This window comes from Nuphar pumila, chromosome 12 (genome assembly GCF_984573655.1).
Source record: "Nuphar pumila chromosome 12, dmNupPumi1.hap1.1, whole genome shotgun sequence".
NCBI classification, from domain to species: domain Eukaryota; kingdom Viridiplantae; phylum Streptophyta; class Magnoliopsida; order Nymphaeales; family Nymphaeaceae; genus Nuphar; species Nuphar pumila.
Genome location: NC_143260.1, coordinates 45842668 through 45986846, shown reverse-complemented (window position 1 = coordinate 45986846; position 144179 = coordinate 45842668). Strand labels below are relative to the sequence as shown.

At 37.9% G+C, this 144179-nt stretch overlaps 3 protein-coding genes across 3 annotated transcripts; 2 read left to right on the top strand and 1 right to left on the bottom strand.

The window, feature by feature from the left end:
* Positions 1–6973: 6973 nt before the first annotated feature.
* Positions 6974–9169, top strand: LOC149820867 (jasmonate-induced oxygenase 2-like). Its single transcript, XM_089982915.1, has 3 exons — positions 6974–7564; positions 7635–7962; positions 8546–9169. Exons 1-3 carry the CDS (start codon positions 7068–7070, stop codon positions 8816–8818), a joined length of 1098 nt encoding a protein of 365 aa, XP_089839041.1. The 5' UTR covers positions 6974–7067; the 3' UTR covers positions 8819–9169.
* Positions 9170–20006: 10837 nt separating this feature from the next.
* LOC149820866 (uncharacterized) lies at positions 20007–21270 on the top strand. Its single transcript, XM_089983570.1, has 2 exons — positions 20007–20237; positions 21060–21270. Exons 1-2 carry the CDS (start codon positions 20016–20018, stop codon positions 21144–21146), a joined length of 309 nt encoding a protein of 102 aa, XP_089839696.1. The 5' UTR covers positions 20007–20015; the 3' UTR covers positions 21147–21270.
* Positions 21271–47500: 26230 nt separating this feature from the next.
* On the bottom strand, positions 47501–110391 carry LOC149820865 (calcium-dependent protein kinase 13-like). The gene is made up of 8 exons (XM_089983834.1): positions 109733–110391; positions 109498–109621; positions 109237–109380; positions 108923–109075; positions 95734–95849; positions 95491–95658; positions 48122–48349; positions 47501–48042 (listed from the first exon to the last, which is right to left on the bottom strand). Exons 1-8 carry the CDS (start codon positions 110243–110245, stop codon positions 47872–47874), a joined length of 1617 nt encoding a protein of 538 aa, XP_089839960.1. The 5' UTR covers positions 110246–110391; the 3' UTR covers positions 47501–47871.
* Between the last annotated feature and the right edge of the window lie 33788 nt (positions 110392–144179).

The window sequence follows — 144179 nt, the reverse complement described above, 5'->3', positions numbered from 1 at the left end:
TATAAATTATGTACTAAGATACCTTGGGAACCTAACTTGACTTCAGAGATTTTACCCGTTTAGTGTATCTGTGGGCAACAGTAATTAAAAAGAGAAACTTAAATTATGATCATTTAATAGGAACATGCATATGAAAAAAAAGTTCTAATAAGATGTAATAATTTACTCATGCATTACATTGAAACCATACATATTTCTGTTATGCATTAAATCATGCATGTTTACCTGTTCTCTTAACTGTTAAATATTGGTAAATGCATAATGTTGTTCCCTAATGCATGTTAAAGGATTATATTGCTTAAACTGTGATCTCTATTATTTATTAAATATTTTTTCATGCTTAATAATTGTCTCTAATGCATGAATGCTTAATCGAATTATGAATTTGTCATAATTGCATACCTCTAAAATATTGCATGAATGTTTATCTGTATTCTTTATGCTCATTTATTTCATTAGAGAGATTCGTACGCATAATTCCTCAGATTTTTGACACCCTATTTCTATGGTTTTTTGCAGCCACAGAGGATCAGTGAAGAAACTCACTTCTGGGAGAGCTACGAGTGCTACACATTTGCTACACAGCTTCACAGAGGGACATTGTGGCTCAGCTTTTTCTTTACTTTTCTTTTACATTCAATTGTTTATGCACTCTGAATTTTTTTATGCAATTATCTCGAGACCTATCATTAATTATTCAATAAAAGTTTGGTTTGGTTTGATATAGATGATAAATGTAAGATCTCTTGTGGTTAGTTGAGTTATCTAATAGTGAGTGAAACTGTAAAGGCCCGGGTCTTTGGAAATATATTCGTACTTGTTTAAAAAAAATCTGCATTTTCAAGGGGTACGAGTTAGGGTCATTACAACTAACATAGTTCTTAGGAATCCAATTGTCCTATGTCCCATTAGAAAAAGCCTACCTAGTCTTATCTTAGGATCATCCTATAGATAAATGGATATTAAGTCCATAGGTTGTTCCACAAATTGATAGAGCAATCTGAAACCCATTTGATGAGCATGTAAACCGTCCTAAAGCCAATCCTATTTTCAAAGGTGTATTTCAAAAAAGGCATTATTCCATTCCATCTCGTCAAAAGTAAAAAATATCTCAGTCTTTTTAATGCTTTTTGTCTAAAAAGCTTGCTTTTGTCTAAAAAGCTTGCTTTTATCTAAAAAGCTTGCTTTTGTCTAAAAAGCTTGCTTTTGTCTAAAAAGCTTGCTTTTGTCTTTGTCTTTTCAAAAGAAGTATTTGTCTTTGTCAAAATCACCAGCCATCTTTCATGCGATTACAAGCAACAAGACATTTATTTTGTCTTCGTCTAACCTCGTTTAACATCACAATACCGAGTTCAAAGAAAAACCTGCATGTCAAACAACATACCAGCTTAGTTTGTAGTCCAACATTTTGGGTAGACCACTCTTGCCTATAAGTGTTTGGCACCATAGAGAGACCCTCATGTTGAGCTATGTACACGTCTTTAGCTAACATTAATTGTCAAGCTCTCTATGTCTTTTGTCAAAAGATCTTTTTTTCGAAAATGCTTTGTCATAGCCAACATATTACCCTCTTCAAGCATCAATGTGTCTATTTTCTTTGTTATTGATCAAGCTTCTCACACTCAATAACAAATAGGGGCATCTGTAGACACCTATTTTTTGACCGAGATGTTTTTTGCATAAATCTATATCTTATTATCTTTATTATGATTTTTATCTTTCAAAATGACCTTTTCAGATTTTTACCAACATGAAAGTTATAGAAGACATTCTTAGCTTTGCAGTGCATCAAAAATCAGGTCAATATGACATCAGTATAAAAGGTTATAACCAAAACAAGTTGACTTGTTTAGTATAAAACCAATTTTTTAGATAGGGCCCACTTTGAGGATATTTTTTACCACCAAAATGATCGAATTTGGTTTGCACAGAAAAAATAATATAAAGTTGAGGATGTTAGCTTTCAAACACAACAATGACTTCAAATAGATATCAAAGTCAAAAGTTATGGCCGAAACAAGTTAGCCTATCAAGCCAGTTTTACCTGATTTTGTCGACGACAATTCAAAAATTATGAATTGTTATTAGCACTTTTGTCCAAAACCACTTACAATAATTCAAGTTTTAAGAATTGTTGTTAATAGACTTTGAATTGTCCCCATGGTTTTTTTTACCAAGAATTGTCATCAGAGGTCAAGCATTGTCGTTAATGCTCCACCACCTTTTTTACGTGGCCTTGGGATGAATTTGCCTTTTAAATTTGTACACCCATTCTTAAAACCCATTTCCTTTGAAAATTCCTTTATCCAAGACAACAAACCTTAGATGAATCTCAACCTTTCATTCAAATCTATCCAACAGTCGCCCATCTAGATGGATACCAAATATGCAGGAAACATATTCGAATCCATCTAAAAAACTATAAATAGGGAGTCTCACCCTCCTATTTCAGTATTTGAAATTCGTATTGTTACTCTATCAAACTCTCTACAAGACCTAGCCTACTCGACCTAAAGTAGATGATCAAGCCAAAACCTGGCCTAGTCTAGGACCCAGATTCGTAGTCGAACCCATCTATTGGAGCTTGTGCCTAGCTGAAGTGTTGCCCGTGCTCTCTTGTGCTTGTCAACAACGTAGAAAGGGTTACATAAGTCTGAAGTGAGACTTGGTTTTTATTTTTTTTTGTATTTTATCTCTTTTATACATTTTATGAAGTTTAGATTTGTCTAACATTTTCATATTTGCTCTTTTTTATGATTTTCTCGAGTTTCGGTTGCCCCTGCCTCCGAACTCAATTTTTTTTAGGTCTAAACTATGAAGGTACACAGTTCTTTCCAATGTCGCCACCCAAAACAAAGATCGAGGATTTTTTGTTCAACTAATCTCTGCTCATCAAAGGATAAAAGTCTCTTTACCTTGAAGAACGTACCTCACATCTTTTCAAATTCGGATCCAATTTTTTGGACCCACATTTAAAATGATTTTCTAAATTGAAAAAACTGTTGTTTTTGTTTTTCAAAAATAAAGACGATCCGCAATGTTGCACTTACACAACACAAGAATGAAAGAAAGTTGAGATTGCAGGTTAGCAGTTTAAGTGTCATATTTTTTTCGATTTTCCTTTTTAAATTTGAATGTTATATATATATATATATATATATATATATATATATATATATATATATGTTGGTAGAAAAACTTCTCACAGTAGAAATCATAATGATTAATCAATGAAGACCAAATATACTTATGTTGGTGCATTGTTGATTTTCATCATAGGATATGCTTATACTTCACACATCCTATGATAAAAATATACTTATGATTTTCATCAGTCAGTGGAGAAGCATAACTAACCAAACATGTTTTATACTTCTTTTTTTCTATTGAATTATTGATTTTCATCATAAGATGTGCTTATACTTCGCTGCATCATGATCTTCTAAAACTTTAATTTAATAACACAATGGATATATCATAAATGTAGAATGAGAAAAGGCCTCAAGGCTTATCAATAGACAAGCATGAGAAAACAAAATTCAATAACACAATGGATATGTCACAAACACTATGGATGTATCATATATCATGAACTCTACAAAACAAAAAGATCATTAAAGATGGTGACTCCTAAAATAAGAAAAAAAATGAAAAAACACCACTAAGAAGGGATTTTACCTCCTCAGGGAGAAGGAGGTTCATGCAAAAGAACCCTACAACAAAAAAAAAGCGACCTCAACCCACAAAACATAAACATGAGGTAAAAAAATATGAGCCCTTGCAATAAAAACAACCAAAATGAAATAGAAGGGAGGAGGGGATTTTACTTTGACATTCATAGAAGGAGACTCCTACAGTCGACCTTGCAACAAAAATAAATAAATAAATAAAATGACAACATTAAAATAAAAAATGTGACCTCAAAAATGAAATAGAACATACATAAAATGAGGATTTTACGTTGGCGTTCAGATAAGGTGACTCCTACAGTCGACCCTGCAATATTAAAAAATGAAATAAAACATACATAAAACATGTTATTTTACCTCAACACAAAAAAAAACCAAAGAGAAGACATTAGCCCAAAAATCAGAAACATAAGTTTCAAAACGTTTTCATGGGAGGGGAGGAAGAGGGTGATGCGGTTGATGATTTGTGGAATAGCTTTATTGAAAAAAGAGAGATTTTTTTTAAGTTGCGAGTTTACTTCACCCAAAAAATTATGTAAATGATTTATTGGGTGACTTTTTGCAACCCGAGTTTCATAAATTCTTATTTCATAGCCAATGTTCACCAAGAGAAGGACCCCAAATAACAAAAGGGTGAGAAATCAGAGAAGAATAAGAGTTTGAAAGGGAGAGATGTTGGGAAGGAGTTGAAGTGGGTTCACCATAGTACTCGACGTCCCTTGCGGTGATAGGACATATGAGGAGGAAGAAAAGCAACGAAGATGGGGATTGCTTCAGCACCGTTGCCGCTCAGGAGAGAGAGAGTAGGGTTTGAGGGAGAGAGAGAGAGAGTAGGGTTTGAGAGAGAATGAAAAAAAGGAAAAGTCAGAGGAGTTTTTTTATGCGCCCCACAAAGTTTCGCGGGAGAGTATTAACTATTGCTTGAAGTCGTAGAGAATACTCAAAAACAACTTCTAACTACGGTTCCTTGCAGCCATAGTTAAAATGGTACACATGTGTAGCTATTTAAGTATGGTTGAAGCCATAGTCAAAAGTCAAAGAGCCATAGTTAAAAGTTTCATGACCCATTATTAACTACGACTCTTTATTAAACCATAGTTAACAACTACTTTTAATTACGACTTCCAGAAGTTATAGTTAATACTCTGTATCTATTGCCTCTTTATTTTGTAGTGTTATCATTGTTTATGATAAGAACAACTTTTCAGCAATTATAGCACTCACGAACAACTTGCGGGCTTTTGGTTTCCAATCCTACCCATACCATAAGATGTGTTTACCGAAAAAACAAAACTCACTGTTGATGATTTTTTGTCGATAAAGTATCATCGATCTTCTCACTGCCGATGCTTGGCCTTGAAAATGGTCATAATTTTCCACTAGTTGAAGACCACAAAAACCTTAGTTTTTGTAAAACACTAGCTTTACTTTTATATTATGCTCGTATGAAAATCTAAAAATCCAAAAAAAAAAATCACAAGAAAAAGGAATTTTGCAATGCAGGTGCAATGAAAATAAGAACTTTCAAAATATTAGACTTTCATAATTTTTTTGTAATTTTGCAATACTTCGTGCGATACTCTTTTGGAATTTCACAAATTACGAACTTCTGCAACACTTGAAAGTATTTTTGTAATGTGACGTGCAATACTCGTTCGCAATTTCGCAAATTTTAGACTTTCACAAATTTTATGATTTTCGTAGGTGATCGCACGATATACATCTCTATTTTTTTATAATCTTGCAATCTTTTTTTGAATATCGCAACCTCATATGCAATTTTGTTGACGAGTTTCGTAGGTGTATTATTTTAGCTTCATGGCATGCAAAAATCAACAATTTGCATTTGCGAGCGCTAAAAGGATCCAGAAAAAATTAAGAACCTATAAAATTGACTATTTGGTGGATTTGGTAAATCATGGGGCATTTTTAAAATACATCATTTTTTGCCATATAATATGGTCATTTTTTAATTAGATTTTGCTTTCTTGATTAGATATTTATCTAGGTAGGAAACCTAGTAATTTGGAATTGTAATATATATATATATATATATATATATATATATATATATATATATATATATATATATATATATATATATATATATATATATATATATATATATATATAGAGAGAGAGAGAGAGAGAGAGAGAGAGAGAGAGAGTAATGTGTTCCTTAGGCTCCCTTTTTCGTTAGGCTCTTTCAAAAATCATAGTTTTAAGTTTTTTTTTCACATCTAACACCCTAGATGTTATCTATAGGTTTTGTTTAGTGAGAACCAACTTTTGGATCACCAGAATATGACTTGTATACATGTTTTATCAGTGACCCAACACATCTAACCGTTCAGATCTACCATAAAACACTTAAAACCTATGGGGCAGGATGAGAAATGGGGCTTAATATGTAGGGGTGGCAATCGGGTTGGGTTGGCGGGTCAGCATACCTCAATCCGAACCTAACCCATTTATTAAACGTGTCGGTTGTGGCAAACACGAACCCGACCCGTTTATTAAACGGGTAACCCGACATGACCCGCCAACCCGTTTAATAAACGGGTTGGGTCAGGTAAACAGGTTGGTGGGTTGACCCGCTCGCCTAACCCGTTTATTAAACGGGTTTGGCGGGTTGGCATACTCCTAACACGAACCTGACCCGTTTAATAAACGGGTTAAGCGGGTCAACACGTTTATTAAACGAGTTCATTTTTGCCAAACCCGAACCCGCCTAAGAGGCGGGTTGGCGGGTCGTGTCAGGTTTTGCCACCCCTACTAATATGTTCAGTTCTCTCTCTCTCTCTCTCTCTCTCTCTCTCTCTCTCTCTCTCTCTCTCTCTCTCTCACACACACACACACACACACACACACACATATATATATATATATATATATATATATATATATATATATGAGTGAATGGGAAATGAAATTCAGCTATTTTATTTTCTTTAATTTTCATTTTCTTTCTCATTTTTTGCATTTTCTTATTATTTCTTGTTTTTTTCTTAGATAATCTTTTGTTGGGTAGAATTTTGCATTTTTCGATTTACATCACTAGGCCTCTTATTGTATGTCAGGCTCACTTGCTTTCCAAGCTGATTTGTGGCGGACTACTATTGCAGAATTCGATGGTCCGCCATTTAACGTGCATTCTAAAGTTGTAGATCATGACTAATTGCCATGATCTTGATTAATTCCTTTATTTTTTGTTAATTTTAGTGTTACTTTTTTCACTCTTAATTTGGCATGAGCGTATAAGTCCTGGTATCTCCCTCCCTTTTTCTTATACGGGTTCCAACGGTTGCTGTGTATAAATAGGCAGACGAATGGTTTCTGTCTTCGTGGTCTCTGCGACCTGTACAAAGGAAACATATCATGGAGTTCCAGAGCGATTGGCCGGAACCCATCCATAGGGTACAGTCGGTATCCGAAAGTGGCCAATCCACCATCCCGGATCGGTATATCAAGCCTCCATCTCAGCGACCATCATGGAACGAGCCTGCAGACGAAGATGACGGCGTTAGCATCCCCCTCATCGATCTAAGCGGCCTCGACGATGAGTCCCGGCGATCGGCGACGCTCCAAAAGATATGTGAAGCATGCCGTGATTGGGGCATCTTCCAGGCCTTCAATCATGGTGTAGCACACGAGCTGCTCCATAGGATGAGGGAGGTGTGGCGAGCATTCTTTCACCTCCCTCTAGGGGAGAAGGAGGTGTACGCCAATACTCCCAAGACGTTCGAAGGCTACGGCAGCCGCCTTGGCATCGACAAGGGTGCTATTCTGGATTGGGGAGATTACTTCTTCCTTCATATTCTTCCTCTTAGTCTGAAAGACCCCAATAAATGGCCTTCTCTTCCCGAGAACTGCAGGTAACGTTCAAGAGCAATTAACTTCAATCCTTTCTTCTGAAAAGGAGCTTAGTTCATCACATTTGTTCAGGGACACTATCGAAGAGTACGCAAAGGAAGTGATGGGACTGTGCGGGAGACTCATGAAGGCGTTTTCGGTTAATCTCGGGTTGACAGAGGATTTCTTGTTGGATGCTTTCGGTGGGGAGGTGAGCTCGTGCCTGAGGGTGAATTACTATCCCAAATGCCCGCAGCCGGGTCTCACACTCGGCCTGTCCGCACACTCTGACCCCGGCGGGCTGACGGTGCTACTCGCAGATGACAGAGTGAAGGGGCTCCAGGTCCACAACTATGACAAATGGATCTCCGTGGCTCCATATCCCCATTCCTTCATCATCAACATCGGCGATCAAATTCAGGTCTCTCTCTCTCTCTCTCTCTCTCTCTCTCTCTCTCTCTCTGTGTGTGTGTGTGTGTGTGTGTGCGCGCGCGCGCGTATGTGTGGTGAAAGAATTAATTGACGTGGATTCCTTTGGTTGTGCATGAATGAAAACCGGATAAGTCGAGTAACTATCGGCAGGTGAAGGGTTCCGTTCTGCTCCACTCTTGAAATATTAGCATAAGGGCAACATGGGATTGCGGTTAACCCGATTGATCCTGAACTTCCTGACCTAGGAATGTCGCATCACAGCAGCCCCTGGACTGACCAGGCTACCGTGCGTACGTGTGCAAGCATATCCATGAGAGAGAGAGAGAGAGAGAGTTAATCTAGTCGAGCCCTGCACTTGGGGAGGTTTAACACCTAGCTCAGCTTGCTATTCCGATCATCTTTTTCTAAAGACATCATGGTCTTCTTGTCCCCGACCCACGTTTCCCTCTCTGGGTTGGATATCTTTGATCCTGCAGTATCCAAAGATTGACCCACGAAATTTTGTCCAAATGTTTTCTTGTCTTTGTTTTCTTCCGCAGAAAGTGTCTGAAGGTTATGATGTCGATAAACAGGTGATTAGCAATGGGATATACAAGAGCGTGGAGCACAGGGTGGTGGTTAATTCGCGTAACGAGCGGGTCTCGTTTGCTTTCTTCTACAACCCCAGGAGCGACGTTCCACTTGGGCCTGCACCCGAGCTTGTCACGGACGCTCGCCCCGCGCTCTACCAGACAGTGACATTTGACGAATACAGGCTTTACATTCGCAAGCGGGGCCCACGTGGTAAATCTCAAGTGGAATCCTCGACTATCACCAAGCCAAGTCAATCTGATTCAAGCAACTAGTGAGGCGCCAAGGAGGGCAACGTGGGGTTGGTAGGAGCTGTCAGTGCACGTCTCCCTGTGGTGGGACGTTGCAGGTTCAAAACCCCATGGTACGTTGAATAATAACTGGTGGAGGTCTGCCTAACCCCAGCTTGCTTTTCAAAAAAAAAATGTGAGGAGCCAACACAATTGGTGGGCTCCTGGCCGCAGCTCCATCGGCAAAAAGCGATCACGAATTCCCCGGTTACAGCTCGTGGACTGAGTTTTGCCGACTAAGTAAACTCTTGACTGGTGTAACGAGCCAGCAGTGTATATGTTGGTTCAATGCTTGGACTGATTACTATTAAAATCGACAAAAAGATTAATAAGCAATTCCCATGACCAATCAATCAATATTGCTTGTGATATTTCAATCTTTGTAGATTGGTTTTATCGGTTTGTCTTTGGCAAAGATGCTAAACATGTCAGTGCCTCTTGTTTTCAAGGTTTGCCATAATAATAGAGCGACCCCACATCATGTGGTGCACGAATTTGACGTGAAACATTTGAGTAACGTGCTCCAACTTTCCTAGAGGGTCTGCCAACACTTGCCTAGCTTTTCCGTGATCAGCTTGTATAATGATTTCCTTGTTAGTACTCTTGACAATCTAAACATGAACAATGAGAGGGTGTTGCGTGTTCTCTCCAAAACATGCATTGTAGCTACATTGCATGTTCTGGGCTTCCGACTGAGTGTGTGTACGGCGCACCCGTACACCTGACTGAATGTCACTCGACACTCAGTCAGAACCCCGAAACACGCACTGTAGCTACAATGCATGTTTCGGAAGGCATATATATAACCTCCCCCCATGAACAATAGATGTTCGACTCAGTTCATCACTTATAAAATCATTAAATAATATATAATGAATATATTTTAGACATCTTTTACAACATATAATATATATAGTCTAGGGCAAATGATTGAAATATTTGCTTGCAAGTTATAGGTTTAAAGATAAAATCTTATTGATTCCAGCTCTGAATTACTCACCAAAAATGAGCCAAGCTTGAACACTTCAGGCCTGGTTCTTTTATGATGGGCATTTAACCGCTCAGCTAGCATTCATCTTATTGGTTTAATACAATATAGCCAATACTCAAGAAAGGGCTGAAATTCACACTGCCAGTCTATATACAATCACTATCTACCATCCATGTGCCGTACACATTGCAACTTCACAAATATCGTTCTCAACAAAAATTCGAACAAAGAAAACATGAAATAAATTTTAAATTCATGCAGTAAACATATAAACAGTAGAAACAATTGCAAAAACTGTTTATAATATAATATTTTCAAACTAAGCGGAATATCATATTTTTATCAACAAAACAATTAGCGCGGAAGAAAAGAAATGAGACAAATTTTAAAAAAATTGCCAAGACTCTACTACAGGTAACGAAGGATGTGGTTCAAGGAGTGCGAGAGCAGGTAATATGCATTTTGAAGCATTCACTGGGAACCCCGCGTAGGGGATAGGATAAGGTTAATATCCATAGTATCTTTTGGTATATGGGGTACGCGGTGCGCACACAAGGAGGTTATATAGTGGAACTGGGTATTTTTTTCATGATAAACAATTAGAGGAAAGGGAATGGTCTGCATGGTTACAAATTGTAAAGAATGCAGAAATTCAAGGGAAAGTATTCATAGAAACAAGTCTAAGGGACATCAATTATGAGTAACAGAAGTTTTGGAAGGAAGGAGACAGAGAGGAGTTGCCTATAGAGTTGTTAAACACCTTGTACAATTTTGATTAGATTAACATTAGCTATAGTTACCGTAAAGTTCATTTTTTTGTTAAAAAACCATCACAACTAGCGAGAGGGAGTCTAACGCTTGGAAAGATCACCCCAGACTGGCACCCTCACCCCTTTGAGGGAAGGGTGGATTTTTTTTTTATATATATATATATATATATATATATATATATATATATATATATATACAAACTATAACATTTAGTTGATCAATGAGGGAGGGGGGGGGGAGGGGGGGTGTATGTTCGCCCCCGATGATTCACCGAATCCCACGTCTGTGTTTGGGGGGTCGAATGAGCGCCACATATTCATGCACATGGGGCTTGTATGCCCATGTATGTTGACATACCTTTGCATCGGACTCTGGTGCTGTTGCAAAGACTTAATCACCCTTACTTGCTTTTCTTGCCTTGAAATGACGGTTCGAGGAAATGACAAAAATATCCTCCATTCAAAAGTTGTGAAACGACCGTTCGAGAAAATAACAAAAAAGTCCTCCATCCAGAAAGTTCGAGGAAATGACAAAAATATCCTTCATTCAAGAGTTCTGAAACTTCGGTTCGAGAAACGGACAAAAAAGTCCTCCATCCAAAAAGTTTGATGTTAACTATTTAAAGTGGAGACATTCCCTATTCATTAAACTCCTGCGCCATCTGTTGTAACAGTAGCTCCCATTATCAACCCAAACTTTGCCTTCGTCTCCAGTCGAGTTTTCCGCCTTGTTTTTTATCTTGTTTTACAACACATTGTCGTCTTCTTGTGCCTGCCTTGTGTTACAAAACATTCCTGTGTCTTCTCTTAATTTTTGTTGTCGTTAGGCATCATGGAAGAAAGCAATGATGCACAAACATTCCAACCAGTGTCATTAAGGCAGCGTGAGTAGCTTTTCATCTCATCATGCTATCGATGAAGAAGGCATGTCGTCTGGTGTGCCATTAAGGCATTGTTTGGTTATTGCAGGTAGATCATGTCCTTACGATGGTTGAAAACTTATCGATATTTGTAAGACGCTGAGACTTGTTGACAAGAATGCTTGTTTACAAATGCTAGGAAGGGCCTCTACCCCATCAGGTATCCTACATTAACTCATTATATGCATTGTATTGATTTGTTTGCTATTATGCTCAATTTCTTTCTTATCGATTTGTAATTTATTGTGCGATATATTTATCGACCTTTTAGATAGTATGGTTTTGATTGTCGAGTTGTAAGTTATTATGCTGAACTGCCGTATTGATTTTCAATATCTTACAAATCGATATGTATATCGATTTGTAAGATATTATATGTTATGTAATATGTATTTCTAAGATATTTGTATACAAACTTTGAAAACGTGTGCGTGCAGAAACACATCGTTACTTGCATGTGGGGGGGGCGATTTTCGCAGGCATGTCGCTGCTCTCTCAACGACTTCTATTTGACTCGCTTTTGAGCCTAGTGGATGTAATGAGAGTGTTATCGTCAACACACATGTATGACATGTGTATTACAATTGGCATGGTAAGCAACAACTCGATGCTCAGTATAAGCAAACATCAAACCGCACTTGCTTTGATACTGTCATTCATTAAATCGTTGCTTTGACTTGCTTAACCTTATCGGTATCCGTTGTTATATGCATCCTGATTAAATCGTAGTAAACATATACGCTTGCTAACGCAAATTGATATATTGCTTACAAAAAATTCCACTATCTTTTCTTTTGTTTCGTTGCTGGTAGGCATTATGGAAGAAAGCAATGATTCACAAACATTCCAACCAGTGCCATTAAGGCGGCGTGAGTAGCTTTCCATCTCATCATGCTATCGAGGAAGAAGGCATGTCGTGTTGTGTGCCATTAAGGCATTGTTTGTTTATTGCAGGTAGATCTTGTTCTTTCGATGGTTGGAAACTTATCGATATTTGTAAGACGCTGGGACCTGTTGACAAGAATGCTTGTTTACAAATACTAGGAAGGGCCTCTACCCCATCAGGTATATCTACAAGAAAATTGTTAATTAGCGACGGAAATTAGCGACGGATTTTTCCCGTCGCTACTTAGCGACAGATTAGCTAGAGATAGAATCTGTCGCTAATTTGCGACGGATTAGCGAGGAAACGACTTTTATCGCTAATCTGTCGCTACTTAGCGACGGATTAGCGACTGCATGTTTTTGTCGCTACTTTTGATTACAAGAACACCATTTTAGCGAAGGATTTAGAGAGGGAACTCTGTCGTCGCTACTCCGTCGCTAATTAGCGACGGAGTAGCGACAGAATATATTCCGTCGCTTTTTTGGTATTTGGGTTTCGCGACGGCTTCGCGACGGAATTTTTCCGTCGCTAAGCCGTCGCTAAATGTCGCGTAAATCCCTAATCCCATCCCTCTTTCTCTTTTCCCTGTTTCGCTGTACTGCACCCTCCCGCCGCCCGTCGGCCCTCGCCACCGTCCGGCCACCGCCGCTCGCCAGCCGCCGCTCCCCGTCCACCGCTCGCCAGCCGGCGCTCGCCAGCTGCCGCTCCCCGTCAACCTCCCGCCACCGTCCGGCGAAGCGCAGGTTCTTCTTCTTCTTCTTCTTCTTCTTCTTCTTCTTCTTCTTCTTCTTCTTCTTCTTCTTCTTCTTCTAAACGCAGGGGGTACGCCCCTTCCCTGCCGGAAACGGAGGGGGTTTAACCCCCTGCCGTGCTTTCCGGCAGGGGGGGTCGACCCCCTGCGTTTCCGGCAAGGGGGGTCGACCCCCTGTCGGAAAGGCATGGGGGGTCGACCCCCTGCCGGAAACGCATGGGGGGTCGACCCCCTGCCGGAAACGCATGGGGGGTCGACCCCCCTGCCGTAAAGGCACGGCAGGGGGTCAACCCCCCATGCCGGAACTGCCTTTCCGGCAGGGGGTTTAACCCCCTTCCCTGTTTTAAAAAGAATTTTTGTCGGCTGGGCCGGCTGGGCCGGCTATGGCCCTGTCATAGGCTCGCCTAGCACCCAGCCGACTGGGTGCTGGGCCTGGCGCACCTGCCAGCATGCTGGCAGTCAGCCGAGTGCTACTCGGCTGGCTGCCAGCCAGCCAACAGCCACCAACGTGAATAAAAAGATTTTTTTTTTTTGAAATAAAGGGATCATACCCAGCCGATCACTCGGCTGGGCCAACAACGAGGGTTCACGGCTTGACTTCGGCTGGTCTGTCAGCCGACACCCATACCACATCGATCGTGCCATGGATTTCTTTTTGAAAAAAAAATGAAAAACAAGGAAAAATATCAATATAACATAGTGGATTCGTAGATCCACTGATTCGCCATGGATTTCCATCAAAACATGCATGGAAATCCTACCTCTACCCGATTTCTCAAACGTTTCACATAAGAAAATGCCCGTACCTTGAGAGAAATACCCGATTTTTTTAGTTAGTGTTTCATCTTGTTTCATGATTAGTTAGTTTGTTACTTAATTTGTTTTGTTTTTGTGCAGATTTTTCAACGGAACCAACTCGTGCTCGGCCACCTGTGGTAAGTAAATGACAAAAACAATGCAAATCGGGTAAATACCCGTGGTGAGTAAGTGATGCAAACGTATCACATGTTATTTAATTTATTGAATGCAGCACTTTATTGTTCACACACTCACTTAGTTGTTGATATCTAGGACTGCTTTGTTGGAGTTCGGAGATCATGCTGAGCATGATTTTAATGTAGAAATATGGAAGTGTTCTTATTTTTGGAGTACGGAGTCCATGCTAAGCATGGTAGTAGTTAGTGAGATATTGAAGTGTGTTTGCTGCAGGTACATGTTTGCCATTTATTTGATATGAATGATTATGATGTATTGCAATGTTTGATGTAATTGTATCCATGCTTGCATGTAGTTACTTTCAATTTGATTTTGACTTCCATGTGAAATTTTATAATAAAAGCATGCTTCAAATGATTGTATCATGTCATTAATAGTTTGCACATGAAAATATTAAGTTATCAATGCATGCATCAAAATTCTTGTTATTGTTTGACATAGTATATTGCATGATAAATTTGATATTTTCTTCATCGTCGCATTCTGATTGTTTTTTTCTTAATTCGTTAGGATACTATTCGTAACATCATACGACAGAATGACTGCAAACCGTGAATGGATGTACCGTAGGATAGTGGACAATGAGTTATCGCATGAATATATGGATGGTGTCGATAGTTTTATTGAATTTGCAACGGCGAGTGTCAGTACGGTAGATCCCACAGGTCGGATTAGGTGTCCCTGCAAGATTTGTAAGAATAATCGATTTGTAGAACCTCATGGCGTTAGACATCACCTATACAGGAAGGGTTTTGTGAGTGATTATCAGAACTAGGTGTTTCATGGAGAAGAATTTAGAAACGATTTTGATGCACGGGTGAATGTGGTGCACGATAATCCATATACGAATTTGATATTTGATGCTGCAGGAACAGAACTGGGTTCTGCTATGAGTTCTAGTGATGTAAGAACTGTCGTAGATGAAGAATCACCAAACGATGCAGCTAGTAGATTTTATGATTTACTTAAAGATGCTGATGAGCCACTTTGGAACGGTTGTGAGAGTCACACTATCTTGTCTGCAGTTCTTCAACTAATGAATTTGAAGTCCGAGTATAATTTGAGTCAATCATGTTTTGACCGTTTGTGCATGATTGTGAAGAGTATGTTGCCTAAAGATGAGAAATTGCCACAAAATTTCTATCGTGCGAAAGTTATGGTCAACGCTCTAGGTATGGGTTACAAAAAGATTGATGCTTGTCCAAATCACTGCATGTTGTATTTCAAGGAGCAGGAAAACGACATATCATGCCCGTCATGTGGGCATCCTCGGTTCAAGCCAAAGACAAGAGGCAATGGTAGCACGAGATCAAAGGAAGTTTCATACAAGTCGCTCCGCTACTTTCCTATCACTCCTAGATTGCAGTGATTGTATATGTCTTCAAAGACAGCTAAACACATGAGATGGCATGCAAATAAAGTTCGACACGATGAAAACAAGATCACGCATCCTGTTGACGCTGAAGCTTGGAAGCACTTTGATCGTACTCATCAGAACTTCGCAATGGAAGTGCGAAATGTTAGACTCGGTCTATGTACAGATGGATTTAATCCATTTGGGGGTAGATCAACTCCATACTCATGCTGGCCAGTATTTGTAACTCCATACAACCTTCCACCAAGCTTGTGTATGAAACGTCCAAATCTTTTCTTGTCTCTGTTGATCCCTGGTCCGACCTCACCTGGCCAAAATCTTGATGTATATCTAAGGCCATTGATTGATGAATTAAAAGTACTGTGGGATGACGGTGTTACCACGTATGATGCCCACAAAAAACAAAATTTCAACATGAAGGCCGTTGTTCTATGGACAATCAGTGACTTCCCTGCATATGGTATGTTATCTGGTTGGAGCACACATGGGAGGTTGGCTTGTCCGTACTGCATGGAGGATTCCAAAGCTTTTAGATTGAGGCATGGAAGGAAGCCTTGCTGGTTTGATTGCCATCGTCGATTTCTACCCAGCGATCATCAGTTCCGACGTCAAAAGAATGCATTTACAGCAGGCACAACTGAAATGGAAGGTCCATCCTCAAGATTGTCTGGCATAGAGATTTTAAGAAGATTGCGATACTTTCCAAATGTATTAACAGATGCCCGCAGTCCTACACCCTTCCGTGGATTTGGGAAGGAACACAATTGGACGAAAAAATCTATTTTTTGGGAACTACCGTATTGGCCGACCCTATTGATACGACATAATTTGGATGTGATGCATGTAGAGAAAAATGTGTTTGATAATGTGTTCAATACAGTAATGAATATTAAAGGAAAAACGAAGGATAATCCGAAGGCCCGTATGGATTTAAAATTAATATGTAAAAGACCAAAATTGGAACTCAAAGAGTATAATGGCAAAGTACTGAAACCAAAGGCGAAGTACGTGCTCGGACCTGATCAAATAAAACATGTATGTCAATGGTTGAGACAACTGAGATTTCCAGATGGATATGTCTCTAACATTGCTCGGGCTGTGAAGATTGACGATGGACAGTTATATGGGTTGAAGAGCCATGATTGTCATATCTTTATGCAACGATTGATACCCCTAGCATTCCATGATATGTTAGACAAACCTATATGGGGGGTATTGTCTGAGTTGAGCGGATTTTTCAGAACATTGTGCGCATCGGAGGTCATTGTATCAGATGTAAAGAATCTCGAGGACTCTGTCATCACCACTGTTTGTCTGTTAGAAAAGATATTTACGCCAGCATTTTTCGATGTTATGGAACATTTGATCATACATCTGCCATATGAACTAAGGGTTGGTGGCCCTGTGCAATATCGATGGATGTACCCATTTGAAAGGTATATGTTTTTTTATATTTGTCTCTTTAATGACAGATATTTAAAATTTGAAATGTATATTCTTGTCAGATGCATGTTCGACCTAAAAAAAAAGGTTCGTAATAAAGCAAGAGTAGAAGGCTCTATTTGTGAGGCGTACACTTTAGAAGAGATTTCAAATTTCTCATCTATGTACTTCGAACCTCATATTTCAACACGTTACACATGCCCGCCCCGTAACGATGATGGAGAACAAGTAACTGTAGCTGACAAGCTGTCGATATTTCAACGACTTGGGCATGCATTTGGTAGTTGCCGATCAAGGCTATTGACAGATCGAGAGCAAGATGCAGCACACATCTATATTCTTTTTAATTGTTCAGCGATCGACCCATACATCGAGTAAGTATATGTATATGCAACTCAATTATAAATCCTTTTATGTTCTATATGTGGATACATGGCTCGGTAATATAAGTATTTGTGGTTTGCAGACGATTTGATCTGGAGTTGCAAAGCAAAGTTTCACATCTCACTAATGCAGAAGTACAAAAAGAACGTGAAACTAAGTTTGTGGAGTGGTTGAAACAGTTGGTAAAGAAGCTAACATAAATTTTGTACTTATAAACAACACTAAGTTACTTAATTGATCGTGATCACAATAATTGTTTATGTCTGTGCGTAGGTTCGCCATGGTGATGTTAAAGATCAAGGAATATGTGATTTAGAAAATGGTCCGACCAAAGTTGTGCAATGCTACAACGGGTATATCGTAAATGGTTATCGATTCCATACAAAAGACTACGGTATAAACAAATCAACGATAAATAGTGGCGTGTGTGTCAAGGGTAGCAGCTACGGTGAAAATGAACATGATTACTACGGTGTTATAGAGGAAATAATGGAGTTGACTTACTTAGGCATGAATAACAGGGTTACGGTATTCAAGTGTCATTGGTTTGATCCAACTGCAACAAGACTCGACAAAGCTTCAGGCATTGTGGAGGTGAATCATAAATCCAGGTTTGGAACATATGAACCATTCATATTAGCCTCGCAAGCTCAACAAGTTTATTATACTTCATATCCGAGTATAAAAAAGTCAGATAGAAATGAATGGTGGGCAGTTTGCAAGGTGAAATCCAAACTATACCCCGAGTATGATCAGTTACAAGAAGATGAGTTAGCTGAAGACAGTGATTACTATCAATCAGATGATGTCTGTGACTTCGCTTATGGTCACGATGTTGCGCATGATATGCATGTCATATCTCCATTGGCTGATGAAACATTCATAGAGGAATGTGATCCAAATGATGTACCAAGTGGATGGGTAAACAATGAAGAAGAAGAAGAAGAAGAAGAAGAAGAAGAAGAAGAAGAAGAAGAAGAAAGTCAAACTAGTGACGAGGAAGAATTCTCAAGCTAGTGAAAAAAATCTTATACTACAAACCTCTATTTAAATGCATTGTAATACTTGATGTGAGTTGTATTGCAATACTTGGTGTGAATGATTAAAAATTTTATTTCAATGTATTGTAATACTTGATACGAATGATTCGAATGCATTGTAATTTATCTGAATGTATTATAATTTATGCAATTAACGAATGATTTGAATTAGTGCAATACTTGATGTCAATGATTTGAATTATTTGAATGCATTGCAATGCTTGATGTGAATGACTTGAATGCATTGTAATACTTGATGTGAATTATTTGAATGTATTGTATGACATATGTTATTTGTTAGAATATGGTTCGTGGAGGTTATAGTGGTCGCTCATCCAGTAGTAGCCAGGCTCAACCTTCATCTTCACGGGCTCCTGTGATAGGTATATCATATAACTAATTAGATGCTTGATTAGTTCAAATGCACATTCTGAGAACTTGGTGTGTATTTTTTTACAGATGATGTTGCGCCTGTATACGACCCACCTACACCAGTTGATCGCACAAGTCAACAGCCAACACAGGAAACAGGGTCTTCACAGGCTGGCACAAGAAGACTCATTCGAATAGTGTATATCGATAATCGACCGTAAGTATTTTGTTTTCAATTATTGCATATCTTTTAAATATTTTATATTGATATTTACTGTGTAACAATTCATGTGCAGCACGAGGTTTGAGCCACAAGAAGTAGTACGGGAGATTAGGAATTCACTTCTTCAACATCTACCAGGACCAGTTGCTCAATGGAAAGAGTACCCAAAGGAGGTATTAGACAGATTGTGGTCCTCATTCATGGTATATAGTTGTTCCTCATAGTTAATGTGTTTCATATTTAATTTATTTAAGCAATGTCTACTAACTTTCTGAAAATATTTGTAGGCTTCGAATCGCTTTGCAACTACGGTGGAAGAAAATGATGCAAGGAAGGTGTGGCAGAAGGTGGCTGCCAATCGATTTGCAGACATGCTGCATACTATGAAGACTGCAGCAAAAAAAGCATCTGGCGTAGTAGATGATCCATTACTGTGGAAGGGCCATGGTCCTATTACTATCAGGAGAGATTACTGGGATGAAATGTGCGATATGTGGGCGGGAGATGCATTTAAAAATCGCTCTGCGAAGGCTTCACAAAATCGATCGAAGATGCCCGAAGCCCATCTACACACAGGTGGATCTAAGACATTTGGGAGCCACCTAAAGAAAATGGTAACTCATCAATATATAATATTAATTTTATAAGTATAGTTGCAAATTTGTGTACTAAATCTTTTGTCATTTAACTTCGCAGGAAGCAGAAAAAGGAGGCAGTGTACCATATAAGGATGTGTTTGTAGAAACACATAAACGGAAGACCACGGGAGTCTTCGTATCAGAGAAGGCGAGAACGACAACGGTATGTATTAATTCTATTAATAATCATTGCAATATATATGCAAGTCATCATAATGTTATCATTAATTATTAATGAATACTTTAAACATTATTTTGTAGGAGGCATATAAGCAACAAATGGTAGAGCGATATGGTGAAGACGCTACTCAGCATCCATCATTTGATCCTACAGCATGGGTGACTGCAGCAGGTGAACCCAAAAAAGGTCGCGTGTTCGGGTTTGGGAGTAATATGAACACTTCACCAGTTATTGGTTCTTCCAGTTACGGCTCACCAACTTCTTGCGCCGACATAAGCTCCAAGCAGCTGACTATTCTTTCCGGTGATGATGTACGCGAGATCATTAATGAATCACTGAATAACTACTTCCAATACACCGTCGCCCCCTTTCTCCGAAATGAGATCAAGGCCGCTGTTCAGGATAGGGGATCTTCGATTCCAGGTCCCTCTCAGGTATAATCACATATATAGTTTTTTTGACTATCTTAAAGCACATCTGAGCATGGTAGAATCACATATAGAGTTTTTCTAGATGCCTTAGAACACATATGAACATGCTATAATCACATATTCAATTTTTTTACTGCCTTAGCACACATATGAGCATGATAGAATCACATATATATATATTTAACTTTTTGTCTGTCTTAGAGCACATATGAGCATGATAGAATCACATATAAAGTTTTTTTGATTGCATTAGAACACATAAGCATGCTATAATCACATATTCAGTTTTTTTACTGCCTAAGAACACATATGAGCATATTATAATCACATATTCTGTTTTTTGACTGCCTTAGCACACATATGAACATGCTATAATAACATATAGAGTTTTTTAACTGCCTTAGAACACATATGAACATGTTATATATCATTTATGATAGAATCACATATAAAATTTTTGGCTTTGCCTGCCTTAGAGCACATATGAGCATGCTATATTCACATATTCAATTTTTTTACTGCCTTAGCACACATACGAGCATGATCGAATCACATATATAGTTTTTTGCTTGCCTTAAAGCACATCTGAGCATGGTAGAATCACATATAGAGTTTTTTTATATGCCTTAGAACACATATGAACATGCTATAATCACATATTCAATTTTTTGACTGCCTTAGCACACATATGAGCATGATAGAATCACATATAGAGTTTTTTTATTGCCTTAGATCACACATGAGCACATGATAGAATCACATATAGTGTGTAATTTATTTCATTATATTTTGTTTATCAATATTGACTGTTCTTTTCTTGTGTAGGCTGCTAGCGATAATCAGGGTAGTGGAGCTGAAGGGACAGATAAAGACAATGAACAAGAAGACGCACAAAATCTTGGCGATGATTAGAGGACTGTGTTGAAGAAGTTCTATTTTTTTTATTTTTCCTAATTGTAATTGTTGAATTGTAAATAATTAAACTTCTTAGTTTTAAGGTGGAACGATTAATTATTATAGATACTTGTTATATGAATTTTTTTGTGTGGTTTGTTTTTTATTTACAGGAAATATAAATTGTACAGGAAATATAAATTGTACAGTTCTCCGTAATTAATTTTTAAATAAATTTTTTTTGATTTTTTTTCGTTTTTGCGACGGATTAGCGACGGATGATTCCGTCGCTATTCATATTAATCTAGCGACGGCTTAGCGACGGAATTAAATCCGTCGCCACGCCGTGGTCGCCGTTTAGTACCGGCGGATTGGCGACGGAATATAGCGCTCGTTATTCCGTCGCAATTAGCGACGGACTTGGCGACGGAATTATTCCGTCGCCAGTTAGCGTCGAAATATTCGCGACGTAAGCATACTGTCGCCGCGTTGTCGCTAATCCGTCGCTAACATGGTTAGCGACGGATTAGCGACGAAAGGTGGTCGTCGCTAATCTACTGCTCTGTTGTAGTATATCCTAGATTAACTCATTATATGCATTGTATCTCAAACCCCTGTATTAGTAACATACTTTCATTTTTGTGAGATACATTTTTGTTAGTTAATATCGATTTGTTTGCTATTTTGCTGCAAACACAAATTGATATATTGCTTAAAACATTGTTGAGCTTATCATTAAGTTGTAATAAAGATGATGTAGCTCAATCAATCAAAAGATCTGGAGAATTGAATATCTATACTATTGACGCAACCGAAGAATTGAACATCTGCACTAATGATGCACATGAAAAGAAGGGTGCAGTCATTAGACCCACTCTTGACTTGAATGTTCTAGTAGAAGAAATGCAATTCAATAATGAGGTAGACTACCATGACAGTACACATAATAAAAGTGTAGGCACCGGGAATTACATGGAAGTACACTTGACTTGAATGTCACAGTAGAGGAAATGCAAGTCAATAATGAGGCAGATTTTGATGTCAGTACACACAATAAAAGCGTCAGAACTGGGAATGTATATGGAATTACACTTGACTCTGTTCCTGTAGATGGAATGCAGTTTAATAATGAGGAAGCTGCATATAAATTTTATAATGATTATGCCTTAAAAGTTGGCTTCAGTGTGAGAAGGTTTTCCTGGTCAAAAAATGCACAGGGTGTCGTGGTTAGAAAGACATATGTTTGTTCCAAGCAAGGTTGGAAGAAATCAATGGGAAATCCAACAAGGAGCATGTCAGAATCAAGATGTGGATGTCAAGCGATAATGGTTTTGAGAAGACATCCGAATGAGAAATTTGTCGTGCGTACTTTAATCAGTGATCATAATCATGAGTTATCTGCATCATTTATGACTCCTATGCTAAGGTCACATCGTAAAGTAACTGTAGCGCATGCTGCAATGGCTAAAATAGCCGATAGTGCCAGCATTGCACCAAGGAAGACATACAATTTGTTTACCAGCATGGATGGTGGTCGCGAAAATGTGTCATTCACACCTTTGGATCTAAGAAATCACTTGAGAAGGAAGAGGACAGAAAACATGAAGAACGGAGAAATATGTTCTTTGGTTCATTACTTACAGAATAAATCAAGCAATGAACATGGTTTCTTTAGTGCAATGCAAGTGGACGAAGATGGATATGCTGTGAATATGTTTTGGGCAGATTCAAAGTCAAGAGAGGATTATGAATGCTTCAATGATGTGCTTGTGTTTGATACTACACTAAAGATTAATACTGAACAGTGGCCATTTGTGCAGTTTGTCGGAGTGAACCATCACGCACAGAGTTGTATATTAGGCTGGGCGTTTTTGTATGACTAGACCAAGAAAAGCTTTGAGTGGTTGTTCAGAGTATTTACATAGGCAATGAACGGGAAGCATCCTGAAACTGTACCTACAGATGGTGATCACGCAATTGCGGCTGCAGTGCTTCATGTGTGGCCAGATGCACATCATCGCCTATGTTTGTGGCATATCTTTCAAAATGCAACAAAGAACATAGGACACATATTTAATCAGAATACAGGGTTTGACAAAAAGTTTACAAGGTGTGTACTTCATAGCGTAAATGAGGTCACCTTTAAGTCAGATTGAGAGCAAATGATTAAGACATACGACCTTATTGATTGTCTGTGGTTACAAAATTTATATGCAGAAAAAGAGAAGTAGGCATTGGCATATGGAAGACAATACTTTTGTGCAGGTATGATAAGCACACAAAGAGTTGAATTTATGCATGCCACGCTGAAGAAAACCCTGTATTCATGTTTAACAATGTTTTGTTTCATGAAACAATATGATTTATTTGTAGACGGTCTAAGACAGAGTGAGCTTGAACAAGATGTGAAATGCTTCAATGCACGACCTCTAACTCTTGGCATGAAAATATTGATGCGACCTACAGCTCTGTATACACTAATTGTATTTGAATGGATCAAGAAAGAGGTGTTACATGTCATGAATTGCAAAATAGAAGGACTCGTGCAAACCGAGAATATGCACAAATACCATATTTTATGGCAGGGCGAAAACCATCACGAAAGGCAAGAAGCACATGTCACGTACAATGTTAACAACGGAAGAGTTGGATGTTCGTGCAAAATGTATGAATTCAAAGGTATTCTATGCTATCATGCATTAAAGGCACTCAATCAAGAGAAGATACAAGAAATACCTGAGTCTTACGTAATGCGAAGATGGAAGAGACGCGCAAAGATTGAAATGCTCATTATGGACAATGCGAGTAAATCTAGTGTTGACCAGAAGTGTCACATAGCCTCTCGTTACCAACAACTGTGTAGGTCATTCATGCATGTTGCTGATTTGGCATCGAGAAGTGAAGAATGTTATGTATCTGTGAGAAAAGCTGCAATGGAGTTACTTGAAAACGTGGAGTCAATTCACCTTAAGTTCGTTACAGCGAATAAATACCAGCCAAAGATAATGGGATCGAACAACATAGGTGAAAATCATGTTTTGCTTGACACTCCCGAGAAGTTGCGTCGAAGCGTAAACATTATCTTCAACAAGTCAGTAGTGAACGTTGTTGATTATGATGGACATATTCATGAAGCGCAGGGTATCAAAAGAAAACGTGCATCTGATCGGAGTCGTCGGAGGGCAAAGGGTGCACTAGAATTGGTTGGCAAGAAAAGGACTAAGAAACAACCAACCTGTAATAAAAAACAACAAAGCCCTTCGAATGAACAGGTATGTAAGACATTATATTGCTTCCCATTACGTGAAGCTTGTCAATATCTAACTCGTGTAATGTTCACATGCAGCAATACCCTACAGAAGTACCAGCAAACGTTGAAACCTTCATTCCTCCCGACCAAATTTCCGGCAAGGATCGCTTCAGTTTTACAAGTTTATTGGTATGTAATCAATGTGGTGAAAAGGTATGCATTTCTTGTGAAACTTAATGCAGTGTATTATATTTTCTCTATCATGACAGGCTCTGATGCATTCGACAGATGGGTATGGGACGCAGGAATCTCGTGTGGGCTATTAGTTTAGTTGTCATGCCTTTTTGCATGACCCGATTTCAACATTGTCGGATTTGTTACGAGTTTATAGTGATTTGTCATCGACGACTTGCGGTCTGTGCTTGTATTTTTGCTTAAATCGATAGATAGCGATTTGTGGCTATCGTTGTAGCGGTCAGCGGAGGTGGTTTGCATGACCCGATTTCAACATTGTCGGATTTGTTACGAGTTTATAGTGATTTGTCATCAACGACTTGCGATCTGTGCTTGTATTTTTGCTTAAATCGATAGATAGCGATTTGTGGTTATCGTTGTGGCTAGCGAACGCACCGCCGACGATTTGTGGTTATCGTTGAATAGCGATATGTGACATCACAGCATAGTGATTTATGGGTATTGTTCGAATGTCAATCTAAGCGGGCTGAGAAAGGTTGTTCAAGTAAGTTTTTATGGGGCATTGATCAAGGTTGCGATTCATTTTATGTTGAGTAAGCTATCACCACGCAGGTGAAATCCTACTTAGATCACAAAATGAAGCGCAACCTTGATCAACGCTCAAATAAAACTTAATTGAACATCCCTTCACTTCCCGCTTAGATTGACAGTCGAACAATACCCCCAAATCATTATGGTGCGATGCCAAATATCGCTATTCAACGATAACCAAAAAATCGCCATTCAGTGATGTCATGAATTGAGTTCCTGCAGAAGCCACAAATTGCTATCTATCGATTTAAGCAAAAATACAAGCACGGACCGCAAGTCGTCGATGACAAATCACTATAAACTCGTAACAAATCCGACAATGTTGAAATCGGGTCATGCAAAGAGGCATGACAACTAAACTAATAGCCCACACGAGATTCATGTCTAGCTGACAGCACAATCGCTTTCCCGCGATAACCACAACTGGCTATGCAGCGAATACGAAGTCTACTTACGCAGCTCCAAGCGATAAGCACTAATCGAAGCTTACATTTCAACGGCGCCATTCCTGGACGAAGAGAGATCAACCATGGAACAAAGAAAGAATTCTGGTAAATTTACCGACGTTAGTTGGTAAATCTATGACGTAGCGTCGATTCAACTTCTTTTGCAGCAATTCTTTCATCTTCCCAACACCTCCAATTGTTATCTTGTGAAAACTTTGAGCCATATGTTGTAAATAAAAGGTTAATCAATGTGTCTTTTCTCTTCCTCACTTCATTTCTTAAGAGGTAAGTAAACCTCTTCATCTGTTACAGGGGGAGCCTTGTTCGCTTTAACAGTGGAAGTGCAAGTGTGAGTGGTACTCCACAATTTCTCACAATCGCTTTAGAGTTCTTAACGTGGGATCGTTCAGATCCCTCGGGTTTTTATCAACAAACGTTCATTATCGCTTTATACTAGTATCGTTTAACACCGCAATTCAGTGTTGACTAACACCATTTACAAAGGCCGAGTATTACAGCACAAATTGCTTTCCGCGATAACCACAACTCACTATGCAGCGAATATGTAGTCGAATTACACAATTCCAACCGATGGCCATACACCGCAATTCGGTGTTGACTAACATCGTTTACAAAGGCCGAGTATTACAGCACAAATCATTTTCCGCGATAACCACAACTCGCTATGCAGCGAATATGTAGTCGAATTACGCAATTCCAACCGATGGCCATAAATTTTGGATTTATCGTACATTATTCATTGATCATGTTGGTTGAGCAGTAGATCTTTTGGGTCATAAATAGTCGCACAAGTACTCAACGATGTGATTATCTTCTACTTCGTGAACCAGCAACAATCAAACCGACGGTTCCTTTATAAACCTGAACTTCCTCCCCCGAACGTAGAAAATTGTGGTCGGTGAGGCAGATGAAGACAACTACACGACCAACAATGGTGAATCATGCGTATATTGTCTTCACATCATCTCCATTTTCAACAAAATTTGTCTCTTTCATGCATCCATTTGTGATTTGTGTTGTGTACTATATAATGTATTTTCCATATCGTTCATTGCAATGTCCTTATTCATTTCAGTAGAACATCCACCGATGAAGTTGGGCGAAAACTTAGTCAATCACTCTTGGAGGACATCAAACGAATGCGCAATGAATTCTCATAATGCAACATGATCAGTAATTTTGTTCGTATGAAACTAGTAGGAGTTTTCTATATATGTAAGTCATGTGTACGTGCGTTAACAACACCATATTTGCTGCAAACAGACTATATTTGATTTCGTCAGTTATATTAAAAGCAATGCACCAAGCCAGACTATAAGCATCGTCAGCCTGTATTTCATGGTATATCGGTTGTATTTTATGTTGCTTTTGGTTATTGGTTAAGTCTGATTGATTCGTATGTTAACGTTGTTGTTAGCAATGTTTCGGTATGCAGACGATCTTACGTCGTTTGCCATACTCCAGTGGATTTAAAGACGACCTACCTTATTGGGTTAACGGTAACCATTGCAGAGACCTTTTGTCAAGTGAAAAGGTAAGCAAACAAACCTAGAGTGCAAGGTTACAACATGACAGTGCTAACAACATTTTTTCGATCCATTTGCAAATATTGATTCCTACACTCTGGCAATCAGAAAAGCATTGGGTCTTATACGTGATGGATTTACACGAAAAACAACTTTGGTGTTACAATTCGTTGGAAGTTGACAGTGGTTTACGGGTAGACATTTTCCATCTCGTAAGATTCCATCTATATGAGTATTGTGTCCTGTACTGGGGTCGTGAATTTACTTTGGGTCGCATTATTCTCAAATCGGTTTCGTCAAAGCCATTTTGGGAGTCGATGTTAGCGAGTGGATCTATCGCACGGCATACCATGCTCCATTACAAGATAATGGCGTTGATTGCGGCGTATTTGTAATGAAGTACATTAAAGCGATATACAATGATGCAGAACCCTATTTCGATGTTGTATGTCATTTTTTGTCCTCTGTTATTAGTGATTAAATGCATGTCTATTGGTTTCACATTACAATTTGTTTTTACAGGTTGATATACCTGGATTCCGCGAAGAACTCTGCCAAATATTGACGTCCTTCCTAATTGCGGAGGCGAAACAAACAGAGCCGCCACGAGGATGTAAAAGGCAGTGACCAGCGGTGCCCAACACGCATGATTGACAGTCGCAGAATTAGATTGCGATGTATGCAATGAACGAAGCCTTGTAATGTTCGAAATGATAATAGTTAGCATCGTTATAAAATGTTTGATGTGTAAACATCGCCTTATTGCTGACACGCACAAAATGAAAATCACAGAAAAGACTCGAGATGAATGCGGTGAACAAGAGCCAATAATGTTGATTTCGTAATTACAAATAGTACATAGTGATAAGACGGGTTTGTTGTTCAGAAATGGTGGTCTAACGTCAGCTTCACTACTACTACCATGAAATCTTGTGTAAGAATTTATAAATTTTTTTAATTTGAAACAACTTTTACTTTAATTATGATATTGCATACATATGAAAAAAGTCTACACGGATACAACAACTGCGTCGAAGCGCCTTACACTCGATTCAAGAACAAGTAGCTTTTGCAGGAATTGTCGGTTTGTCGGTTCCTTATTCGCGAAGCAAAATGGAACACATCCTTAACCTGTGCGATGTGTCATTCAAATATTAATGAAACGTCCTATCACCCTCCATCAGTTTTCAAATAAATACGACAGTTTTAATAAACAAAGAGCAAATCTCAAATAAAATACCCTCCACATTAATGAATTTGAACAATGGCATGTCAGAGAGTGATTCTCAAAACTAATCAATGTGATGGGGCCTGGTAGTTCAAATCACGGTAGCATGTAGCGGGTGGGTTTTATTGTAAAAATATTTTTTGGTCTTATATAAAACCACAACTTTGTTCAGAGCGAACATTACGTGCCTTTGTTACTAGGAATCGCGATAATCCATTTCCGCACTTTTCGTTCACGAAATGCGAGCTATACAACAATTTCGGAACAACAACAAAATATCTTCCGTTGTACAGTATTTTCAATTACCGAAGACCAGCATTACCAGGATTGGTTAAGCGCATACAACACAAAACTATGTCTCTATACGATTTAGTTTTCGTAGATGAAGCAATACAACGATTTACAAGAGTGTATTATAATGTTCAAATTATATTTCAACGGAGACAGATTTACAATATTTGTAGTCCTACAAAATTTGCCTACCGGAAGATGAACCTCCATCAACGGAACTGGGTTAGATGAACCCCCGTCACTGGAACGACCGCTCCTCTAAAACCTCCTCCTCACGAGAGGAAGAGGACGCGGTGGAGCTCCTGATGGTCACCCTCAGTGCGGCGACCGCGTCCCTCGCCACCGCTGATGACTGCAAATTAAGTGCCTACGACTGCACCGCCGACAGCTCCACGTCAGCCAACTCCACCTCCGCTGACCGCTCCTCACCATGTTGCGACTGCACCGCCGTAGTTGGGCGAGAACGGTGATGGCGGAGCTCGTTAGACTGTACAGAGAGAGCAATCGATAGGTTTCACATTACATATTTTGTCTCACGTTCTTTTTTAACTCAATCAAATTTTTGCATATTTCTTCGCGTAAATCCGGTATATCTTCCTGCAACAAAAATATATAATGTGAAACCAATATATAACAGGAATCCCCAGTAACAGCGGATACAAAGCTCATACAGCGTTGAAAACAACTTCTTCTCCTTTGTATATTGCTTCAATGTGCTTCATTACGAATATGCCACAATCAAACCCATTACTTTGTACAGAAGCATCGTCAGCACAGAGCAACATCCACTCGGCAATGTCGACACCCAAATAGTCCTTCAGGAATCCCGCCTATGATAAAGGGAAAATATAGTACAGTCCGGTCCACCACAAATAACTACGCTTCACCTATGGGCAGAAGCTTACCAAATGCATAGTGTCACGTTCTACACCACTGTGGCAGTCCAATGAGTTGTAGCACTATAGTTGTTTTTCCACAAAATGCATCTCGTATAAGACCCAATGTTCTGGATTTTGCCACAGCGTAGGAAGTAAAATTTGTGAATTGATACAATAATTTATAATTTCATAGACAGATCCTGATGGGGATGTAATGACTAAACCTTGGAGAAGAGGTTTGTTAACTTACCTTATCAAAATTCGCAAAGTCTATGAACTCTTCACCATTGTTCCAACAAGGTAGTGCATCTGCGAATCCACTGGTGTATGGCTTTTGCCGGACGTACATCTGTTGCACGTAATAGTAAGGTTTAACCACCAAGAAAAGTGAGTAAGTCATAAAAGCAATTAAAACAATGGCAGGCCAGACATACCATGAAATAAGGGGTGATGATGCGTATTGCATTGCTCGTTGCGTTGCTTTGAATATAATTGACAAAATCACATATTGTCTGGTTGCAAAAATTTACAAACTTCAGAACATACAAACCGAAGACCTAGTAAATGATCATGGTTGCGTACGTACAAAATTACTGATAGTGTTCCCGTCTGTAAATTCATCTTGCATCTCCTCGATGTAATCTAGGACCTCCTTAGGGAGTTGTCGCCCACCCTTATCTGTGGATGTTGCACTGAGTGCACCATGAGCGTAGTATTCAGAATTCGCCATTGAAATTATTTGCTACAGTAAACAACAAAAGATGAAATACGACATGAAAAGGCAAAAATATATGTCTTAAGCGCTAAAGCTAGTACTGTGGGAGTGGTTGTCTTCTTCGTCGGTATCGTGGCTGGTCGTATTGCTCCCATCGTGCTCTTCTTTGGTGCCATGATTGGTTGTATTGCTCCAATCGTCCTCTCCTTTGGTGTCATGCCTAGTCGTACTGCTCCCATCGTCCTCTTCTTTGGCGCCATGCTTGGTCGTATTGCTCCCATAGTCCTCTTCTTCGGCGTCATGCCTGGACGAAGATATCGATGTCACCTTTGCAACGCAGATACGGAATCGACGTCGTCAGTCAAATATAAAGGAAACGTCCTTTAACATGCTGCCCTTTTTCGAAAACCGCCCGCAAACTAGATGATTGTGTTTTAAATAATTAATAATACGTCATTTCACATGCCGCCCTTGCTCGATAAACGCCCACAAATTAAATTATTGTGTTTTAAATAATATAAAATACGTCTTTTCCCATGCCGCCCTTTTTCGAAAACAACCCGCTAATTAAATGATTTTGTTTTAAATAATTAAAAATCATCGTTTCGAATACCACCCTTTATCGAAGACAACCCGCAACTTAAATGATTGGGTTTTAAATAATTAAAAAATAGTCGTTTCGACTTCATATTATAACAATGGTTGAATGGGAGATCGACCCGACCAGAACAAACCCGTTTTCCAGGTATGAATAATCTTTGACGATTACTCAATTGATTATCAAACATGGATACATCGATATATTCATGTCACATATCTTAGTCGTTGTTCGTTTTTTAACAACGTTCATTGTCGCTTTATACTAGTATCATTTAACAGCGCAAATCCTTGTTGACTTACAACGTTTACAAAGGGACAAGCCATTGTCGTTTGCGTTGTTGACCTCATGAATTGAAATCCTATTTTGCGGTTTGAATTGAAGGTGTCCCCGCAAATGAGCGATTTCTGACAGAGAACAATATCGTACCGATTTTGGCTGGCCGGCATCCTATTGCGCGATAGCACTTTACTTATAGCTTACTTATGATCATCAGTAGCGATTTCTGAGCATCAATCTTCTCTGATCGCTATTCACTGATGTCATTTACGATGTCAGAACTCGTTAAATTATTATTCACGACCTACATCACAAATCCTTTTTGCAATGTATTTTCGAGGGGGAGACAAATACAACGATTGCTGGGCAGAAATGCTCTATCATAACGATGGCGACCTTATTCAATGCCACGCATTCTGAACAATAGACATCTATTTTCAATTAAAATTTATTTATTTATGAGATCCACAGACGAAACGTGTCTGTTACATGTAATAATAAAGAATTAAACAATAAAAGAATGTCAAGTTACGACAATTAATTATACAATTACAACAAATAGCTATCGTGATAAAAAAGAATGCCCAGGGTTTATTACTAGGCACTTGACGAATCAGATGAAATAGCATACACTTGTCTCTCTGTTTTTATTGGTGTACCCTCTATCCTGGGTGGCCTCTGGGTTTCGTGCATCTTACTAAAAAAGTTGGTCATCATCTCCACAACTGAGTTCAATTGTATCCCCATATTGCTAACTTCTGACCTTAATTTCTTATTCTGTCTCTCCATAAGATCGAACCTTGCGGCAGAGACAATGTGCTCTTTTGTAGCAATTGTTCGCTCCTCATCGCGCTTTGTTACTGAGGGAATCATTGTTGTAACAGAAGAGAGACAACGTTTTGGTTGTAGAGGCTGGGCTGCAACATGAGAGGGGGCAGTTGGGATGCATGGGTTCCCAATTTTATCAATCGACAAATTTCGGCGCATTGGTTCCCAATAGCGTTCGAAATAGAAGGGATCAAATTATCGTCTGTTAGAATCATACGATACGACAGGGACACCACCCGAGTTCCAAATGAATAATTTGTCCCTGTAGCGTTCGCGCCAATTCACGTTCCTGCACCCACCACTATTTATCTTCCTTCTCACTTCCAAAGGCATATTTGGGATGGACTGCCCTAAGCCAGATTGTAGGAGAACTCGACTATCATGCTGCAACTCGGCTTCATAATTGCAAAACAGTCACAAATCGCGGTCAGACAATCTAGCAGCATCTGCAACAACGTCTTGGTCATCGGCCTCCCCATCTCCATAAGGTCTCCACAAAACCTGTACATTGGTAATTCTTTTTAATAACGAGTGACAAATATATTACAATTTACTTAAGCATGATATGACGACAACGATATGTACTACGGAAAACATTCCTGCAACGATGATTACTTAAGAATGCTAAACATTACAATGATTTATAATACTCAATGATAAGTAAATAATTTTAGAACGTTTACCTCATTCAGTTGCAGCCCATCTAAAATGGACTTAGCATTATGCATTGTGACGTTTATTCTAGCCCAGCGATTGATTTTTGGAAAACCACAACTCGCAGGGGCAGCATGTGGACGCAATGGGAGAATATGTTTCCACGCCCAAGCCTAACAAAAACAATATTATTAGTAACACTACAACCTTCAATGAAATTAGTCTACAATTACTAACTATGCAATCAACAAATACCTGAACAAATGGCCAAAATCCCCCAACTGTTTTCATACCATTACTCGCACGGCAGAGTTGACTGTACAAGTGTGCGAGCATAGCGGCACCCCAAGCATAGTTGTCGACTTCATCTAAGTCTGCCAAGTACTGCAGCCACATGAAACTTATTCTCGAACCAGAACAATCGAAAAATAATGTAAGACCAAAAAAATAAAGAAAGAAGTCGCGCAACTCTTGGTCAGCTGTTTCAGATGCACAAGTAGCAGAGCAACCTTCCCATTTATTACAGAAAAATAAAACTTTCATTGATGTGGACTTCATCCCACCAAAAATACATTGACTTCATTCGTCCATCGACATTCCTAAAAGGGTTGTGCAATATTCCCTTGCGTTATAGTTTGAATGTCGTAATAGGATAGCACTGTCATCGCACTTAAGGCCAGTGATCCTCGCCACATCTTCTAGAGTCATGGTGATCTCAAAAGAATCAAACTGAAATGTGTTAGTCTTATCATTCCACTTATTTACCAGGTGGGTCATGGTATTCCAGCAAGTTTCAAAATATTGCTGGTCCAAAAGGGCATCGAAGTGCATATTTCGTAATCGGTCCTTCTGATATGCACTCAACTGACCATACTATGACAGAACTACAGGCAATTGACACCGGCCTCCAAGCTTTTCACCTGGTGCTCTACTTCTCTTGTGACCTCTCTGTAACAAAAAATAACATATTATTCATACCAATTGTCAATTAGTTTCATTTGTACTTATAAATACTATTCTACTAACCACTATAAATAATATTGGTTGCACACAGACTATCGCAGCAATTGCTATACATATTAATACCTAACACAATAATCGTTGTACCAAAATCGCTAAACATATTATTAAATCTTCAAAGACAGAACAGATTTATTTACCTTGGTCACTCTTTTCTCCTGTTCTCCCTCCAACCTAGGCCTTTCTGGTGGGTCCACTGCCTCCAACTGCCTTTCCCTTTCCTTCACTACCGGCTCCACCATCGCCTTCCTTTCTCTCTCCTTCTTTTTCTCGTCCTCCTTCTCCTTCCTTTTCTCGAGCTCATTCTCCTTTCTTTCTCTCTCCTTCCTTTCCTCGTCCTCATTCTCCTTCCTTATTCTCTCTTTCCTTTTCTCGTGCTCCTTCTTCTTCCTTTCCTCGTCCTCCATCTCCTTCCTTTCTCTCTGCTTTCGCTCCTCCTCCCTCTCCTTCCTTTCTCTCTGCTTTCTCTCCTCCTCCTTCTCCTTCCTTTCTCTCACCTTTCTCGCCTCCTCCTTCTCCTTCCTTTCTCTCTCATTCCTTTCATCGTCCTCCTTCTCCTTCCTTTCTCTCTCCTTCTGTGCCTTCTCCTTCCTTTCTCTCTCCTTTTTCGTCTCCTCCTTTCTTTCTCTCTCCTTTTTCTCATCCTCCTCCTTTTGTCACATTTATTTCTCTTCCAAATATTATTTCCTTCTTTCCATCACTTCCTCCTCCTGCTTCTTCCTTTCTCTTTCATTTTCTTCCTCCTCCTCCTTCTTCTTCTGTCGTCTTTCTTTCTCTTTCAAGTCTTGTTTTCTTCTTTCATGCACTTCATCATCCTGCTTCTTCCTTTCTCTTTCATTTTCTTTCTCTTCCTCCTTCTCCTTCCGCCACCTTTCTTCCTTCTGCTTCTTCTTGTCTCTTTCCTTTTCTTCCTCCTCCTCCTTCTCCTTCCGCCGCCTTTCTTCCTCTTCCAAGTCGTGTTTCCTTCTTTTCGGTACTTCCTCCTCCTGCTTCTTCCTTTCTCTTTCCTTTTCTTCCTCCTTCTCCTTCTCCTTCTGTTGTCTTTCCTTCTTTTCCTCATCCTCCTTCTTCTGCCTTTGCATTTCCTTACCTTCCTCAAACTCCTTCTTCCTCCTTCGCCTTTCCTTTTCTTCCTCATCCTAAGTCTTATTTCGTTCTTCCTCCTCCTTATTCATTTGCCTTTGCCTCTCCTCTGCCTCCTTCAATAGCTTTGCCTTGTTTCGCATTGCTTTATTCTCCAAGATTCAGTTATCCATTTGTGCCCTTGACTCCATCGTTACCTTGTTAAAATACCTTTGTCAATCCTCGTCATTCTTTTTTTACCTTTCCCTCTGCTCTGCCATCTTCCACCGCCTTCTCTTTTCATTCTCCTCCGTATTTCTTTGCTTTGCCTTCTCTTCGTCATCCTTCTTCTGCATCTTTCGTTCTTCAGCATTCTTCCTTTAGTCCACAGCCTTGATATCTGAGGGATAATCCTCCGCATAATACAATTCCAAGGCTTTCTCCCTATCTTCGTCGTTCTCAATCTTAAGTATATTTTGGTACCTCTCAAGAACCTTAGATAGATGAGACTGGTGGATCATTTCTCTAATACACAAACCATAGAACGATGGGGCATCTCTTCTCTGATTAGGCGCAGACATTACTAACATGCACAACACATTAAACGATCATCATGATTACAAATTGTCGCAATATTTGGGTTCATAAATACACATCTTTGTAAGATTTCTCAAACTTACAAGTCGTTGTATAAGAAGAAACCTACAGATTGAATAACGAAACCTTACACGAAACTCACTGAAACGATAGGATTTTGGATATTCCAACTGTAGAGTAAGCAACAGTAACAACTAATACGCAACAGAAGGTGGCAACGATGCTGCGACTGCGCGTAAGACGGAAACAGACTGCGCGTAAGACAGAAACGGATGCTCTGGAACAAAGGAAATGATGCTCCGTTGTACACAGATGAAAGCAAAGTATGCTCCGGTAGAGTTTTATGCTTAGGGTGAGAATGGATTGTTTTGAACTATTTAAATCCTACAACATACAGTTTGCTGCATACGCAAATTTTGCGAAACGTTTTGGCGCGATAACGATGAAGGGCATTTTTGTCCTTTTCACGAACCGCCGATTCAGTTTTCTAGATAGAGGGCATTTATGTCCGTTCGAAGAATATGAAGACAATGGCAGTAAAGGGTACTTAAGTCTTTGCGACGGTACCACATTACGATGCAATATGATGCGGACACACATGGGGATACATGCCGGTCTGCATCTTATACGTGGCGCTTTTTGAGAACACCCGAACATGAGATGAGTAGGGGAGGGGGGCATATAACCTGCTTCTAAGGAACCGGTAGGGGTCTGCTTACCCTATCTTGACTATCAACAAAAAAAAATATCACGTTAAAGTCGGTATATTTGAAAGTAGGAGCGATATTTGAGACTTAAGCTTTCAACCACATGGTTGTACTGTTTGGACGTCACTTGACAAGAAATGTTCTGTCGAAAGGTGCAATAGTTGGCAATAGTCATAAACGTGCCTAAAATCGCAATCCCGATTCGGGAATGCATCATGACAAGAGCAGCTGTCAATCAGTCTGTTCTGGGTTTCCTCAAGTGGCTAAAGCAGTTCGTGAGAAGGTAGTGGGAAGCCAAGTAGCCCCAAGATCGATTCTCTTTGGGATCAGACCCGTGACTTGCCTGGTGGTGTAATTTGCCAGTTATATTTTGAAAATGCTCGCGAGAAATTACCGTTTTAAACTTTCAGGCAATTTCTCGCAATATTATTGTAAGATTTTCATAAATCTCGCGATATTTGTCACTGTGGTACTCACTCGGGTTTACTATCTATATATGAGAGAAAGCTATATTAAGTGACCTTTGTTCTATGGAGGCAATCACTTGGGTTGATGGTACCTCACCTAGTGAAGTCTTTCATTTTTGCAGGGCTTTGACAAGTGCATGTGCAAATGTTTCGAGAGTTGATATTTACACGGGATCAAGAGAAATTTCACAGGTTATTGCCGCCTCCCGCCCTCTATCCAAAAAAAAAAAAAAACGCATGTCCGTCACGGCAGAGCTTGAACTCTAGCTCCGTCGTGATCACGCTGCCCGTTTGTGGGCCAACACAAAGAGAGAGACGTGTGGGCAACTCTACGAAATGTGAAGCGCCGTCTCAGCAAGTTGCAGATGACACTAAGATTCGCGTTTGTCACGGGATCCACATTACGTCGACCGGGAGTGTCGTTATATCAATGTGTCATTTGGCAGTTGCTTCCCATGAGATCAAAGCGTCTGCATCACATTTTTTTTTTCTTCGAAATGAAGAAAACCTTAGGTGAGATCCCACGATCACTACGTGATCCACTTTTAAAAGCTACAGACACACCGATGAGGCAGTGTTTGATCAGGTGCCTTCATCTCTGCACCCTCACATGGCTTGTTATGTCATGTAGAAAAGTGGATCAGCATAGCATCACACATCCATCATCATCCCATTGCTTTGCCTTTTCGCTTTTCAGTTGCAGTGAATAACCAGGGACCGGTGCACTTGTCGTGTTTGATCCGGTGCCTTCATCTCAGCACCCTCACATCGTTTTCTATGTCACTGTTTTCTTGTAGAAAAATGGATCAGCATAGAATCAGACATCCATCGTCGCATTGCTTTGCCTTTTCGGTTTTCAGTTGTGAGTAACCAGGGACATCAAGAAGAAAAATAAGGAGATGAAAGAAAGAAAGAAAACAGCAGATTTTTTAAAGTGGTTTGGCTTTTAGCCTACGTTGTTCATGGGTTAAAGACAAACAAGAAAACTACTATCAAGAACACAGGAATACAACCGTATAGATAAAACTCTCAAAAAATCTCTGAAACCTCAACACTCACTAATTGGGGTCATTTTTTTTAAGGCAAGCTGGTTAGGCAGACCCCCCCTACCAGTTATATATTCAACTGTAGCAACACAAGGTAACGTGCACTAGCTGCTCCTACCAGACTAGCGGAGCCCCCATTGGTACTAATTAGGGTCATTTGGATGATATTTTAAAAACCAGGTTGACAGCGTTAACTGGTTTAGGGGTTAAAACCCAGCTTTGGATTTGTTTGGGTGACCCCAAATCAGATTTCAGAATTCCAGGTCTCACAGAAAGCCTGATTTTGATACCATTTTATAAAACCCTGGAGGCCCCTTGTTTTTCAACCCAAAAAATTGGGTTTTCAGGGCCTTTTCCTTCTTTTCCACTTTCTTTCCCTCCTTTTTTTTTTTTTTAATGACAGCTGACCACTTGCAAGGGCCCACCACAAGGGAGACGTGCACTGACATCTCCTACGAACCACGTGGAACCGCTCTTTCTTTTCCCTTCCTACCACCAAAAAACCGCCTCATTCCGACCATGTATTCGACCATTTTCTAGCCGGCCGTAGTTAACAATTGGTCCAATGATACATCCTTGCCAGACAGCAGAATCCCAGCTGTCTTCTGCCCAATTGGTGGTTGGAAAATAGCTAACACTTTTCCTTGCAGTATAATACCATCCTGTTGTTCAGCCGATGAGTGGTCGGAAAACAAGCAAATTTTTTTTTTTAATGTTTCTTTTTGTTTTCTGGGCAAACTAATGTCCATATGGCCATGTTTTGGTGAGGCAGTGGTCAGATTCAGGACTGTGTTGGTCCAGATCCAGCCGATGAAGACATATCCAATCCAGTTAGTTGGAGGGGGCGTGTTTCTAAAGGAAGTTCTAAAGACTTGTGAACAAAGACTTTCTATTGTTATAGGATTGCTGGCCAAGGAAATCAAGCCTACAAGTTGGCTAATAAAAGGAAAGACAGAACTACAAAGTTGCTAATATATAACTTTCCAATTTGTCTTGTAATCTCATGAGATCCATGATGGACTCCCCTCCCTTGAGTTTAGGCAATTCTCAAGGACTTGTAAACTTTGAAAAACTTAATAAAAAGAGAGGAAGCTCACAATCACACCTATCATTGAGATAGTGTGAGAGAAGAGGATGTTGAATAGTGGACGCAACTCATCCTGACATAACCACCCTAAATCGTGTGTCTGATCTTTTAGTTTCCAATTTTACAAGCAATAAGTCAAACTGTAACGCCTACCAAGTGAGAGTAACTGTCGTCTGGTTCGGTTACGAAGTGGAGAGAGAAGGACCCCTCTCTCTCTCTCTCTCTCCCATTAAATGGGCAATAAGAGAGAGGAAGGGGCACTGCCTTATCCAAATAAAGAGAGTAACCCCTCTCTCTCTTCCTCGCACGTATGGGTAGTGGGGGAAGATGGGGGTAACGCCCCTCACCCATGGCTATAAAAGCCAACTTCGTGAGAAAGAGAGAGGGAATTTGAGAAAGAGTGAGGGAAGAGGAGAGGAGAAGAAGAGGAGGGTGTGAGGAGCATCGCGCCCCTAGAACATCATCGTCTGTTCTTCAAAAAAAAAATTGGCAACTGTATGGTTGTCGACGAATGCAGGGTCACGAAGGAGCAGGAGCAAAGAGGTGATTCAATCTCTGCCACCCCTATTGAGGAGGCGCAGAGGGGGGTCCCTCTATCCTCAGAGCTGGCAACCAGTAGATTGCCGGTGATAGAGAAAAAATTGACAACCGCAAGGGTTGCCGGCTCAATTCAAGAAAAAAAATGGCAAGGGCAAGTGTCGAACCCTGCCGCCTGCCGCCTTCAGTAGGGGAGACGTAGAGGGGATCGTCCCCTTTGCCCTCACCGCCAGCAACTGCATTGTCGGCAGCCTGCTATTGCAAAAAAAAACAAGAATGTCAAGACACACAGCCACCGACAATGGTCGATTGCCGAAGGTGCCACGTTCGTAGTGGAAGGCAAAGGGGTTTGCCCTGCCTCAGCTGCCGGCAACTGTGTGGTTGTCAGAGGAAATCATAGCAGAGAAGAGGGGGGAGACAGAGAGTTTTGACTCTCTGTCTTGACCCCGAGTAGTCGGACCAGACTCTGTCTACATAATAGAGTGGCAGACCGAGTCGGCCAGGCCGCTCCATCTGGGTATGACCCAGACCGAGCTGGGTCAACATCTAACCAGATTGACTTTGTTTGGGCATGCCCAAACAGAGTCAGAATATATAGGCCAGCTGACTCGATCCAGTAATGGTCCAGACCGAGTCAAGTAAGAAAAAAAATATAATAAATATTTATATCAGACCGACTCCGTCTGGACAAACACAGTCGGTTCTGTTTTTCAACAAACCGACTAGGTCTAGACTGAGTTAGGACTGCTATTGACAGACTCAGTTGAGTCTGGTTTGGCAGACTGACTCGGTCTAAACCGAGTTGGGCCAGCTTTTGGACAGACTGACTCGGTCTAGATTGGAGTCAGCCATTATGTATATATATATATATATATATATATATATATGTGTGTGTGTGTGTGCGCGAAAGATATGTATATTAAATTGGAAAAAAATCAAGATGGTGAAGATTTCAATTTTTCAATACAAGTCAGATATGGGTTTGGATTAGAATTGGATCCAAACTCAAATTGGATCTCATGTATATATAGTAGATTCAAAGGAGATAGGATCTAGTTGGGTTTAGTTCAAACCCAAGTCCTTTTCATCATTGACGCCACACTTGTACTAAACCAATTATGAATAAGGTTTGGATAAGTCGTATAGGATCCAGGATCTAGTTAGGTTTATGTTTGAAAAACTTGAATGATCTGCATCAGAATAAGATTAGATCTGAATCCAAAACTCAAACAACAGACCCAGTTAAACTAAAATCTGAACTATATAAATGTGAATTAGGTATGGTGTAAAGATAAAACGAATCTGAAAAAAATTACATGAACCCAAGGATAGTCGGAGAGTAAAAAAAATGATCATTTTGCCCTTGTTATGCCCAATTAATAGATTAGGCATAACTTTTCACCCCGATATCATATTCAAGGGATTTTTGGATCCTTGGATTCTTCTTTTTGAGTAGGAACCATTAGAAGAAAATATGATGACAAACTCTAAGAAAATGGAGTCAAAGTTTGGCATAAAAGCCTAGGGGTATTTTCATAATTTTTTATAAAGACGAGATTCTAAGTTATGATATACGATTTTTGTCTATTTTATATCAAAATTTGCGTAAGGACTAAGGTTATTCTTTAGAATTAGAATTTTAAGCTTTTCAAATAAATGAATATTTGCAAATTTCTCCTTAGATAAATAAAATGCATGTTGATTAGTTTAGTCATCTTGCAATGTGATTTCATATGTTATAAGTATACTAGCATTATCTTGTTTTGATTAGAACAACTTATAACGTGCTTAGGAATTCATAATTTTGATGTTCAGTATGATACTTAGAAATGTTGATGCACATGTTCTTTGATTTATAATATGATTTCAATTATAAATGTATCTTGTATGAAGAAAATCATGACATTGATGCATGTAAAATGTTGATGTTTGAGAAATAAGAGTAGAGTTCCAGAGTTTCAGGATAAGACTTGTCTTAAGAATGTCACGCTTATGCCATAGGAGGGCCATTGTAAGTGTCATGGCAGAATGAGTTGACTCTGTAGTGGGTTGTTATCCTTAAATATATGACATGTCTATATGTTAAAAGTAGTTAGTGAACATATATTGGTTATTGTATAAGACACTAATGCCAAAAAATGAAAGTTGAAAAAATAATATGCATAGGACAACAATACAATGAATGATAAGAAACTCTACTAGGTGAGACATTGTCTAGGGCATTGTTTGGGGTGTGTATCATGTTTGTACCTCAGGATTTGCTCATAAATTCATAGGTAACCCTTAGGGGTTAAAAACACTGCCCACTAGATCCATGTAGGACGTAACATGAACCACAAACCCTGTAGGCAAGTATAGTTCTTCGGATACCTTGGGGGCAAGTATAACACTTTTGTGTACCTTGAGGACATGTATAACCTCTTGAGATCTTCGGCTAGCTAACGATGAGCACTTTGTTGCTCTCGGCTTGCAATCGGTGAGCAACTGCAGCGATTGTGAGTCTATAGTCTGGGTTGGTTTAGACTATATTATTGTGAGTAGTTCATATGTATGGCCAACACCGTAAATTTTGAGTTGTCTATATAGGTTGCTATGCTCAAAGAGGTCATTTCTAGAATAGTCAAATAGAGTAGAATGTGAATATCTACTTTGAGAGTGATGATAGATAAACAATAATGAGCGTATAAAATTCATAAATAACATGTGTGCTTAGTTAGTAAACTAAGTTAAGATTAGGAGCTTAGAGATCACTACAGTTGTAACAATCGTGTTTAATTTGTAAATGAGAACTTACTAAGTTGTAAACTCACATTCTCTCTTGGTTAGTAGGTTTAGGGATTGTTGCCAACCAAAGGAATTGACTGTTGACTTAAACTCGGCTACTACCAGACTTCTTAGCACTTGGAGTATTTTTCATCTAGCATTTTTCTTTTGTTCAGAATATATAATTTGCGTACTTTTATTTAGGATGGTAATTATTGATGTTGATGGGTGTTTGGACCTTATAATCATTATAAAAAAAATGGCATGAGATTTTGAGGTTATTTTGGTAATTGTCCTCTAAGAACTAACATCCTCGAACTCGAGCTCGAGAGGCTCTGATTGGATCGTTATACAAACCATCATGTCACAAGTGGCCAAAAAACAACCACAACAGTCTTTCTTTTTAAGTGTTCAAGCATTTTCCAACCATCCTATGGATGAAAAATAGTTCACAGAAAGGGCAGCAAGTCATTGGTGTTCTCCCTGCTAGTTGTCCTTTGGCCTCATTTCAATAAATATTTATATCATGAATTTATCATGATATTTTCTAGGTATGATATTATATAAAATAATGATGCATTACCTATTGCATTTTCAACTTGATAGAGAGATACATGAGAGTGAGAGGGCGTGAGTGGTTGGGGGAGAGACAGAGGCAAGTACATGAGAGTGCGAGACTTAGCGAGTGAGATTTTTTGGAAGGAGTATTTATAGGGTTTTAAGGGATTTGAAATGCATCGAAATGGGGGATTTGACAGGGAGTAGGTGAGAAAAATAGGAGAAATGATGGGGGTTTCGCATGGATTTTAAGGGATTTAGAGACTTATAAAATGATGGGTTGAGGTAAGATATTTGGGTAAGATTCATTTGGATCTTGGTGGACCCAAGTCCAACTCACCATTATGCTTTGAATCCAAATAGAGATCAAAACCAAATTGGGTTTTAATTTGGATCAGGTCCATCAAGTGGATCCAATCCCAATCAAGTGTATTGATCTGTTTGGATCCCCTACCTAGATCCAAATGCATATAGTATTTTTAAACTTTATAAAATTTAAATTATAGTTTCTTAAATAATAACTAATATAAATTGCCTAATTAATTGAAATTTCCTAAAAAATAACCAATCTAATTGCTAAATAAAGTTAATGATAGGAAATAGCTAAATATTTGGAATTCACCCATGTAGACCAATTTCAAACAAGCAAATTTTCACAGTATTTCATTTAAATATTCTTTAAAATTTTGTGAATATTACAACCTACCCCTCTTAAAAAGATTTTGTCCTCAAAATTACAATCACAAAAACTGATTTTTAGTTTTTAAGAAAGGAGAGCTTGACCTCATCTCAACCCTCTATCTCTCTTAATCTGTAACGCCTCAATTTTTTAAACCAAAAATTTAGAATTTTTTTTAAAATCTCTTTACATGATTTTCAAAAAAACCAACAAAAACTCTTTTTAAACTAAGTTCAAGCTTTGGACGGATTACAGTTTCCAACTCACACCTGTAAGATTAGAAATAACTCAATCAATGAAGGGTGACCTATTGGCTCATACTGAGGTTGTTGCTGACCTCAATGCCCAGATAAATGAAGTTGGAGATGCAACCACCTGTAGTAACAGCGGTGAGAGGCGAAGGACATACCTAACCAAGGGGTTGAGGTTAATGTGGACCCTCCTCAGCAAATAGATGTAAGTGAGGGTCATGTAGTTGGATCGGATGCAAACATCATTTAGGAGTCCGATGTTGTTCTCTATGCAGAGGAGAAAGTGTAAGCTTCGATGAGGAGGTCGCAACGGGGAAGAAGGTCTAGTACTCGTGGACAAATATTGCTACTATCTATGAATGCAATTGAAATTGTTATATATATATATGCATTCAATAATTGATTAGTTTAATGTTGTTGTTATCCATTAATGTGATTTATTAGTTTGTCATGTATTTGTAAAACATATAAAAATTCATTCAAATTGACTGATTTTATTAATGAAATTGGGATATATATATATATATATATATATATATATATATATATATATATATATATATATATATATATATATATATATATATATATATATATATATATATTGGCAACTATCTATGAATGCAATTAAAATTAAAATTGAAATTGCTACTATGCATATATACATTCAATAATTAAAATTCATTGAAATTGACTAATTTCAGAAAAATGAATTTATATTGCGAGATTCTTAGCAATTGATTTATAAGAGTCAACATCATGCATGCACCAATTCTACTGAAATCAAGCATACCAATGGTTTTTAACACTAATGGAGGAAACAAAGAAATTGTTGGATCGAATGCATTTTTGTGAATTCTTGAAGATCACACCATGAAACATTTGTCACCCCCTCTTAGAGGTTGTTGTGAAGTTTTGGATTCCGACAACTAATGCATTCTAGTTCGGAGATCTTGAGATGACCGTCATGCTGGAGGACGTTACACAAATCACCAGACTGAAGTGTCATGTTGAACCAGTTAGTGGACAGCGGTGGAGAAATTTCAAGTACTTGTACGATATTTATTTGCAAGCAAATGATGATGTGTTCAAAATCGATAGGATCAAGTTTTCATGACTTAGGGGCTACAATGACCTCAGTAAGGCGAAGAGGATGAAGACAAAAATATTATGTGTTAGAAGGAAGAGCGGTAGTAGAGTGGACAAGATGGTTAGAGCATTCTTGTCATACTTCTTTAGCTCATTTTTATTCATCAATACTGGTGGAAAGTCAGTTCATGCATCATACAACAAACTATTGGAAGACCTAGATCGCGTCAATGATTACACATAGGGAGCAACCGCACTTGCACACCTGTATGCAGGTTTGAGTAGTACAAGGAGTAAAAGAAAAAAATTTGTCTAGATGTTGGTGTTGTTGGAGGTATTTATTTCTTCATTATACTTAAACTTTTGATTTATAGTTATTCCTATATTGTATTTTGATACATATTGTGTATTAGTCCTTGTTAATCATTTTTATGCAGGTTTGGATATACGTGCACATATCCATTGAAAGGCCCCAGATGCGTGACATTGCCCATGAATTTTTATGTGTCGCAATGTAGAGTCAGTTATGTAATAAAGAGGGCCATGATCGAAGATTGGTGAGTCCTCGCATGTCACGTGCTGAATATACTGCATTGCTTCGCAGGTTGACTAGGGCAAATATAAGAATTATTGTTAATATTTTGTAGATTTTTTAATAAATGTATGTATGTAAACCTAACCATAAAGGAAATGTAGGTAAACTGGTGCCCCTATGAAGGTGTGTTGGAGGAGGAGGAGAATATCGATGTGATTGTGGGGTCGAAGGTCATCGCAAAGAAGAACATTTGGTTGCACAAATGAATGAAGTTGAGCACAAAATGGTTAGTTGAGTCATTTGGCAATTTGGGTTTGTTTAGCAACCAACCAATTGTCATCGCACAATTAGCATATTTCTATCGCATGCTACAAAAGATCAGATGATGAATTATCCTATGGTATTTCTCTCCAAACATCAAGACTGATGCAAGGGCGGTGAAGACATTGACTTGTCATCCATGAAGCATACCAACAATGATGATTTTGTAGTTGCTTAGCAGGTTACATATTCTTTAACGGCAAAAGAGGCCTTTTAGGGAAAGGAGAAACTTGGAGAGAAACACAAAAAGACCGTAAGTGAATTGGATAGAGAGTTGGCTTTTTCACTTGAAGAAATCAACATGTTGAAGAATATGATATGAATTCAAGAGGATCTGATACGTACTCAAGCTGGCCTTTTAGAAAATACAAATAAAGCCATCGAGGAACTACGATCGTGACAATCATAGCATCTTCAACAGTAGAAATTTATTATATTATTTTTTATTTTTTGTATGTATTCGTAAAACAACATTGGAACTCATTGATTTTTATATAATGTCATTTGAATGTTTTTATGAATGAATTGTTATATAAAATCATTGATTTGTATATAATGTCATTGCTTAAATTATTCGAATGTTTAAACTGAAAGCATTGTTGAATGATTTGTATATAATGTCATTGTTTATATGTTTATATTTTTTCAAATCATTTGAATCTTTAAATGATTCGAATGTCTATTTGTTTACATTCAGTGTTATTTGAGTTGTTATATGCGAAACTCTACTTAAAAAATTGAAAACACTAAAATTGTAAATACTTTATAAATTCACTTAAGCATATATCTGCTTAAACCGAAACCACTAAAATTGCATATATCATACTTTTTGCATATAATTCATAAATTCACATAAATATATTTGCAAAAATTTTACTGTGCTTCACAAAAATCCTATTGTTTCGCATAACCGTTGAAATAACAAAAATAAAAAATACCCAATTCATTTATGAAACAAAAGAATTTTCACAAACCAGTAGGATTGTCACAAAAATATTTTATGCAAAATCATGAATTATATGCGAAAATGTATGATATGTGCAATTTTAGTGGTTTCAGTTTAAATTAATTTTTGCAAATATATTTATGCAAAATATTGGCATATGCGAAAGCATAAGATATTTGTGATTTTGGTGATTTTAGTTTCACCAAAAAATCGCAGATAAATTTATGTGAGTTCGTGAGGACCGTATAAAAAAAACTAAGATTTTAGATTTAAGTGAGAGTTGAACCTAGCCGACGGGTAGTACAATTTTATCTTAATAAGGCCTCAATTCGCAATTGCGAAGGGTAAAAAGGTCCTAACGATAGCAGATATTTACAATTTTGAATATCGAGAGAATATAAAAAATTGTAAGTTTTTTAGGGAATCAGGTCAAATTATTAGTGCAGTACGGTCATTTTTGAAAGAAAAAAAAACTAGAAGGGACGCCGACCACGTATTATCAGCAAAATCACAAGGACAAAGCTCATAAGCAGCAGGGCAGCCTGTTTCATTACAGTTTAAGAAATAATGTTTCACCAGATTAAAATGAATGGGGAGTTGTACCACGTGGCAGGAACTAGTACCGTAACTTTGGGTGGTCAGCAAGAACAGAAGGTCAATAAACAGCAAGAAAGTGGATCTTATTTTCTTCCAAGGTCAGAAGAAAAACAGCACGCTACCAGGTTACAAGGAATTTGCACACTGGCAATGAAATTTTGCATCCCAAAATGGTTATACTCCAACTTTCGTCGACATTCTTCCCTCGATATGTCCGCTTTTGACAGATATTAAGAAATACAAATGATTACCAATTTAAGGGAAGCACATATCCAGTAGTTATTGTAGAACATTTATCTTCTCACAATTAAGTTAAGCTTATAAAAAACGGCATGACCATCCAGCTAATTTTTGGAAGGATGAATTGTCTTCTAAGCATGTAAACGAAAACTTTCATTGGTAATGACTCGGAAACTCCTTTTTGGAAGTTTAAATGTATACCTCGCACATGGGCAATTCAAGTCAAAAAGCACCACGAGTTATTTGGTTTACGAAAGTTTCTTTCCCCCACTCAAAGACGCAAGTTTGTGTTTAAGGTAGCAGAGACACGGGATATCATCGCAGCAACAGTAAACACTTCAACATATCACTGCAGTCTACAAATACAAGGTTTCAAGCAGCAAAACTTGGATAGCAGCAGGCACTAAAACATTCAGTTAATCGGCAGCCTTCTCAAAATTGTAGAAGCTAATCCTTGAACATTTAACTGTGGGAAAGAAATGCTATTCATCGTTAGTCAGCCCCCTTTGGGAAGTTCAACTGTATCCTTGGCCGCTGGGCAGTTGAGCTATAAAATGTATCACAAGTTCTTTCTCCTCTACAAGGTAGCAGAGCCACACAAGACATCATTTCACTAACAGTAAAAAGTTGAGTGAATCACTGTGGTCTATAAACACAAGGTTTCAAGCAGCAAACTGAGAAAGCAGCATGCACTAAAAAGTAGTCAGTTAATCAGCAGCATGCTCAAAATTGTAGAAGCTATCATTGAACATTTAACTGTGGGCAGTCAGCTCCTCCATTAAGGGACCCATCCTTCATCAGCCTGATGCTGAGACTGTTATACCTGCCTCTTGAGTAGTGTCGTGATGCTTTTCGCCAATCAGTTCCAGTTTTCATCATAGCCACAAATTCATCATAGCTAATACGACCATCCTATTTTGCAAAAAAAGCAACATCAGGGAAAAAGAAAAGAAGCAAAAAAATTGAACTTTACAAGTGCGCAGACAACAACCTTGTCAGTGTCTACTTCTCGAAGGATATCGACTGCAACATCAAAATCAGATGTTCCATCCTCTACTAAGGCCTCTCTGAGTTCCTCCAGCCCAATGAAACCATCTCCATCTTTATCAAAGTATGAGAAAGCTTTTCGGAGATGCTCATCATTGGCCATCTTATGCAGATGAAGTGAAACTGCAATGAACTCTCCATAATCAAGCGTTCCATTTCCATTTGCATCTACCTGTTAGGATGAGCTATTCATTCAGCAGACTTCATAGCATGACAAGTGTAACAACTGCAAAATTTTCCATTAAAAATTTTAATGTTTTATGCGTAAAATAGGTTGAATTGGGCACGGATCCAAGTTTCGGATCCAGAACCATACTTAAGTGATACCCTTATACATATAAACCTATTAAATATCTATATATACGTAAATAAGAAAATAAATAATATATATATATATAAATAGATTATTAGGTGGGATTTGGACCCAACTATGGGTCCACATCTTTAAATAAGACCCGGATCCAACACGTGGTTGGATCCCGAGTGCGGGTCGCGGGTCGGACCCGGACCCGACCCACACCCTGTAAAAAGGGAAAACAGGAACAGGGTTAAAAAGGAGGGGCAACCCGATAAAAAAAAAAAAAAAACAACAAAGGGGGGGAAAAACCCCTCCCCCGATAAATCACCTGTTAGGGTTCAATGGAACCCTAACACGCAAGGAGTCTGGGAGTTGGGGGAGATCGCAGCCGCCGGGGGAAGGAGCTTCCTTCCTTTTCGGGTGGCCACCCTCCTACAAAAGGGGACCCCCGAACCTCTTTCTCTCTCAATCCCACTCTCTCTTTCTTTCTCTCTCTCTCTCGTTCGAATCGCCTCCGAGCTCGGGCCTGTTGTTCGAAACATTTGCCGGGAGAAGCCGACCGACCCCCTCTCGTGGATGCTGCAACACCCTCGCCGGATAATGGTAGGATTTTTGTGATTGTTTTTCCGGTTAATCATGGGTTTTGGTCGGGTGCGGGTTGTCTAAAACCCAAATCGATTGGTTTAAGGGAGGGGGGTGCGTATAATAAAGTGTGAGGGACTGCGAATGGGATAAAATTTTGGCTGAGTCCTGTCAGGGGATTCTCGAATCCCTAAATAGTTGTATATGTGCATTGTGGTTCAAGGGGATTCCCAATTTGGGGTCGTCTGTCGACCCCAAACTGAAAGCCCCAAATCTGCGATTTGGGGGTTTCATATTATTATGGAAAAAAAAAGACTTTTATGCAGTTAGGGGGAAATCATGATCTGTCCCTTTTCAAAAAAAATTTTTATTTTATGGGTTATTACCTGCGTATGTCTCTGGGAATTTCATGATTTAGTGGATCTACCTTATTGAAATTTATGATTTCAGTTGTATACACATTCCTCTGAAATTTCTGATATATGTATATATGCATATAAATATATATATATATACATTCCTGTAAATTTATGATTTAGCGTCGTATATAACCTTTGGGACTGCATGACTTGGCTGGGACTATATTTTATTGAATTTTAGAATCTATGTTGTGCAAATCCTTTGTGTTGAATAGGAAATTTGGTGTTTTATGTTTTTAGAAAATTCCCGGTAACAGAATTGATACTGCTGGTAATTTCATGCAAAAGAGCCGATGCTTGATCCGTTATCACCAATGTATTTCATGTTTGAGTCTGGTATAGGTCCAGTAGCTGTTTCTGTTTGTTGGTTCTGCATAATACGACATGCGGTTTAATACTTAATAATCCTGTAAAATGCAGTAGAATGGCTGAAATCATTGTTTGATGTATATGCTGTATGATGGCTGAACTGAAAAAAAAATGTGTTTAGTTCATGCGGCTGAATGAATTCCGGTTCTGTCTTTTAGATTTCTGTGTAACCCAGCGTGCTGTGCATCACTTAGTTAACTTGTGGGATACAGTAGAATGACTGAGTGGTTCATGTTGGATTTTAGAATTTCAGTATGCTAGCTGATTAATACCTAGTTGTCACTTCTCTTGTGCACGAACTTTCTTGTGTTTGTATTACTGAATTAGGCTGAATGGGTTTTTCAGTCTTTGTTATTTTTAGCCTAGATTCCACATAAAACTGCAAGTTCTCTTACATTCCAACTTCTACCTTAGAGTAGCAGCTGTACACCAATGATAGTTTTAAATTCTTAAGGTAATTCCTTGATCTTTTCATATAGAAAATGAGTGAGACATATCAAGGAAATGTTATGTATTGACATTGTATATTGCCCGTACTCAGAGTATGTGAATTTCTTTTCCTTGGAGCATTGTGAACAAAAATAAAATAATCTAGTGGTAACCTAAATGGGTAAATGATTAAGTAAGTCATGGTTATCCCTTTCTACTAGGGGGGGGGGGGGGGGTTGTTGTTTGGGAAACCTTGCTCAATGGGCGATATGGGTTAGGTACCTAATGTAGGTACGTGGTTGGATTCAAATATATTAGTGAGAAAATTAAATATTAACTTTTGTGTTTGAATGGTTTAAAGGCACCGGAGCACTCTGAGTGAGTTTATGAAAACAATATGGAAAATGATGGGGTTGATTCATACACTTGGGTAAAATGACTAAGGTTGGGAATCTACTACTGTGGTAGTAGCGGGGTTTGGGGAAAAATGCCCTACACCCTGAGAGGTTAACTAAATGAAAAGATTTACTCACTCAGATTCGGGCTTACCTTGGAGAGGGTAAGTGGTACAAAACTCTGGGGACATAATTTTTAGTTTCGAGCTAAAGTGACTCGTTGGTCCCTAGTCCTCGGAGTCGGGGGACCCGGACTACCAATTGTGTCCTAGGTGGTAGTTCCATGTTCTTCTGCAGAAGTTAGGGATGCATCCTGTTTTGGTTTTGGCCTTTGGGAGTTTCTCTCGGTCACTGGCCGCTCCCTTGAGATTTCAGTCACAGTTAGAATGTTCGGGTTAATAAAACAACCCTGAATAGTATACCCCCGGACATTCTCTTCTGTGATGGTTGCCTTGGCCCGTGTGTACCCGCGGGATAAGAAAAGATAAACATTAATTAGCACAGTTAGGTATCACTGTGTTGGAGTCATTAAAGAGACAACTGTTTACTTTTTCATCATGCTGTATATTCGGTGCTTATGATAAAACAACATCCTAAACTGTGCATATATTAGTTAATTGAATTCATATTATGGATGCTATATAGATGTTATTCATGTTAGAGTAAGTTCTGCTTTAATTTCTTAATACCTTGTTTAATTGTTGTAGTTGAGTAAAATGCTGTTTGTGCTTAAGTATAAACTGTTACATAATCTACCTTTTTATTCAGATATATGTCTATTATTGCTATTGCATCGAATTCCCTATGTGATTATGTTTAGACTGAAATTCCCACACAACACCCACATCACACCTGACACATGATCTACTTGCAAGAATAATTACAGTATTCCTACTTAGACGTGGTAGTCTAATTCCTAAAATTTCTATTATTTTCAGGAGAAGAGTAGTTCTATGAGCGATGCGGGATGAGGCGCTGACCGAGACTTGATCCATTTGTTCCCTGGCGGTTCTGCTTACTTTCAGATTGAGATTTTTGTTTTGAGATTAAATGTGAAAACTCTGATGTTGGATTTTATTATTATTAAAGTGGAAATAAATGGTGTGGTTTGCTTTTACCTTCCTGTATCGTTCTGAAATGCTTAACCCGGGAATTATTAGTTGTTTCCGCTTGAAAAAAAAATTCCAAAAAAAAAAAAATTTGGGTTAAATTTCGGGGCGTTACAGTTATGGTATCAGAGCCTGGGAACAATAAATCAAAGTTCACGGTCATGCCACATCCTGAGATCGCTCTGTGAGTATATTTTTATCATTCTTACTTTATTAGGCATGATAATTGCATTGTTTTCTATATAAGTATAGATATATACATGTGATGATTTTAGGGACACTACAATTCAAAGATAGTAAAACTGTGTGTATTGAAATGATTATTAGATGTATCGTCGATCCCAAGCTAGTTCGAGCACGGCGAACGAATGGCAGGACCAAAGGGGTTTCGTGATGGAAACTCTCGGAAATCTGGCTCAAACCATGGACACCCAAATGCGCCATCAGGCGGAGTTAGCCACAGCCATAAGTGAAAGGCATAATACGAACACAATCACCTACGAGAAATTCTTGAAGTTGAACCCGCCTACCTTCTCAGGCAAGGCTGATCCTGAATTAGCTGAGAATTGGATTGCAGAGACAGAACGAGCTTTTCGGGTTCTGTCTGTTCCCGAGGATAAGCAAACGGACTTCGGCACTTACCGCTTGACGGAAGATGCACAGAAATGGTGGGACACAACCCGAACCATCCACTTTGCCGGAGAGGATACTATTCCATGGGAAGAATTCAAACGGACATTTCTAGAGACATATTTCCCCCAGTACGCTCGTGATCAGAAGCATCAGGAGTTCTTAGAGCTTACACAAGGAAATATGAATTTGGTGGAATACACTACCAAATTTCGGACCTTGGAGCGTTATTGCCCAAATTTGTTCGCGAATGATAAAGCCAGAGCAACTAGGTATGTCCGCGGACTCAAGGACGGATTGCGACCACGAGTGATGATAAATCTGCCATCCACCCTCGCACAAGCCATTGAAGTGGCTACTATGCTGAATGAAGAATGGGAGAGATCAAGGAAGAGTCAAAAGGACACACCGGGGAAACGGGGAGCCGGTCCGCCGCAGCACCACAGCGGCAAGAAGTACCAGCCACCTTACAAGAAGCAAAAGTACAATGGTGGAAATCGTCCTCCGCAGCAACAAGGACAAAATCGGGTGTGCCAGAAGTGCAACCGGTCCCACTACGGACAACCTTGCCCTAGAGACACAGGAGCATGTCTTTACTGTGGAAAGATGGGTCACTATGCCCGTCAGTGCCACAAGAAGATGGCGGATATGCAGAAACGTAATGCCGGGGGAGGACAGCAACACCAACCATCTCAGCCGCAGCAAACACCACAGCAAAATGCACAGAAGAGGGTGCCGGGACGAGTATATGCCACCACTGCGGAAGAATTGGATAAAGGAAATCTGGTACAAGGTACTATATTTGTCAATGGTTGTGCTGCACTTGTTCTATTTGATTGTGGTGCTACACATTCGTTCATATCCGTAGAATTTGCAAAGTTACTTGGTGCACATACTGAATCTCTGAAACATGAATTATATGTGTACAATCCGATAGGATATAATTCGATATGTGTAAACTACATCCCTGATGTCATAATTGTACTGGAAGGGCAGAACTTACCTGCTGACCAAATCTTACTCGATATGACTGAATATGATGTCATTTTGGGGATGGATTGGTTATATGAACATTATGCCAACGTTCTCTGTCGACAAGGGAAAGTGGTTTCGTCCCGACTAGGATTGCCAAAGGTTGAGTTTCGACTCTCTAGACCTACAGTGAAGGGCCGAATTGTATCGATATTAAAGGTTCAGAAGTATGTGCGACAGGGGTGCCGAGCATTCCTAGTAAATGTATTCTCCTGCGAGTCGAAAGTCACACCATTAGAAGAACTTGAAGTGGTTCAAGAATTCCCGGAAGTGTTTCCGGATGAGTTGCCTGGACTACCTCCACCGCGTGAGGTGGATTTTCATATCGAGTTGGTGCCTGGGACGACACCGATCTCGAAAGCGCCTTATCGTATGGCCCCAGTAGAGTTGGAGGAGCTGAAGAAACAACTCCAGGAGTTGATGGAGCAAGGTTTCATTAGACCGAGCGTATCACCATGGGGAGCACCAGTTCTTTTTGTGAAAAAGAAAGATGGTTCTATGAGGCTGTGTATAGACTATCGGATGTTGAATCAAGCAACAGTCAAAAATAAGTATCCCCTACCTCGTATTGAAGACTTGTTCGACCAATTGCAAAAGGCTAAGGTGTTTTCAAAAATCGATCTTAGATCTGGGTATCACCAACTTCGGATCAAGGACGAGGATATTCCCAAGACCGCCTTTAGAACACGGTACGGTCACTACGAGTTCGTAGTTATGCCATTCGGACTGACAAATGCTCCCGCCGCATTCATGGATTTGATGAATCGGGTATTCAGAGCATACTTGGATACTTTTGTGATTGTTTTTATTGATGATATACTTATATACTCTGAAAACGTGGAGCAACATCGTGAACATTTGAGGATCGTAATGGGGACTCTCAAGGAACACCAGTTGTTCGCCAAATTCTCCAAGTGCGAATTCTGGCTCGAGAAGGTCATGTTCTTGGGTCATGTCATATCACGAGATGGAGTCGCTGTGGACCCGGCTAAGGTTGAAGCTGTATTAAATTGGGGTCAACCGAGGAATATCAGTGATATCAGGAGTTTTCTGGGATTAGCAGGCTATTATAGAAGATTCATTCAGGACTTTTCACGAATTGCCATGCCCATGACCAAACTTCTAAGGAAAGGAATTAAGTTCGAATGGACGGATAAGTGCAAGAAGAGTTTTCAAATCTTAAAGAAGAAGCTTACCACCGCACCAGTGTTGGCTTTACCTTCAGGTCATGGTGGTTTTGTGGTCTACTCAGACGCATCAGGTACTGGGTTAGGATGCGTTCTAATGCAGAATGGTAAGGTGATAGCGTACGCCTCTCGCCAATTAAAGATTCATGAGCGAAACTATCCAACTCATGATCTCGAATTGGCAGCCGTAGTGTTCGCTTTGAAAATATGGCGACATTACCTGTATGGGGAACAATTCGAGGTATTTACTGATCACAAAAGTCTCAAGTACCTGTTTTCCCAAAAAGAGTTGAACATGCGACAACGACGATGGTTGGAGTTTATAAAGGATTACGATTTTACCATTTCCTATCACCCAGGAAAGGCAAATGTGGTAGCTGACTCTCTCAGCCGAAAAGCTGGTTGCAGTTTGTCTAGTCTTTTGACAAAAGGGTGAAAATTGGTGGAGGAATTCATTGATTGGAAACCGTTCGCAGAGGTTGTGGGAAGTATCAAATTATTTAATTTGTCTGCTCACCCGGAGATCCTTACAAAGATTATTGAAGGTTAGAAAGATGATCCCCAGTATGAGAAACTGAAGTCACTAGCCCAGCAAGAAAATTCACACTTCTCACTCAAAGAAGATGGCAGTATCTGGATGAAAAAGCGACTTTGGGTCCCTAGTGACCCCAAGTTGAAAGAAGAACTATTGGGAGAAGCACATAGGTCCAAGTACACCATACACCCGGGGGGCACAAAAATGTTTAAAGATTTACAACGAGGGTATTGGTGGAATGGAATGAAGCGTGAGGTCGCAAGTTATGTCTCGAAGTGTTTGACTTGTCAGCAAGTCAAGGTAGAACATCAAAAACCTGGCGGAATGATGCAGCAAATGGAGATTCCACAGTGGAAATGGAAAGAAATTACCATGGATTTCGTGGTGGGTTTGCCCAAAACACGGAAACAACATGACGCTATATGGGTAATAGTGGATCGATTGACCAAATCGGCTCACTTTCTACCCATACGAATAAATCAATCCCTCGAGAGCTTAGCAGACTTATACATCAGAGAGGTTGTTCGACTGCATGGAGTACCAGTTTCTATTATCTCAGATCGAGATCCTCGATTTACTTCTCGGTTTTGGGGTCAGTTGCAACAGGCCTTGGGTACGAAACTGAAGCTGAGTACTGCTTTTCATCCCCAGACTGACGGACAATCAGAGAGGACTATCCAGACACTAGAAGATATGCTGCGAGCATGTATGCTGGATTGGAAAGGTGAGTGGGACAAGCATGTTGTTTTAGCCGAATATGCCTACAATAATAGTTACCATGCGAGTATCGGCATGGCTCCTTTCGAAGCTCTGTACGGAAGACCCTGTAGATCGCCGGTGTATTGGGACGAAATTGGAGAACGGTCGATAGAATCACCAATCGTGTTACAACATTACACCCAACAGATCAAGATGATAAGAGATAGACTGCTCACAGCCCAGAGTCGACAAAAGAGTTATGCAGATCAAAGGCGCAGGGAACTCACTTTTGATGTGGGGGATAGGGTCTTTGTGAAAGTATCACCCACCAAAAGTGTGTTTCGTTTTGGTAAGAAAGGAAAATTGAGTCCCAGATATGTCGGACCTTTTGAGATTTTGGAACGGATTGGAGAAACGGCCTATCGTATAGCCCTACCTCCCCAGTATGCTCAGATACATAACGTATTCCATGTATCTATGTTAAGAAAATATCTTCAAGACCCGTCACATGTCATCCAGTATGAGGACGTAGATATAAGGGAAGACCTAACGATAGGAGAAAAACCAGTAGAGATATTGGAACGAAGCGAGCGTGTCTTGAGATCAAAGACCATTCCTCTCGTCAAGGTGAGATGGCAACACCATGGCATCGATGAAAGCACGTGGGAACCGGAGGCTAATATGCGGGAGAAGTACCCCAACCTTTTCGAGTAAGCAACCACAGGTAAATTTCGAGGACGAAATTTCTTTAAGGGGGAAAGAATGTAACAACTGCAAATTTTTCCATTAAAAATTTTAATGTTTTATGCGTAAAATAGGTTGAATTGGGCACGGATCCAAGTTTCGGATCCAGAACCATACTTAAGTGATACCCTTATACATATAAACCTATTAAATATCTATATATACGTAAATAAGAAAATAAATAATATATATATATATATATATAAATAGATTATTAGGTGGGATTTGGACCCAACTATGGGTCCACATCTTTAAATAAGACCCGGATCCAACACGTGGTTGGATCCCGAGTGCGGGTCGCGGGTCGGACCCGGACCCGACCCACACCCTGTAAAAAGGGAAAACAGGAACAGGGTTAAAAAGGAGGGGCAACCCGATAAAAAAAAAAAAAAAAACAACAAAGGGGGGGAAAAACCCCTCCCCCGATAAATCACCTGTTAGGGTTCAATGGAACCCTAACACGCAAGGAGTCTGGGAGTTGGGGGAGATCGCAGCCGCCGGGGGAAGGAGCTTCCTTCCTTTTCGGGTGGCCACCCTCCTACAAAAGGGGACCCCCGAACCTCTTTCTCTCTCAATCCCACTCTCTCTTTCTTTCTCTCTCTCTCTCGTTCGAATCGCCTCCGAGCTCGGGCCTGTTGTTCGAAACATTTGCCGGGAGAAGCCGACCGACCCCCTCTCGTGGATGCTGCAACACCCTCGCCGGATAATGGTAGGGTTTTTGTGATTGTTTTTCCGGTTAATCATGGGTTTTGGTCGGGTGCGGGTTGTCTAAAACCCAAATCGATTGGTTTAAGGGAGGGGGGTGCGTATAATAAAGTGTGAGGGACTGCGAATGGGATAAAATTTTGGCTGAGTCCTGTCAGGGGATTCTCGAATCCCTAAATAGTTGTATATGTGCATTGTGGTTGAAGGGGATTCCCAATTTGGGGTCGTCTGTCGACCCCAAACTGAAAGCCCCAAATCTGCGATTTGGGGGTTTCATATTATTATGGAAAAAAAAAGACTTTTATGCAGTTAGGGGGAAATCATGATCTGTCCCTTTTCAAAAAAAAATTTTATTTTATGGGTTATTACCTGCGTATGTCTCTGGGAATTTCATGATTTAGTGGATCTACCTTATTGAAATTTATGATTTCAGTTGTATACACATTCCTCTGAAATTTCTGATATATGTATATATGCATATAAATATATATATACATTCCTGTAAATTTATGATTTAGCGTCGTATATAACCTTTGGGACTGCATGACTTGGCTGGGACTATATTTTCTTGAATTTTAGAATCTATGTTGTGCAAATCCTTTGTGTTGAATAGGAAATTTGGTGTTTTATGTTTTTAGAAAATTCCCGGTAACAGAATTGATACTGCTGGTAATTTCATGCAAAAGAGCCGATGCTTGATCCGTTATCACCAATGTATTTCATGTTTGAGTCCGGTATAGGTCCAGTAGCTGTTTCTGTTTGTTGGTTCTGCATAATACGACATGCGGTTTAATACTTAATAATCCTGTAAAATGCAGTAGAATGGCTGAAATCATTGTTTGATGTATATGCTGTATGATGGCCGAACTGAAAAAAAAATGTGTTTAGTTCATGCGGCTGAATGAATTCCGGTTCTGTCTTTTAGATTTCTGTGTAACCCAGCGTGCTGTGCATCACTTAGTTAACTTGTGGGATACAGTAGAATGAATGAGTGGTTCATGTTGGATTTTAGAATTTCAGTATGCTAGCTGATTAATACCTAGTTGTCACTTCTCTTGTGCACGAACTTTCTTGTGTTTGTATTACTGAATTAGGCTGAATGGGTTTTTCAGTCTTTGTTATTTTTAGCCTAGATTCCACATAAAACTACAAGTTCTCTTACATTCCAACTTCTACCTTAGAGTAGCAGCTGTACACCAATGATAGTTTTAAATTCTTAAGGTAATTCCTTGATCTTTTCATATAGAAAATGAGTGAGACATATCAAGGAAATGTTATGTATTGACATTGTATATTGCCCGTACTCAGAGTATGTGAATTTCTTTTCCTTGGAGCATTGTGAACAAAAATAAAATAATCTAGTGGTAACCTAAATGGGTAAATGATTAAGTAAGTCATGGTTATCCCTTTCTACTAGGGGGGGGGGGGGGGGGTTGTTGTTTGGGAAACCTTGCTCAATGGGCGATATGGGTTAGGTACCTAATGTAGGTACGTGGTTGGATTCAAATATATTAGTGAGAAAATTAAATATTAACTTTTGTGTTTGAATGGTTTAAAGGCACCGGAGCACTCTGAGTGAGTTTATGAAAACAATATGGAAAATGATGGGGTTGATTCATACACTTGGGTAAAATGACTAAGGTTGGGAATCTACTACTGTGGTAGTAGCGGGGTTTGGGGAAAAATGCCCTACACCCTGAGAGGTTAACTAAATGAAAAGATTTACTCACTCAGATTCGGGCTTACCTTGGAGAGGGTAAGTGGTACAAAACTCTGGGGACATAATTTTTAGTTTCGAGCTAAAGTGACTCGTTGGTCCCTAGTCCTCGGAGTCGGGGGACCCGGACTACCAATTGTGTCCTAGGTGGTAGTTCCATGTTCTTCTGCAGAAGTTAGGGATGCATCTTGTTTTGGTTTTGGCCTTTGGGAGTTTCTCTCGGTCACTGGCCGCTCCCTTGAGATTTCAGTCACAGTTAGAATGTTCGGGTTAATAAAACAACCCTGAATAATATACCCCCGGACATTCTCTTCTGTGATGGTTGCCTTGGCCCGTGTGTACCCGCGGGATAAGAAAAGATAAACATTAATTAGCACAGTTAGGTATCACTGTGTTGGAGTCATTAAAGAGACAACTGTTTACTTTTTCATCATGCTGTATATTCGGTGCTTATGATAAAACAACATCCTAAACTGTGCATATATTAGTTAATTGAATTCATATTATGGATGCTATATAGATGTTATTCATGTTAGAGTAAGTTCTGCTTTAATTTCTTAATACCTTGTTTAATTGTTGTAGTTGAGTAAAATGCTGTTTGTGCTTAAGTATAAACTGTTACATAATCTACCTTTCTATTCAGATATATGTCTATTATTGCTATTGCATCGAATTCCCTATGTGATTATGTTTAGACTGAAATTCCCACACAACACCCACATCACACCTGACACATGATCTACTTGCAAGAATAATTACAGTATTCCTACTTAGACGTGGTAGTCTAATTCCTAAAATTTCTATTATTTTCAGGAGAAGAGTAGTTCTATGAGCGATGCGGGATGAGGCGCTGACCGAGACTTGATCCATTTGTTCCCTGGCGGTTCTGCTTACTTTCAGATTGAGATTTTTGTTTTGAGATTAAATGTGAAAACTCTGATGTTGGATTTTATTATTATTAAAGTGGAAATAAATGGTGTGGTTTGCTTTTACCTTCCTGTATCGTTCTGAAATGCTTAACCCGGGAATTATTAGTTGTTTCCGCTTGAAAAAAGAAAATTTTCCAAAAAAAAAAAAAAATTTGGGTTAAGTTTCGGGGCGTTACAACAAGGCTCCCTTTTTATTAATAAAACCTGCTGTCAAAAGTTCAAATGCATTTGCTGCATTTACAATAAATAAATTCTGGCAACTCATAATTTGCTCCCTAGAAGCCAGTTTCCACATTTTCCTTTCCCGTCAGTTGCAATATAAACTTTGGAATTTATCATTTTTCCCACATTCTATTTACTGAAACAGAACCCAAAAATCATTATGATTTCATACAAGGGAAACTTAAACAAACTACTAAGCTTGAGAAAGCGACCTAATTGTTTGAGATCCCATTGAAATTTTTATCTTCTTCAAAATTATGAACCTATGACTTCCATAACAAGTATCCAATATTTTGAAAATGTATAATATCTTTCCCAATAATAAAATTGCTACCAACATCATGATATAGTGAAAAATGTATGGACGTCAACAATAAAAACACATATATCACAATTTTGTCATGTTATACTCACTTCTATTGGCAACTTTTCAAAAGAAAACTGCTAGTAAACTTTTTAACTATTTTTATTAATTTTACTGCCATTTGTATTTTTTAATTTACCTAGATTGTTGATTTTTGGTGGAAATCTTCAAATAAACACATGAGAAAATTTGAAAATCAACCAAGAAGATCATAGAGGATAAAATGTCATGTATAACTTTTGTCACAATGCTTGTAACTATCTAAGTTCAATGCATCTCACCTACCCAAATAAATAAACATGATAGAAGATATCACTACTCATATTTTCAATGCTGAAACTCAATTAGTCATTCATAAGAAATTACAGGCATGTTTGCAATGCCCTGTGATTCTTGGATTTTCTCAAGATCCTGTGATTGTAAATCACAATCACAACAGTTTCTAAAGGTTGGTGAAACATGAAAAAAGTACAAGTGATTGTGATTGCCAGCTGTGATTATTTTTGCCTTGAATCTTGTGAAAGTTGGTCACAAGATTGACCATGTGAACAATAATCACATCTTCTACTTCAGCTGTGATTGTTCATCCCCATCTATGACCAAAGCAAGCATGCCATACATTTTTTTTGTTTATGGTTATCCTGTTTCAAATTCCTAGGTTAATGTTTCAGGTTCCAGAGCAAGGTTATTTGAACTCTAATTCAAAATCTGTTACATGTTTGTCATAGTCTCAACCATAGTTTTCTTTATCGTTAAAGGTAATTTCTCGGTGAGGGTATTTCTTTGAGAGATTTTTGAAAGTTGATAAATCTCGGGAAAATCTGGGGAGTTTAAAATTTTGAAAAAAAATACAAATAACAACAAAAAACTAAGAAAATAACAAGTTTTGCATTATTTTTCATCCAAAAATATAAAGAAACATGTTTTGAAGGTTTTAAAATATAAAAGAAACAAAAAACTAGGAAATGCAAACTTTAAAAAAAAAAATCCCAAAAATATCACGGTATTATTGTGATAATATCGTGATATTTTGAAAATATCATGAGATATTACCTTGAATATCGGCTACCTTAAAATATCGGTATTTCTCGCAATATTTTCAAAATATCACTGATATAGGTGACGGTGGTCTTAACTTATTCCTTGGTGTGCTTTCACTATGAAACCCAAAGTAGTTGGCCTAGAAGCAGTTTAAAACAATTGTGTTTTAGGGTATTGATTGTTCAAGAAGTTGATAAAGTTTTGGATGCAACCTCATTTTCACGGTCACATTTGCTTTGATCAAAGGTGGGAAGAGTCATCAAAGTTGAAAAAGTCCAAGCTTGAGAAAGTTAGTCGTGGGGTCAGTCTTGTGACCCAACTTTCTCAAGTTTCAATGAAGGAGCATTCTCAAGTGAGATTCACAATCACAACTTTCCCTTTATCATGTTTGTAAAAAATTGAGAAAGTGCACTGATTGTGATTTGCCTTCATAAGATCTTGAGAAAATCTAATTTTTACAAGGCAATCCAAACATGCCCAATAATCACATCTTCTACTTTCTCAGCTGTGATTGTTTATCCCCATCTATGACCAAAGCAAGCATGCCATATATTTTTTTTGTTTATGGTTATCCTGTTTCAAATTCCTAGGTTAATGTTTCAGGTTCCAGAGCAAGGTTATTTGAACTCTAATTCAAAATCTGTTACATGTTTGTCATAGTCTCAACCATAGTTTTCTTTATCGTTAAAGGCAATTTCTCGGTGAGGGTATTTCTCTGAGAGATTTTTGAAAGTTGATAAATCTCGGGAACATCTCGGGAGTTTAAAATTTTGAAAAAAAAATACAAATAACAACAAAAAACTAAGAAAATAACAAGTTTTGCATTATTTTTCATCAAAAAATAAAAAGAAACATGTTTTGAAGGTTTTAAAATATAAAAGAAACAAAAAACTAGGAAATGCAAACTTTAAAAAAGAAAACCCAAAAATATCGTGGTATTATTGTGATAATATCGTGATATTTTGAAAATATCATGAGATATTGCCTTGAATATCGGCTACGTTAAAATATCGGTGTTTCTCGCAATATTTTCAAAATATCACCAATATAGGTGACGGTGGTCTAAACTTATTCCTTGGTGTGCTTTCACTATGAAACCCAAAGTTGTAAAACCCAGTTAAAAAAAAAAAAGATCGGACCCAGGTCGGGTCCAGACCGACCCGGATCCAACTCGTGCCCAGCCCCTCGAAAAAGGTTTTCAGAGGGGCTGGCAGCCCACAGAGGGGGGGGGGGGGGTCGCCGGCGACACAGGGGGCAGGCCCTGTGTGCGCCCCTCCTTTTAAAAGGGCGAGAGGGGAGGGCTTACAAGCCTCTCCCCCCGATCCCCCGACTATCTCTCTCGTCTCTTCCCCTCTGTCTCTACTCTCCCTCCCCGACTCCATCTCTCTCTCTCTCTCTCATTGCCGACGCCGATGCCGGCGAGCCCCTCTTGACGACGTATCCCTCTCCGGCGAGCTCCCTTCACGGCAACCACCGCCCAGCGACCTCTCACTCCCTCCGGCAGCCCAGGTAACCCCCCTTCTCCTCTCGTTTTTTCCCCTTTTTCTTCCTCTAGATTCGCCGAAAGGTCGGCAGGGTGGCCAGCGGCCCCTGCCGTGCCTTCCTCTTCCCTTTTCCGTCAAGCAAGGGGCTCCGCCCCCCTTGCCTTCATCTCTTTTAGCAGGCAGGGGCCCCCTGCCCTTTTTACTGTTCCGGCAGGGGCCATGGCCCCCTCCTTCCCCCACTCCTTCTTACCCCTGTCGAACAAAAGAAAAACGAGGAGAGGCTCGACCCCTCCTCGTTTTCCCTGCTGCCTTTGACTTTTTGGCAAGGGCGAAGCCCCTGACACGAATAAGGTTCAGCAGGGGCTTGCCCTGCCCCTCTTTTTTTGTGTTAGATAGGGGGTAGCTCCTATTACTATTATTTTGAAATTTGAAGTGTTTATTAACTTTATTTTATTTACTTATTTTCTTTTCAGATTTCACTTTTCAGATATAATGGCGAGTTCTAGTGGTAGTGTCAATACATTTGGTTCAAGTTCTAACCCTGAATTAGAAGTTTCTCAACCACTTTGGAGACTTGTGACAAAAGGGGTAAAAGCTAGTAGTGGTGGTGGTGGGAATGTGCAGTTTCATTGTAATTTATGTAAGATTGTTTTCACAGGTTCTTATACGCGTGTGAAAGCACATCTTTTGCATATTCGTAGTCAAGGAATTAGGGCATGTTCTGGGGTTGATAAAGACATGTTAAAGCAATTAAAAAAAGAACAAGAGGAAGCTGAAAAGAAGAAAATTGCAGAGATGAGAAGCGATTCGATTAATTTGTCTTTTCCTACTGCTAGTGATATACAAGAAGAGCTTTTAAAGAAAAGAAAGATGGAAAGCAATAAAACAATACAAGCATCATTCAAAAACATGGCAAGAGCAGAAATTGATAAAAAGATTGGTCGATTCTTTTACTCAAGCTCAATTCATGTTAATGTAGCTAGAAGTCCATACTGGAAAGATATGATTACATCTTTGGCTAATTGCAATTTGAGTGGTTATGTGCCTCCTAGTTCAGAAAAACTAAGAACAGTCATTCTTGCAGAGGAAAAAAATAGAATTGAAGACTTGTTAGAGACTCAAAAATTTGCATGGAAACGACATGGAGTGTCAATTGTTTCTGATGAGTGGACTGATATACAAAGGCGACCACTGATAAACTTCATTGCTTACTCACTTAATGGGTCAATCTTTTTAAAGATTGTTGATGCATCTGGAAAGTATAAAGATGTTGAATATTTAAAGAGATTATTTGTCGAAGTGATAAAAGAAGTGGGTGAAGAAAGTATGGTGCAAATCATTACTGACAATGCTCCAGTTTGCAGTCGTGCAGGAATGAATTTGGCAAGTGAAGATACATATTCACATATTTTTTGGACTCCTTGTGCAGCACACAATTTAAATTTGGCACTTAAGAGTATATGCAATCCATCAAAAGATAATGCACATGCACATGAAATGTGCTTATGGATTGAGGAAATAGAACATGATGTTCGAAATATTAGAAATTTTGTTGTAAACCATCATCATGCCCTTTCTATATTTAATAGGCATTCTGATCTCAAGTTACTGAAAGTTGCTGAAACTCGTTTTGCTTCTCTCATTATTATGATAAAAAGAATTAAGCAACTCAAGAATGCATTGATGATGATGGTGGCTGATCAAGATTGGGATTTTTATCGTACTGAAGATGATGACAAGGCTCAAGCTATCAAAAAATGCATCTGTGATGATTTTTGGTGGGATAAAATTACATATTTGGTTGAATTTACAGAGCCTATTTGAGAAATGTTGAGAGAAGTTGACAGAGATGTACCCATGCTTCATAGAATTTATAAAATGTGGGACAATATGATTGAAAAAGTTCAAAGTATCATTTTTAAATATGAGAAGAAAGATATTGCACTTGATGATTCAGAATTTTACAATCATGTACATTCAGTTTTAGTGAGAAGATGGGATAAAAGCAATACACCTTTGCATTGCATGGCACACTCTCTCAATCCAAAATACTACGCAAAAAAATGGTTGACAGCAGGTGTTGGTCGTGTTTCTCCAAATGAAGATCCTGAGATATCAAGAAATAGAATGATATATTTGGGAAGACTTTTTAATGATCCTCACATGTTTAAGGTTATAAATAGTGAGTTTGGCAAGTTTTCTACTGGGAGATTTGATTCTTTAGCAGCACTTGTGGCAATGGACGACGAAGATCCCCTTAATTGGTGGGCAACATATGGATCAGAGACACCAAATCCGCAACGTCTTGCAATGAAGTTGTTATCCCAACCTGCTACATCATCTTGTTGTGAAAGAAATTGGAGTACATATGCTCAAATTCACAACATTAAAAGAAACAAACTCACTAGTAAAAGAGCAGAGGATTTGGTTTATGTTCACTCAAATCTACGATTAATTTCTCGCTGCATCAAAGAAGAGTATAGGTACTTTTTTTTGTATTCAAAGTTTGTATTTAAATATTTGCATTCAAAGTTTTAAGTTAGATACTAATATAGTCATTTTTTGATGCAGTTGTGGACCATCCGAGAATTGGGATGTAAATCCAGAAGATTTTGACTTGGAGGGAGAACATAATTTACATACTCTCAACATGGACTACCTCAATCCGGTTCTTCCCTCTAATTCAGACGATGAGGCAGATTTATGATAAGTTTTGTTGTTTATCACACTCACAAGCTTTTTTATGTGTTATATTTTGGTAAGTTTGTGTTGTTAAGAATTGCTTTTTTATTTTTGCTTTAAAATTTACAATCTTTATATGTTAATTTATTGTTATATATATAATTATATATATTTAAAATATATATATTTATAATATATATTTTTTAATATATATATATATAGCCGAGTCCCTGTGTCCAAATTTTTTGGAATTGTGCCGCACTCGTGTCGCACCCGCATCCATGTGACATAGGCTGTAAGTAACTTAATTTCTCTCTTTTTTATACTGTTAGGCTAGAGCATACCTTACATGAGTGCTTGGGGTTTTCTTTTTTAAAGAAAATGAACCCTTCGGATGATTCGAGATTGGGACGCAGAAGAGGTGCACGAAGAACGCGTTGTCGTTCAGTGAGGGGCAGAAGCTCTGTGGTAGGAAGATATGAGCGTTCGACAACCGGTTCAGAATGTTGGACTAACAGGCCGCCCCTCCCACTTTTGCAGATTCTTGGGGCTTTACGCTTCTGAATGCTTACCAAGCACCGCTAGCCACGACGTGGGCAACAGTGCACTTTCGGGAAGGTGGTCGCATGCCAAATCATGTTTTACTTAATCGACATGCTTCTCTGGAATCCTCTGAAGCAGAATCTCCTTGGCAAGCCCAGATGGAGTGCGAATTCTGTGGTGAAGGTCATACAATGAATAATTGTCAACTCAGGGAAACATACGACAGAAAGGCGTCTGCCGCACAAAATCTGGAAGACACAGCGTCCTCGGTCTAGGGTACTTTAGACACACCAACATGTGATGGACAGATATTACCCCAAGAGGGTGCTCAGGACGTCGCTTCACCCACATATATGCATTCTTCCAACTCACCAATATACACACCAACCCCAGACTCACCGCAGTACATATCAGATTCTCCGGTGAACACTCCGGCTTCACCGCTGTACATATCGGATTCTCCGGTATACACACCGGCCTCACCGCAATACATACTGGATTATCCAGTATACACTCCGGCTTCGCCGTCCTATGCGCCGAATGCCTCGCCACATTACACCCCCACGACTCCTCTTCACGGGCAAGGAGTCCCGAATGAAGATTTGCATCCTTTTTCCCTTCTGTGCGGGTTAAGGCGCACGGGTATCACAAGAGAGTGCTTGAAAAAGTACTCTCATCACCCCTAAAAAAGGAGATAAAACATGTTAGTTTTTGTACCCGTGGGTAGTTTTTTGTTGTTTATTGTAAGTGCCTTCTTGTACCAGCACTGCTGGGATTTTATAATAACTCGGATATACGATAACCTTTTTTATATTATTCTTTTCCTCCAAGTGTTAACTTATGTATCATCTGGTTATTTTAAGGATGGTTCGAGGTTCGAACGAAGGTTCGTCTGACGAATGGTCAGATCAACGGGGATTCATCATGTATTCCCTGAGCGCATTAGCTAGCGCCATGTGAAATCAAGTGCACAACCAAGTACCTACCCCAGAACCAAGCCACCATGCGACAATATCATATGAAAAGTTCTTAAAGCTCAATTCTCCAACCTTCACAAGCAAGCCCGACCCCGATACAGCTGAGAACTGAATTTTGTAAGTGGAACGAGTATTCCAAGTTTTGATAGTCCCAGGCGACAAGAAGACACTTTATGGTACTTTCGAGCTTTTGGGTGTCGTCCGCCATTGGTGGGACACGACCCGGAACATACAGTTCCCGACAACTTTGTTTATTCCTTGGGAGACCTTCAAAAGAGCTTTCTTGGAGAACTATTTTCCTCCTCATGCAAGGGAGAGGAAAAAGGTGGAGTTTTTGGAACTTTGCCAAGGCACGTCAAGTCTGGTAGATTACATCTCTGAATTCCAAAAGTTAGAGCGATATTGCCCCAACTTATTCGAAGATGATCGCGAGCGGGCGGGGAAATTCATCCGCGGATTGAAGGAAGGACTCCGACCAAGGGTCCTTAACAGCATGCCATCGACTCTCTCCGCAGCCGTTGTTGCAGCCACTCTCATGACCGAGGATTGGGAGTGCTCCAAGAGCACCCAAAGCAAGAAGCCACCCGTTGCGAGTAGCGATCAAAAGAAATATCACTCTAGCGATCAAACCAAGCGACTGCCCTTTTTCGTAAACAAGGAAGGTGGAAGAAAGCAATATCCTCCTTCAAAACGTCAGCAACCTAAGGGCAACCCTCCCGCTCGGCAGCAAGTGGGCGATGTCTGCCCCAAATGCGGACGACCTCACCCCGGGCAGGCATGCCCTCTTCTTACAGGCGAATGCCTGTACTGTGGCAAGATGGGTCACTTCGCACGCGAGTGCCGCAAGAAGGCGGTCGACGACCTCAGACAGAATGGTGGAGCACCTCTGCTCCCCCGACCACCGCCGCAGTCGCAACAACAGCAGCATTCTTACCAAACGCAACAATCACAGTCCAGCGGCCAGAAGAAAGCACCGGGACGCGTTTACACTGCCACGGTCGAACAGCTGACCAAAGGCAAGCTTGTGCAAGGTACCATCTTGATTGCTAACCAAGCAGCTTTCGTACTCTTTGATTGCGGTGCCACTCATTCTTTTATTTCTGAAAAATTTGCTGAACTCTTGCACGTACCTGTAAGTTCGTTAGATAATGCTCTCGACGTCTATAACCCGATTAGGAAAAACACTATTTGTGCGACCTACGTGCCAGTTTTGGACGTGGTCTTGGCGGATCGACATTTGTCGGCCTGCGCTATACTTCTAGATATGACCGAATTTGACGTCATCCTAGGCATTGATTGACTGCACAAGTACCATGCCAAAATCTTTTGCCATGAAAGCAAGATTGTGTTGTCTCCACCAGGGATGCCTAAGGTGGAATTCAAGTTTGCGAAGGCGGTCTGTGCAAGCAAGATGATTTCTTCACTAAAGGCACAAAATTACCTGAGAAGGGGATGCACTGCCTTTTTAGTCAGTGTCGTCCAGTCCGAGCCAACGCAAGTTTCGATAAGAGATCTGGAGGTGGTTCGGGATTTTCCGGACGTCTTCCCAGAGGAGCTGCCAGGACTTCCCCCACCACAAGAGGTTGAATTCAACAACGAGTTGCTACCGGGTACTGCACCAATTTCTAAAGCTCCATACCATATGGCGCGAGCCGAGCTCGAGGAGCTCAAGAAGCAATTACAGGAGTTGATGGAATTAGGATTCATTCACCCTAGTGTCTCGCCTTGGGGAGCTTCTGTTTTATTCGTTAAAAAGAAAGACAGATCTTTGCGGTTGTGCATCGACTATCGAATGCTCAACCAGGTCACCATAAAGAATAAGTATATGTTACCGTGTATCGAAGATCTGTTCGATCAACTGCGGAATGCTAAGATTTTCTCTAAGATCGACCTTAGGTCAGGGTACCATCAACTCGGAATTAAGGGAGCTGATATCTCTAAGACGGCTTTTTGAACCAGATATGGGCATTTTGAGTTTACCGTCATGCCTTTCGGACTCACCAACGCACCTACAGCCTTTATGGACCTCATGAACCGGGTGTTCAAACCTTTTTTGGACACCTTCGTGATCGTGTCCATCGATGACATTCTAGTGTACTCTGAAACCTGGAATCAACATCGTGAACATTTAATCATCATTTTGGAAACCTTGCGGAATGAGCGTTTATTCGCTAAATTCTCTAAAAGCGAGTTTTGGCTCAGGGAGGTTATGTTTTTTGGACATGTTATATCCGAGAAAGGAGTGTCTGTGGATCCTGCAAAGGTGGAGGCCGTGCTAAGCTGGCAACAGCCGAAGAACGTTCGGGACATCAGAAGTTTTCTTGGCTTAGTTGGATATTATCGAAGATTTATCCAGGACTTTTCCAAAATCTCTTTACCTATGACAAAGTTGCTAAAGAAGGAAGCTAAGTTCATATAGGACGATTCGTACAAAAACAGTTTTCAGTTGCTGAAGGAGCGACTTACTATCGCTCCTATCTTGGCCTTGCCTTCAGGACAAGGCAGCTTTGTGATCTATACTGACGCTTCTGGGACAGGCTTGGGCTGCGTCCTAATGCAGAATGGTAAGGTAATTACCTACGCCTCGCGTCAACTTAAGATTCATGAGAAGAATTATCCAACTCATGATTTGGAATTAGCAGTTGTGGTGTTCGCATTGAAGATATGGTGACACTACTTATACGGGGAACAATTCGAGGCTTTTACAGATCATAAGAGCCTCAATTACTTGTTTTCACAGAAGGAGCTAAATATGAGACGACGCTGGCTAGAATTTCTCAAAGATTACGATTTCACCCTTTCCTACCATCCAGGAAAGGCGAACGTGGTAGCTAATGCTCTCAGCCGTAAGGCTTCTAGTATTTTCGTCAACCTATTATATGTTGGTTGGAAGTTGATTGAGGATTTGGTCTCATGGAAATCGTTTGCAGTCTCGTTGAATTCTATCAATCTTTCTACTTTGATAGCTCAACCTGAGCTATTAACTAAGATCCTTGTTAGGCAAAAGACTAATGTGCACTACGAGAAGTTGAAGGCTCGTACACAGCAGACCGATACTCCTTTCCGGCTTAAGGACGATGAAAGCATTTGGCTCAAAAATCGTCTTTGGGTCCCAGATGATCCTGTTTTGAGAGACGAGATTCTCGTAGAGGCCCATAAATCCAAATATACGATTCACCCGGGAGGCACAAAGATGTTCAAAGACTTGCAACGCAGATATTGGTGGAGCGGAATGAAGCGAGATGTGGTCGAATACATCTCTAAGTGTTTGACTTGCCAGCAGATTAAGATCGAGCATCAACGACCAGGCGGAGTGATGTAGCAGATGGAAATCCCACAATGAAAGTGGGAAGACATCACTATGGACTTTATCGTCGGTTTGCCTAGGACACGAAGAAAGAACGATGCGATTTGGGTGATCGTTGACCGACTCACCAAATCGGCTGTATTAGTCAGTCTTTAGACAATTTGGCGGACTTCTACATTCGTGAGATTGTGAGGTTGCACGGTGTTCCTGTATCTATCATCTCCGATCGTGATCTGAGTCGAGGTTTTGGGGACAACTTCAAATCGCTTTGGGTACGAATTTAAAATTCAGCACCGCTTTTCACCCTCAGACCGATGAACAGTCTGAACGCACAATTCAGACTTTGGAGGACATGTTGCGTGCGTGCATGATGGACTGGAAGGGAGAATGGGATTCTCATACCAGTCTGGCCGAATTCGCGTACAACAACAGTTATCACGCTAGCATCGGGATGGCCCCTTTCGAGGCCTTGTATGGAAAGCTCTGTCGTTCGCCTCTCTACTAGGACGAGGTTGGCGAGCGAAGGATGGAATCTCCTATAGTGCTACAACACTACACTCAGCAGGTGCAGATGATACGGGAGCGACTCCATACTGCACAGAGTCGGCAGAAAAGTTACGCGGATCGTCGTCGTCGAGAGCTCACCTTCTCGATAGGAGATATGGTTTTTGTTAAGGTATCTCCCACAAAGAGCGTATTCCGGTTTGGGAAAAAGGGAAAGTTAAGCCCTAGATTTGTCAGACCGTTCGAGATCCTGGAACGGATTGGTGAAGCAGCTTACCGTGTGGCTTCCTCCTCAGTACGCTCAGATCTATAATGTTTTCACGTATCCATGCTTCGGAAATACGTTCACGACCCATCACACATCATCCATTATGATGATATAGACATTCAGAAGGACTTGTCTTTCGAAGAAAGACCAGTCGAGATCATTGATCGTCGAGATCAAGTGCTTAAATCAAAGACGATATCTCTTGTAAAGGAGCGTTGGAAGCACCATGGGATAGAGGAATGTACTTGGTAGCCTGACTCTATTATTAGGGAGAAATACCCTGACTTGTACTTTGATCGATAAGTTTAATTTAATTTCGATGACGAAATTATTTTAAGGACGGTTGGATGTAAAACACAGTTAAAAAAAAAAGATCGGACCCGAGTCGGGTCCAGACCCGACCCGGATCCAACCCATGCCCAGCGCCTCGAAAAAGGTTTTCGGAGGAGCTGGCAGCCCACAGAGGAAGTGGGGGGGATCGCCGGCGACACAGGGGGCAGGCCCTGTGTGGGCCCCTCCTTTTAAAAGGGCGAGAGGGGAGGGCTTACGAGCCTATCCCCCAGATCCCCCGACTCTCTCTCTCGTCTCTTCCCCTCTGTCTCTGCTCTCCCTCCCCGACTCCATCTCTTTCTCTCTCATTGCCGACGTCGATGCCGGCGAGCCCCTCTTGACGATGTATCCCTCTCCTGCGAGCTCCCTTCACGGCAACCACCACCCGGCGACCTCTCACTCCCTCTGACAGCCCAGGTAACCCACCCTTCTCCTCTCGTTTTTCCTCCTTTTTCTTCCTTTGGATTCGCCGGAAGGCCGACAGGTGGCCAGCGGCCCCTGCCGTGCCTTCCTCTTCCCTTTTCCGTCAGGCAAGGGGCTCCGCCCCCCTTGCCTTTATCTCTTTTAGCGGGCAAGGGGCTCCGCCCCCTGCCCTTTTTACTGTTCCAGCAGGGGCCATGGCCCCTGCCCTTCCCTTAAGAAAGTAAGCAGGAGCCTTCGGTTCCTACCTCATTTCTTGGAAACCCAGCAGCGGCCGATGGCCCCTGCCCCTCTCTTGACCGACAGGGGCCTCTTGCCCCTGTCTCATTTTTTCTGTCAAGCAAAAGCTCGACAGGGGCCATTGGCCCCTGCCTCCTCTCCTGATAAGCCGCAGGGGGCCTTTGGCCCCTGCGCTCCCTTTCTCTGCTTGTTTCCTTGGCAGGGGCCTTCGGCCCCTGCTGGGTTTTCAAAAAGAGGGGCAAGGGCCTTAGGAGGCCCTTGCTGGGTTTTAAAGAAAAGAGGGGCAGGAGCCGAAGGCCCCTGCCCCTCTTACTTTTAACACGGCAGGGGCCGATGGCCCCTGCCCTTCTTTAAATATCTGACAGGGGCCGATGGCCCCTGCACCTGTCTCCTTTGGCGGCATGGGTCATTGGACCCTACCCCGTTCTTTTTCATAATTGTAGGGGCCGATGACCCCTGCACTGAGTTGCGGAGAAATCAAGTCTTCTCCCTATCCTTATTCGTTTTATGCATGCTAAACAACGTACTTTTGCAGTGTTACGCAACGGAGCCCGTTCGCGCCCCGCAAACTAAACCAACGATCACCTACGCTCATAGACGACTTCTTCCTCGCAATACCCCAAGGTAGGAGAAGTTGCACAAGGATTTAAATAATTAAATCGAGCTTAAATAATTAAAGATTGAAAGGACTTAATTACATATTTATATATATACGTATATAAGTACACTTTTAATTCAAGGACGCGGTTTCGCGATCCTTGTCCTTTGCTTTCGCATTTCCTGTTTTTATTTGTCGTCGCGCTTCGCGCCCAGGCTCTTATTTTTTCGCATTATTGTCTTTCGTTTTTGCCTTGCCGTTGACTCAGCGCATTCGGGAGGAATACCTTTTCCACTATTTTACCTGATATGTTTTAGGAAAATCCTTGATCTGGGACAAGATCAAGTTGTTGAGCGATGGGTTCTTTTGCAAAGCCCATTCACCAATACCAGTGTCGAGACTTGCGTAACACCCAGACACTGCATCATCGGATGCGAGATTCAAGAAAATCACATGCCATATGTAGGCAAGTTGTTGATCGTTTTGAAAGATTTAGAATGTTAAAATAACTTTTTAAAACATTATATCTTTACGAAACACACTCCTGAGGCTCCTATTAAGGACCTATATCCCTTTCCTCGTAGTGTACTCTTGAACATGCGAGGCATGTTAGTACTGCGACGATTGGATGAGATGGTCTTATGACCTCGATTAGTGCTTTGTGCACGTTGTTGAAAACATATATAAAAAAAATGGGATCGCCTTCATAGGCAAGATGATCGTTTTGGTCTAATGGACCAGAGCATGAAGAATGAGGCAACGGCTAAGAAATCCCGTCGCGCTCGATTCAACCTGGCTTCGTCAAGAGAGAGGACGAAGGGTACCAACTCCGATGGATAGACCATTTATGGATTTTTACGGGCAAAAGACCCGTCTCTCCCAGTCATCGGAGGTTAGGTGGGTGATAGGGGCTACATAAGTTAGCCTAACACTTCTGCAGAAGTTGGATGCATCCCTATCAGGCCTTGGGGACTTACTCTCTTGACCATCAGTCGTCTCCATAGGAATAGGATTCAGTCAGACAACGGAGGTATCTTAAAATACTTAACATAATGAACACTCGGCTTGGTCTCGGCTGTTTCGACTCACGTGTCATGTATGTACCCGCATGGCTGGTTAACAAGTAATAACTAAATTGAGCATGCTCACCTTTCAGTTTGTTGCACTTAGCTTGTTTCTCCAGTTTATCTGCTTAGCTTGCTTGCGTGAATTGCTTGTTTAAGTCTTCTTGATTAGCTTATTTGCTTAGTTTTCTCGTTACTACCTGCTGCATAAATTATTTATGCCTGATTTAGTTCTTTCTGTTTTTGTGCTCACCTACTAGTTTTTCGCAAAACTAACCCATTCCATGGGTACAGGTGACGAATAGGTGCATCACAGGCGATGACGCGACTGCGAGACGACTTTAGGATCAACTGTTTCTGCTCGTAGTTCTTCTCCTGAACATTTTGGTTTTTGTTACGGTTTCCCTAGAGGAAATCCAAATTTTGTACAAACCTGACACTCTCTTTTAATAGAAGGAATGGTTTCCTAAGTATTATTGCAGATCGTCCATAGTAAATCCTTGTTCTCTCGCTAACGTGCCCAAAGTTGTCAAACTTATCCTTTTTCTTTTAAAGAAATCGTTTCCGTTGATTTTAAAAATAAACTCTGTAAAGAAAAGGAATTTTTCAACTATTTCAAGGAAATTATAAAGTTCAAAATTTTGGGGCGTTACAAAAGCAGTTGGCCTAGAAGCAGTTTAAAACAATTGTGTTTTAGGGTATTGATTGTTCAAGAAGTTGATAAAGTTTTGGATGCAACCTCATTTTCACGATCACGTTTGCTTTTATCAAAGGTGGGAAGAGTCATCAAAGTTGAGAAAGTCCAAGCTTGAGAAAGTTAGTCGTGGGGTCAATCTTGTGACCCAACTTTCTCAAGTTTCAATGAAGGAGCATTCTCAAGTGAGATTCACAATCACAGCTTTCCCTTTATCATGTTTGTAAAAAATTGAGAAAGTGCACTGATTGTGATTTGCCTTCATAAGATCTTGAGAAAATCTAATTTTTACGAGGCAATCCAAACATGCCCTATGACTCGTTACCCTTGAGGGAAGATTTCATTAGCCATTTTAGTTGATTATTTCACCTTAAGAGGATACTTGATGGGATTCTTAATCAATGAAAAAAGCTAAACCAACTAGAACATTGTGTGTCATCGGCTGTAAATGAAGTCTTTTTTAAAACCATGCATCACTTTCAAGTTATGCTTTGGTCTTTTATGTATTACAACAATGTTAAAAGGGCAAATGAAGTTCATGATCCAATTCATATCTTCTACCAAATTATATTTTCTTCTTTGCTAATAGATGTCAGTTTCATAAAAGGTTTTTGTTCTACGCTTCTTCTCTTAAATGATTGGAACGGATTGAAATCTATTAGAAAGACTACAATGTCCATTATCCTTAAGTTTTTCTTTATTCACAAAATATGATTGATCAATATGGGTAAATGCTAGATATTGCAATGCTCCGATAGTGCTTCACATGCCTTTGGATTTGCAACAAAACACATATCTTCTACCTTAAGATTTTGATTCACAGGTGAAAGGGTCACCAATTTTTCATTTTATCTCACTGTAATGAAGTATAAGGAAAAACAAATACAAAGTACACAAGCACTATTACAAGTCCAATACAAAAGCACTAATGCTCTACACAAGCACAAAGAGCATATACAAGACTTCAAAGAATCAAAAGAATACAAAAAAATAAAAATACAAAATTTATTGAGTACCAAATGCTTAAGAGAAGCATAGAAACAAAAGGGGGCAGACAATCCCTACATATACATTTTAGAAGGCATAGAGTCGTTGGGGTCATAAATATGACTGTTGGGTAGCCCCCAACGACTCTATGGTCTGTTGACCATAGAGCCCATGCTCTTGTAAAAAGACGATAAACAAAAAATAATAAAAACAAAAAATTTGTTCATAATGAACAATACCTATTACAAATAGTAAAAAGACCAAAAAGCCCCTAAGAGGCAATACAAATTATTCGATTGTATATGGATTTATATATGTACATATAGGTATGTAACCTATTTTAACATCCCTCGTCAAACTTACATGTAATCACCAAAAGTTTGTTGAGAAGAAGCAACAAGAGCTTTGGTAAAAATCTGCGTGCTCATATTATGTGTAATCAAATGAGCGAAAATAATAAATGTAACGACCCCAACTGACCTTTAAAAATTTTGCAATTTTTTTTTAAACAAATAAATAATTTTAAAACATTGCAAAAAGATGTCTTAGGAAAGAGACCCGAGGCACATTACAGATTTAATATACACAATCCCATATAGAATAAATCAAACCATTAATTTATATTGAATTGAATTTAATAAAATAGTTTCTATTTAGGGTTCAACAAGCTTCCCAAAACAATAGACTCCCAACTCTGTCAGAATCCGGGTCACCGTATCATAACCCTCCCTTCCTCCAGCACATCGGTCCCTCCATCATTGTGCCTCAGTACCTGAAAAAGGTTTTTCAAAATGGGGTAATAACCAAAGTTCTTGTACAACTCTCTCGAAATCCAACAATAAGAAAATTAGCATAAATCAAATTAAACATAAGTTTATAAGAGCTCTACAAACATCACATATTTAGAACAAGCTTGCAATATAAGCAATTCAAATAAAACAACCTACAATCTCATGCTAAATTAATCATTTAGAGATACATGAATGGTTTTTTAAGTTCAATTATTAGTATTGTTTTTGCATGCATGTCCCTACTTAATACACATAATTAAATTCTTATATAAAACTCTTGGATACTTTAAACGATCTAAATTTTTGAGGTTTAAGGCAATTCTCAGTGGTATCTTAACACAATTTGTATTTTATTTACTAGGTCGTAGATTTGTCCCTCGACCGACATCAGGAATCAACACCATCAATTGGAACACTAGGAATCAACACCAAATGTCAAGACGACAAAGAAATCAATATCCATTGACGTCACTTTCTCGGTATACCAATAATTGTAGTTGAAGCTAACACCACCACCCCAAGTAAAGTGGCAGGAGTTCCCTAAAATTGTGGCTGGGAACACGAACCATACATCGGGTTCTTGAAGAAAATAATCCACATGGTGTTTAGTATCCTCACGGTCCCCCATGACCATCATCCGAGGTTCTCACCCTTTCAGAGGCCATCAAAAAAAATTATTACACTGTTTGGTCTCTTTTACCATTCTTAATCAATCAAGGGTTCTTTACACAAGAACAGTTATGCAAATCAACATGCAATAACAAATTCATGTCTTAGTTCTGTCAATTTCAATAGTATAATTAACTCAAAAGCAATATAAAACAGTTTTGTAATGTATTTAAAACTTGTTATTTCATGAGCAACATATGCACATGGCCTCCAAAGGTCCATCAGTGGTTCACACATAATCACTATACAATTTAAATGGCATTCCAAATTTTCGGTGAACAACAATCACATAGACATTCAAATTTGTGTTCACGGTAAACATCAATGCATATTCATAGCAAATAAATGAATGCACATTGAAATAAGTAAATCAATTTTACCATGCCAACCGGAAATCCAAAACTTTTATGACCATTCCAATTCAACATCTATTAACTTCATATTTGATTAACTATCCAAAACAGATCAGTTTTAACACTTTCTAATGAAAAACAGGTTTTTAGGCAACTTAAGAAAAATTTAGGTTGCAATTCAATTTCCAAACCAGATTTTTATCATAAAGTTTGTAGCTTGATGGCTTAAGTTCAAGCAAAAACAGCTTTGAACTCTTCATGAAAGTTCAGATTTTTATTTCTTTAAGAATTCCCGATTCCAATACACAATGAATTTAACTTGTGAATTAATATGCAGTCTGATCCATGCAACAGCTCTAGGATCGCATCAACCGGTTCAGAATTAGCATGATGAAACAAAAATCTGAATTGTCTAATCCTCTAGAAAAAAAAAAACAGATTTGATTAGCCATATAGGAGCCAAACCTTATTCAGTCAAAACATATCAGACTTTTGAATTAATAGTAACTTAGACTTAATTTAGAAAAATCCTTATTTAAGACCATACTTAATAGAGGTTCCAATTAATAATCAGATTTATCAAAATAAGAGAAGCTGAATTTTATTTAAACTGTCAGTTAATCCAAAGCACCAACAGCATGCCCGATTCTTACAATACACCCAGGCCTCATGCATAGGGCATGACAAAACACAAAATCAAAAGCAGCTGCACAACATCGAAGCATGGTACAATAATGTTCATTCATAACAAAGATTAATCTAAATCAAAGTAAAGAAGGCAGATTTCAAGAAAATTAAATCTGAACGTGGTCAACCTGTGCATCTAATTATTTCTCAAAACATACATATGTTAAACATAGTTTTCTGAACACATGATAAGTTGTATATACAAAAAGTCCAGAACACATTAATCTGAGCCTACAAGAGACCAGAACATGCGGCAAACCAAAGGGTTGCTTTCTAATGGGTCTCGATCCACAAATCCCACGTGAATCTGATCGTTAGACAGATTCTTTGGGCTTAACATAAGGATCCAACAGAAATCAAACATACACAAAGCAAAATATTATATATTTGTTCCTGGGCCTGACGTTACCTATAAGGACTGCCCATTCAGACCAGAATTAAACAAATTAATCAAATGCAAATCTATTCAGCAGCTTACAAAAAAAATCAGCAGCATAAAACTAACAGCATATACATAGGCTGAAAAAAATCATCTCGATCACAGTTATAATTTTAATTCAGAACCATTCAGATTTCTTTTTCTTAAATATGGTAAATCGACTTTTTGAAATAGATACACAGGTTCAATCATAACATAGAGGTCGATTTGACTGTGTAATAAAAAACCGGATTTATGCACACAAGCATTGATCCATAGATCGAATAAAGATTTCTGCATGAATGCTGTCAGGAAAAGATAATCGTAGTTTAAAAGAAAATATATATCTTGACTTAATCAGAAATAACTTTTGATTTTTAAACCCAACGTGAACCTCTGAAAACCGATTTTTTTGTTTAAAGTCTAAAGCCATATTTGAGTCAATCTACGCTAGATCCCTCCAAGTCAAACTAAGAGAAAATCCCGTACCTTTTCTGCGGATTCAAACAGCAAGGAAAGAAAGAAGGGGACGTTGAAGAAGGAGGGGGAGAACACAGGACTGTTGCAGCCTCTCCCCTCTCATGATGCTCTCTCTCTCTCTCTCTCTCTCAAAACATGTTGCGGTGTTTTGAGAGAGGCTCACGCCTCTTTATAACTTAACTAGGGCTCCTCTAAAAGAGATGTCCATGTTCTTTTTTCTTTTTGGAAATAGAAGGTATTCTATTTCCTTAAGGAAATAGAAACCCTTTTCTAACCAAACTCTCAATATATATATATATATATATATATATATATATATATATATATATTGTTTTACTGTTTTTATTTTAGTTAAAATTTATTTTTTTAAAACTTATTTATCCACACCCATATGGATCATGGATCTCGGCAACAGGTCCAAGATCCATATGTGTCCAAACTCAACGTCAGCCACTATATACATATATTATATATATTTTATATTAATCTAAACAACGAAAATATATTTATTTAATAAAAATTTATATTTATTAAGTTAAAAAAATCAGGGCACAACTCTACGAGATATTACAATAAAAGCCTCTAAGGGCATACAAAGAACATAAAGAACAATCACAAGTCCTCAAAAAGGACAATACAAAGAGCCAAACAATGGCAATAACAAGAGCACAAACAAGTGCTTACAATGGCCACTAAGGGAAAACACATCAAAGTAAAAAATAGGATCTTTATTAGTCATAAAAATGCTTAAGAAAAGCATTAGTTACAAGAGGGGACTTTAACCCCTTTTATAGACCACAAGAGGACCAATATAGATATGGTCGTTGGGGAGATCCCAACGACTATATTGGTTAAAGACCAATATGCCCTTATACAAAAAGTAAAAGACAAAAATAAAAGGAAAGGAAAAATTACAAGTCTACCTCTAATGAGCAATACTAATTACATACATGTAAAATGACTAAAATTACCCCATAAAGGCAAAGACCTATTACAATAGAAAACTATATATATATATAGAGAGAGAGAGAGAGAGACCATGCTCCATTCTAAAAAGATAATAAACAAAAAAATAATAAAAACAAAAAATATGTTCCTAATGAACAGTACCTATTACAAACAGTAAAAAGACCAATATGCCCTTGAGGGGCAATACAAATTATAGGACTGTATATGGCTTTATATATGTACACATATGTAACCTATTTTAGCACCCCTCTCAAACTTATGGTGTGATCACCGAAAGTTTGTTGAGAAAAAACAAAAAATGAGGCGCAACAAAAGCTTTGGTAAAAAAATATGCGAGCTCATATTCTGATGTGACATACGGCAACTCAATAGTTCCTCTCAAGAATTCATCACGAACATAGTGACATTCCATATATGTAAAGTCCACAAATTTTCTATGTTTAATTCCAGTATTTTTAAGAAATCCATCGACCATGGACCAATCGATAAACTTTTAGATGTTTGAAAGGGTTGAAAATTAATCAAACACTTTATGGATCTGGATCTCGATAAAAGATCCACATCGATCGACATCCATGAAACCCAATTCTTAGGGTACCTTTGACACTTGAGAGATTCCCTGAATCTCTGGGTTTATTATGTACGGATCCAGTATGGATCCGAGCTTATAAACATTATACAGAAACTCGGATCCATTTAGTGAACCGAATCCGGGTTCAAAGTATATATAAATGAGAGAACGAAGCTCTGGGGAGATATGGAGCACTCCAAAAGCTAAATGGCATAAGTTTGGATCCATGTGGTAGGGATCCAACCTCAAATCATTTTGGATCCAAAAGAAGATCCATATTGATCCAGAGTCCAGAATTTGACCCAAACCAATTAAAAACACTATAATACTTGGGTGGGTATCAGGATCCAATAGTGACTCGAGCTGACTACAAACCCCCCTTCTTAAAAGATTTCTCTTTTAAAACTATTTTTGATTTGAATCTTGAAGGATCCAAATCCACCCTTTTTCTTTGTTTTCCCTTTTTGGATATATATATATATATATATATATATATATATATATATATATATATATATATATATATATATATATATATATATATATATATATATATATATACTTGTATATTGGAGGATTGAGTTGAGTCCTACTAGAACCAACCCAATCCAAATTGGGTCCCCAAACCCAATTTCTTAGGATGGATCTAGGTTGGATACGACCGGATCCAGGTTGGGATGTTGACATCCCCCCCCCCCCACCCACCGGTGGTGGCTCTCACATGTGCTTCCTTCTACCAGCCACCCCATGGTGGTGGCTGGCCCTGGTGAACCCGAGCTAGGCTCAGCTCGAGTTCCCAGCACCCTGTCGCACCACCAAGGGCGGGGGAGGCCATGACGACACTCCGGGAGTGACCTAGCCGTCGACCTCCCCCTTTCACCCTACGCTATCAAATGGCTGTGGCAGCCACTGCCTCTAGTAGAGACCTGGCCACCAGCCTCCCCCTTTCCCCTGTGCTGTCAGCTGGCCGTCGGCCTCGCTCCCCTTTTCCCCTGCTTTGTCAGTGGGTTGTGGCAGTCACTGCCTTTGGCCGTCAGCCCTCTCACTTTTTTTGCCCCTGTTGGAGGATCGAGCCAAGCTCGGTCCTATCCTAGTTTGGGATCGGGTGCGGCTCAGCCTGACCGTCGAGCCCTCACCCCCCCCCCCCCCTTCCCCCGACCTCTTGTTGTACCCGAGCAGTAGTAGCTATTGCTGCTGTTGTCTAAAGTCGGGGCAAACCGAGCTCAACTTGATTTGGTCCAGCTCCCCCGGGCTGGTTCAGGTGCACCGAGTTTGACTGAGTTCCACCAAGTCAGCTCGATCGGATCCTCGCCCGCTCCCTCGGTTCTCCTTAGCCCATACAGGCTCGGTCCGGTCAGCTCAAACTGGGTTCAAGTTCGACCATTGCGACGTGATCTTCTCCACTTCCGCTAAATTTAAGAACTTAACATTCCTCCTTATGCAGTGCGATAAAAAGCATTTGCAGAGCACCACATCGACACAATGGACGAGACTCTTTATTTTTTTTAACACACTTACCGAGGCACAAAAAAAAATAATAATCTACGCTCGGAATCGTCAAAGATTCAAACCATCTCCAAGGTAGGGGAAAGTTGCATACGATAACGACGACAGAACACTTCTAATATATACGTATTATATTTACGTCATATATATATATATATATATACATATGCTCTTAACTCAAGGATGCAATTTTGCGTATCTTGTCTCATTTTAATTACGTCGTTTACTTTGTTGCCGTGCTATAATGTGCACAAGCTCCACTTTTACGCAATTTACTTAGCCTAATGTATGGTTTCGTACATCGGCCCTTGCTTTACGCTATTTACTTTGTCGTCACGGTGTAACGTACATAGGTTCTTGCTTTACGCAATTTACTTAGCCTGATGTACAGTTTCATACACTGAGCCTCACTTACGCAATTTACTTAGCCCGATGTATGGTTTTGTACACCAGAACTTATTCAATTTATTTTGCCCGATGTGTGGTTTCACATACTGGGCCCTGCTTTACGCTATTTACTTTGCCATCGTGTTGTAATGTGCACATACTTCTGCTTTAATATATATATGTATGTATCTTATATACATATATAATTATACAAAGTACGCAGTTTTACGTACTCTTGCTCTATATTTCAATTACGCATTCATCGATTTAGAGTACGCATATTTTCACACTCCTTGTTGAAACTCAAATTTTAAAAGAATCTTCATATGAGGTGTCAAGCTCGCATGCCCCCGATGTCTCGAAAAGCAAAACAAGTGTTTTGTGTTCGCATATTCGCGATATCCAGCAATTTCATACATAACTTACCCTACGTATAAAGCAAGGCTCCCATGCTCACATGTATCATGGAACTGCACTTGCTTGGCCAACATTTGGCTGATCTCGAGACCGTCACAGGTTTGCTACAGCAGCAGCAAAGGGTGCAGCAGCGGCTGCGGCTGCGATAGCGGCGTCACCGAGTCAGAGTCGAACACGTTGCAGCGGCGGGCATGTCATTGGGTAGGACATGGTCATAGAAAAACACAGGGGAGAAGGGGTTGGGCGTGTCTCAGGGATGGGACACGTCCACGGGGAAAACAGGGAGAGATGGGAACCTCACCTAACAGGCACAAGGATCGAGGTAGAAGCGAGAGCACAGTTGAAAGGGAGAAATTTGTTCTCGACTAGCCGGTGATGGATGGAGATGGACAAACTATTGAGAGAGCAAAATCTTTCCCTCAAGGAGCACTCACACACAAGATCAAGAATGAAACTTAGAGGTTGAACTCAATAAATCTCATTTAAAAATAAACTATACATGCCTATTTATAGAACAAAAAAGAAGATTAAGATCTAAGTCACAGGGATTCGACAAACCAGGTGCCGCACCAGCGTCGATGCGATGCGGGTGCGGCACCCGGTGCGCTCAAGCCGACCCTAGGTGTGGTCAACGCACCCAGGGTCATTTTGGTCCAATTTTTGAACTTTAAAAAAAATTGTCGGATAAAATGAGCTGCGAAGAGAGGATTAGGGCAAAAATTTTTTGCCCTAATCCTCTCCTCTCCCGCGCTCCTCTGCTCTCTCGCTCGCCTCCTCTCCTCCCGACGTCTCTCAGGGGAGCCCGACGCCACCTCCTCCTCTCCTTCGTCGCAGACCGCCGACGATCACCGGCGTCAACCCCACCCGCAACCTCGATGACGGCCACGCTCCTCTCAGGTAACCTCTCCCTCGTCCCCTTCTTCTTCTTCTTCTCATCTTCTATTTTCGACAGGCCGGCGGGGGCCGACGCCCCCTGCCGCCTGTATTTGACCTATCGGTAGGGGCTTTTTGCTCCTGCCCCTTGATTTTTCGGCAGTCCGGCGAGGGCGACCCTCCTGCCGCCTGCCTGTAACCTATCCCCTCATGTTGTTCGATAGGGGGGTCGACCTCTAATTTTAGGGGAGGGGTCGAGCCCCTCCCTGCTTCCCTGTTTTCGCAGGGGAGGGGGTTGAGCTCCTCCCAGCTCCATGTTTTTTCGATAGTCAGGGGTAGGGCGAGGCCCCAACCCTTCCCCCCCCCCCCCCCCCCCTCCTCGTTTTCCCTGGACGGGCCGGGAGCTGGACTCGGCCTGACAAACCGAGCCTACCCCTCAACCCTCCTTTGTGAGCTGGGAGCTAGGCTCGGCCTGACTGACCGAGCTCACCCCTCGGCCTTCTTTTGCGATCCAGGGTCGGGCTCAGTCTGACAACCGAGCCCACCCTCCCGGCTCCCTCTGATTTTAGGGGAGGGGCAGAGTGTGAAAATCCCTACAAAAAGAGATTGTGTGTAACACCACAATACAAGAAATACAAAGAGTGCACAAAGGCACAAAGGAGAACACTCATAAGTGCACGGATACACATGCACAAAAGCATGAAACAAAATGAACTTCAATTCATAAGTTCCCAAGAGGGGCTTTACAAAAGCATTGATATTGCATATGCTCTCACAAAAAAAGATATGTTTACAAGGGCCACTAAGGCCTATCTATAATGCAAAAAGAAGCCACAGGGTGCAACTCAATATGACTGTTGGAGCTGCACCCAACGGTCACATTTGTGACTGTTGGGGCAGCTCCAACAGCAATATGGAGTTGTCCCTTTCACAACAATCAAAAAGAAAAAAAGTGTAAAAAGAAAAAGGTGTAAAAGGCAAAAGTAAATAAAATAAAATAAAAATGTGCCCATTAGGGTGGCTGACACCTATTGAGTAAAAAGACTGAAATACCCCTGATGGGTATTTCAGTTTACAGTTAAAAGAGACAATATTTTAACACTCCCCCTCAAACTTAGGGTGTCACGACCGAAAGTTTGCCAAGAAGGAAGTTAAATCTTGGAGAACACAGCACCTTGGTAAAGAAGTCTGTCAGTTGATATTCTGATGTAACATAAGGAAGGTCAATGGTTTTTCTTAAATATTTTTCACGAACATAGTGGCAGTCCATCTCGATATGCTTCGTGCGCTCATGAAATGTGTGATTTTTGGTAATGTAGATTGCACTTTTATTATCACAACATAATTTTGTGGGCCCTTGAACTTGAATATTCATATCTTCAAACAAGTTGTGAATCCAAACAATCTCCATGGTAGTAGATGTCATGGCTCTATACTCAGCTTCAGTGGATGAAAGCGATATTTTTTGCTGCTTCTTGCATCTCCAAGAGATTAATGATTCACCTAAAAAAATACAGAAACCAGTGGTGGAGTGACGGTTATTTGTGTCACCTCCCCTATCAGAGTCAGTATAAGCAATTAAACTTAATTCAGACGTAAAAGATAGAAATACTCCATTGTTTATTGTACCCTTTATGTATCTGATGATACGAAGGATGGCGCTCATATGGACTGTAGTAGGTGCATGTTGAAATTGACTAGCAACATGTACTGCATGAGAAATATCAAGCCTGGTAATGCTGAGATACGTTAGGGATCCAACCAGTTGCCGGGAAGGTGTGAGATCTTTTAGGAGAATCCCATCATCAATCTTCATCTTTGAACCTACTATTTCAGGAGTTTCGCAGACCTTGTCATCTGTGATTCCTGATCTATCAAGAATCTCACAAGCAAGTTTAGTTTGAGACAAAAAATAGCCTCTCTGAGAATAGGCAACCTCAATTCCCAAAAAATATGTCAGAAATCCTAAGTCTGACATTTCAAATCTTGAAGTCAAAATAGATTTAATGCTCTTGATTCCTTTGATATCATCACATGTTATTAACATATCATCAACATATAACAATAATATAACAATCCCTGCATCTGATTTTTTAACAAACAATGCAGTGTCAGTATAGCATGAAGTGAAACCATTTTCAGTCATTACATTGTTAAACCTATCGTGTCAAGCCTTGGGTGCTTGTTTCAGTCCATAAAGAGTTTTACGAAGACGAAAAACTTTATTTTTAGGGATTTCCATACCAGGTGGAGCATCCATGTAAACTTCTTCATTAAGATCTCCATTTAAAAAGGCATTTTTGACATCCATTTGGTAAATATTCCATTTTCAAATTGAAGCAATGGTGATAAGACATCTTACAATAACCATACGAGCTACTGGAGCAAATGTCTCTTCATAGTCAATCCCATATTCTTGACTGTACCCTTTAGCTACAAGACGAGCCTTATACCTTTCAAGAGAACCATCACTCTTAGTCTTGACCTTGAACACCCATCGACATCCTATAGTTTTCTTGTCATTGGGAAGAGATTGAAATTCCCAAGTGTTAGCTTTCTTAAGAGCTTTTAGTTCACTCTTCATGGCTTCTCTCCATTCAGTACATTGTTCGGCTTCTCCAAAAAATTTTGGTTCAAAATAAGAGTGAATGGCACTCAAACAAGCTCGATATTTAGGAGAGAAAGAATCAAAAGATACGAATCTAGAGGGAGTCCTTCTAGTTCTTTCAGTTCTCCTAGGATGAGAATCATGAGTGGAAATAGTCTCACTAGGTTCACTATATAGTTCAATAGCACTCCTAAAGGTGCTTCTATCTCTATGAGAATAAGTGATGGAGTTATTGTTGATCACAACCATTTCATTTTCATTATTATATGTTGATTCATCATCACTAGAGATATCATCATCCTTAGATAAAAGGTCAAAAAGAAAGGAGTAATCGGCATTTTCTAAATGAGATTCATTTTTTTCAAAACCACTATCATTTTCCAAAAAAAATACATTCCTTGAAACATATAATTTATCATTCTTATGGTCATAACATCGAAAACCTTTTTGAGTTTCCAAATAGTCAAGGAATGGCTTTTGGTGAGAGTTTATCATTTTTATCGGTAAGAACAAAACACTTACAACCAAAAACTCTCAACCTATTATAATCGGGTTATTTTTCATGTAGAATCTCAAAGTGAGAAATTTTATCTAAATTTTTTGATGAAAGTCAGTTGATAAGATAGACGGAAGCAAGAGCTGCTTCGGCCCAAAAATTTTTAAGAATATTTTGGGAAATGAGAAGGGTTCTAGTGGTTTCAATGATATGTCTATGCTTTCTTTCGGCCAAACCATTTTGTTGTGGGGTCTTAGGACACGATCTTTGATGGACAATGCCACAATCCTCAAGATATTTTTTAAACTCATTAGAGAGATATTCACCTCCGGAATCGGTCCTAAATATCTTTAAATTACTATTAAATTGATTTTTTATCATCATATGATATGTTTTAAAACATGAAAAAACTTCATGCTTATGTTTGAGAAAATATATCCAACAATATCGTGAGAAATCATCCACAAAAATCACATAGTAAGCAAAACCACATTTGGATATGACAGGTGTGAATAATTTCAAAAAGGTTTAGTACTAAACATAGTTCTTGGTTCAAAAGGTATACTTCTCATTTTTCCAAGAATACAATCATTACAAGAGAAAGTATTTTTACAAAGATCATTAACAAAATGTAGATAGGATAACTTGGTAATGTTGGGATGACCAAGTCTCTTGTGCCAAACATTTATGTCTTTATGTTGGGCTACATTACAAAAGGTGTTTTTAGGAATTTGAAGAAAGTCCACATAGTACAAGTCTCCTTTCCTAGAGCCTTCCCCAATCAATCTCCCAGATCGGTGGTCCTGTATTAAACATTTATTAGATGAGAATTGAATGTTACACCCAAGGTCCGTGAGTTCAGAAACGGAAAACAAGTTTAAATTTAATTTTGGTATAAGTCTAATTTTTGGAATAAAGAAGTTTTGGGTTTTAAAATTTCCAATTCCCTTAATTTCGAGAGAAGTACCATCCGCGGTCGAAACAAAAGAAGGTGACACATTTTTAGAATACTCGGAAAGAGATGAAATGTTTGGGGTCATATGAAAGGATGCACCCGAATCTAAGAGCCAAGAAGTTTTATCTGGAGGAGAAGAGGTGGATACGGCGGCACCGAAAATAGCTCCCTTTAGAAAAGGTTGAAGAGCCTCCACAATTTGATTGAGAGATAGAGCTTCTTTTGAAGATTCCTCTTTGGATGGTTGAGATGTAGTTGCCATTGCTAGAAGTTTCTTCCATTTTGGGCAAACTGGTTTGATATGACCCGGTTCTTTGCAAAAGTGACACGAGATTTTGCTATAATCTCTTCTTCCTCCTTGATTACCTTGATTTTGATTCTTAAAATGAGGGGGTCTATATGTTCTTAAATTGTTACCGGGTCTAGAAACTGCATTAACACCATCACATTCTTCTTGATTTGTGGACATTGCAAGCACAATAGGATTTTGCTTGCTAATGCTCATACGGGTTTCCTCTCCACTTAATTTAGTTAAGACATCTTCAAGAGAGGGAGAGGTAAAAGAGGATAGGAGAGAAGATCTTATTTGCTCAAACTCGGGCCTTAGCCCATTCAAAAAATTGAAGAATTGGTCTTCTTCTAATTGCTTATGACGAAGCTCTATGGCTTCTCCACTCCACTTGGGTTCAAGCATGGCAAGCTCATCCCAAATTGAAGAGAGTTCCGCAAAATACTCTCTTATAGACATATCACCTTGAACAAGAGTTAATGCTCTCTTTTGAAGATAATACTTATGGGACAAGTCCCTAGAAGTATACATCTTCTCAAGATACTCCCACGCTTGAGAAGCCTTTTTAAACTTTATAATGTTGGCATTGATCTTTGTCTCAATGGAAGAGAAAATCCAAGACAAGATCTTGAAATTCTTCATTTCCCATTCCTCATGTTTCCTACTATATTCCTCAAGAGCATTAGTTCTTTCATCTCCCTCAAGGATTTTGATTTCCCCTTCTTTAACCAAAGTAATTTTAGGCTCTGGTTCCGGAATCGAGCCTTGAATGTAACCCCAAAGCCCTTTCCCTTTGATGTGAGCTTCCATATTTCCGGCCCACACGTGATAATTTGAGTCATTTAGTTTGAAACCAAGAGAAAAATGAGAGTCTTTCTCACCCATTAGAGAAGAAAGAAGAAAGAAAAGAATATGTACCACAATAAGATTTTAAATCTTTCTTGTTGTAGTAATCTTCTAAAATATTGAATGAAGAAGAGTCTCCACTCCAATCACCAAAAAGTTGAAGGCACATTTTCCGAGGCACTTGATATTGAGAAGAATCACACCAATTTCTTTCTCCAAACAACCTTGCTATGATACCATGTGAAAATCTCTACAAAAAGAGATTGTGTGTAACACCACAATACAAGAAATACAAAGAGTGCACAAAGGCACAAAGGAGAACACTCACAAGTGCACGGATACACATGCACAAAAGCATGAAACAAAATGAACTTCAATTCATAAGTTCCCAAGAGGGGATTTACAAAAGCATTGATATTGCATATGCTCTCACAAAAAAAGATATGTTTACAAGAGCCACTAAGGCCTATTTATAATGCAAAAAAAAGCCACAGGGTGCAGCTCAATATGACTGTTGGAGCTGCACCCAACGGTCACATTTGTGACTGTTGGGGCAGCTCCAACAGCTATATGGAGTTGTCCCTTTCACAACAGTCAAAAAGAAAAAAAGTGTAAAAAGAAAAAGGTGTAAAAGGCAAAAGTAAATAAAAAAAGAAAAAGTAAAAATGTGCCCATTAGGGTGGCTGACACCTATTGAGTAAAAAGACTGAAATACCCCTGATGGGTATTTCAGTTTACAGTTAAAAGAGACATAATATTTTAACACAGAGCCCCTCCCTGCTTTCCCTGTTTTCACAGGGGAGGGGTGAGCTCCTCCTTGCTCCATGTTTTTTCGACAGTCAGTGGTGGGGCGAGGCCCCAACCCTTCCCCCCCTCCTCCTTGTTTTCCCTGGACGGGTCGGGAGTTGGGCTTGGCCTGACAAACCGAGCCTACACCTCAACCCTCCTTTGTGAGCCGGGCGTTGGGCTTAGCCTGACTGACCGAGCGCACCTCTCGACCTTCTTTTGCAAGCTAGGGTCGGGCTCAGTCTGACAACCGAGCCCACCCTTGGCCTTTTGTTTGTTGTTCTAGTTGGGTTTGGGTCCGCTTCGACTATGTACCTTTTGGTATTTATTTATACGTACTACTACTATATTTTTTAAACTTATTGTATATGTTATTGACTTTGCACTCAATATTATAAATCTTGAATCTTGATTGTGTGCATAATAGATTTTAATATAATTTTTTTTTTATTTTCAGGACAAAAATGATGGATAAAGAGAAAGGACTTGGGTCATCCTCATCCCTACATGTGAGTTCTGCTGCTAGTTTTGTTGATAGTTATGGTGGGAGTAATGATGTGGGCCACTATGGGTATAGCTAGATAAGCTTGCAAAAAACAAGAGAAGGAGGTGGTAGAAACAAGACATTTCGATGCAAGCTCTCTGAAAAAGATTTTGTTGAGTTTTACACATGAGTGAAGGCTCATTTGTTGAAGATACCAGGACATGGCATTTCAGGATGCAGAAAAGTTGATGAGGCAATGTGAAGACAATACAAGAAAATAAAAGAAGAACATGAGAAGAGAAAGACAAGGAGTGATTCTTGTGCAATTAGTGTGTCATTTGGAAGCAACCAAGAAGATGCTGAAAAAAAAAGTCAATGTAGGAGGTAGAGGAACGATACAAGCAACATTCAATACATATGGAAGGGAGGATATGGATAGAAAAGTAAGAAGGTATTTTTATTCTAGTTCACTCTCATTTAATGCGGCTAGAAATCCTTATTGGAAGGATTTAGTAACATCTTTGGCAAATTGTAATTTGAGTGGCTATGTGCCTCCAAACTCAGAAAAACTATGAACCACACTTCTTGCAGAAGAGAAGGCAAATGTAGAGAGGTTGCTGGAGATTAAAAAATATTCATGAAAGCAAAATGAAGTTTATATTGTTTCTGATGTATGGACGGATATTCAAAGGCGTCCATTGATCAATTTCATTGCTTGTTCGCTTAGTAGCCCAGTATTCTTGAAAACAGTTAATGCATCTGGGGAATATAAAAATACGGAGTATTTCAATGAGTTGTTTATAGAAGTCATAAAAGAAGTGGGTGATCAGAAAGTAGTACAAATCATTACAGACAACGCTCCAGTTTGTAAAAGTGCAGCGTTGAGTTTGGAGAGTAACTACCCTCATATTTTTTGGACTCTCTGTGTAACACATAGCTTAAATCTGACCCTAAAGAGCATCTGCAACCCCAAAGAAGAAGAAAATTCACAAGCATATGTTTTATGTTCATGGATTAAAGATTTAGAAAGAAATGTCAAAAGCATTAGGAATTTTGTTGTTAACTACCATCATGCTAATGCTATATTTAATAGGCATTCTGACCTGAAATTGTTGAAGGTCGCCAAAACACGTTTTGTGTCCATCATTGTGATGGTGAAGATAATTAAAAAAGTAAAGAATGCTTTGGTTAGCATGGTGACTGATGAAAATTGGACATTCTATCGCGCTAATGATAATGTCAAGGCTCAAGAAATTAAGAAAATCATTGTTGATGATGAGTTTTGGAACAGAGTGGTATACTTCCTTCAATTTACGCAACCTATTTGAGAAATATTGAGAGAAGTTGATAAGGATGAGTCCATGCTTCACAGAGTTTAAGAAATGTGGGATAATATGGTTGAAAAAATACAAGTTATAGTTTTCAAGCATGAAGAAAAAAATCTTTCATTAGATGATTCAGAATTTTTTAACCATATTCATTCAATTTTAGTTAGAAGATGGGATAAGAGCAACACTCATTTGTATTGCATGACACATTCTCTTAATCCAAAATATTATGCAAAAAAGTGGCAGGCAAATGGTATTGGTTGTGTCCCTCCAAATTTAGACCTAGAGTTATCAATGCATAGAAACATGTGTATGACAAGACTTTTTCCAGAAGCATATCTTCTAAATCAAGTCACACAAGAGTTTGGAAAATTTTCATCTTTGAGATTATATGGACAGGCATTACTCGAGAGAGAGGAGAATAATATTAGATCCTATCACATGGTGGTCAACATTTGGATCAAAAACACCTCTTGTCCAACGTCTTGCATTAAAATTATTATTGCAGCCTTCTAGTTCATCTTGTTGTGAAAGAAATTTGAGCACATATTCTCAAATCCACAACACGAAGAGAAACAAACTCACCAGCAAGAGTGCAGAGGATTTAGTATATGTTCATTCAAATCTTCGACTACTTTCAGAAACCAATGATGAATACAAGTACTAATTTGCTCTCTTAGTTATTTGATTATTTCTTAGTTTTTCATTTAAATATACTTGTATTGTATTTAACATTTTCAAATTGGGTTTATAACGCAGACAAGGAACATCCAAATTTTGGGATGTACACCCAGAAGAGTGTGACTTCGAGAGAGAGCATGATTTCAATATGACAAACATGGATTTATCTGAGTCTAGTCTTTCTTCTCATGATGCATTTAATGATGAAGCAGGAAATTATTAAGATCCATTACTTCATCGTCATATACATTGTAGGATATACTTTTGGTATGTAATTTAGTTCTTTTATGTTTTACTTATTTGATTGATATTTAGGTTGATTTAATTGTGGTGTTAGTTTTTGTGATGTAGAATAAAATTGTAGAATTGTTAATTTGATATATTGCATGCATGATGAATGATATTATGACAATGTTAATTGTTAAAACTTCAAAATTATATAATATATATATATATAATTTTTTACATTTTTTCCCCACCGCACCCAAGGTTTTTTAAAGTGTCGCATCCCCGCACCCATGTAACATAGATTAAGATAAACAATTTATCTCCAGTCCCTCTCTGGATGGGATTCTAGGGGAGGCATCCCATTGTATGGATGAATCTTGAGGTGAGTGAAGAGTCCACCCTTGATAGGACTCCAGGGGGGGCATCCCACTCTGGGGAGAGTCCCGGAGGAAGTGGCCATGAAATGAGATGATGATCTTCCAAACACGAGCTGAGATTCGAAATGATGTTTTAACAAGACATTTAAGCATAACCTTAAGAAGGGTATAAAGGGAACAAAAGGAAAAAAATATTCTTTTATTGAACAAAGAGAATGCAATGCTTAAGAAGCATTTTTCAATGTAATACAAGAGGGGTTGAACCTCTATATATACCATGGTTGCCAGTTGAGGAAGCGGGAAGCGATACGGGAAACGGGAGCGGGAAGCGAGGCACTTTCAAAATTTTAGAAAGCGGGGAAGCGTGGGACCACTTAGGAGCGATTCGGGAAGTGTCTTGGAAGCGACCTAGGAAGCGTCTCAGAAGCGACATAGGAAGCGTCTCGGAAGCGAGGGGGAAGCGAAAAAAATAAAAATAAAAAATAAAAAATACAAAAAAATTGAAAAAAAAAAACAGGGGAAGCGAGGGGGAAGCGTGGGGGAAGCGAGGGAGAAGCGCGCTTCCCATTAAAGGGAAGCGCGTCCCCCCATTAAAGGGAAACACGTCCCCCATTAAAGGAAAGCGCGCTTCCCAAAAAAGGGCGACGCGCTTCCCAAAAAAGGGGGACGCTTCCCCCCACACTTCGGAAGCGCGACGTTCCATGCTTCCGAAGCGCGCTTCCCCTTTTAGCTAGGCGCTTCCGGTAACCCTGATATATACACAGTATGAGAGAGGGAGAGTATGAGAGACTCAATAGAGTCGTTGGACTCATTCCAACAGCTCTAAATAGAAGTGTTGGACTGGAGTCCAACAACTCTATTGCTAGTCAAGTCTTAACTAAGACTTGACTAGTTATGTCATTCTAGTTCAAATTGAACTAGATGACAAAAAACAAAAAAAAAACAGAAAAAAAATACAGAAAAAGAAAAGAAAAAATATTATTTATATATATAATAATATTATCATATATATATGTTTACAAATTTACATTTTAACAGGTCTCTCTCTCTCTCTTGTGCAATCCTAGCTGGGCAGGACTCCAAGCTGGGAGGATCTGGGTCCTGGATGGGGGCAGAAAAAGGGTTCATAACACTTGTCCTGCAAAATCAATTCATTTGTTATAATCTTCATTTTATTCATATATTTCATGATTCTTGTATTTTGGAACCTGTCTTTAAGTTTTGTCTTGTGATGTCGTGCAAGACTTTGATACCTAAAGATGCACCACAAAGTTTATCCCAAAGCTCCTTAGCAATCATGCCACAATCTATCCCTACTAGAACCTCCTACTATAGTGTAGAGTATCCTAGCATAGCCAATTCCAATAAATAGGATTATGCATGAGTATGGACTAAGCTTCCTCCTTCACGACACTTGTTTACTTCAAGCAATTCAAGTGGAGTTCGTAAATAAGAAAATTAGGGTTAATTTTTCTGGATCTAGCTGGGACAAGAATTACTAGATACAAGAAACAATAAGTTGGCCATTGGTGATACCCATGAGGGCTCCGCTCATCTGGTTGGAAGGGCTTGTGAATGTCACCAAGTGTAGGGATATCAATATCCACAGGTATATAGCTTGTATAACTGGCAGGGGTCTGCCTAAGCCCAGCTTGCCTATTGAAAAGAGTTGGTCATTGGTGATATGACGGAATAGACAAGACAAATAAAGGAGACAGAACAGACCAATACAGAAAAGTCCTAAAAAGAATAGTGATTTTGGGTCATCAGAATATATTGACAATGCATTAAGACGATGATGTCGACATGGCTTCAGCATAACATTCACGCCTATGTTGTTTATCATGCCATTAATGTGTTGTCGTAGGATTTGTCCTGTATGTCAAGAATTCTTAGATTCAAAATGACACTAGATTCAATGGTGAGAAAGATTTGATAACATAATGATGCATGCAAAAGAGAATTCTGACATCTGCATCAGTTTCGGTGCAGATCTGGATTTTTAGACAATAGGTTGAAAAAACAGGTATGTTAAATCTGCTTTCTGCAGAAAAACAAAAATAGATTAAGACCAGATGCCAGATGACCACAATAAGAAGATCAAACAAACAGAAAGAATAGATGGAAGAAGAATGACTAGATCTGCAAACAGGTGAAGGATAGAATAGACAAAAGAACATCTGATTCATGCAACTTATGCGGATGAAGATCTTGTCTCTAATACCATATAAAATTTCAACTTGAATATCCTTATGATGTAGACTTAGAGAGAGAGAGAGAGGCAACAGCCTTAACCCCCATCCCCCCAATATCTAGAAAACTAATCAGAATACATGTAATTGTGATGTTTTAGTTACATTAGGATTCCAGGTAAACTAATCAGAATACCCTCATATGACGGTAACATTTCAAATATACAACATATAAATGCAGCAATTGCGATTCTGCCCTCTATATAGTCAAACACCATATTCCTAACACTTACAATCAACATTGGCAGATTTAATATCATCATAATCATATAAAATTGAACAGGATTGCAACAAAAAAATTCCACACCAAACATTAAGAATACCTACAACCAAACATAAGGTGAACAATTATACGTACAGCTTCCATTAGCATCTGGACTTCAGACTCTGCAAGCTGGGAGCCAAATTTCTGAAGTCCTGTTTTCAGTTCTTCATATGATACAGCACCATCATTATCTGTATCCATCAACCTGAACATATCTTTGACATCTTCTACTTCTTCGATTGATAAATGGTCAGCAATGACCTATTCACAAATTAAAAATCAGTTGTTATTTTCATTCACAAGAAAATGTGCTAATAATTGTAGCTAACAACCAACCCTCAATGCTCTTCTCTTGAACCTGTTCATCATCGAGAACTGCTTAAGCCTGGTCTTGACGACATCCCCAAGAGGAACATTTGGTGCCTTTTTAGCATTTTGCAGCCAAGGATGTTCTGGAATAGTCACATGATGAAAGATATATCTGATGAAGAGCAGTAAATACATGGCCCATTGACTATTATGTTCTCTGGCATGTTGGATCAGTACATAGTAATAGATGACAACAAGAGAAAACAACCTCCAAATCGAGCTACAAATAAAAGAAACTGTGCTCTGACAAAGAACTATGTTCTCTAATATTATTAAAAGTAGATTCATTTGGTCTATCAACAGTGCAAATAAAATTTTGTTACGATGTAGCTTGGTGGCTTGTCTGGCTAGAGTGAAACATAGAACTTTCAACTATCAATTCTCATGGATTACCATCTTGTCTAATTTAATCTGATATCTGTTTGTGTGTGACGTCAAGTGTTCATCCTGATTCTTCACACAAAAACACATAATACATCAACTGACTAGTTGCTACATTTCATTCCAGGCTATTTTGGATGCTGACCTGGCCTAGTTAATCAATGGCAGAATGGGGAAGACATGAACAAACAGAGGAGAGCAGATAAGAAGTATGCCAACTAGAATACAAGCACATAAATGAGAAGCAAGAACATGTATTATATTAGCTTTACAATAAAAGTGCATGAATTTACATATATAAAATATGCAAGGCAAAAGACAAAAATAATCTAGTAAACAGCAGAAAAAAAACACCTGTATTAAAGAAAAAAATTCATAAGAAATAAACAAAGATATATACCAAGTTCTAATATCAATAATTTGCTGAAGGGTATTCAAAATAAGAAGAGACTTCATAAAGAATTCTTTTTTTGTTTTCAATAAGCAAGCTGGGAAATTCGGCCCCCTCTGAATTTTCATTCATTCAAGTATAGGATTTACAAACATTACGCTGGCTTGAGTTAGATGAAGGTTTCCAATTAGGAGACTTATGTTTCCAGTGCAGGTAATCTCTTAGTGACTGAAGTGCTTAAAGAAGGTGGCAAAGAGTTTCACATGGGCCTCTTCTATAGACTATGGAGATGTCCATACAGCATGAAGGTTGTTAAGCGTAGAAGCCAAGCATCCCCGGCCATCTTTTGAATTTATCAATTCTACTGCCCATCTTTTGTTGTTGGTCAACTATGGGATCTAGAATAGAGTTCATGTCTTAGATTGAGAAGTTAATACATTACAGTTCCAGAAAAGATCATTACGTGAATAAATCCCACCAATTGCTATAATATCCTTGTTATGTGGGTGTCTTGAATTATGGGACCCACTCCAACCCATCACTTGGTCTGAAAATATTTTTGAGATCACATAATGGGAATTATTAGTGAGGTTTGTGGTGGTCACAAAGCACTGGGCCGATAGGCCCAAGCTCGAAGCCCACCACAAAACCTTTTCTAGAGGTGCGGGGCAGAGCCCCTATGGTATGGACTTGGCTAGCTTTATATTTTTTCCTTTAGTGTTGACTAGGGTTTTGTGCCTTTCATCACATAGGTTGCCACCTATGTCATATAGGTGCGGGTGTGGGTGCGGGTGCGGGTGCGGGTGCGGGTGCGGATACGAGTGCAGATGCAGCGATGCGGCACTTTAAAAAAACTTGGGTGCGGGGGTGCAGGAAGGGTACATATATATAATTTTTTTAACAGTTTTAAGTTAACACTACGTTTATGTGTCCCTTGTTAGAAGAGTCCGTGTTACATAGATTTCCACCTTTTTGGAGTTGGGAATGAGAGCTTTCAAGTGTATTGAGATTAGGGTTTTGAGATCTCTGTATCTATCTACTGTATTTCCTCACATCTTGCTAGTGGATTTTTTGCTCCTTCATTGTGGTTATTCTCTTTATCTTGTGGTTTACCTTGTGTTTGTACATGGTTTGCATAACAAACTGGTATCAGAGTGATTTCATCAATTTGAGCTACCAAGATATTATCACGAAGTATGATACTGGGAATTTTGATAGCCTCATGAGTTTTAGCTTATGGCAAGTGAGGATGCTTGATGTTCTAACACAGACCAGATTGAAGAAGACATTGTTTGGAAAAGTGAAGGCACTGTTAAGATGTATGTATATAATATATATAATGTATATATTCATTTATCATTTTAATATATATAATATGTATATATATATATTTACCATTGTAATAAGTAAATACCCATTAGGGGTATTTTCATCATTTCACAACATTGTAATAGACTGTGCCCATTAGGGGAGCTTTAGTCTTTCTTTTCTTTTTCTTTTTTTTGTCTTTTTGGTTTGAGCTAAGGCATTATTGTCCTTAGCTCTTAGAGCCGTTGGGATCTCCCCAACGGCTATATTTATAGTCGTTGGGGGTGGTCCCAAGGGCTCTAGTGCTATCCATTGTCTATATAAAGGGGGTAATCTCCCCTCTTTCATTCATTACTTTTCTAAACATTTTCTCAATACATTATTATTTATTTTTATGTGTGTGTTCATCTTGTGAGCATTGTGCTTAGCCCTTTGTGGCTCTTTGTATCTTGCCCATTAGTGGCTTCTTACTTGTGTGGTTGTGTACTCTTTATAGCCCTTGTGGCATCCCTCTTGTGCGCTTGTGCTTCATTACATGGCATCAGAGCCCTTTTGGTTCTTTTGATCTTCGTGGATCGTGTGTTCTTGATTAAAGCTTTTGGCTCTTTCTTTCTTCTTCTTTATTCATCTCTCTTGTTGTTCATCATGAAGCATGAAACAAGAGTCGAGCTCTCCTTCAAACTCAACAGATCCAACTACATGATGTGGTCTTCGGCAATGAAAAATCACCTCAAAGGCAAGAAACTTTGGAGATTCATGATGGGCACTACTCCTTACCATCTTTGAAGTTCACCAAAGTCGAATGAGGTGTTGAAAAGGCCCTTGAGGGAGATTATCGCATTAAGGTTATTCATGAGCATCAATTAAAGGTATAAGATTGGGAAAGCAACCATGCTAAGATTTTACATTTTGCTTATACAAAACACTTTTATGGTTTGAAATAAGCTCCAAAAGCTTGGTATGACAAGTTTAGTAAGTTGATGTTAAGTAATTGGGTCTAGATCTTGCTTTACTAACAATACTTTGTTTGTTAAGAAGTCTTATGCAAGTAAAGTCATCTTACTTTTGCATGTAGACGACATGATTATCACTAGTGGAAATAAAAAGGGAGTTGAATACATTAAGATGCTCCTTAAAGATAGTTTTGAAATAGCTAACTTAGGTTTTTTGAGTTATTTTATAGTAATAGAGACAGGTTACTCACCTAGAGGATATTTGTTGTCTCAAACTAAGTTTGATGCAGATATTGTATCCAGGTCAAGAATTACTGATAATAAGAAAGTGGATACTCTTGAAGTAACTAATGCTAAGATAAGGATTTATGATGAGTAACCCTTGAAGGACCCTACACCTTATCAATAGTTGATCGAGGTCATTACTTATCTATCTATTACAAGACCTAATATTGTTCTTGTTGTGCATACTACAAGTCAGTTTCAACATGCTCTTACATCGGTTCATGTGGGCATAGTTTTAAAGATCATTAGACATTAAAACTTTTATTTCTAGAGGTTTTGAACTATCTTCATCTTATTCTTTAGATTTAATTGCCTATAGTGATGTTGATTAGGGGGGAGGTCCAACAATAGACCTCAACCACAAGCTTTTGTGTTTTTATAGGTGAATGGTTGATCTCCTAGAGATGCAAGAAGTAGCAGGTCTCAGGTCTCACTGTCATCTATAGAAACGAAGTATCAAGCCATGGCCACCATCACTATAATGGTTGTCTAGCTGAGAAAATTGATGGCAGATATAAGAACACATATAACAGGAGTTTCAAAAATGTGTTGTCATAATAAAAGCATCATTTACATCACCAACAATCACACATTCCATGAGAGGGCGAAACACATTAAGATGGATTGTCAGTTTGTTACGTGAGGGGAGAATTTCTTCGAAAGAATATTGAGTTGTCCTATGTTTTATCAAAATATCAATTGTTGGATTTCTTCACCAAACCTCTCTATGCTCCTCGCTTTCACTTCCTACTTGGCAAACTTTTGGTCATTGTACCATAAGTTTGAGGGAGAGTTTAAAAATGTGTGTATAGATATAATATATACTTGTATATATTTTTATGCAAATATTTTTTTGTTTTATTTTTTGTTTTATTTTTTGTTTTTTATTCTTTGTAGCCAAGACTACTAGCTGTTAGGACTAGTCTAATGGCTAGTAATTATAACTGTTAGAGTAGCCTAATGGCTAGTTGTGGCTCCTCTTTGTGTACACCCCTTGTAGATTATGGATTCTTTGTGCATTCTCCTTAATAAAATTAATATTTTTACATTGTGAGTGTGTGCCTTTGTGTATTTGTGAGTTCCTTTAGTGGTATGTTCTATTGCCCTTAGTGGCTTTGGTGCTCTAGACCTTAGTGGCGCATTGTGGTCATTTCTTAGAGGCTCTCTCATTACAAACTCTAGGTGCAATTGTAAGCCTAAGTACGACTTCCAAAAAAATGGCAATAAAAGATTATATTCCTAGAAACTACAAGGAAAAAAGAAAAAGAGAAATCCATCATGTGCACCAAGATGGTTAATGAATCCATGATCTTGGCCATATGTTACCCAACTTTTACACCCACATCTAGTGTTATTTATAATCCAAGTTGCCACCAAAAATCTGAAGCTTATACCCTACATATGGATTACTATGATAGATTTGAAGAGTCGGAACCAATATATTCTACATTCTTAAAAGAAAAGTCAACATGATAAACAAATAAAGAGAAATAAAAGTACCCAACATTTTGCCGAATGGTGTATAATGAAACTATAATTGTTAATGGAATAATTTATAGGAAGTTGCCTAACCTTTGGTGTATTTACAAACACACATCCATCCTTTCGAATATTACAAATAACCACCTAAAATTTGCATGTGCATATCAAAGAGGCAACTGTGACCAACTCTGTCAATTTACCTACGGTTAAACAAGAGCCAATGAGATTGAAAGTCAATTTTATCCTTCACAATCTAAATTACCTTTTTAAACCCTATCCAATGTGTTTTTTTACCTTGTCTAATCCTCTTTCTTCTTTAGGCATTGAAGCAAAATGGAGAGCTTTCTTGTAGAAGAAATTCTTCTTTAGACACTGTAACATGGGCAATGGAGCAGATTTTGGGGGTTAATAGGGGAGACTAGCAAAAGAGCTCACAACATGGGCCTTCCTACTCCTAGGATCGATGGAGTTGGTGTTTATGTTGGCGTTTTAGACTTTGATAATTTTTGGGCAAAGATTTGAGGCACAAAGAGGGCATGAATCAAAATTTGATAACGGTGAGTTACCTCTCTCTCTCTTCCATATGGGTGTTTGATACGGTCCAAATTCTAGAGGACCCTGCTCCAGATCCATTGCCCCAGTCAAGCAAAACGGGTCCTAGTGTAGAAGACCTCAACCCTTAATCATTGACCCAAATGGATCTAAGTATGGAATACTCAGATCCAAATCCGTTATACCAAGAGATTTGGGTGGATCCTGTAAGAAAGTGAAAAATACGCTACAACAAATGTCTCTCAACAAGTTCTCACAAATACATCATAAGAACCACAAAGGTTCACAAAGAGAACTTAAGAATACACACAACCCGAAACGGGTATAAAAATGAAAAATAAACAATTTTATTGATTTGAGATAAAAACCCAAAACAAGAGTAAGTATTTACAAGGGGAATAGCCCCATATTTATATAGAGGTAGAGAGAAGCCTTAAGAGAGCTGTTGGACTCTCCAACGGCTCTAATAGAGCTGTTGGGGAGTCCCACAACTCTTTTTGGATTTACCTTTTTGACTTGGTCAAAAAGGTACCTTTTTGACTAGTCAAAAAGGTAAAGGCCAAATCAATCCAATGATGGACTGGTTTGGCTAATTCTAGTTGTATTTTAACTAGAATTAATTAAACGAAAAATCCTAACTAGAAAGGAGATAAAACATTACATGTCTATGAGATTACATATGAGATATTATATGAGATTACATATTTTAACACTCCCCCTCAAACTTACGGTTGGATAACCGAAAGTTTGCCTAAGAGAAAGTGAAACCTAGGAGCAGCGAGAGGCTTGGTGAAGAAATCGGCCAGCTGATATTCTGAAGCAACATAGGGAAGATTGATGGTGCCACGCAAAAATTCCTCTCGAACATAATGACAATCCATTTCTATATGCTTGGTGCGTTCATGAAATGTCTGATTGCTTGCAATATAGATAGAGCTCTTGTTGTCACAACACAGATTTGATGCTTTTGGACTTTCAACTCCCATATCGAAAAGTAGACGTCGAAGCCAGACTAATTCCATAGTAGTTGTAGCCATTGCCCTATATTCAGCTTCAGTTGATGAGAGAGAGACCTTTTGTTGCTTCTTACATCGCCAAGACACCAAGGATTCTCCTAAAAAGACACAAAAACCTGTAGTTGAGTGGCGGTCATTTGGATCACCACCCCAATCTGCATCAGTATAAGCAAGCAATTCTAAGTTAGAGGAAGCGGATAAAAATAATCCTCGAGAAATAGAATTTTTGATATATCTAATAATACGCAAAACTGCTCCCATATGAACAGAAGTTGGAGCATGTTGAAATTGACTGGTTGTATGGACCGCATGTGTAATGTCAGGTCTTGTGATAGATAGATACGATAAAGCCCCAACAAGTTGCCTATATGGAGTCGGATTCTCGAGTGGCTCTCCATCATCAATCTTCATTTTGACATTCACAATCTCAGGAGTATCAACATATCTTTCATCTGAAATACCTGACCTGGCAACAATATCTAATGCAAACTTAGATTGAGTTAGCAAGAAAATATTTCAAAAAACCCAAATCACTCATTTCAAAATGTGTTTTGAGAAATTTTTTAATATCATAAACTCCCTTTATCACTTCCAGTGATAATCATGTCGTCAACATAGAGTAGAAGGATGATAATACCTGCATCAGAATTCTTAACAAACAAAGCTATGTCAGTAAGACAAAATCGAAAACCAAAATCAAGCATAACCTTACTAAACTTATCATACCAAGCTTTTGGAGCTTGCTTGAGACCATATAAAGCCTTGTTTAGGCGAAGTGTTTTCCCTTTAGGTATATTCATTCCTGGTGGTGGGTCCATGTATACTTCTTCAGCTAAAGTTTCATTTAGAAAAGCATTTTTAACATCCATTTGAAAGATATGCCATCCCTTTATTGATGCAAGAGCTATTAGGATTCTAACAGTGGTCATTCTAGCTACTGGGGCAAAGGTCTCTTCATAGTCTATTCCATATTCTTGAGAATAGCCTTTTGCCACCAACCGGGCCTTGAATCTTTCAAGAGTGCCATCACTCTTTGTTTTCACCTTGTACACCCAGCGACAACCAATAGGTTTCTTGTTGTTTGGAGGATGGTCTTGAATGGTCCAAGTATTTGCTTTTTCTAAGGCTTCTAATTAGACTTTCATAGCCTTGACCCATTCTGGTTGATCCTTGGCTATATCATAACTGGGAGGTTCTTCATAGGAATGAATTAGAGCAATAAAGGCTTGATGTTTTGGTGAAAAAGACTGATATGACACAAACTTTGCAGGAACCCTCGAGATCCTAGTGGATTTTCTAGATGAAGAGGCAGATTCATGTTCCCTTGTGTATTTATCCAGGGCACATTGTCTTTCTAAATTTCCTCGTCTAGAGTATTGAATACAATCTTGACTATTTCTATGAGGATCAGAATCAATCACATCCATCTGATCATCTAGATCAATTTCTCTTTCACTATCCTTTGGAACTAGATCCAACAAGAAGGAATACTCATCTATTTCAGTAGAATTTTTGTTTTCAAAAAAACTTTCATTTTCTAGAAAGGATACATTCCTTGAAACGTATAACTTGTTGTTTTTAGGGTCAAAACATCTGTATCCTTTTTTATTATTTGCATATCCTAAAAAAGTAAAGGGTATAGCACGGGGAGAGAATTTATCATTCTTATCTGTAAAAACAAAGCACTTGCACCCAAACACCCTCAGTCTAGAATAATCAGGTTTTTGTTTATAAAGCTTTTCAGTAGGAGAAATATTCTTTATTGAGGATGAGGGCATCCTATTAATAAGATACACAACAGTTAAAATAGCTTCGGCCCAAAAAACTTTAGGAACTTGATGTGTGATAAGTAGTGTTCTAGTTGTTTCTCTCAGCTAACCCATTTTGTTGAGGGGTATAGGGACAAGATTTTTGGTGTGAAATTCCATGTGAGTTCAAATATTCTTTAAATTCAGTTAATAAAAATTCTCCCCCTGAATCAGTGCGAAATATTGAAATATCATTCTTAAATTGATTTTTGACCATATTATGAAATATTTGAAAAAAAGAGAACACTTCAAATTTGTGTTTGAGAAAGTAAATCCAGGTATATCGTGTAAAGTCATCCACGAAAATTACATAGTATAAAAACCCACCTTTTGACGTAACTGGTGCAGGACCCCAAACATCAGAGTGAATTAATTCAAGTGGTCGAGTGGAGACAAAAGTTCTTTCTTGAAATGCTAGTCGTTTTATTTTTCCAACAATACATTTTCACAAGTGAAAGTTTCAAAATTACAAATTTTTTCCATGTTTGGAAAGTACTGAAGCTTGGATATACAAGGGTGACCAAATCTTTGGTGTAAAAGATCCAAGCCTACTTTTTGAACATTGCAGCATAATGTTTTCTTGGGTAATTCCAAAAAATCCATGTAATATAAGCCTCCTTCTCTATGGCCTTCCCCAATCAGCTTCCCTGACTGGTGATCCTGTACTTGACAATCATGAGAAGAGAAGGAAACATTACACCCATGATCAGTTAATTGAGAAACAGATAAGAGATTTAGATTAAGTTTGGGGATATATCTAATCTTTGGAACACAAAATCCTTTTGAGTTTTGAGAGTTATTTTCGAAATTTCTTATTCCTTTTATCTCAAGGGATGTTCCATCCGCAGTAAAAACACTCGATCCACTTGAGTCATAACAATGCGACAGTAATTTTAAATTTGGTGTCATGTGAAAAGAAGCACCAGAGTCAAGAAGCCATAGGGGTTTACCTGGATCGGAGGTGCCAACAGAAGAGATCGCAGCTCCAGCTGAGGGAGAAGTTCCTTTAAGAAGAGGTTGTAGAGCCTCCACCAGCTGAGACAGGGACATGTTTCCAATGGATGTCTCATTTGATTCTTTTGATTCAACAACAGCTACCTTCTTCTCATAAGATTTTTTCAACTTTGGACAGTAAGTTTTAACATGTCCGGGTTCATGACAGTAATATAACAAATAACTTTTCTCCTTTCAAAATCGCCTCTTTGCCTTTCATTGTTTATTCTCCCAATATGTGGAGGTTTGTATGTGCGAATGTGATTACCTGGTCTAGATACAGCTAAAACTGTATCATCATCGCTTTTGTCGACTCGTTTCTTGAGTCTATTTTCTTCCATACTTAGCTCTTCAATGGTATCTTCAATAGAGGGAACATTTCCCCGATGTAGAAGAGCGGACTTGGTTGATTCAAATTCGGGTCTCAACCCATTTATAAATTGAAAAAAATGCTCTGCATTTACTTGATTTTGGCGAAGCTCAATGTCTTGTGGACAATGCCACTTTGGTTCAAGAAGAGCCAACTCTTCCCATAGTTCGGATAAGCTATTGTAGTATTCTCTAATACTTCTCTCTCCTTGAACCATATTCCGAACCTTTTCTTGTAAGTTACATATATGAGCAATATCTTTAAGAGAATACGTTCTCTTAAGATATTCCCACGCATCATTAGCATGTTCAAATTTTGCGAGACTTGAACACTTCTTTATGTCTACACTAGAAATTAGCCAAGACATGATTTTGGCGTGACCCATTCTCCATTCTTTCCATTCCTTTTCATATGTGGAGATGGCCTTAGTTTTTTCCACCTCCGAAAGAGGTACTTCTCTTCCACCTTCTTCTTTAGTGAGCGTTAGTTTAGGTTCCTTATCGGTTCCATCAACTAAGCCCCATAGACCCTTTCCCCAAATAAGATGCTTCATGATTGAAGCCCATGTTACATAGTTTGAATCGTTGAGTTTTATGGACTTAATGGTGACATTATCATTGTCATCCATTTTACAAGCTTGGGAATGAGAGGAGAAGAAGAAAAGCAAGTGGGAAGAGGAATATTTTAACCACAAAGATCGAAAATAAGTAGCCTTCCACGCCCTTCAAGGCTACACACGAGCACTCCTTCAAAGAGACTTCACTTTCTTGAAGAGTAGTTGCATGGCACGCTTCCCAATACACGTCCACCGACCTTGCTCTGATACCATGTAAGAAAGTGAAAAATACGCTACAACAAATGTCTCTCAACAAGTTCTCACAAATACATCATAAGAACCACAAAGGTTCACAAAGAGAACTTAAGAATACACACAACCCGAAACGGGTATAAAAATGAAAAATAAACAATTTTATTGATTTGAGATAAAAACCCAAAACAAGAGTAAGTATTTACAAGGGGAATAGCCCCATATTTATAGAGAGGTAGAGAGAAGCCTTAAGAGAGTTGTTGGACTCTCCAACGGCTCTAATAGAGCTCTTGGGGAGTCCAACAACTCTTTTTGGATTTACCTTTTTGACTAGTCAAAAAGGTAAAGGCCAAATCAGTCCAATGATGGACTGGTTTGGCTAATTCTAGTTGTATTTTAACTAGAATTAATTAAACGAAAAATCCTAACTAGAAAGGAGATAAAACATTACATGTCTATGAGATTACATATGAGATATTATATGAGATTACATATTTTAACAGATCCAAGCATTACTATAGAGCCACTTGTCGAAGACCTAGATCTCGTTATGGAATACCCGAATCCAAGCTTTGTGGTGCAAACAAATGATGAAGACCCATTCCCTGCAGATCCAGATCCAAATTCAAGTTTCATCCAATAGTGGGACCCACTCCTAAGGTGTCACATCAACATTTGCAGCATCCTCAGCCAAGTACGACATTTGGTTTGGGGCATCACCTCATTCCGCATTTGGGACCTAGATCCAATAAAGCCCCCAACAAATCAGACTCGGATCCAAGAAAGCGAACTGATTCGGACCTGGATCCACCCCAAAGACTGGATGGCCTTGTGGGGCCCACTAGGGAGGTCGACCTCCCCTCTTGAAGAGGTCTTCAAGGCCCTCCAAAAAAGTGTAGACACTTGGGCTTCCCTTCTTTATGGACTTGAGCCCAAGAGCCTCATGTATTAGTGAGTCTCATTAGTGTTTGAGGTAATGCTTATCTTAGTGGGTTGTTTGCTTTTATTCTTGTAATTAAGTGAGAACTCCCTTGGCCTATAAAAGGGATTCAATTTGTGAAAGAAGAAATAGATATGGAACTTAAAGTTTTTTTCCTCTCTCTCTCTCTCTCTCTCTCTCTCTCTCTCTCTCTCTCTCTCTCTCTCTCTTCTCCTTACCCTTGCGAGTACCTACCCCCGACTCATTCACCCTTTCTATAAGATCTCTTCTATTGGTTATGTAAGGCGATAGTAGCCTTCCTAGATCTGGAATTACCTAAAAGCTAAGTAGAACCAATTTCACTTAGTGTTCGTAGATTGCAACAACATAGCGGAGGACTCAACCCGATCTAGCCGTATACGTGGAACCAGAGCCATTCCCAGACGAACCAGACCCTCTCCCAGCCTTAGGACATCTTGCCTAAACTGTGTAAGTCCCTGAAACCAAATTCCTATGCCCCTCTCATGCTTAAACCTCTCCTAAACCCCAACCAGAAAACAACATTTTGTTGTTCTGATTTGCTAAAATTAACCCAACTTAAACCTCTCCTAAACCCCAACCAGAAAACAACATTTTGTTGTTGTGATTTTCTACAATTAACCCAACTTAAAAATAACGTTTCTCTGAAATCCTACCTAGTCCAGACCTTCAAAATTAAACTCAGTTACCCCTACATGTCCTTAACCTACCCACCAAATATCATATCCTAATTCTTTCCTGTTTAGGAGAATTAATCCAGACACCAAAACCTGCTATGCCCAAATTCCAGTCCAGAAAACAGATCAGACCTAAACTCGTAACCTCATTTTATCTATTTTTAAATCCCAAACCATACCGACCCAGACTCCCAAATTTTAACCAGACCTTCTCTAACATGTTCGTAGTCTGACCCTATTTTCTGTGATTTTTCTGAATTTTATTCTGAGAAAAAATTACTCACTCTCTTAGGGTCTATAAAAAACTGAACATAATCAAATCCCTGAACAAACCCAGAATTTTTTAGAATTTCATCTATGCAACACCGGATCCCCTGAACCTTAAAATTTAACCCAAGCTTCCCTGGTGTGTTCTTAGCCACTTCCTAATTTTTTAGCATTTATTGTGTTGTATTTTAGGAGAAACAAAATGTTCCCTACCAGACCCATACCTGAACATGTTACCAAAACTTGATCCTTGACTTAACCAACCATAACTCAGCCCACCTAAACCTTAAAACCTGAGCCTAGGCCCACCAGAATGCATCAGTGTTCAACCCACTCAAGGTCAGTTGCTTCCCTATTGTCTGGCCTTTAGATGGTAGCTTCACTTTCCTCTTGCAAAGCTATCCTCATCCTCTTTGTTTGTTGATGCTCTTTGGAGGAGGCACAACTTGGAACAATAAGGAGAGGATGACAACTAAGGAGAGTAGAGAAGGTGGATGAAGGAAGCCACAATACTTTTTATGCATCTAGCAGGTTTCTTCTCGTGTTCAAGAGGGATATAATGGTAATTTCATGTTGCAGAAGACGATTTACATATTTTATTGCAGATGATGGTTTTCATCCTCTTTTGTTATTCAGGGAGTGAACAATCTTGCTAACCTATGTAGATAGTTGTAATATTTCAAAAGATAGGCATGAAATTGTATATATAGAAGAAGTTATGCGGCTTTTTGCAAATTGTTCTTACTAATATGTCATAATTTCCACCATATATCAGTTAAACTTGCAATGTTCTTGGCAACTACATCATTGGCAAGGCTGGAAGAATGCTAAACAAATATTTAGAAACTCTATGATGGAAAAGGCTACAACAGCTAAATCCAAAAAGTTGGGCATGTTATCAGCATACCGAGAACTTGTTTTGCAGTCAATCTACGCTGTGGGTCAGGTTCCAACATTTGTCGAACCAAATTTTTTGCACTATCTGATATGCTAGGCCATGGATCCCTTTTAAAATCGATAAGCCCACGAAGAATAGCCTGTGCAACTCCTTGTTCTGACTCTGCATTAGAATAGGAAAAAGTAATTGAGACAATAAATCTCAAATAAGCTGATATAAAAAAGATAATGGCTCAAGAAATACTTTAAAACACAAAACTGGCATGAATAACAATCATGTTGCAGGAAACCATTCTATGGAAGACTCAGAACAGCAGACTGTACCAGCCCAAAATGGTGGAACACCACATAATAATATATAGAGGATAACTCCCGCACTCCAAATATCTATCTCCGGCCCGTAGTTCCGCTTAAGTACCTCGGGTGCCATGTAGTATGGACTGCCAACAATTTCAGAGAACCTTTCACCTACATAACAAAGATCACACCGTTTATTTTCCACATCATCTGTGGCAGGAGCGCAAATTACACATAGAAATAAATATTCAAGGCAGACATATGGAACAGTTTAAACGATTAACTTGCCAGGCTTGAAAAATATGGACAGGCCAAAATCAATTGCCTTCAGAGGGGAATTCTCCTTCTTGTTTGCAAATAAGAAATTCTCTGGTTTAAGGTCTCGGTGGATAACCCCATGTTTGTGGCAAAGCTGTAGAAAGAAGGAAAGGGCATGCCCAACATCAGAAAAAAAACAGTAGGCCAATCTCATTTTTTACATTCAAAAGCGGAAACGACCAAGAGAAGCACTCCCCGAGAATACCTGAACGACCTCCACAATTGTCTTCGTCACCGCGGCGGCAGCACGCTCCGTATAGTGGCCCCTTGCGACGATACGATCGAAGAGCTCCCCTCCCTCACACAACTCCATCACCAAATGAACCGCACTGTCGTCCTCCCGCGCCTCCTTCAAGCTGACAATGTTTGAGTCCTTGGGGAGATGATTCATGATCGCAACCTCCCTCCTAACATCTTCAATGTCCACAGCCGCCCGGAGCTTCCTCTTCGGGATCGTCTTGCAGGCGAGCAATTCCCTCGTATCCTTATCGATGCAGAGGTAGGTCACCCCGAACTCCCCACGCCCCAATTCCCGGTCGACGACGTACTTATCCTCAATCCCTTCCTTCACATTCCCATTCAAGACGGTGAATCTCTTGTTGTTGCCAGCGCCGCCAGACTTCTTGCTACCACCGTGGTGGTGGTCATGAGGGTGGCTCGACTTCACATTGACGTCCTCCCTCGCAGCGGCAGCCGGCGAACGGCAGCAGTTACCCATTAATTCGACAAAGCTGCAACCACCCCCAATCTCCACAAGAAATCGGAAAATTTCATGGAGTGTCGGGGAGACCCTTGAAGATGACCAGCTTCCTCCAGGAATCAAAGAGCACAAGAGACTTGCTACAAATTTACATTTTGCGGGGTGGAACTGGAAGACGTGGGGAGATGTAGCTCAACGGAAAGATGGTGGGACAGTAATACGGAGAATACGGAGCCGGAAATCCAAATGGGGTTCATTTCAAACCGAGAAAATGAAAATCTTGGAGAGAGAGAGAGAGAGAGGTGTTAAAATAAGAAGGGAATGGAGTACCTGGACTTTACAATGATGATGGATATGCCACTCTGCTTCACTTTTTCCCCTTCTTTTTTCCTTCAACAATAACCACCCTGCAAATTTTGTCGGTAAAACGGCAACTAGCAAGCAGGAGGTAAACGTACCAGAGAGAGAGAGAGTAAACCTCGTTCCTTGGACAAGACTCAAACATGAAAGAAATATAATACAAGAATGATGGTCTTTTTGGACTTTCAGCGCTATTAAAATAACCAAAATGTATTCATTGTTTATGTGTTTTCTCTTGTCGCAGACTGTGAGAGCAGATGACATGTTGGCTTTTGTCATCCCTTGCCCTTCCACACCTCCATAGCTGCAACTATGAAATATGAAAAACAGCATACAAGTCACCGCCTTTTTCTTTTTTCCTTTGTTCTATTTTTTATTTTTCATTTTGTTTTTGTTTAAGTGCGTTTTCGACATATCACATTCTTATGTGGGCAGAGAGGCGTGCCCTTCTTTTTGTTAGCTTCAAATGCATCTGAAATTGATTGATTGGTGCTTTTCCTTTTGAGATTGAGTGATGTTCTGTTAAAAAAATACCATACATGTCCAAGACATGGAACTTTTAATGTTTATTAAGTAAGAATTATGTTTTTCTTGTGGTATAAGAAGAGTTTGTTTTTTATTAAAATATAATCTAAATATTAATATTATTATGTCCGCATGTTGGAACGTGTCTGTTTCGTGTCCCTCCTAAACACGAGCCCTATGTAGTGTGTACACTTTTAGTTTAGCGTAAGTAACAATACGATGGATGATAGTTATACCCAATCTTAAAGTGAACTAAGTGCATGATAGGAACGGAATCTCTTAGTTGAATGGTCATAGCGTGAATGATGTTATAGTTGACTGCACAGATCTCAAAAAAAAAAGTAGAAGATAAAGGCTTGCTGGCCTTCATGACAGCGAATGCCTCTTCTGCCTAATATATACTTGGCTCTTTATCCCTACAAAGCTTATGTTAACTAGAGCATTATCAGTCTAATTACTGTATTTCTCTGCAGTAGTTTTTTTAGTAAAAAGACTTGCAATAGTTATTATCTAGTAATTTGTCGTCTCTTTTCGGCTTCGCCGGCTCAACCTATGTATCATGAAAAATCAATCCGAGTAAACAATGAAAAGAAAGTTAATTTACAGATATGCTATCCACGTGTGGCAGGTCAAGTTTAAATTTAGACAAAATGTTTGACCTTTCAAGAAGTTGCTCGTACCATCTTACTTTTACATTATGAAATTACTAATTTGGCCCTTAACTACTCCTTGTTACTAAGCAAACGCTTTTCCACGATCTCCATGTACCTACTTCCTAAAAAAGTTACAAAACTGCCCGGAGCAGATCCAATAATCGACCCAGCATACTTATTAAGTGCGCAGGCTCGATAATGATGAAAGTTGGGATACCTGTCCTCCATCCTCCTCCAGGGGTAGGGGTGGCAAAATCTGACGCGACCAGCCAACCCGTTTCTTAGCCCGGTTTGGCTTAAACGGGTTCGTGTCGTAAAAGATCGACCCGCCTAAGCCGTTTATTAAACGGGTCAAGTTCATGTTAGGGGTATGTCAACCCGCCAACCCGCCTGACCCGTTTAATAAATGGGTTAGGCAGGTGGGTCAACCCGTTTACCCGACCCTGACCCGCCTGTCCACCCGTTTACTCGAACCCGACCCGCCAACCCGTTTACCCGAACTCGACCTGCCAACCCGTTTACCGGACCCGACCCGCTTATTAAACGGGTTAACTGTGTCGTGTCGGGTTACCCATTTAATAAATGGGTCGGGTTCATGTTGAGGTATGCTCACCCGCCGACCCGCCAACCCGACCTGATTGCCACCCCTATCCAAGGGGTCATGGCTCTCAGGATGTAGTTAACGATGTTAAATGTTGTTATTGCATGTTCTCATCCGAAGATGCATTGTTTGCTACAGTGCATGTGTTCGGGTCCGAATGAAAGCCACGTATATAAGTATGTGGGGCTCGTATTCCCGTGTGTGTCAGCATCACTTAGCATCAGAGTCCAGTGCAGTTATAAAGACTTAGGTACTCATTCTCGCCATGAAACGATGGTTTAAAAAAAGGACAAAAATACCCTCCATCCAAAAAAGGGAAATGATGGTTCGAGAAAAGGACAAAAATATCTTTCATCCAAAAAGTCGAGGATGATGTTAACTCTTCAAAGTCCAAACGTTTCGTTTTTGCCCTAAGCAGTAAACTTTTGCACCATCTGATGTAACAGAAGCTCCCTTTGACGATGCACCATTTGTCGTCGTCTGCTGCCGTCGGAGCAGCCTTTGTCGTTGTCTGCTGTCGTCGGAGTAGCCTTTGTCATCGTCTCGAGTCTAGGTTCCCGCCTTGGTTTTTAGCTTGTGTTACAACACATTGTCGTCTTCTCGTTTCTGCCTTGTGTTACAAAATATTTCTGGGTTTGTTCCTACCTTGTGGCGATAACTAATCGATCGATTGGTTCAATCATTGGTGGGTGTCATAGGGGCATTTGTCGGGCATCTCTTTTTACAGTCTTCTCTTTTTTTTCATTTTTGTTAGGTAGTATGGAAAGGATATGAATGCTTTGAACCTCACCAAGGACATGGCGTTGGATAGAAATGATTGGAGGAAAAGGATTCATGTGGAAGACCCAAAATGAATTTCTTTTTTGGTTCATATCGCTGACCCCAATTGTTTTGGGATGAAGGCGTAGTTGTTGTTGTTGTTGTAGTATGGAAAAAAGCAATGACACACAAACATTCCAACAAGTGCCATTAAGGCATTGTGAGTACATTTTCATGTCATCATGCTATTGTTGAAGAACGTATGTCATTGTGAGTGTCATTAAGGCGTTGTTTTGTTATTGCAGGTGGATCTTGTTTTTTTGATGGTTTGAAAATTAAAGATATTTGTAAGACATTGGGACTTGTTGACAAGAATTCTTGTATACAAATGCCAGGAAGGGCCTCTATCCCATCTGGTATTGTCCATTCACTCAGTATATGCAATGTATCACAAATCACTGTTGTAGTAACATACTACCAATTTGTGAGATATTGTTTTGTTTGTTAAATCGATTTGTAAGCTATTATGTTATATTTTTGTAACGGTTTGTAATATATTTTGCTATATGTATATCGATTTGTAAGATATTATGTGTTTTATAGTGTCAATTTGTAAGCTATTATGCTGAAATATCGTATCGATTTATAATATATTATGTGATATGTATATCGATTTGTAAGATATTATGTGTTTTCTAGTATCGATTTGTAAGATATTTGTAAAAAAAAAAAATTTAAACGTGTGTGTGCAGAAATACATTCTTGCGCGCTAGCGGTGGCGATTTTTGTATTCAAATTGTTGCTCATTTAGCGTTTTTATTGAAATCGCTTCACAACGTCGTAGATATAATTAAATCGTTGCCACGTGAATCACTATCGTCAACGCACATATACGACAAATCATTTCTTTTATTGGCATGGTAAATAACAATCTAATGCATAGTATAAGCAAATAACAAATCGATGTTGTTTTTATACTATGATTCATTCAATTGTTTCTTTGGCTTACTTAACCTTATCGGATTCTATTGTTATATGCATCTTGAATAAATCGTAGTAAACATATGCACTGGCTAATGCAAATTGATATCTTGCTTATGACAGTTGTGAGCTTATCATATGGTTGCAGTGAAGATGATCTATCTCAATCATTGAAAAGTTATGGAGAAGTGGACATTTGTACTAATGATGCACCTGAAGAATTGAACATGTGTACTAATGATGCACATGATAAGAAGGGTGCAGGCATTGGATTCACTCTTGACTTGAATGTTCCAGCAGAAGAAATGCAATTCGATAATGAGGTAGATGATCATAACAGTACACTTGATAAATGTGTAGGCACTAGGAATGTACATGCTAGTACACTTGACTTTGTTCCCGTAGAAGGAATGCAGTTTCATAATAAGGAACTTGCATATAAATTTTATAATGATTATGCCTTAAAACTTGGCTTTAGTGTTAGAAGATATTCTTGGCCGAAAAATGTACAGGGTGTTGTGGTAAGAAAGACATATGTTTGTTCTAAGGAATGTTGGAACAAGTGGAAATCGAACAAGGAGCAAGTCAGATTCAAGATGTGGATGTCTAGTGATAATGGTGTTAAGAAGACTTTCGAATGGGAAATATATAGTTCGTACTTTAATAAGTGATCATAACCATGATTTAGCAACTTTATTTATGACTCCTATGTTAAGGTCACATCGTAAAGTAACTGAAGCGCATGGTGTAATTACTGAAATAGCTGATAGCGTAGACATTGCACCAAGGAAGACATACAATTTGTGCATGCATATAGATGGTTATCGCGAGAATGTGTCATTCATACCTATGGATCTAAGAAAACATTTAAGAAGGAAGAGAACATATAATATGAAGAATGAAGAAATATGTTCTTTGGTTGATTACTTACAGAAAAAATCAAACATTGACCCTGGTTGCTTTAATGCAATGCAACTGGATGAAGATGGATATGCTGTGAATATGTTTTGGGCAGATTCAAAGTCAAGAGTAGATTATGAATGCTTCAATGATGTGCTTGTTTTTTATACGACAGTGAAAATTAATACTGAACAATGGTCATTTGTGTTGAGAAACTATGTTTTGATGATACATGATAAATATGATATGCTTTCATAATGCATCTATATGATACATGATAAAAATACTATGTTTTCATGAGATATGATAAATATGATATGTTTTCATATTTGAAATTGGATATGTTATATTGTGACTGGATATGATATGCTATGTATTTAACGTGTATTTAATGCAAGGTTATTTCACTTAAGAAGAGTGAAGACAACTTGATCAAGTGCAACAATTTGATACAATCATACTACTCTGAAGAAAAAACTTCATAAGTCAAAGAGATGCATTAAAGACTATCCAAGAAGACCAACTACTTCAAGATGAAGATTTTTTCTTCTTTAGAGTCATATGTAACAGAACCTTCAGAAGCATGCATATTTCATATTAGCCTATATGCTTTAAAATTATACAAGTCATTCATTTACAAAAAGACAAGCTTTCATAAAAAGATACGTTATATACATTATAGTATTTAAAAAATATCTTTTTGAAACAAATCATTGTACTTCATACAAGCATTTATGAAAAAGACAATTTGACAAGATATAAAAGCTCATGATTTCAAAAGCATTAATTACAAATATTTATGAAAAAGACAATTTGACAAGATATAAAAGCTCATGATTTCAAAAGCATTTATATAAGAAAAGACAAAATGCATTGATTCATAATACACAAACATTTACGTAAGAAATTTTGGTTCATAATACATAAACATTTATATAAAAAAAGACAAATTATGAAAAGATGTATTGGTTCATAATACACATGTATTTATTTGAGAAATGACTATTTGTAATATAAGTATTACTCAAGCATTTATTGAACTTCAAATCATTCATTTTAGAAATGACGATTTGAGAAAATAAATATTATTTTATTAATTTAAGAAATGACCATTTATTTCTTTAAGCATTAAATATAATTTCAAAAACACTCACTCAAAAAGTGATGACTTATATTTGAAGTCATCATTCTTTTAGTAAGCATTAAATGGTACTTCTAAAGCATTTACTCAAGAAATGACCATTTGTAAAATAAAGTACTAAACACGCATTTATTGTACTTACATGCATTTAAACAAAGAAGTGATGATTTGTAATAAAAATAAACTCAAAACAATTGATATACTATAAATCATTTATTTGAGTAAAGACAAATCACAATATAATTTATATTTCTAAATACTTCAACGTACAATATACTACAAAACATTTATTTGAGAAAAGACCCATTACAAATTAAATCTCATTTTTAATTATACCAATATATATTGTACCTCAAAATACTTAAAGTAGAAATGACAAGTTGAAGAAACTATCATTATTTAAATACATTAAATATTTATTACTTAACAATTATTTAATGTATGGAATGACGATTTTTGAAAAAGCAATATATAGTACACACATTATTACATACCTTTTCTCATAAAAAGTTGTTTTTGAGATGACCTGACATCTCACATCACAAAAGGACAATTATTTCAAAGCATTTCAGAAAGCAACGACTATTTTTGAAGATCTATATATATACAAACAAAATAATATTTCAAAAATAACACACATGCGAGCTTTCAAAGAGAAACATTCCTACTCGACACACTGAAAAGAACTTAGAAAAAGAAAGAGAAAAGGAAAGAGAAAGAAAGAGAAAAAGACAAGAAAAGCTCTCTGACAAAAGAATCAAGTGTGTGAAGAAAAAGAGAAAAAGAACATTCTGTTCTCCTGAAAGATTATTCTGCCTATTTTCAAAAGAGAGAACATTCTGAGAGAATCTTCATACGTGCATTCATACTCTGCATATCATTCTGAAGGTTCTATAGGAAAGTGTTGTAACTTTCTATTCTCTTTTGTATTCCTTCTCTGTTGAGAGAAGTAGACCTCTGAGAAAGATGGTGTTTTCTTTTTCTGTTGAGAGAAGTAGACCTCTGAGGAAGAGGGTGTTTTTCCTTCTCTGTTGAGAGAAGTAGACCTCTAAGGAAGAGGGTGTTGTACTATTTATACCGTAACGTGGATTTTATAGTGAAAGACTCAAGTGTTTTACTTGGGGACTAGATGTAGGTCAGTAACTCGGTCGAACCAGTATAAATCTTGTGTTTATTATGTTGTGCCTAATTGTCTTGTTTTTTATATTATCGATCTGCAACGAATTTCACTATTCACCCCCCTCTAGTGGAATTTCATTTGGTATCAGAGTAGGTTCTGCTGGTTTCGACATAACAAGTCTTTTGGCACAAAAATGACATCAATCTCTTATGCTCGTGACATCGAAGGTCAACACTCATCTCGCCCTCCTTTTTTCAATGGCACAAACTATGGATATTGGAAGTGCAGAATGACAATATTCCTAAAGTCTATAGACTTTGCTGTATGAAAGATTGTAGAATATTTATATCAGTCTGTGAATCTGTCTATGATATATGGCATTCTCTTGAAGTTATTCACGAAGGAACTAACAAAGTAAAAGAAGCAAAGATCTCATCTCTAGTTCGGAAATACGAGTTATTCAAAATGAATAAAGATGAATCCATCACAGATATATTTACTAGATTCACCAATGATCTTAAATCTCTGGGAGAAACTTATTCCCAGACTGATAAGGTGAAAAAGATCTTGAGATCTCTTACAACTGACTAGGAGAAAAAAACCACAGCTATTGAAAAAAGCCCAAGATCTATCCAAGCTTACTCTGGACGGCTTAATAAGCAATCTTATGGCCTATGAAGTTCATATGAAGGAAAGAAGGGAAGAAGAACAACCTTTAAAGAAAAATCTAGCATTCTTGGCCATCTCTGAGAATGAGGACTCAGAAAAAGAATCTGAAATTGCACTACTTACTCAAAAATTCTAGCGCTTCATAAGAAAGAACATGTTGTCCAAAAAGCACAAAGAAAATAAAGATTTTAAAGAAGATATCATGTGCTATCAATGCAATAAGCCAGGTCACGTAAGACATGACTGTCCTCTTCTAAAAAGAAGACCCAAAGTCGAGGAACCAAAAAAAGATTCTTTAAGAAAAAGGCTCTCCATGCTCAATAGAATGATTCAGAACCATCCACCAGTGAAGAGTCAAGTGATGATGAAGCCGAAAATGCAAACATGTGCTTCATGGTAGAAGAAAGCTCTGTAAGTGAAACCTCTAACTTTTTCTTTGAAGAACTTTTAGATGCTTTTCAAGAACTATTTGAAGAATCTAGAAAAATGAGTCTAAAAAATAAAGTTTTAAAATCTGAGAATTTAGAGCTTTCCTAGAAAAATGAAAAACTCATTATTGAAAATTCTAAGTTGAAAGAGAAAAATTTTATGCTTACTTCTCAAATCTCGTCTACTAGCTCCAAGACTAAAAATCTTCAAGTAGAAATTTCAGAATTAAAAGGTAAAACTGAAAACCTTATGAAAACGGTTTTCAAGTTTACCAAAGGAAAAGAGAACCTGGACAAACTCCTATCCTCTCAAAAATTCTCTTTTTACAAGAATGGTATTGGTTACTCTCATTATAGTAAACCTTCTTGTACGAATCAAAAGACCACTTTTGTCAAAGGTTCGCCTGAACCTAAACAGGAGTATTATAATTTTAATTTTGATTTCATGTACTCCTCTATGATTATAGATAAACCCAAATCAAAATGGATATGGGTTCCAAAATCTAACAAAAAGGGACCCGGTCGGGTACCAAAAAGAGTTTTTACTTGATCTGTTGCAGGCATTGAAAAAGAAGAACATATGGATATTAGACAATGGATGTTCAAAACATATGACAGAACATCCAGATCTTTTTGTTGTTCTTCATCATAAAGAAGGAGGAATCATTACCTTTGGAGATAACAACAAAGGTTTAATAATTAGGATTGGCAATATTGGTAATATCGATAAACCTCTTATTAAAGACGTTCTCCTTGTTAAAGGTTTAAAACACAATCTTCTAAGTATCAGTCAAATGTGTGACATAGGATATAATGTCAGTTTTAAACATGATGCATGCTTCATAGTGGATACAAATGAAAACATTATTTTAAAAGGTATAAGGAAAAATAATGTATACGAATTATACTTAGATAATATTTCTGAACATTGTCTCTTAGCAAATAATGACTCTCAAAATTTATGGCATATGAGAATGGGACATGTTAACTTTAAATACATCTCTAAACTGGCTAAAAATAACTTGGTACCAGGGTTACCTAAAATATCATTTAAAAGGGACTATTTTTGTGATGCTTGTCAATTAGGAAAATTGTCAAAATCATCTTTCAAATCAAAGAATGTTGTGTCAAGTAAAAGACTTTTAGAGCTTCTCCACAACTGGTCGAACTTTCAGAATCCAGTTTTCACTGGTTGAACTTTCTAAATCCGGTTTTTACTGGTCAAACTTCCTGAATCCAGTTTTCGCTGGTCGAACTTCCTAAATCCGGTTTTTACTGGTCGAACTTCCTGAATCCAGTTTTCACTAGTCGAACTTTCTAAATCTGGTTTTTACTGGTCGAACTTCCTAAATCCAGTTTTCACTGGTCGAACTTCCTAAATCCAGTTTTCACTGGTCGAACTTCCTAAATCCGGTTTTTACTAGTCGAACTTTCTAAATCCGGTTTTTACTAGTCGAACTTCCTAAATCCAGTTTTCACTGGTCAAACTTCCTAAATCCGATTTTTACTGGTCGAACTTCCTGAATCCAATTTTTACTTGTCGAACTTTCTAAATCCGGTTTTCACTGGTCGAACTTTCTAAATCCGGTTTTTACTGGTCAAACTTCCTGAATCCAGTTTTCACTGGGCGAACTTCCTAAATCCGGTTTTTACTGATCGAACTTCCTGAATCCAGTTTTCACTGGTCGAACTTCCTAATTCCAGTTTTCACTGGTCGAACTTCCTAAATCCGGTTTTTACTGGTCGAACTTTTTAAATCTAATTTTCATTGGACGAACTTTTTAAATCAAGTTTTCATTGGTCGAACTTCCTAAATCCAGTTTTTACTTATTGAACTTTCAGAATCCAGTTTTCACTGGTCGAACTTTCTAAATCCGATTTTCACTAGTCGAACCTCCCAAATCCGGTTTCTACTGGTTGAACTTTTTAAATCCGGTTTTTAGTAGTCAAACATCCTAAATCCGGTTTTTACTGGTCGAACTCTCTGAATCCATTTCTTACTGGTCAAACCCTCTAAATTCGGTATTCACTGGTCAGACTTTTTCAAAACCCAGTGTTCGTGCTGGTACCTTTTAAAATCTAGTGCTCGTGCTGGTACTCTTCCAAAATCTGATGCTCGTACTAGTTGAACTAGTCCCAAATGTCATCTTTATACTTATCAAATTTTCTTTCCTTCAAATGTCTTGAATTGGTCTAGAAGATTCGAGTTTCGATTCTAAACTTTTTCCAAATCCAATTCAGAATTGGTCTAGAAAATTCGAGTTTCGACTCGAATTTTCTTCCAAATCCAATCCATCTATTTTTTTTCTTTCAAATGTCTTGAATTGGTCTAGAAGATTCGAGTTCTGATTCGAATCTTCTTCCAAATCCAATTCAGAATTGGTCTAGAAAATCTGAGTCCCGACTCAATTTTTTTTCAAATCCAATCCGTCTAATTTTCTTTCCTCCAGATTCTAGAATTGGTCTAGAAAATTCGAGTTCCAATTCGAAGATTCTTCCAAATCCAATTCAGAATTGGTCTAGAAAATCCAAGTCCCAACTTGAATTTTCTTCCAAATCCAATTCGTCTAATTTTCTTTCCTCCAGATTCTAGAATTGGTCTAGAAGATTCGAGTTCCGATTCAAAGCTTCTTTCAAATCCAATTCAGAATTGGTCTAGAAAAATCAAAGTTCCGACTTGAATTTTCTTCCAAATCCAATTCGCTTCGTGTTTCTACAAAAGTTTGAACTTCTACTCAAACTTTCCTGGAAATTTAGCAATTGGTCTAGAAGATCCGAGTTCTGACCCGAATTCTCTTTCAAAATCCAATTCATCTAGTCTTTCCTTGAAGATTTGAATTCTGATTCAAAGCTTCCGACCGAATCCAATTTTCCACCGGTCCGGTTAAATCCAATTTTCAAATTGGTCCTTTTATGAAATCCAACATCGCCTTGATTGCTTTACCAAATCTTATATTTATGTTGATAATCTTTCCAAAATCCAGTGCTCGTACTGGTAATATTTTAAAATCCGGTGCTCATACTGGTAATCTTTTAAAATTCGGTGCTCATACTGGTATCCTTTTAAAACTTAGTACTCGTATTGGTAATCTTTTGAAATTCGGTGCTCGTACTGGTAATCTTTTAAAAATTCAGTGCTCGTACTGGTAACCTTTTAAAATTCAATGCTCGTACTGGTAGTCTTTTAAAATCCAGTGCTCGTACTGGTAATCTTTTAAAATTCGGTGCTTGTACTGATACTCTTTTAAAATCCGGTGCTCGTACTAGTATCCTTTTAAAACTCAGTACTCGTACTGGCGATCTTTTAAAATCCAGTGTTCGTACTGGTAATCTTTTAAAATCCGGTGCTCGTACTGGTAATCTTTCAAAATCCAATGCTCGTACTGGTAATCTTTCAAAATCCAGTGCTTGTACTAGTAATCTTTCAAAATCCAATGCTCGTGCTGGTAATCTTTTAAAAAATTCAGTGCTCATACTGGTAACCTTTCAAAATTCAGTGCTCATACTGGTAATCTTTTAAAATCTAGTGCTCATACTGGTACTTTGTCAAAGTTCAGTCTTCATACTGGTCACAACATAAATCTCATATTGGGGTTCAGACTCAATGTTAATATTCAGATCTGTGAACCCAACAATTTTTGTCAGACCCTTGGGTCACTCCAGTCTATCAAGCATAGCTTTGAGTCATCTATTTTGTTAGTCAGACCTCTGGTCATCAAATTTTTAGCAAGCGAAACCTTTGGGTTATCAAATTCTCTCAATGTCGATTATATTTTTCCGACCATTGAGTCGTATCCTGCAATCATAGTCTTTCAAGATTCAACCTTTATGTCGAATTCGTCTGCCAATTAGTTCAGAATCAATCATCAATCATTTTCTCTTGCGAGAACCCTTTTTCCAGGGAGAGTTCAAGGGAGCTCGTTCTTCTCGCATGTCTTTATTGTTCGTTCGTTGAACCCCTTTTTATAGGGAGAGTTTGAAGGAACTCATGTTTCACGAACAATTTGCAAAACAATCTTTATTGTCACACAAGGAACCCTTTTTCCAGGGAGAGTTTCGACGGAAGCTTGTCCTCCTTATAACCCTAAATGTATTTTGTTAGACTACCCCCGTCGTCGAGGACCCTTTTTTTAGGGAGAGTGTGATGGACTTGTTCTTCTATGATATCCTTCCAACTTTTGTTAGCGGCCCCCTTTCCATAATAGAAGCCTAGAAATAGGGAGTTTTGACGAAAACTTTATTTCTTTTCGAAAGTTTGTTTTGCAAACACCTCCTCTTAACGAAAAAGAGGAGTATCTTTTGTTACCCATTCAGGTAAGGGTCAAGCCTGAGTCTCTCCTTTGGGGAAAGGAGAGGAGAATCTAGCCACAGATGTATCAATTAGACCTCAAGCAATTTCTTTCACCAAGGATTTCAAGAATATTTTGCCAATTTGTTATAAAAAATAGTTTTTGATCTCAAAAAATCTTTTATTGTATAAAAAGAATTACCTCAGATTACCTTCAATATTACTTCCAAAAAGAGTGAATCTTTTGCGAAGAAGGATTCAAAATCCAAATTCTTTCTATTGGCCAACCAAAGGGATGAAGAATAAATCCTCGATATGGCCAATAAAGAAAATTCAATGTTGTTGCAAAGCCATAAGTGATTGATATTGATCGAAGCTATGACACATTTTTAAAGATCATTCTTGTAAAGACAAGGCAGTCGAAATATCCTGGGTGATACAGAAAAATCCATTCAATTTTCATATCTCCTCAATCACCCAAGTTGCAATTAAATATCTACAAAAGGGATCTCTCAATTGTCATCAAGATGAAGACAAATTATGCAAGTTAGACCCCCGGAGCCAAAGAAGATTTGGATCAACTCCAAGATGAAAGAGTTTGTGATGGATTCTTCCAGGGAAAGTTCAGAGCACCGTCAAGATGAAGGCGACCGCGATGAGCCTCCCGACAAACCCTAAAAGATATTTAATTTCAGCTATCATCAAGAGACCACCAGCCAATGAGTCAATATCGTCAATATAATCCCTGAGGCAAAGGAGGATCATATCAGAATAAGTTTGTGGCGTACCCTTCTAAAAAGAGAGAGAAAAGTCATGACATCTCCAAAATGAAGGATGATGTAATAAACTTCTCAGAAACCCAAAAAGCTGTAATTCTGTTGAAAAAAAAAGTACAGGCAGAAAGACCATTCTGAGAAAAGAATCCCAGGATATCAAAATGCCGAATTTGCTAAGAATCTTCTTTAATTTTGTGAAATTCTTTTATCAGTATCCTTTCACCAATTGCTTTCACAATATCAAGAATACTCTCTTTTCCGTTGATATCAAGAAAATTGATAGCCTCTTTGAAAGAAAGTTAATGACAAGCAATTTGAATTCGAATCTTGATTCTACGAAGTTAAGTTCCGTTGGAGGTAATACTTCAGGTAGAAAAGAGAGAATATTTTTCATATAAATATACTTACATTTCAATCATTTTTTAATCAACTATACTTTTTATCTTATTGGCAATCTTTTCAAGTTATCCTGACATGAAGTGAGAACTTGATGTCTATTTTGATGTATCCAGGCGTTGTTGTTATCCCTTTTAAAATCGGATGATGGGAGTTGTCCAAGATCCTTCCCTTCTTGTTTTAAACTGAGTGCCTGGGCTCTCAGATTCACACACTTCTCTGTGCTCCCCACTGTCCCACCATAGACAGTTCTCGTTTAGGGTAAGAGTTAAACCTAAATTTTTCTGCAAAAGGTCATCTGTTTTAAAAGCCATCTAGTCCCAGTAATGAGACGTCCAAGATCAATCCCTTTTCAAGCTTTAGGGAACCCTTTTTCTTCCTTTTGCAAACCCCTCTCAGATTTATTGTGCAAAATTCGAAGGTCCCATCCTGGTTTCTTCATTTGAGGATTCCGTTTATCGTTCCCTTTCAGGTTAAGGGTTAAGCCTGAACCTCATTTTTCTACGAGGTAATGTCCCCTTTCAGGTTAAGGGTTAAGATTGAGCCTTGTTTTTCCACGAGATATCGTCCCCTTTCAGGTTAAGGGTTACGCCTGAGCCTCATTTTTCCATGAGGTATCGTCCCCTTTCAGGTTAAGGGTTAAGCCTGAGCCTGGTTTTTCCATGAGGTATCGTCCCTTTTCAGGTTAAGGGTTAAGTTTGAGCCTCGTTTTTCCACAAGGTATCGTCCCTTTTCAGGTTAAAGGTTAAGCCTGAGCCTCATTTTTCCATGAGGTATCGTCCCCTTTCAGGTTAAGGGTTAAGCCCGAACCTCATTTTCCACGAGGTATTGTCCCCTTTTAGGTTAAGGGTTAAGACTGAGCCTCATTTTTCCATGAGGTATCGTCCCCTTTCAGGTTAAGGGTTAAACCTGAACCACATTTTTCCATGAGGTATCATCTCCTTTCAGGTTAAGGGTTAAGCTTGAGCCTCGTTTTTCCATGAGATATCATCCCCGATCAGGTCAAGGGGTTAAACCTGAGCCTCATTCTGATAAGGTATTTCATTTCCCGTCTCATCCATATTAAGGGCAAAGCTTGAGCCTCATTTCGATGAGGTGAATCTTCTTCTTTATTCTCCATTCCATATCTATCATCATCATCTGAATTAATTCCTTTATACCCAGTCAGATTCTCCTAATTGGGGCATTTTTTTATACATAATCCAAATTTAATGTGTTTTTCTTTGCCACTAAGCTCGACCCTATACCGACTTAGTAGCAAAGAGGGGCATATGTAAAAACCCCAAATTTTCACCCTCATCTAGTGTTTACATTTCATGTGTCACTGCAGGTCATTGCATGCATTTGGCATACCATTCCATTGCATTGCATAGCATTGCATGTCATTACATCTCATTTTTGATATCCAACACTCTTGTTTTCAAAATATTTAATCCAGATTCAAGTTTAATTTTTTTTTTTAAATCAATTTTAAAACCTGGTTTTTTAATCAACATTCTGTCATTTGCCAACCCTCAGGACCTTATATTTTGAAATGTTTTTCTCAGAAAACAATCTGGATTCGTTTTAAACTTAATTTTCAACTGATTTCGATTCTCAGATGAGTCCCATTTAGGTGGTGTCGCTTCTGGATTCCTTTATTTATCAAAAATCTCAAAAAAATTAAAGTTCTAGTTGGATCAAGACTCTGTATTTTCATCTGTTTGAATCTTTTTGAACCTTTTTAAAAACATCATTCTGATTTAAAACCAGTTATGGTCCTATTCCTTATCCAATTTGGCCAAAATCTTAGAGTCCTAGTTGGATCAGGACTCTTTTCTAGAGTCCCAGTCGAATCAAAACTCTACTTTTTATTACCTTTACTACCTGTTTTTGGAGAAAACCTTTCAAAATATTCTGTTTTGGCCAAAATCCCAGAGTCCTAGTTGGATTAGGACTCTTCTTCAAGAATCCCAGATGGATTAAGACTCTTCTTTAGAGTTTCAGTCGGATTAGGACTCTGTCTTTTGTCACTATTTTTACCTGTTTTTAACCAAATCTTTCAAAATGAGTCAAAACTCAGAGTTTCATTCAAAACAGGACTCTGTTCAGAGAGTCCTAGTTGGATCAGGACTCTGATCCTGATTTTAATTTTGAGAGAATCTTTTAAAAATCTTTTCATCTATCAAAACTATTAAACTTGTATTAAAGAATTTCAAAATTCTGAGATTTTATCCTAGAGTCCTGATAGAATCAGGACTCTGCCCCAGAGTCCTGATCAAATTAGGACTCTATCCAAAGTTTATTTTCACACTCCATTTTCACAGATTTTCAAAATTTATGTTTAAATTTCATCATTTTTTTATCAGAAAACCAAAAATTCTTAGAGTTCTGATCGAATCAGGACTCTTTCTCAAAGTCCTAATCAGATCAGGACTCTAAACAAAAACTTCAATTTTATCCTGTTTTTAACTGTTTTTCAAAATTCTCTCATTTGTTTTTTCAGAAAATCCAAAAATTTAAGAGTCCTGGTTTAATTAGGACTCTGTCCCCAGAGTCCCAGTTGGATCATGACTCTATTTTAATTTCAATATTTGTTATTGTTTTCACTGTTTTCACAAGTTCTTTTATCTGTTTTTCAGAAAATATAAAAAAAATCTAGAGTTTCAGTCTGATCAGGACTCTGTCCCAGAGTCCTAGTCCAGTCAGGAGTCTGTTCTGAAGTCTGTTTTTACTTCCAATTTCATTCTTCTTCATTTGTTTTCAAAAATTAGGTCATTTTACAGAGTCCAGTTAATTCGGGACTCTATTTCAGAGTTCTGATTGAGTTAGGATTCTAACCCTGACTACGTTTTTTGACTTATTTTACAATTTTTTATAAAATCTTTCAAAAATTCCTTCATTTGGATTTTAAAATCCAAAATCTCAGAGTCTTAAAGTTTCAGGACTCTAGCCCAGAGTCCTAGTTCACTTAGGACTTTATTTTCAAACCTTTGAATTCCATTTGTCGATTTTAACCCCTTTTCAAAGCTATTTTCAATCTTTATTTCAATTTTTTCAAAACTTCGATGTGGGGCCCACTCAGTTGGCGCCATATCTAGAGGAGTTCTGACCTAGTCAGAACTCTATGTCATTTCAAATCTTTCAATCTCAAAATCTACTTTTGAATATCTTTTGAAAAACCTCTCAATTTCAAGTTTTAAAATCATTTTTGAAAAACTCAAGTAGGGCCCACTCGAGGTGGCGCCACATTTGAGGAAGTCAGGGTTAGACTATGGTTAGTCATAGTTCTAGTTAGTTTAGAGGTTAGGAATCTATAAGAGTCCAAACTTGATTTTAAAAAATTGTATTTTTTTTACTTTAGATTTTAACCTTGATTTTAAAGTTTTAAATTAGGGTTTTTGAAAAACGCCAAGTGGCGTCACATTTGAGAAGTTCCCTAAAATATTTAGAAGTTTAATTGGGGTTAGTTAGGGTTCCTTTAGGGTTAGAAAAACACAAAAAATCATCCTCCCTTGGTGGTTTTAGATAGGGTTTGAAAAAGTCAAAGTTAGGTATTAATTAGTCCTAATTACATAGGTTTTGAAAAAAACTATAAAAAGGGGTCTTTAGAGGGGTTAAAGGAGGTTCTTTTCTCTCTCAAATTTTTGTGGCTTCTCTATCCTCTCTAGCACCTCCACCTTCCTCCATTGCAGCTTCAGCCCCAAGGTGAGTTATTTAATATTATTTAATTATTTTTTATTAGTTTTTTATGATTTTATATTAGATTTCATCATGGAACCCCTTGCGTTCATGGATTTAACCATGGATTCTCATCCAAGAAGCCCAATGTTGACCCAAGAAGATGATTTATTCTTATTTGGTACTATTTTTTGAGATTCTAATCCATTAGAATCGTTTACCTTGCTGTTTTTCATGTTCTTAACCGACAAAACATGAGATTTACCAGTTAAATGGGTTAAATTCATGATTTCAAAGGTAAAATTAATTTCAGCCATGGATTCTCTATTTTCTTTTTATTTTTTAGCATATTAGTGTTTATTACATGTGTTTCAGCATTAAAATAAATTTGTTTTTGCTGTTTTAATATTTTTTTATTGTTTTTCATTATTAAATCATGTCTTTTTAGGGTTTCATTAGATTTTCGTATGTTTTGATCTTAGATCTGTAAAATTATTGAAATATTCATTATAAATTTCTGATTTTTTTATATGTGATACACGGATATATAAGTAAGCTCTTGTAAAAAAATCAGACATTTTGCGATTAAGAAACCTTGTTAATAAAATATAAATTCAAATCAGGATTTCTGTTGATTAAAATCGTTGTTTAAATTCAAGTATAACTTGCAGATGTGTTATTTCTTTCATCCAATATCCGATTTAAGATCCGTAAAGTGAAGTGGCTTTGTGTTGATGTAGGATATTTACTGTGAAAGTTTCATAATTTTGTGCTTCAATTTAGTATTTTTCCTCTGTCAGAAAGTCGGATCCATCTTTTAAAACTCGTTATGATTTATTAAAACCCTAATCCGACTTGTGCTGATCATAGATCTTCAACCATAGATCTGATTCATGATATATAAAAAAGAAAGTTCATTATTTTTTTGTCTACTATTCACTTATAAAATTTTAGAAATTTTTGATGATGTCTGATATTTATTTTTGTATTTATAACCAAAAGTACCTGTTTTAATCAATTTTAGATTCGTTATATTTAAGTCCAGATTGCCGGAACAGTATCTCCCTCATTGAAGATGATTTTTCCAATCTGTAGAAAGGAGATTCTTTATTTTTTTGTCTAGTTTATATCTGTAAAATTTAAGGAATTGTCATGGTGAATTGACCCCTGATTCGGGTCTAACACTGAAACTGGTACGTGACCATGGGTAAAAATAACATATTTTAGGGTTTTAATGCAATTTTTGAATTGGAATAATGTCAAAAATATATTTTTATGATTCCAATATGATTTTAGGGTGATAAAAAGTGCAGGTATCAATTTTTATCAATTTTAAAATCCATTTAATGCTTAGATGAGCCAAATTGCAAAACAGGGTGCCCGTAGGATCCCGGAACATTGCTAAAATCATGATTTTCATGATATTTCTTGATTTTCATGTATAAGTTCATATTTTTAGGGTTTGTTCATGTTTAAAATCATATTAGGATGCTTCATGGTCGATTTTATGTTTATTTCAATCCTAAATCCCAAGTTTTTACCAAAATTTATTTCAAAAGCCCTGATTTCAAGGCCATAGTCTTGCTATCGGGAGCAATTTGGTCATTTAACCTCAATTTCGAAATTTGAAACCCTAATTTTCTCATTTTTAATCATATTATATCATCTTTGTTTCAATTTATCTTCATTTGAATTTCAAAAGTTGTATTTTACAAAATATCTTTCTGAAAACCCTGGTTTTAAGGCCATAATCTTGATATCAGTGGTATTTTGGTCATTTTGACCATAATTTCGAATTTTTGAATCGTATTTTTATATCTATTCTATTTTATTTTATATTTTATTATATTTATCTCTGGGAATCATGGAAAAATGCTTATATCTAGCAAAATTCAGTGATTTCCAAATATTACTGGATAAATATAGAAAAGCCAACATATCTTCACTAACAAGTTTTTCTAGTTTTGCAGGGATATTAAAGACTTTACTTTCCTTTAATTTTCTGTATTTAAATTCAATTAGTGATGTAAATTATGGTTAAATTTGGAATAAGAATTTCAATTCCTGCATAGAATAGGATGCATTGCATATAGTTTGATTCTGCAAATTTTAATATCTGATGAATGCATTATTCATGCACATATTACAAATTCACCATGGTCTACACGAATGGCACGTGCACTAGCTCTTATGGAGTTGAAAAACTCCGTGGAATTTATATTTATGGCCATAGTTAGAATACGAATGAGACTCAGATTTGTGATCTTCGTATTAGCCACATTCAACCTACACTCTTAGGCTAACTTCAAAATGCATTGCATTTCTAAAAAATACAAAAGATTTTCTCAATTCCTAAAAACCATGTCTTTCAAATCCATATTCATTCATTTCATTCATTTACAGATTCCAATTCCAATTCAGAGAAATCGATTTTCTCAAAATTTTCTAAGTCTTACTCAGAAAATGATTTTCTCAAAACTCTGAGTTTTCTAATGATATTTCAAGTATTTTTCAAAGTTCCAATCATGATTTTCCAAGTTATATATTCAATTTCAAAGTTTAAATTCAGGGAAATCAAAATTCCCAAAGTTACTTGAAATTCCTCAGAAATCGATTTTCCTAAAACACTTGAATTCTTCAGAAATCGATTTTCATTTTCCCCAGAAATATTCTCTCACCATGATCCACGATTTTTCTAAGTGACATCTTTTCCAAGAATTTTCCAAGTATTTCAAATCTTAGAAGCAAACCTCATGTTTCCAAATCTGCATTTTTTAGAAAATCGTAGCACATGCCTGATTCTTTGTGCATTTAAAAAATAGAACTCGATTTAGACAAGTTGAACAAAGCTAAGCACACAATTGATCCTTGGTTCAATTACCCCTGGTAAAGGCACCAGGAACGGTTGAACCTCGTACCAAAAGACGAGTCTCATTCTTAGGAATTATCCCGTATTTTAAAATGGAGACGAGTTATTTTCAAAATCTTTTTCAAAGGTCAGTTTGACTTGCAAAAGTAAAATTTTGCGATGATAACACTACTTTAAGATGAAGATTTCTTCTTCTTTAGAGTCATATGTAACAGAACCTTCAGAAGCATGCATATTTCATATTAGTCTATATGCTTTAAAATCATACAAGCCATTCATTTACAAAAAGATAAGCTTTCATAAAAAGATACGTTATATACATTATAGTATTTCAAAAACACCTTTTTGAAACAAATCTTTGTACTTCATACAAGCATTTATGAAAAAGATAAATTGACAAGATATAAAAGCTCATGATTTCAAAAGCATTAATTACAAACATTTATGAAAAAGACAATTTGACAAGATATAAAAGCTCATGATTTCAAAAGCATTTATATAAGAAAAGACAAAATGCATTGATTCATAATACACAAACATTTACGTAAGAAAATTTGTTTCATAATACATAAACATTTATATAAGAAAAAATAAATTGTGAAAAGATGCATTGGTTCATAATACACAAGCATTTATTTGAGAAATGACTATTTATAATATAAGTATTACTCAAGCATTTATTGAATTTCAAATTATTCATTTTAGAAATGATGATTTGAGAAAATAAATATTATTTTATTAATTTAAGAAATGACCATTTATTTTTTTTAAGCATTAAATATAATTTCAAAAACCCTCACTCAAAAAGTGATGACTTATATTTGAAGTCACCATTCTTTTAGTAAGCATTAACTGGCACTTCTAAAGCATTTACTCGAGAAATGACCATTTGTAAAATAAAGTACTAAACAAGCATTTATTGTACTTACATGCATTTAAACAAAGAAGTGACGATTTTTAATAAAAATAAACTCAAAACAATTGATATACTATAAATCATTTATTTGAGTAAAGACAAATCACAATATAATTTACATTTCTAAATACTTCAACGTTCAATGTACTATAAAACATTTATTTGAGAAAAGACCCATTACAAATTAAATCTCATTTTTAATTACACCAACGTATATTGTACCTCAAAATACTTAAAGTAGAAATGACGAGTTGAAGAAACTATCATTATGTAAATACACTAAATATTTATTACTTAACAATTATTTAATGTATGGAATGACGATTTTTGAAAAAGCAATATATACTACATACATTATTACATACCTTTTCTCATAAAAAGTTGTTTTTGAGATGACCTAACATCTCACATCACAAAAGGACAATTATTTCAAAGCATTTAAAAAAGCAACGATTATTTTTGAAGATCTATATATACAAACAAAATAATATTTCAAAAATAACACACATGCGAGCTTTCAAAGAGAAACATTCCTACTCGACACACTGAAAAAGAGCTTAGAAAAAGAAAGAGAAAAAGAAAGAGAAAGAAAGAGAAAAAGATAAGAAAAGCTCTCTGACAAAAGAATCAAGTGTGTGAAGAAAAAGAGAAAAAGAACATTATGTTCTCCTGAAAGATTATTCTGCCTATTTTCAAAAGAGAGAACATTCTGAGAGAATCTTCATACGTGCATTCATACTCTGCATATCATTCTGAAGGTTCTATAGGAAAGTGTTGTAACTTTCTGTTCTCTAATGTATCTCTTCTCTGTTGAGAAAAGTAGACCTCTGAGAAAGAGGGTGTTTCCCTTCTCTATTGATAGAAGTAGACCTCTGAGGAAGTGGGTGTTTTTCCTTCTCTGTTGAGAGAAGTAGACCTCTGAGGAAGAGGGTGTTGTACTATTTATCCCGTAACACAGATTTTATAGTGAAAGGCTCAAGTGTTTTACTTAGGGACTGAATGTAGGTCAGTAACTTGGCCGAACCAGTATAAATCCTGTGTTTATTGTGTTGTGCCTAATTGTCTTATTTTTTATATTATCGATCTGCAACGAATTTCACTATTCACCCTCCCTCTAGTGGAATTTCAATTTGTGCAGTTTGCCAGAGTGAACCATCACTGACGAAGTTGTATATTAGGCAACGCTTTTTTGTATGACTAAACTAAAGAAAGCTTTGAGCGGTTGTTCAGAGTATTTACACAGGCAATGAATGAGAAGCAACCTAAAGTTGTACTTATAGATGATGATCATGCAATTGTGGCTGCAGTGTCTCATGTATGACCAGATGTATATCATCGCCTATGTGTGTGACATATCTTTCAAAATGCAACAAAGAACCTAGGACACATATTTAATTAGAAGATAGGGTTTAACAAAAAGTTTACAAGGTGTATACTTGAGAGCATAGACGAGGTCACCTTTATGTCTAATTGGGAGGAAATGATTCAGATATACCACATTGAAGATTGTGTATGGTTACAAAATTTATATGTAGAAAAAGAGAAGTGGGCATTGGCATATGGAAGACAATACTTTTGTACATGTATGATAAGCACACAAAGAGATCAATCTATGCATACCACACTGAAGAAAAGTCTGTATTCATGTTTAACAATGTTTTACTTCATGAAACAATATGAATTATTTGTAGACGGTCTTGGACAGAATGAGCTTGAACAAGATGTGAAATGCTTCAATACATGCCCTGTAACTTTGGGCATGAAAATTATTGATGCGACCTGCAGATCTGTATACACTAACTGTATTTGATTGGATTAAGAAGGAGGTTATATGTCATGAATTACAAGATAGAAGGATGCATACAAACTGGGAATATGCACAAGTACCATATTGTATGGGAGGGTGAAGAGCATTCGAAAAGGCAAGAAGCACATGTTACATACACTGTTGACAATGAAACAGTTGAATGTACATGCAAAATGTATGAATTCAAAGGTATTTTATGTTATCATGCATTAAAGGTATTTAATCAAGAGAAGATACAAGAAATACCTGAGTCATATTTAATGCGAAGATGGACGAGACAAGTAAAGATTGAACTGCTGGATACAAATAATGTCAGTCAATCTGGTGTTGATGAGAAGTTCCACATAGCCTCCCGTTTCCAACAACTATGTAGGTCACTTATGCATATTGCAGATTTGACATTAAAAAGTGAAGAAGCCTATGTATGCATGAAAAAAGTGTCAAGAGAGTTACTTGAAAACGTGCAATTAATTCACCATCAGTCCATTGTAGCTCATGAAGACCAGTCCAAGAAAATGAGAGTAAACAATGAAGGTAAAAATTATGCTTCCCTTGACACTCATGAGAAGTTGCGCCGAAGTGTAAACATCATTTTCAACAAGTCAGGAGTCAACGTTGCAGATTATGATGAAAAAAATCACCTAGTGAAGGGTATCGAAAGAAAACCTGTCTCTGATCGCAGTCATCAAAAGACAAATGGTACACTAGAATTGGTTGGCAAGAAAAGGTTTAAGAAACAACCAAACTCTAAGCAAAAGCAACCAAGCCCTTCGCATGAACAGGTATGTAATACATTATATTACTTCCCATGTAAATTATATTACGTGCAACTTATCAATATCTAACTTGTGTAATTTCTAACATGCAGCAATACCCTATACACGTGCATTACAACGTTGGATCATTCAATTCTCTTGACCAGTTTTTTCAGAATGATAACTTCAATTTTATAAGTCTTTTGGTATGTAATTAATGTTGGGAGGATGTTTGCATTTTTTGTGAAACTAAATGTAGTGTCTTATATTGTTCTGTTTCATGACAGACCCAATTCAATATCAATTCAAAAGTGAGTTATGAAACACAGGAATCACGTGTGAATTCTGTTTAATAATGTATCTTTTACATGTATAAATCATTGTAATATGTATTCTTCACATTTATAATCGTCGTCTCATCTAGCCTATAAAACTATAATTTTGATACCATAGGTAAATCATCATTGTGGAGTGCTTATACCATTAGTAAAAATCATTGTCTCATCTAGCCTTAACATATACAAATCGTTATACATATATTGTAGTTGAATCATTGCGCAAAAAGTTGTTCTATACATAAGCTGTTTAATTTTTATACCATTAGTAAATCGCTTGTATAGTGATTTATTTGGCATATAAATCATTATACTATGTAGTGTTCTATCACGATCTACACAATGACGTCTATGTCGGCCACAACTGGATGAAAATTGCAATGTGCATGAGTACAAATCGCGATAAAAGTGCACAGACAAATCATTGTCTTATCTAGACTTCAAATATACACATCGTTGTATAACCCAATCCAATCACTCTCCCACCTAAACTCATAAATACAAATCGACATAAAATTCAACAAAAAAATTAAGGTAAATTCAACATGATTTACAACATGATACCGATTTACGTTTTACAACAAATTGATATGAGTAAATTGCGATATTATATATCGATATCATTCACAAAGACAAACAAAGATATACCATTATCGCGATAACTTCTTAAATACAAATCAATGTTATTTACAACCATATTCATTTACCAAAAATATGAGTATCTAGTTACAGTACATCATGACCAATGGTTTGACTATGAAACGATTTACACAATGACTGATTAATAAATGGCCGAAAAGAAAAACAATAAACAAAGTCACACGATGTATAAACTTAGTAAAGTATAAATCGAGAATAATTCAACGATACAAATCAAGGTAACTTTATAAATACAAATCAATTTCATTCACAAAGACTAACAAAGATATATCGTTGTCGCAGTAACTTTAAAAGTACAAATCAATGTGATTTACAACCACAATCATTTATGAAAAAACCTAGTCTTTTTTTACACAACCACAATGGTTTGGCTTAAATAAAATACATAACCATCATCATCAAAAAAAGAAAATATCATCATGAAGTTACGGTTGTAAATCATGTGGTTGTAGTTACGAAGTTACGGCAAGAACAATATGTCTTTGTTTGTCTTTATGAACAAAATCAATTTGTATTTAAGAAGTTAACTCGATTTATATCATTGAAGTTACCTCGATTTGTACTTTACTAATTCTAAACATGACGTTGATTTGTATCGTTGAAGCAGTTATTGTGTAAATCGCTATAGAACAATCAGAAACCATTAAAATCAACATCAAACTAAAAAAACATAAAGATCCCAAAAAAAGGTGAAACAATACCCATACTAATTTTCATAATTCAATCCATCAATTATGCAAAAACAACAAATTCATTAGAACTTTTTAAAATGCAAAGTTTGGATTTTCAGAGTAGTTATATCCTAAATGCTTATTGTTAAAATATAATTGTAGTCATTTATAAGCAACAACCTCCTTTTCACATAGTGCTCCATTTCATTTACCTCAATTTGTACTTTACCAATAAACATTGTGTTGATTTTTTTTTCTTTTTCTCCTTTTATCAGTCATTGTGTAAATCGTTATAGGACAACTCATTTTTGACTTGTACTTTAAAGTCATCAAATAACATGCCAACTTGTGCTTGTAGATCCAGGTAGCATGTATTGATCCAAGCTAGTTGTGAGATATAGATGTTGCAACAAATATTGTAGTTCATCTGCGCGATTTACAATCACAAACGTTTCACAGATACATCGTGACCAATGGTTTGGCTTAGATACAATACATGACCATCATCATCAAAATTAAAACATCACCATCAAAGAAAACACAAATAGTTTGGCTTAGATACTCCATCGCTTTATAGTTACAATACATCATGACCAATGGTTTGACTTAGATACAATACATGACCATCATCATTGAAGAAAACATAGATGTTTTCATCCTCAAAGTATATGTCAGCATTCCACCTTACATGCCATTTAGAATTGATCCAATGGTCAAGCACGACCAAGGCAACGAAGAGGTACCAAATGTGGTATATTTGTCATGAAGTATATCGAAGTAGATGGAACATATCTATCCTCGGTTATCAGCATCACCCCCGTCTATCATGCATAGGTAGACAAAACAAAGAAGAAAAAAAAAGAAAAAGATGAAAAAAAAAATGACATAAGAAGAAGAAGAAAGAATGACATAAGAAGAAGAAGAAGAGGTACACATGCATAAAACCCTAATCTATGTAAAACCCTAATATAGATATCTCTAAAACTCTATTCTATGTAAAACCCTACTTGACCCGATCCGACCTGTTGTGAAGGTATATAACCGTAATTTATTTAACCTCTCTTCCTCTTTTCTGCAGTAGCTCAACCTATTCTTCTTCTTTTTTCTCCTCCGCAATAACAGTTCAACTTATTGGCATGTTTAGTAAAATTGAAATTTTATTTCAACCCAGAGAGATTTACATAATTTGTATACACAGTCTTACAAAATTTGTATATACAGTCTACAAAATCTGTTAGAAGTCTTTGTGCATCATATTACTTCTGGGGGGGGGGGGGTTGCGTCATTTGTTGTCTTCTAGGTATTCTTGTCGGTTGAGTTTTTTTTTCTTCTATAATGAGAAACTCTGTCAATTTTTTGCATAGTTCTCTGCGGAATCCAGGTATATCATCTTGCAATATAAAGGTAATGTGACACCAATATATAAATTGAGTCCCCAATAATAGAGGATAATAATAAATGTTTAAGTGTAAAGCATACAACGTCCAAATCAGGTTCTCGTTCATTATATATTGCTTCAATATACTTCATTACAAATACGCCACAATGGACACCATTATTTTGTAAAAGAGCATCGTGTGCTGAGTGAAACCTCCACTCGCCAATGTCGACACCCAAAACGTCTTTAATGAATCCTCCTGTGGTTAATGCAGAAACAAGTAAATTTTGGACCACCATACAAGATACGATACACTTATAGATGAAAACTTACCAAATGCATAATGTCACATTGCATACCAGTGTGAAAGTCCAATGAGTTGTAGCACCATAGTTGTTTTTCTGTAAATTCATCACGTATAAAACCCAATGCTGAACAATTTGCCAGAGTGTAGAAATCAATATCTGCAAATGAATACAATATATTACAAATTAATAGTGCAAATCGTGTTAGGACTGTTATGCTTAAACCTTAGACAAGAGGTTTCTTCACTTACCTTTTTACTTGACCAAAAGTCTCCACAGTGATCATCGTTACCCCAACATGGTAGTATATCTTGAAATCCAATGGAGTATGGCATTCGACAGACAAAACTTCTGTTGAACAAAACAATAATAATAGTAAGGTTAAAACACGAAGCAACAAGAGTAAATCAAAAAAGAAAATAAATATATAAGAGAACTGATATATCATGAAATAAGGGGTGACGACGTGTCTAGTATTGGTTGTTGTGTTGCTTTGAATATACATGATGAAATCAGATATAGTCTGTTTGCAACAAATATGCACGTGTTAATATACATACCCATGGCATACGTAAATATATAACTGATAGTGGTTTCATACGTACAAAATTACTGATAGTGTTTCCTTCTACAAATTCATCTTGCAGCCGTTTGATGTTATCTTGGAGCTCTTTGTTGAGTTTTTGGGCACCGATTTTTGTAGATGTTCCACTGACATTATCAGAATATTCAATAAACGATATTGAAATTCCTTTCTACAGTACACAACACAGATCGAATTTACACCATAAAAGAGACAATTTTTGAAGAAACTCATCATGAGGTTTAGACAATATATGCCCGATTTACCATTGTTGGTCGTGTAGCTATCATCGTCTCCTTCCTCGCCATCATTGGCCATGTAACTGTCATCGTCTCCTTCCTCGCCATCGTTGGTCGTGTAGTTGTCGTCGTCTCCTTCCTCGACATCCATACCCTCTTTGCAAAATACAACTCAGGTTTTATGCTCGATTCACAAACACATTTATAAAGGAAACGTTGGTTCATATGTTTCTTAATCATGAAGCAAAGTGAAGTGACACCCTCCTGAACTTGTGCGATGTGTCATTTATATATAAAGGAAATGTCATTTCACATATTGTCTGTTTTAAAAAATTGCATGCAAATAAATTACATTGAGTATTAATTAAATTTAAAAACATCGTTTCATCTGCCTTTTACAAAACTAGTCAACGTGATAGGACGTATCAAGCAAATTGCGATAGCACGTATCATTACAGTGAAATTGATTTGTAACTAGGTCTCGATTTGTAGTTTACTATATCTTAACATCATGTCAATTTGTCTCATGTTTTTCTTGACATATCGTTCACATTGACAAAGCTCATAACAACAAATCAGGATAGGACAAATATTGTTATATTATGAAACTTAAGTCTTTTGGTTATAAGTTGATTTGTATTTATCAAGTTAACTAGATTTGTAGTTTTCCAATAAACATCGTGTCGATTTGTTTTTTTTTTTTCTTTTTCATTTTTAGCAGTGATTGTGTAAATCATGATAGGAAAAATCGTTAACATAGACAAAGCTCATCAACATAAAGCTGTATATGACAAATCATTAGAGTGAAATAGATTTGCAAGTGTTACTTAAATCAATATCAAGTTATAAATCAATTTGTATTTATGAAGTTACCTCGATTTTTACTTTATCTGGTCTAAATATCATCTCGATTTGCTTATTGTTTTACTTTTCTGCCTTTTATGAATCAATCATTTTGTAAATCGTGATTGCATATATCGTTCTCAAAGACAAAGCTTGTCAACATAAATCCCGATTGTGTGATGGGTTTAGGTGGGGGGTGATTTGATTGGGTTGGTTGTGAGACCCATTTAGCTCTCATGAAATTCAAACCCATTCTATATCCTAAAGCCTAAAACCCTAAACCCTAAATTCTAAATCCCTAAACCATAAACCCGTAAAACCCAAAATCCTTAAACCTAAAACCTAAACCCTAAACCCATAATTCTAAATCCCTAAACCATAAACCTGTAAAACCCAAAATCCTTAAACCTAAAACCTAAACCCTAAACCCAGAATTCTAAATCCCTAAACCATAAACCTGTAAAATCCATAATACTTAAACCTAAACCCTAAAACCATAAACCCTAATCCTTACAACATAAAACCCTAAAACCTAAATCCTAAACCCTAAATTCTAAATCCCTAAATCATAAACCCGTAAAACCCAAAACCCAAAATCCTTAAACCTAAAACCCAAACCCCAAATCCTAAACCCTAAAACCCTAATCCCTACAACATAAAACCCTAAAACCTAAATCCTAAACCCAAAATCCTAAACCCTAAACCCTAAATTCTAAATCCCTAAACCATAAACGCCGTAAAACAAAAAATCCTTAAACCTAAAACCTAAACCCCAAAGCCTAAAACCATAAACCCTAATCCCTACAACATAAAACCCTAAACCCTAAATTTTAAATCCCTAAACCATAAACCCGTAAAACCCAAAATCCTTAAACCTAAAACATAAAACCTAAACCCCAAAACCTAAACCCTTAAACCCTAAACCCTAGAACCCTAAACCCTAAACCCTAATCCCTACAATATAAAGCCATAAACCCTCAACCCTCAACCCCAGACCCTAAACCCTAAACCCTTAAATCCCTAAACCCTAAACCGCAAACCCAAAACCTTGAAATGTAAACCCTAAACCCTAAACCCTAAACCCTAAACCACAAAACCCTAAACCCTAAACCCTAAACCCTAAACCCTAAACCCTAAATCCTAAACCCTAAACCCCTAAATCCCTAAACCGCAAACCCAAAAACCTTGAACCCTAAACCCTAAACCCTAAACACTAAACACTAAATTCTAAAACACTAAACACTTAAAACCCAAAACTCTAAACCCTAAACCATAAACCCTAAACCTTAAAAGCCTAAAACCATAAACCTAAACCTAAACCTCAACCTATCGCGATAGAATATATTATTCAGAAAGCTCATCAACGCAAATCGCGATAGGATAAATCCCTAAACCCTAAACCCTAATCGCCCGTAAAAGCGATTAGGAAATATCATTGGCATAGACATAGCCTGTAAAAGCAAATCGCGATAGCACGTAGCCTTCATACATACAAATCGTTTCAACTTTTTCTCAATCATTGTGTAAATTGTGATAGGTAGTTCGTAAAAGCGAACATATCGTTCATATAGACAAAGCTTGATTAAGTAAATCATAATAGGATATTCAGACGGATTTGGTGGGATAAGATTGATTCGATTGAATTGATGAGTTTAGGAGGGGAAGTGAGTGGATTGGGTTGGTTGTGAGACCCATTTAGCTCTCATCAAATCCAAACACAATTTAAACTACTATATATATATATATATTAAGTAGGATCCATTTGGAATTTAGATAGATGCAAAACTTAAACCTTAAACCCCAAACCCTGAACCCTAAATTATTGCGATTTACTTATATCGGTTTGCAATTGTTACTAAAATATTATGAACAAAACAGTAAAATTAATTTGCAATTGTTACTTAAATCGGTCTCAAGTTGTAAATCGATTTGTATTTATGAAGTTACCTCGATTTATATTTACTAAGTCTAAACATCGTGTCGGTTTATGTACACGTGCATAAAACCCTAGTATATGTAAAACCCTAATATAGATCTGTGTAAAACCCTATTCTATGTAAAACCCTACCCTACCCGACCCGACCTATGGTCCGTGTATAAAATCCTAATCTATTTAACAACTCTTCCTCTTTTTTGTGGCAACGTAACTTCTTCTTCTTCTTCTTTTTTCTCCTACGCCTTCATCTTCCTTCTTCTTCTTCTTCCTTGTATACATCTATTTGATCTATTCCTATTGTCGTACCTTCCATCGTTCGCAAATCATTCTTCGCAGTTGAAAAAATATCTGCCTAATCTTCAATATACTTCATGATAAATATGCTACAGTCGTGCGAGTTTTATCTTCTCCATTGGTTCATATAGAAAATGGAACTAACAACTGAAACTATCACTATCTTTTGCAAAAAAAAAAAACTTACAAAGAGAAAAGGACCTCCATTGGTAGATAAATTTGCCTTCTATCATTCTCAGTGACTAGCGAAGGCCACTCAGTAAACTGAAGGTGTTTTCCATACTTCTCTCTAAGGTGACTACCATCCTTTGCAGTTGAAAAAATATTCGCCTAATCTTTGATATACTTCATGACAAATATGCTAGTCATGCAGGCTGCATCTTTTCTGCCTGTTGCAATCCATACCTTCGATATACTTCAGTTCTGCCTCAAAGCTTCCTGCAATAGCAATCAAAGCACATCACTATTTGGACGTGGGGTTAATGCTGATGTCTGTTTTCTTTGATGATGATGGCCATGTATTATATCTAAGCCAAACCATTGTTCATGATGTATTGTAACTAAATACTCATATATTTTATAAATGAATGTAGTTGTACATCAGGTCAATTTGTAGTTATGAAGTTACTACAATAACGATATGTCTTTGTTTATCTTTGTGAACAATATCAATTTGTATTTATGAAGTTACGTCGATTTGTATTTATGAAGTTACCTTGATTTATAGTTTACTAAGTCTAAACATCATGTCAATTTATTTATTGTTTTTCCTTTCCGCCTTTTATGAATCAATCATTGTGTAAATCGTGATACGACATATCATTCATGTAGACAATGCTCGTAAAAGCAAATCGTGATAGGACAATAAACCCTAATCCTTAAACCCTAAACCCTAATCACGTCGGTTCGTTTGTTCCTTAATCATGAAGCAAAGCAAAGCGACACCCTCCTGAACTTGTGCTACATGTCATTCATATATAAAGGAAATGTCATTTCACATACCGTCCATTTTCAAAAGCCATGCGTAAATAAATTGCATTGCGCATTAATTAAATTTAAAAATATTGTTTCATCTGCCATTTACAAAAATAGTCAATGTGATAGGATGTATCAAGCAAATCACGATAGCACGTATCATTACAATGAAATCGATTTGCAACTAAGTCTCGATTTATGGTTTACTAAGTCTAAACATCGTGTCGATTTGTTTATTTTTTTCTTGACATATCGTTTACATTAACAAAGCTCGTAACAACAAATTGCCATAGGACAAATATGTTACGACAATGAAGCCATACTGTAAACACCCCAAATTTTGCTCCTCATTCAGTATTCATCGATTTCATGTGTCATTGCATATCACTGCATGAATTCAGCATACCATTTCATCGCATTGCATGGCATTACATGTCATTACATCTCATTTTTGAGATCCAGCACTCTCGTTTTCAAAATATTTAATCCAGACTTAGGTTTTTAAAACTTTTCTTTCGAAATCAATTTCAAAACCTGGGTTTTTATTCAACATTCTGTCATTTTCCAACCCTAGGACCTTACATTTCGAAATGTTTTCTCAGAAAACAATCTGAATTCATTTTAAACTCAATTTTCAACTGATTTCAATTCTCAGATGAGACCCATTTAGGTGGTGTCGCTTTTGGATTCCTTTACTTGTCAAAAATCTCCAAAAAATTTCAGAGTCCTAGTTGGATCAGGACTCTTTTTCCAGAGTCCAGTCGGATCAGAACTCTACTTTTCACTACCTTTTTACCTATTTTCGGAGAAAATCTTTTAAAATCTTTTGTTTTGGCCAAAATTTCAGAGTCCTAGTTGGATCAGGACTCTTCTTCAAAGAGTCCAGTTGGATCATGACTCTTCTTCAGAGTTTCAATTGGATTGGGACTCTAATCTTTTACAGCTATTTTATCCATTTTCAATCAAATCTTTCAAAATGAGTCAGAAACTTAGATTTTTAGTCAAAACAGGACTCTGTTCAGAGAGTCCTAGTTGGATCAAGAGTCTGATCCTGATTTCAATTTTGAGATAAATCTTTCAGAAATCTTTCAATATACCAAAACTATTACACTTTTATCAAAGAATTTCAAAATTCTGAGATTTTATCGCAGAGTCCTGATCAAATCAGGACTCTCCTCCAGAGTCCTGATCGAAGTAGAACTTTATCCAAAATTGATTTTCTCACTTCATTTTCACTGGTTTTCAAAAGCTTTGCCCAAATTTCATCATTTACTCATCAGAAAAAACCAAAATTCTTAGAGTTCTGATCGAATCAAGACTCTTTCTTAGAGTCCTAATCAAATCAGAACTCTGAACCAAAACTTCAATTTCATCCTGTTTTTAACTGTTTTTCAAAATTCTCTCATTTGTTTTCTCAGAAAATCCAAAAATTTGAGAGTCCTAGTTCAATCAGGACTCTGTCTTCAGAGTCTCAGTTGAATCAGAACTCTGTTCTATTTCAATACTTGTTATTGTTTTCACTGCTTTCACAAGTTCTTTCGTCTGTTTTTCAGAAAATACCAAAAAAAATCTAGAGTTTCGGTCCGATCAGGACTCTGTCCCGGAGTCCTAGTCCAGTCAAGAGTCTATTTTGAAGTCTGTTTTTATTTAATTTTCATTTATTTTTATTTGTTTTCAATAATTATGTCATTTTGTAGAGTCCAGTTAATTCAGGACTCTATTTCAGAGTTCTGATTGAGTTAGGAGTCTAACACTGACAGTATTTTCTGACTTATTTCACCATTTTCGATAAAATCTTTTCAAAAACTCCTTCACTTGGCTTTTAAAATCCAAAATCTTAGAGTTCTAAGAGTTCAGAACTCTAACCCGGAGTTCCAGTTCGCTTGAGACTCTATTTTCAAAAAATCTTGAATTTCAATTATTTATTTTAACCCCTTTTCAAAAATGTTTTCAATGTTCATTTCAAAATTTTCAAAAATTGATGTGGGCCCACTCATTTGGAACCAAATCTAGAGGAATTCTGACCCAGTTGGAACTCTAAGCAATTTCAAATCTTTCAATCTCAAAGTCTACTTTTGAATCTTTTTTGAAAAACCTCTCATTTTCAAGTTTTAAAATCGTTTTTGAAA

What these genes read in the sequence shown, in the direction of transcription:
- LOC149820867 (XM_089982915.1), top strand. Translation starts at nt 7,068, where the DNA reads ATGGAGTTCCAGAGCGATTGGCCGGAACCCATCCATAGGGTACAGTCG. An exon ending in TCTCTTCCCGAGAACTGCAG is followed by an intron (nt 7,565 to 7,634) that starts GTAACGTTCAAG and finishes ACATTTGTTCAG; the next exon opens with GGACACTATCGAAGAGTACG. An exon ending in ACATCGGCGATCAAATTCAG is followed by an intron (nt 7,963 to 8,545) that starts GTCTCTCTCTCT and finishes GTCGATAAACAG; the next exon opens with GTGATTAGCAATGGGATATA.
- LOC149820866 (XM_089983570.1), top strand. Translation starts at nt 20,016, where the DNA reads ATGAACACTTCACCAGTTATTGGTTCTTCCAGTTACGGCTCACCAACT. An exon ending in CGATTCCAGGTCCCTCTCAG is followed by an intron (nt 20,238 to 21,059) that starts GTATAATCACAT and finishes TTTCTTGTGTAG; the next exon opens with GCTGCTAGCGATAATCAGGG.
- LOC149820865 (XM_089983834.1), bottom strand. Translation starts at nt 110,245, where the DNA reads ATGGGTAACTGCTGCCGTTCGCCGGCTGCCGCTGCGAGGGAGGACGTC. An exon ending in TCAAGAGAAGAGCATTGAGG is followed by an intron (nt 95,659 to 95,733) that starts GTTGGTTGTTAG and finishes ATTTGTGAATAG; the next exon opens with GTCATTGCTGACCATTTATC. An exon ending in TCCAGATGCTAATGGAAGCT is followed by an intron (nt 48,350 to 95,490) that starts GTACGTATAATT and finishes TCATCCTAACAG; the next exon opens with GTAGATGCAAATGGAAATGG.